Here is a 110,312-nt window from a genome sequence, read left to right as displayed (position 1 = left end):
GTCATCTGGTATGAGTGTTGGGATCATGACCATGGTGGCACTGGTTGGTATTCTCGGCACATGCAATATACACAATGTGGTAGGTGACATTGCTGACCTTAGAACATTGGCTTAAGGAAAACACTGACAAGGTGGAACATATCCCTGTGGGTGGAGGGGACAGGGGGCAGTTAAACATTTGTGTACAGGATTTTGTTGTGCCTAGGTATATGGTTTCTGAAGTATTTAGGGTGATGCGAACTGCATTTTCATTCTTGTGTGAACTCTGCACTTGTGGGCTGTGCATTTCAAAAAAATCAAGATCTATTGATACTCAGATTCAGAGGGGGTTCATCAGGTCAATTTAAGTTTTATTTGCTGCCAATGTTTCTTGGCAAAGTTATCCTTTCTTGTTGGATGATTTCAGTTTTTCGATGCAGGATCAAGGCTTCATAATTCAGCTACAAATGCATTTTGAGGATTGCCTGCAGAACTGCCTGGAATGCTTGTAGCAAAGATTATTGATTCTATGTGTAGCTGTGCCTATCATTGATATTCTGTCTATCATTGATGAATGACGCCATGTTTGTAAATACATGAATTCTCTCCATTGCTGATTTGGCGTCCATAACTTGCCCAATGCACTACTACTAGTAGTAGTTTCAGTAATGTCTTATATGCTTCTTTTTCATTTTTCTGGTTAACAAACTGCATGAGCATGGTAGCATGATGCATATGGTTAAGAAAGGAACTATGTTAATGATAGTCTTCTTTCTTTGTTTCTATTGCTTAGCAATGCTTGGTCGTTTTGCTTAAATGTCTAAAGGAACCATGTTTGAGGTACAAAAGATATATCTCATCATCATTGCTGAACCATACCAGAAAGGATTCAAGTATAACAATTGCAGAGAAAACCAATGTTTCACATTTAGATCCATTAACAGACAATGGAACCATGTGCATTAAGCCGATTATGATACTCGGTCTTAAAAACTAGATTGACATCTGTGTTTAGTAAGTGTCCTTCAGCCTTCTAAAAAATGATGAAGTTTAAGAAAGTTTCATGGGAATGAAACATGAAAATTAGTCTCGAACTGAGTTATTTTAGTTCTGTGAACAGAATGGTAGACTATGATGGCAAATTCTTGGAAAAGTGTTTGAGTATGTAGCAGCCAAATAAAATCACATTCTGACAGAAACGCTCTCTGATCCAGAAATATCTATACACATATGCAGGTGTTTACAGTATCCTAGTATGGATTTTCTCTTTTAATTTTGGGAGACGAGGACTTTGCAACTGTATCATGCACCAGGAAAGAAGAATCATTTGATTTGACCACATCAATTTGATAATTTACTTGCAGTCAGCCCAAACTCCAGTGAAACAAAGTGTTATTTCAGTCCAGTAAGTGAAGATCATGGCTTACAGATAATTTTCTGTATGTGGATAGATTACTGCAGAAAAAACCCTCAAGTGAATGATTTGAAGTAGGATCACAATTGATGAAAATATTGTATTCATCTGGATCACCATCGTTTATTCTTGATTTATCACAAGAAATTTACAAATTTCAACCTACTGCCGATAGGCCATGGCCAATTTATACCACCAATCATGTGGCTTATCTGCTGCAAGTTGTCTAGCATGTTGTCCTACAACTGCGTATGATTCATGGTCAGAGAAAAAAGAGGAGAGAAGCAGGCAGAAAGGAGGCCCCCGTCGGTACATACAGACAGGAGTACCTCCTACTACTAGTGTGTCCAGCCCGAGGGGCGCGAGGTTATCCGTAATCTCGCACTAAGTCTTTAGGCGACAGGGCGTACGGCCCAGGCCTGACAACTGGGGGCACGGTCTCTAGACCTCCCCCCACGCTCTAGCAGGTCCGGCGCCTCCACGTGCCCGCAAGGATAAGGTGCTCAGGAACGGCTACCGCGGGCCCGAACCACCGCAGGGTGGTCCTGGACCCCTACGTGTGGAAGTCGGACCCCAAGAGGTCTGAGCGCCCGGGCCAGCCGGGGGGGCCCGGACCTCCCTTCCCACCAGGGAGGAGGTCCGGTGCCGCCACGTGCCCCTGAGGAAGCGGCCGCTAAACCAGCACCGCCACGTGTCCAGTGGCAGCCAGCCTTCTACGGGAAGGCAGCCCAACTACCGCATTAAATGCGGGTGGTTGGGGTGCGCGTGCCCGAGACAGGGCATGGGCTGCCCACTGACACGTTGGGCAGGTATGTTGACACCACGGTAAGCCCGCCAGTTACCGAGGCGGCGCGTCGCATCGCCGCACCGCATCCGCAGGCGAGGGGCATGTAGTCACATCACAGCGCCGCGCGCGTGAGTGAAGGGTTATTATGACCTGCTACAGGAAAGCCACGGCGTGCTCTGCTACAGTGCGTAGAGGCTACAGCACGGCAGGTCAACATAGCCCCTTCGCCTGTCAGCGGGAACTGACCCTACAGTGACAGCACGTCTCCCACTACGCATATCACTGGCAGCAGACCCCCGTGCTAGCGAGACGGTACATGACCATACCCTGGTGGAGGATACGCACGGGGGCCGAAGAGGAAGATTTCGGAATCTGTGGTATTTAAGGCTCCAATGTGTACGATATTTAATATATCGCCGGATTCACCTGTCGGGAACCCGCTCAGTGTACGCGCTCCCCTTGAGCCTGTAAAAGGGAGAGCGCACATGTTAGAACACAAGCTCCCAACAAGCTCTCTCAGGTGCTCTCTCAAGCTTACACACACGCATCACTAATTTTACAGACTCTCAGGAGAGTTCACTTATTGAGGGATAGTTATTCCTCACCAAAACAAGCAATACATCTCACAGTGGACGCAGAGTTTTACGCTACGGCGGCCTGAACCACTCAAAACCCCTGTATGCTTTCCGTGTTCATACGCCTATAGATCAAGCATTCCTTGACTTCCCCCAAACTCATCCTAAACTAGGATTAGGCGGGTGCACTCCGCCACCCGGCTGGAGAAATCCTCCGACAAACACTGTGTTGTCTGCGTCATTTGTATTGCTTTCATGGTGAGAATTTACATGCTAAGAGCCAAGCTGGACCAACTGTGGCCTTTTTTTGGATAATCCAGAAGGCTACAAAGTTAGTGTCTCACATTTGGAAGGCAGTTCTGCTGAAAGATCAGTCCAAGATCAATTCTCAAGTCTCAAGTGGCATGGTAGGTTGTTCTTACATGACTGATTGTTGGTTTCAATTGTTGGTCTCTGGCTTCGGTTGCTGTTTACTGTGATGTCATGTATATATATGCATTTCTGCCCTTCGAACTTATAATACCTTTCTTAGTTTGGTAGACTTGGTGTCTCTAAGGATGAAGTCTTATGTTAACTTTCATGAATTAAAAGTTAACATAGGAGCTGAGTTGGTTCGACAAGAATTATGGTCTTGTTTCAGGGATCGATCTTTTCTGAGTGCTTCTGAAAGGCTCCATATAGTCACTTACTTTAACTTTGTAGTTAAATATGTTCTGGAACTGAGTGCATTAGTTTATCATCTTGTGCATATCTGTTATGTGCATGCACATGTGTGTGAACAAGTTGACAACATTTTGAATATTTATTCACTGTTTATGGCTAAGCCTCAAGATCTTGAAATCATCATGTAGTTCTGCTATCTTATAAATCAGCAACTGCTATTCTTCTGAGAGTTTGTCTATTTGTTCTGATCAGTAGATCTACACCTTTCATATTTGGTAAAGCTGATCATGCCGGCGGGTAAAATTAATTTCATAACTCTCTTCTCCTCTCCTTCCACGAGCTCTGTTTTGTTTATAAAGTGAGAATTCAGTATTTAAGAGAGTGAGAATGCACAGCTTGTTTATCTGTTAACACAGTAGGCTTTCCTGCACTAGCTTTAACAGTGCCTATCTTATCGCTGTTGCTGTTGCATCATGTCTTTCGGTCCTTGCTAATAAGTAATGGATAATGCAACATGTTTAGTGTCTGTCTGCTTCTTGTGCTGTGACATATCGATTGGGCATCTCAAGTGGGGTCCTCCCGAGCTAGTGTAATTCTATTCTTCTCACAGGCAGGATATTTATTTTTATCTTTGCTTCTTGAGAGCACAGTTTTCACCAGACTGAAGACCTTAAAGCAGCCGAAATCTGTTTTTGAGGAATTTAAAGTAGCTAATCTTTTCTTTCAGATATGCACATTTGAGAATTGTTTTGATTTGTAGGCAGAATCACTGCAATTTTGTTTGCCTTAATTATGTGGCTTTATGCTTTATGCAACTGTTTCTGAGTGAGACTGAGGCTATGAGCTTTGGCACTACAATTCCGTCAATGTTCTTCAAGAAAAACATCAACCCTATGTTCAACAAGTTTATATCCAAATGTTCTGTTGAATTGTATCTCAACTGTAAATGGGATTGGATACACGGTCCCCACATCTTTGCATGACATAACCTTTTTTACCTGAAACCTGTTTGAGTATGAGATAATTGTCAAATTGATGGGCCTCACTAAGTAGTTGTTCGGGTGCATTACCTAGGTGTCGGGTGTTCAGCTACATTAGTAATGGGACTTCTCAGAGTTAAATATCTCGATATGATAGCAAAGCATAGGTTTATCTTCTACCATGTTTGCAAAAGTATATCACTGCAAAAAAATCAAACTGTTGAATCATTCTGAAACGAGCTGCATATGGAGATCAGATCAAATTACAACCAAGTGATCATTGCAAGCTCACTTTTGGTGGAAGAATATGCATGCTGGAAAGTGGAAGGAGCCAAGAAAGAAAAGGAAGCTGAATGTATTCCCAACACGGCAAGGCAAATCCGCATCAGGTGTGTATCTGCATTTCTTGACAGATCCTAAAACTGTTTCTCTGCTAGAAACAATGAGGGCACGGGATCACCTTTACCTGTTAGAAAGTCTCTATGAATTATCCAGTGAAAGCTAGTTGGTATAGGCGCATAAGTTTCTCTCTGAATGCAGCCGTGTTGACACAGACGTTTTACCAAGAGTCTTGTCCCCAGAATCTAAAGCACTCTAGAGACTAGACTGTCTTTTCCCCTACTCGAGAACCTGTCAGCTGGATCTTTCTGCACACTGTGACCTCATCTTTCAGGTCACTTACTATAAAGATAACCCAATGTCTTACTAATGTTTATCACTATAAAGATAACCCAATGTCTTACTAATGTTTATCACAACCTTCTTTCTATGCTTCCATATGCAGGTTGCAAGTTTGCAGTGAGCAGAGTCTATAATAACTGGTTTTCCATGAGCTGGAGTAGCCAAAAAACCCAAGCCCATGATGTGTCTGAGACGGAACAAACCATATTATTCTCGTCGCAATCGAGTCACCCTTCCTTGCAGTACTCCCCAAACCCAAACTTGAGCCCATGCCTCTACCAGTGCACTGCCACTCTCAAAGGTAACTCATTCTATGTCTCCAGCCTCACCGTCGACGGCGACTCGCTCTACATAGCCTCGTCAGATGGGCACATCAGGCTGTGGCCGCTGGACATGGCCATGGACGCGCAGCGAGCCGAGCTGTCCAGCTCTACGGTTGCAGTCACCAACAGTTCCATAAAGTGTGTCATCGCCACCGGCAACGGCCTCGTCAGCTCGCACCAGGATGGCAAGATCAGGGTGTGGCATGCCCCCCGGAGGAACGGGAGCTGCGGCCACCTCGCCCTGCGCGCCGTCCTGCCGACCGCCGTCGACTGCCTGCGCACGTTCCTGTTCCCCGGCAACTACGTGGAGGTCCGGCGGCACCGGAAGCGCACCTGGGTGCACCACGTCGACGCGGTCACCGCGCTCGCGCTGTCCCCGGACGGCGCGGAGATGTACTCCGTGTCGTGGGACCGGAGCCTCAAGGTGTGGCGGCTGCCGAGCCTCCGCTGCGCCCAGTCCGTCTCGGCGGCGCACGGCGACGCCCTCAACGCCGTGGCCGTGTCGGCCGACGGGCACGTGTTCACCGGCTCGGCCGACGGGACGGTCAAGGCGTGGAGGCGCGGCCCGGGGCAGAGGAAGCTCGCGCTGGTCGGCACCATGGAGCGCCACAAGGCGGCGGTGAACGCGCTGGCGGTCGGTGTGGGCGGGACGGTGCTGTACTCCGGCGCGTGCGACCGGTCCGTCGTGGTGTGGGAGTACTGCGCGGGCGGTGGCATGGCGGCCGCCGCCGCCACGCTCAGGGGCCACACGAAGGCCGTGCTGTGCCTGGCCGCCGCCGGGGACGTGGTGTGCAGTGGCTCGGCGGACAGGACGGTGAGGGTGTGGAGGAGGGGAGCGGCAGAGGCGGGCTACACCTGTCTGGCCGTGCTGGACGGCCATGCCGGAGCAGTGAAGAGCTTGGCGTTGGTGAGGAAATCGGGAGGTGATCACGACGACGGCCCGTGCGACGGGTGCTGCTCCGCAGCTCATGTTTGCAGCGGATCGCTGGACTGTGACGTGAAGATTTGGAGAGTGACCATTTCTTGTTTACGAGTGCCGTAGAGGTGTACCTGTGTGTGTACATAAGTACTCTTCGAGCTGACCGATTCGTTTAAAAAAAAACGCACAAGCATGGCCTATATTATGTCTTCTATGTGGATCCAAACCCAAAACTGAATGGGACCTACACAAATACACAATAGTTGAGCTTCTTTAGTTAAAAGAAAAAGGGTCCAGTTCACTTAGATTTTCAACCTTCTATTACTTTTCGGGTTCTCTAGAATTTACAAATTTTGGTAGAATCCATTTGAATTTTGGAGGAATTATAACATGGGCCTAACCTCTTACAAAACTTTCCAACTTTCATCTGTGCGTCTCTCCTGAAATTCCAGTATTTTTTATGTGGAGGTTATGACATAATTTTTTTTATATGACCAAGATGCGCATCCATTTTATTAGCCACGAGTTAAACAGGTACAGCAAAGTTGCAAGCCAAAACATGCCTTGAAGCTTTTCACCGGTGAATTCCAAAGGCAAAATAGATGTATTCGTCCCTCAACTATTTACTATTATTCGAGAATAAGTTCATCCTTCAACTTTTAATTTGGTCAATTTAGTACTCCAACTTCTAGTTTTGGTTCAATCTCATCCCTCACCCTAGTTGGTTGTCCATATTAGAGTGCCACATCACCCTAGACATGTTTTCGCTGACTCATCACTAGCAAATGTCATATGTATCTCCTCCATCTATTACGAGATCACTCAAACTCCATCCACCTTATTCTCTCTCATCTTGCACTCAGCCTAACATTGAGTAAATTGGAGAGCAAACTATATTTTCATAGAAAATAAAGGGTTAGTGGTGACCTCAACAATAGACGAAGGAGAGAGGGAATGCAAATAAGATGTACATATGATATTTTGGTATGGATGACTTCGCGTAAAACACTCCTATGATGATGTAGCATGCCAGCATGGACGGACACCTACGACGAGGAACAAGACTAACCCGAAAGCAAAAGTTTGAGGATTAAATTGATCCAATTCAAAATTGAGGGACAAATCTGACCCTCAAGTGATAATTAAGGGATGAAAATGGCTATTTTCCCAATTCCGAAGTTCATCAAATCTGAATTAAGAACAATTTGCAACAAAAATTAACCTTCATGTTATCTTTTTAGTTCCCTCGGCAAACAATTTGTTGCAAATGCCCGTACCCCACTTGATTATGTTGCATAACCCACCCAAATGTACGCTGTTCAATTGGTTCAGCCTGTTTTTCGTTAATTGGGAGCTATCAATGTATTCTTTTTATCAAAGTGACTAAGTGAGATACTCATAGAACTATACCAATACTTTTTGGGGATTTCATAACTTTGCAACAAGTTTTGACTCTATGAATTTAGTCCGGTCTGGCTCTGCACGTGACAACTTACAGCCGACTGATGAAATTGGCCGAGCATGCGGACAGTAGAGTGGTTTCGCAACAGAGCTAAGAATGCGTACTACATCTATAGCAAAACGACTTATAGGAGAGAATTTCAAACTCCAAATAATATATTGGTTGATTTGTGCTCGAAAAAAGGTTGACTTTTAAGATTTTCCCTAATCAATTAAACATTTCCCGCTGTGTCCGGTTCCTCCGAACCTATCCACATCCGCAACGGACGAAACAAGCTCAACAACTAGCTGAGACGTCGGCTCACCCAGTCCCACCCCGGCACGATTAGGTGGCAGCCAAACGAAGAAATCTCGATGCTTTCCCCTGCTCGCTTCGGGCTCGCCGCCGCCTTCCTCCTCGTCCTCCGGCTGCCGGCGCCGGCTCCGGTCTCAGCCGCCCGCCCAATCGTCGCCGGCAAGCCTGCCCCCTCCGAGGCCACCGCCACTGCGAGGTGGCTCGCCGCACAGAACACGTGGGGTGTCGTCAGGTCCCATCCAGTTCCGCCCAAATCCGTATTTTACCGCTGCGATTTGGTGCCGTAGCTAGTTCCTTGGCAACGGGTGTGCTTCTTGAGGTAGCAGCATGTGTTGTTTTTGTCGGATGGGAAGTTGGGAAGTACCGCTGCTTAGCTAGGAAATTTGTTGCTTTTAAGTCAGAATTCCTATCTTCCTCTTAAATGAAATACGTGTTCAGGCACGTTCGCTAAAAAAAGTCAGAATTCCTAGCTGGTGCCAGCAAGTGCTGAGAATACGTACTGATCGCTCGAAACCATGTTATTGCTTGCTTTGGAGTTTAGAGTCCTGTTCAGACGTCGAAAGTTTAAAGATTGATTTGACAGTCAAGTGACACGATTTGCCCTTAAATATGAAGATTTTTAGTAAATCACTAACCTGATATGCAATTAACATATTCGTAGGGCATCACATAACTAACATCAGGGTATTGATCAAATTTTACCTTCCGTTGTAGAACTGTAATTTTATAGATTTTCTCAAATCCATTTATTGCTCATAGATCATTGTAGATCAATAGCCTATTTGGTTGGTCATTCGCTAATACCTGCTCATATCTTTCTCAGCACAATATCAAGTGATCTAAACGGGGCTCCATTTGGGTATTTCTTCTTGTCTCAGTACTGCAAACTGCCAACATATATACTCTCTTCTGGTTGGTTAACTTGATACTTACCTTCTTGAATATACAGCAATGTAGTTTCATATAGTGATGGGTTACCGGGTGAGGGTCATGGAATTCCATACTTCTACCTGACAACTCTGGATCCCACTGCAAGGGATGCGCTGGAGGATGAAAGGACCTCCTTCACCCTGAGTGAGTTCCCTCTTGGGACATGTGGGAAGATTGATCCTGAAAACCCCACTTGTTCAAAACTTACTCTTACTGGAAAGGTACTAACAAATTACAGCTTTGATTAGATGATTGTTCACTTGCAGCTTATCTTCCCTGTAGAATATTTTGCTTGGCGTTGGTGGAGAGATAGCTTGAAATGCTCTATTTCTGATTTTCTAACTTTGAATTTTGGCAACTAAAGTTTCTGTGGGATAAATACTTACTGACAGGATTGAAAATGCATTGTCGTAGCGTTTGGCACCGATATATCATTGGGTTATAAGCTGCAACTTGTAGAGGCTTGTGTGTTCCCAATATTAAACGTCTGTATAGGATCATGATATTACTTTTTTTCTTGAACACGGATCATGATATTACTAAGAAAAAGAGCGGGGATACTTTCTCAAAAAAGGAAGGTGAAATTAAATACATTAGAAGTAGCAAGCTCTTGTATTGGTAGGAACTTGATGCCACCGATTTCCATAAGAATACAAACAAAAAGGCTCTGTTGTAATCTCTGTAATTTATATTTTGTTTAGTCTTCCAAGCTATGTCCCTGAAACTGTCTCTTAGGATGCGGATTAAAGGAGCAATAAATTATCATAAGTTCATAACATGGATTTACCAAAGTAGCAATCCGCAAAGGAGCAAGCAAGACCTTCTTTGAATACCCTTCCGTAATGAGCGTTGACACTTTAAGGGTTTACTAATTATTATGTGTTGCATAAGCCACTATGTTATACCCTTTTTTTTAAGGTAAAATCGTGATATGAAGTTTACTGTCTTCTGCAGTTGAAGTTGGTTGACCTGCAGTCATCTGAAGCAGATTTGGCCAAGTCAGCACTTTTCACCAAACATCCTGAAATGAAAGGTAAATCCATACTTCAATCATGCAGTATGCAGAGAGGTTATTGATTCGATCTCTTATCTCAATTACCATATGTTTTGTGTGGTAGATTGGCCAAAGAACCATCATTTCAAGATCTTCAAATTGGAAATCGAAAATATATTTTTGATTGATTGGTTTGGGGGTCCTAAACCCATATCCCCCTCCCAGTACCTTGAATTTGGAAGGTGAGCATGCAAGACCTAAAAAAATCTGAGCTTATACTTCGTGTCTGCTCTAATACAAGTCAATTCGTAGCTCTTCATCGCTGCAGAACCATTTAATTTAACATATATTCGATCTATGCAGGAATCAGCAATCAGTGATGTCGTCATAAACAAAGAATGCTTCACGGATCAGTATCTGGTTTGTGTATGCTCTTAATGATGAAATGCATACTGTACATAATGCAAACTGTAATGACATCTCTGTGCGCTGAATAAACTTATAATGTTGTGTTTGTTGATATTGTTGTTCACCACATCTTCGTAAGCAATTGCTTGGGGAAAAAAAGAAACTAGTTTCTGTGTGGAGTATGCGTTCTTGATCTGCATCCTACAATTTCCAAGTTTTGACTGATCAAACCGAGCATTGGACACCTGGCCAGGATGAGTCTTTTCTGGGGTCATAATATGCTGATGAAACTCACTTGAAAGTTCTTTAAAACTATTGGGAGATGCTGAAAAATCTCTATGAATCTTTTTTTTTCTGAAACTTGCTCGTAACTGTTATTTTGAAATATGAACATTCATGTAAATTGTTGCACTGTTGAAATTTAGGCGAATGAGAAATATAACTATGCATTGAAAGTATTGTAACGTTATCCTTATGCTTCTCTAAATTTTCACGCAAGTACAGGAAATTTTTAAGTTTTGTTGTCCCTAACGAGAGCATAGCAAGAATTGACTTCTGATCTGGTGTCGTAATGGCCAATAGACCGACATTTCAAGTGATGGAATCAACTTAATCTTTGAGCCTTTCTTAGTCATAACAGGCCATTGTCAATGCAAAGTGTTCTTTGAAGATAATGTTTATTCTTGAACATTGTTGGCTCCTTCAGAGCACCTGCGAGCCACACGATGCAGTGGAAGCAGCCTTGTTCCTGCTTGAATCGTGTTCCAAATAGTGCTTAAATTTGCATAAGGTCAATTTGACATTAGTGTCACAGAACCATAACATAATCTTTTCTCTAATCTCAGTTACACTTCTTCATAATTCAGACCTAAAGAACTGCACAAATCCAATAAAGTTACATTCCAATTCAAACAAAAGAATCAACCTTACAGTTTATACAACACAATGACCATGCAATATTCTTCTGCATGGTAGCCAAATACAGTTCCACCAAAGAGGCAAAGACTTCATGAAGCAAGGAGAAGACAGCGTGCAGAGACGAGGACTTTGACTGACTTTTCAGAACTGGGTCGTGTTTGACCCGGACGGCCCGGCGTAATTGCTCCGGTGCGGCGGCCGCCGGATGGACACGAGCCCCTCCGACACGACGCTCCCGTCGTCCCACTGCCGTCCGAGCAGCCCGGTGGCCGTGACCGGGGCGTCATCGTCCTCCCCGCGCATGGTCCGCAGCGTGCGCCGCGCCATGTCCCGCCCCACGCCGCCGTCGCCCTCGGCCACCGGCTGCAACGCCGCCTCGACGCCCGCCGCGCGCGCGAGCCCCCGGAACCTCATGCTGCCCCGGCTCATCCCGTAGAGCGTTGATATGCAGTACTCCTCCTCCGCGCTCCCCGGCGCGGCGGAGCCGTTGAGCATCAGCCTGACGACCGCGGCCACCGCGCCGCCGTCCATCAGGGCGGCGCGCCCGTCGGGGCAGCCGGCCAGGTTCGCCAGGATCATGACGGCCAATCTCCGCAGCGCGGCGGCGTCGGCCTCGTTGCTGCGGTCCCGCGCCTCCGCGGCAGCGAGCAGCGTCCGCACGGCCCCCGGCGCGCGCGCGATCTTGGACCGGTTCATCCCGGAGAGCGAGACGTGGTACAGCGCCATCCCGGCCTCGCGCCGCGCGCGGTAGCCCGCGGCGCCGGCCGCGCCCGCGAACAGCTCCAGCAGCGGCGGGATCGCGCCCAGCACGCCGATGGCGGCGCGGTTCTCGTCCTCCACGGCGAGGCTGTACATGGCGCCCGCGGCGTGGTCGCGCGCCTCCGGGTGGCCGCCGCGGAGCACGTCCACGAGCGGCGACACCGCCCCGGACCGCACGATCCGCACCTTGTTCTCAGGCTCCAGCGACAGGTTGACCACCGCCGCCGCCGCGTTGACCTGGACGCCAGCGTCGGCCGAGAGCAGCATCGGGCGCAGCGCCGCGAGGAGGCGCGGCGTGCAGAGCTGCCTCCTTACCTCCTTGTTCTCCCGCGTCGCCTGCCGCAGCGACGCCATTGCCGACGCCTGCTCCGCGGGGGTGGCGCCCTCCGCCCCGAGCACGGCCATGATCTCCTCCTCCAGAGCGTCACCCCTCTGGTTGGGGCTGGGCTCCGGCACGAAGCCGTCGACGCTCTGCCTCCTAACCCGGACCGAGGAGGCCACCTGTGGCCGCTGCGACTTGGAGCTCTGGTCCTCGCGCTGAGGCGGCATGAGGCGGCGGACGATGTCGTGGGCGGTGCCCGGCGACAGCGGGGCCGGGTGCGGCAGCCCGAGGCGGTCGCACCAGTTGAGGATGGCGGTGCGGAGCGCGACGTTGGGGACGAGCACGAGCGGGGTCGACGAGGAGACGGGCGCGGCGAGGTCGGCGGCGACGGCGGGCGGGGAGAAGGCGAGCGCGGCGCAGGCCTGGATGCAGGCGCGCTCGAAGGTCTGGCCCGGCGGCACGACGACCGGGTCCGCCATCAGCGAGCCCGAGATCGGGCAGAGGAACTCCTCCGGCGGGTCGGCCGTGAACGACGGCGGCGGAGAAGGGAACGGCGGCGCCCACCAGGGCCGGCCGGTGCCCGTCGCCATGGGCTCGGTTGAAGTCGCCGAGAGCGCCTCACCTGTCGCGCTGCTGCGTGATCTGGCAGTTGCGCGAGTCGTGGGGTTTTTCAGTGCGACTCGCCATCGCTACGCGCCATCGCTACGCGCTACTGGCAGACGGTTCAACATCCCCATGCGATGCGATCATGTATAAAAAGAAAGTTACGAAAAAAGAAAAGAAGAAGAAGAGAAATCTCAACCAAATCCACAGTTTGAGGCGCATCCAGCCATCCACGACCTAGCTTAGCATTGCGTTTAGTGGCAGTTCATGATTGCGATCGGTTTCTATTTTCTCACTTACATGTGGGCCCTTGCGACGGTGATGTCTAATCTCCTTAATCCAGAATTACTGAATCGAGTTGCGTCTATGAAATTTCAAACACCTACAAGTCTACAACTATTTCAACACGTGTTGTAAAAAAATGGTAATGTACCGTATATTGGGAAAAAAAAACTAACTATTTTGACACCTTTATCATTAAATCAGAAACAAACATCATGGGCCCATTAGTTATACATGCAACATAGACTCACAAAGTGGGTGGTGCATGAGGATATAATTCTAGTTTTGAGTAATTTCAGAAAACTACAATCATTTAAGCCTAGCTATAAAGGAACTACAACTTCTAGGATCTGTTTTACAAAACTAATTACTTGATGCATTTGTTTTAGCTTAATAGACCCACATGCCAGCGCTAAAGTTATGTATATACCCGTATGTCGGGTTGTGTGGCTTACAGGTGGGGCCATGCAGAATTTTGTAGACTTTGTAGGTTTGTAAAACTGTGGGCGCAAACAGTTAAGTGTAGTTTTATTATACCTAGATGCTAATAATAGTTGTACTTAGTTTTGTGAAATTATTGATTCTTTAGTTTTTTTTTACTGCAAAGCCAAAATAGTTAAAAGCAACATATACGATGTACATATCATTATATCAAAATGGTTGTATGTTTTTTGAAATTTTGCCATTCCTACGGTCCCACTGGTGAAGGCATGCATCGCCATGGAATTCCATCCATCGGCAGAACCGGAAAGCTGTCTCTGAACGCGTTTATACAATCTAGGATGCAAATTCTGTGATTTGACTTCGATTTCAGAAACGCATCGCTTCGCTTTTCAATTCATAACTGGAAAGCTCGATTAATTATTCGATGTACCCACTTGGCTCGCTGTGGACATCCCAAACCCTAACAGTTTGCTTCTTCCAGACCTTAAGACTAGTGTAGTATCTTAAGCACGAGCATTGCAAAAACTGCATGAGGGGTCGTTGTCAATTGTCATCGACTCATCCATCGCCACCGAATTTGCTGACAGTTGCAGCTAGGCAGCTCGTGGCATGCAAGGCACGTCTAGCCCATGTAGATAAGCATCTACAGATCGATCCAAAGAGGTCAAACAATTCCATTTGATTTCAGACGAGCTTTTCCTTTGCATTGCTCCATCTCTTTTTGGCCGTGGATCACTGGGACGGATCAAAAGTTCTACTATTTTTCTTCAGAAACAAAAATAAAGTATGCTTAAACTTTAATCATTCTTTCCAGCCACAATCAGATGGTCCCAGCAGAGGATGCCACGGTTTGCCAGGACAAATTAACAAAGCAAGCAAGGCCAAGATTTCAGTCAAGCAAAGCATGCACACGCTGGAATGGAATCTACTTTCAGGCCGGGTATGCATAACCTTTTTGGAAGGCAAGGAAGAAAGCGGAATCCCCAGCCTGCGCACGTTGTGAAATGAGGATGGTTATCTCAATGCTAGTGCTCCAGGCAGGTCCGTTCCGATTCTAAGCAACCTGGAGCCAATAGCTAGCCGGATGCATGTTTTGCTCATCACACTGTGCCAGTGCTATCTTTTCATGATAGCTTCACTTGCAATGGAGGCATGGCGATGGCTAAGACCTGCTACCAGCTGCAGTAGGGTCAATTAGAGCTAGAGGTTAGATCCCTGAACACAGCGAGGGATGAGCTGCGGCATAATTGGAGCTGAAAAAAAGGTAATATTCTGAAGAGATCCAAACGGCTGCTGTTGGAAACCTTCAGCCGCTGCACGCCCTGTTCAGCAGTGACCTCACCGGCGAACGGCTGCTGGTGTCAAGGGTAGATCCGGTCACATGGCGCATACATATCAGCCTACGTTATCTGAGAATGCGTCGTCTGATCGTACCACAGATCAGCACAAATAAAACAACTGCTTCGTCAGTCCTCTGTGGCACGGCGTACGCATCGTGCAGGGTTTGTTTATTTAATTCGGATTGTCGTCGACGCATCACGTCCTGATCCGTTTAATAGCGTAATGGAATCGGTACTTAGGACTGCCTTAATTAATCACCTGTCTTCACTCTGCTGGCTCTGTTCTGTTCACCAATCTTTCCCTTTTTTTTTTGCCCCCTCAACCAGCGGAAAGATTCGGCAATCTGTCCCTTGCCGGCGCGCGCATAAAATATATCTGAATACTTTTTTATCCGACGCGTCGTCGTGCCGAGATGGATGGATCTATGCCTGAATGGGCGAGCGGTTTCTGAATTCTGGGGCTGTGCTCTGAACAGAATTGCAGCGCCTGTACGTCTCCAAGATACTTTGCAGCAGCAGCGAGCCAGCAGTTGTGACCAATCATATATCTGTTTGTAGCATAAACATGTACGCAAGGATATGAAGCTTACCCAGAATTTCTTCAGGCTCCCAGTGCTAGGTAATGTGGGGGTAGCTAGGAACATTGTCATTGGCCATCCGCCACTACAATAACTTCCCTCCGGTTTGACAGCAAAACGTTCAGTTGAGACTTTCGTTCCACCCCCTACCGTCTGGCAGTTGTAACCAACTGTAGCGAAGTGCGTATCTTATACATCCTTGTGGCCAAAAGTCAAGATCCTGGGAGCTAAGAACTTGTTCAGCGTGGCTGCGGCTTCTCAAAAAGCGGCTCCAGCTCCGACTTTTTTGTTGGAGCAACTTCTCTAGTGGATTTGCAGCCATTTTGGAAAACGTTTGGTAAAACAGTTTCATCCTATTTTTCATGGATTAATTGGAGAAGAAAATATTCATAATGCCCTTATACTTTTTCTATTTTTATCTTTTCTTCTTATTTCTTTTATTTTTATTTTATCCTTTTCTCTCTATTTTCTTTTCTTCCCATCTTCTCTTTCCTCCTTATCCTCTTCTTCCTTTGTGCTCCCGCCCCTGCCTAGCACTCACACTGCTGGCCTCCCCTACCTCGTGCTCCTGTCGCCGGCTGCTGCGCTGCCTCGCGCTCCCACCGCCGGCCTCACCTGCCTCGGCCTCCCACAGCCGGCCCTGCCCACCACCCGCGCGGCCTCCCGCAGCCGCCTGCGCCCGCCGCCGCCTGGGCTCCCGCCGCGGCCATGACCTCCCATAGCCGTCTAGGAGAAGCAGTAGAAGGATGTGGAGGTCGAGCGCCGCGAGGAGGCCGTGGGGGCAAAGATGGCAGGAGGGACGCAGGGCTGCGGCTAGAGCCAGATGGAGCCAAGTTTTCTGGCTCCGGCTCGCCCAAACTGCTCCAGGTCATCATATTTTATACGACTTCTGCAGCTGAAGCTTTTTTCATTCTACCGCTTGGCAGGGCTCCTTAAGAAGCCGATTTTGGAGCCGCTCAAAAATCCTGCCAAAGGGGCTCTAAAGCTCATTCATGATTCATACTGCAGACAAATACATTAGAGAGTGGAGATCAAAGGGTTGTTTGTGCATATAACTCCTCAACGCATACGGTTGTTCAGAGCGTGGTTATAAATAAGTAGCTCTATATTGTACGCACATTGAACATCTGTTCCTCATCAAACGAAGAGCTCCAAGTACTTATTCCATGGAAGTAATATTTTATTATATTATACGGGCATAGAAAATTCAGACGCAGAATGGCAAATGCAACTTCTGGATCCATTTTGGCATTTCCCTTTTCGTTCCCCGATGAGAAAAAAGGAAAATTTTATCGACAGTGCAGGAGTGGTAACAGATCATGACCCTAGTGTTTTATTCATAATTCAACTTGGTCTTTATATATTTTAGCCTAAAATAGTATAGGATTAGAGCCTGACTCTTTTAGGATCTGTTCTTAGATTATTTAGACTAAAATTTAACACGGCGGGCATCGTCGTCATGTGCAACGCGATATCTTTTTTTTCTTTTTTTGAAAGGGCAATGCGATATCCTTTCGAGTGCGCTGGAAAAGCAGCTCGGGTGTCTTGGCTGGTCAGCTGGAAAACCGAGCGAGGTCGAAGAAGAAGCTTTTTGGGGTGGGGGAATAAAACATCAGGCCCGAAAGCACAGCCTTATTCTCTCCCTCGGCCCAAAACGTTTCCCCCAGAACGGCCTATATCACATCGCAAGGTCCAGGGCTGACTTCACTCACAGGCTCAAACGAAAGCTCGGCCCAGCTCACTCCCACACCCACTTCTCCACCCGACTCGGCGGGCGCCGGCGACCGCCGCAGCAACCGTTCTTTTCGCTTTCCCACGATGCCCCGGAAGCCCAAGCGGAAGGCTCCGGCCTCGCCGGCGGCGCACGGCACCTCGCCGGAACCCTACCCTTCCCACGCCTCTCCCTCCCCTGCGCAATGCCTGGCCGTCCGCGACGCGCTGCTCGGGTTCCACGGCTTCCCCGAGGAGTTCGCGCCCTTCCGCCGCCTCCGCCTCGGCGGTCGCTCGCCAGAGGATTGCAGCTGTGACTCCCCTCCGCCTCCTTCCCCCACCGTCCTCGACGGGATCGTCACCACCCTCCTCTCCCAGAACACCACCGAGGCCATCTCCCGCCGCGCCTTCGCCTCCCTCAAGGCCGCATTCCCCTCCTGGGACCAGGTGCGTGTTACTGCCTACTAGCTGCCACCTGCCAGTTGACAGCTGCCCATCGCTAGTCCAGCTTCGTGAAGGTTCTACAGCCTCCGGAGACTGAATGTCTCTTTCATCCTTCCCGATTTGTTCTGGAGGTGGTGGACGAGGAGGGGACGAGGCTGGAGGACGCCATCCGCTGCGGCGGGCTGGCGGCGACGAAGGCCGCGAGGATACGGGCGATGCTGAGGGGCGTGAGGGAGCGGAGGGGCAAGATTTGCCTCGAGTACCTGCGGGAGCTGTCGGTGGATGAGGTGAAGAGGGAGCTATCGCAGTTCAAAGGAATCGGGCCAAAGACCGTGAGTTTGACATCTTTCTTTCTCTTTTCAGTTTTCAGTAAACTGATTTTTTTTTGTTCAAAGGGATGGTGCGTGCCATGGGTGAAGCAAAAGACATTGCTTTGGATTTGTTGTAAAGGGGGACTGGTGAGAGTTGCTGTCAACTTTGAGCGCGAGTTGTTAGCCAATGAGTAATGAGAGGCACGAGATGGCAATCTGAAGGGCGATGCAGGGCTTTTCTCTGGGCCTTTAACTTGAATTATGTGCTTTTCTGTTGTGAAGATCACGAATACGGATAAAAGGAGTAGTTCTGATGCTATAAATTTTCCTAATATATATATATATAAAATATAAAAGCAATTTCCCATTATTTTTTATGGGAAAGGTCTATTTTACTACCTGAACAATCCATTTTATCCATTTGACCCCTCAGTAAAACTTGGGCTCATCTTAACTATTTCTATTGGCCCCACTCCCATCTGCCCCAAATGAGGCTTAGTTTCCCCGTGTTGTGAGGTCATAAAGGGCACGATATCCCGTGTTACGAAAATCGTTAAGAATATTTAATTATTACTTTTCATGCAATTTTGTATCTCTAGGGTTAATTTAATACTCCTAATCTATGAAAATAATCATGCAAAAAATCTTAATGTATTTTTCTGCAAATGTCCAAAAAGGATTAGCAAATCTCCAATCTTTAAAGGAGGTCTGCGCCTTTATGGAAGAGATATATGTATTGTTTGAACTAAAATATTGATGTGGCTGGTGGCCACCGACAATCAATTTCATCTTGCAATGAATGGCCAACAGAAACAGGTGACCGAAAGCTTGTTGCTGATAGTGTATACCTTGTTCTAAGCTGCTGGAGTTGTTGGTGTTTGTGTTTGGACTTTGTGCTCTGCACAGGAACTCAAACAGTTCAAAACAATGAAATGATTTTCTGCATATAATGTTTCACATGTAAAATATGACCTGATGAGATGTTACTGAAGTTTGAAATATAGTGGTTAGCTGATGAGTGATGAGAGACACGAGATAATGATGGAATGGCAATGCAGGATGTTCCATTTGTCCTTTTTTTTCATATTCTTTCAGCCTATTTAGCTTGAACTGCATGTTTTCAGTGAAGCTGTGAAGGCTACAAATGCACATAAAAGCAATAATTTTGATGATATGGTGCTTAAAGAGTGAAAACTCAGGATAGTAGATTCCAGCTTCTTGTGATTGAAATATTTGCTGTTAAAATAATAGTATCTTATTTGAGAAAAGGGAAAATAGTCTTGCACCTTATAGAAGCAATTTATGTTAGATTGGCTAAACACTTGGACAACTACTGATGTGGCTGGTGGTTGCGACCAACAACCAATTTTGTCTTGCAATGAATGTCTAACAAAACAAGTGGCTGAGTTTTCGGCTGATAATGTGTACCTTGTTCAAGGTTCAAGTACAGTGCTACTTTAAACTTTTTGTTCTTAATTAATGCTAGTTAGTTTCCCGTGTTGTCAGTGTCTGCGTTTTAGAGTTTATAGCCCCATGGTGAATGAACTCAAACATATTTGTTGAAACTAATGAAAGCAATGTTTTACTTATATATTTCTGTGATCCACAATCTTCTTGTGATGTGCCATTAGATGGTTAATGCATTCTTTTTAGTTGGATGATTTCCTGTCATGGTAGGCTGCTGGAGTAGGCAAGCACATATTGATGCATTTTTCTAATATATCCGTCGTATGGCAGGTGGCATGCGTGCTGATGTTCTATCTTCAGAAAGATGATTTTCCAGTAGATACTCATGTACGTGAATATTCATTTGTCAGTTATTATTGTCATATCTCGTCTAGACCCCAGTTCAGTGTGTATCATGCATATGTAACAGCGAATATATTTCTGCAAATAGGTACATCGCATTACAAAGGCTATGGGTTGGGTTCCAGTAACAGCTAGCAGGGAGAAAGCATACATTCATCTAAACAATAAGATCCCAGATGATCTGAAATTTGATTTGAATTGTCTTATTGTAACTCATGGGAAGCTTTGCCAAACATGTGCCAAAAAGATGGGAGGTGAGAAAAGCAAGGTTCCCAATGCTGCCTGTCCACTAGCAAGTTACTATTGTGTTGGTGAAAAGCTTCAGCAGTAGTTTAAGGTTTGTGACTTATAGCTAACAAACATTGCTCCCATTATGAAACAATTCGTGAAATTTCATACCTCAAGTTGGTTATTCTCTATTACTGTTAACTCTTGTCTGATCACCCGTTTTGATAAGTTACTCTGTGCGATGAGTTATTTACTTTATTTTCTTTACAAAACTGAACAAATGCTGTGTTCTATATTGACACTTTGTAAGTGTAGCAGTTCTGCTGCACGCCAGCACTTATAGAAGTGGCTAATATAGGCATGAATTTCGTATCAAAGAGGTTGCTTCATACTTTCTTACTATTCAGTAAAGGAAATGATAGATATAGTTCTTGCTTAACAAATTGCGCTTCCAGTTTGCATCTTAAAAGGAGTTGAGAAGTAGCTGAGCTTTTGACTGTTGATATTATCTGCGGCCTCAATCTTCTCTGTCTAGTTTTCTTTTCTTTCCTTTTTCCTTTGTGGGAACTTCTCTGTCTAGTTGTTGGTGCTTGGGCCTTATGGTCCCTTCTTTATTGTGGGCAGTGTAGAAGGAAAATCATGTGTCCCATGCTATGACAATATGAAAGTTTTTACCTAACTGTTGCATATTGTGATACTCTATTGAACTATTTCCTGGCATGTTCTTTTCCTCTGTAGGCATCATTAATGGCTGTTGGTGCTTTGATAAGAGGTTGCAAAACCTTGCAACAGCGCTAGCAGCAAAAGGATTTTGCAAAGCTGTGGTTCAATGAAAAGCAGAATGGATAGTTTCATCCTGATGTTTCAGATTTTGCCATTGGGGAGCTTCCAGCTCTATGGTAATGGGCTATATCCCTACATGCAAACTCATTGCTTCCAACTAAGAAATTCCAACGAGAAGCAGCAGAATGGAGAATTGGAGATTATCTACTTATCAAAACATACAACCGGCTAGAGAAGTTCCAACGAGAATCAGAGCGATGGCATTAGTAACTTACTGAAAGATATCATGCTGGTTATACAGTGAAGAAAATTGTGAATAGTGCGGACCCAACCTATTGTATGCTCATGGTCCCTCCCAACTTTCTAATGCACGCGATCTCTTGCGCCTGATGGGGTGGCTTGTGACTTTCAGAGCAGGCATTTGCTGACACTGTTCAAAAGGTTCTGCTGTGTTTGATGGTTGCAAGCTTAAGCTGAGCGTCCCCGTCCCACCTGCTTGAAGAGTTGAAGCGGATGTCTACACTTGAGTTCAACTGTGGAAACTTGGGAGCTTTGGATGGACAAGATGTGGATCATTGATGGGCATTTCGTACTTCATACTTCGAATTGAAGCAGAGCAATGTGCCATGCTATGCTTCCATGCGATCTGATTGGCCGGGCGGCTTGCTTCATGCTCACATGAAGTTTAACTACCGGCATCACCGGCTGCAGCTAGAAGTTTTGTTGTGCTGTAATGTAATGCACTTTCAACAGGTGAAATCCGGGAGCCTTGTCTTTCTGGGAACATCTGGTGTGAAAGTCCAACGCTTTTTGACCTTTCTCCGAGAAGTAACCGCCACTTTTGTATATTTTGGAGTGAATCTTTAGCCACTCATGAATCATGATCCACTTACTGTCATCTTTGCTTCCAGTGTTGAACATAGCATCAACTGAAGAAAGTGCTGTCAGATCACTTCTGAGACGATTCTTTTATGGTGGTTGCAGTTCTGCTGCTTCAGAATGTCTGAGAAAACAAAAGTAATGGAGACAAGGTGCTTTACGCTGTCTTTTCTTCTCATTTTCTTTTGGAGGGGTCTTTTCTTTTTGTTTGGCCCTGTCTGTTTCCCAAGAATCCTCAAATGCAGGTCAGGTGCAACGCAGCCGTGCAAGTGCAGACAACGGCAAGCGATATGATATGATAAACAAAAGAGCTGGAAGCTCCTGATTGCTTACAAAATTACACTCCACGTAAACAAAAGGATCATACGGTAGTGTGCAACCGCAGCTTGGTGTAGGGACAGCCAATGCCTGTGGGGCCCACCAGCTTAATCCAAGGGCTCCGGACCCACCCGTCATCATCCACCAGCTATCCTAGCCCCACAGCAGACCAGAGAACGCACTAGCGCCGCAAGCAATGGAAGCTACAATGGCGTGGTAGTTCAAGCTCGCTGACATCCGAGCCCCACAAGACAGACGCCCACCGGCCATTCACGTGCGCGCCTGCGCGGGGCCCACCGCCACCATCCTACCCGCTCGTTTAACCACCGCGCCCGCGCAGAGCGGATCCAGACCGTCGCCGTCGCCGTCGCCCCGTCCCCGGCGGCGGAGCCCACAAGTACGAGGCCCAGCGCGGCGGGGTCTGCCACCAACGCCCACTGCGCCGTGGGCCCCGCCACGAGGTACACCTAATATGCCACCTCCCCCGCCTGGCCCACCTCACCTCAGCTCACCCGCGGCCTCCGTCTTCAACTCGGCGGCCACCTCACCTCGCGTGGCCTCCTCCCGTCCCGATTCCCTCGGCCTCAACGACTAGTTGAGCGCTCCGCCGCGGCTCCGGCGAGGGGAGGAGGCTCATGAAGCTGTCGTAGGCTCCGTTGCAGCCGCCGCCGCGGGTGCTCGGGAGGGGCCGCGGGCGGGAGTCTGATTTTGGACGCCTCGCCGCGGCGAGATCCGAGGGCGCGCGGCTGCTGTACGGGTGTTTGAGGTCTCGTGCAGCTGCTGCTGTGAGGTGAGGAGGAGGGGCGGCCATGGCGGGGTCCAGGTTCGGCTCGTTCAAGTCGGAGAAGGGCGACTCGGCTGCCTCCGCGGCGGCGGCCGCGGGTGGGGCGGCGCAGAGGAGGGACCCGTACGAGGTGCTCGGGGTGGGCCGCAGCGCCACCGACCAGGAGATCAAGAGCGCCTTCCGACGCATGGCGCTCAAGTAAGGCAGCCACTTCCCGCTCAGATTTAGGCACCCGTGTTGCTTTTGTTGGTCTCCCCCGTCTCGTGAGGAGTTCGCTGGGAATATTTTGTTCGGATTTTGCGCGAAACCAGTTACATTTTTGGCGAATTATGTCGCCTGATGCCTGAGTTGCGTGTGCACTTTAAAGTGGAGTTTCCAGTTATGTTTGGGCACTTTTGGTTACCCCTTTCATCAGTTGCGACTTGCGAGCCATTTTCTTCTGAACATTGGTTCTGCAGTCTGCGCAGCCGTACCCTGATGTAGGATTGAACCGCTCATTTTGCTGTTTCTTCTGAAAATTGCGGCAGGTACCATCCGGACAAGAATGGGGATGACCCTGTCGCATCTGATAGGTTCCAAGAAGTCACATTCTCCTACAACATCCTGTCAGATCCTGATAAGAGGCGGCAGTACGATACATCAGGATTCGAGGTAATTCACACATCATGGGAGTGTTTTAGTCCTTTTATTTCAATTTTTGGGTCATTTTTGTGTTTCCTTCAGGCGATTGAAAGCGATAGTCAGGAGTTGGAGCTGGACTTATCGAGTCTTAATACTGTAAACACTGTGTTTGCAGCTCTTTTTAGGTAAAGCTTCTAATGATGCAATATTTCTTCAATTTTTAGTTTGTATTCTTCTATTGTGTGATTGTGTTTTTACAATATACGCAGTAAGCTTGGTGTGCCAATTAAAACAACTGTTTCAGCAACAGTTTTGGAGGAGGCATTGAATGGCTCTGTTATGGTTTCTCAGCTCCAGCTAGGAAACTCGGTGCACAGAAAGGTTGGCAGCCAGTTGTCTGCAATGTTCCTTTTTCCTTTTTTTTATATTAAATGCTTAACTATCGCATGTGGCCAGGTGGAAAAGCAAACAGCCCATTTCTATTCTGTGGACATAACCGAAAAACAAGCGAAGATGGGGCTAGTTTGTCGTGTTCACTCAAATGATAAAAGCAAATTCAAGGTTTGGAACCAAATGCTTTTTTTTTTCCGATTTATCTGCACTATTGAAGTACATTTAATGTGGTCTTGGTGTTCTTGTATTCTCTGTTTGCCTTTTCTAATATTTATCTTTTCTAGTTCTGTATCTTTATTCTTGCGGAATAAATGTCCTTTGTTTGGTTAAGTTTTGAATGTTTTGAAGTTGTGATACTAACATATTAGAATCCAATCCCACACAGATGCCTGGCTAGATACTATATTTGGATGTTTATATCTAACATGGAGTTGTATATACCATTGAATAACTAGGTCAACACCCTAATGTGGAGTGAGAAGTCATATTAATTTTTTGTACCAACAGTGGCTGAAATGGGTTGGAACTTAATGATGTGGTATGGAGTTTGGGTTAGATGTTCTATTTACTCTGGGCTTGCATTGGATTATGTCGGGAACCTATAGAGAGAGGGAGCGGGTAGAGATTATGCGACTCAGTGGATCTCAATAACACTAAAATTAGAGGGGGGGATGAAACATTGAGAAATTATTTCATTAATTCATTAATTGAGAGACAATCTGAACCTCGTCTTAGAGCTATTGTAGTTGTTAACTAGTACAACCAGGTTGCCAATCAAAAGTACTGGCACTAGAGTTTTTAATACCTAATGCAATCATATTTTAAAATCTATCCACATGATTTTATGGGCTATTTGGCTAGTTTTAAGCTGACATTATGATTCTTAGCAGGCTTTCTGGTAGTTTTCAGCAACTCGTACTGGTTTTTGACTTTTGATTTCGCTAGTCATCCAAAGTCTGAGCAAAGCTAATGATGCCATGAGTAAACTTGAGAAAGTTCCCATGTTACTCTCCTATATCGTAATTTTATGATTCTACTTTCATTGTTTATATACAATTTTTGTTAAGCTTAGTCCTTTTATTCAAATACGATATGACTTCCCATAAACTTACGGCATGACCTACTAGTTACCACCGCTTTTCCAAAATGGATATTGTCTTGGACATCAAATTATATGTAACTGGGCGATTCTTTTAGATAAGGGATAAACCAGCCTCTATATGCATCTGGTGGATATATATAGCCAATAGTTACAAGAGTTCTTAGACTCTAAACCTCAAATGAATATCTCAAAACACAAGAAAGAACACTCTAAAACAAAGAAAAGAAAAGTAGAAGGCTAAGCTTCAATTTTCTTCTTTGCTCCCGTTTCATCCTTGCAAAGTCTTTACGCAGCAAAAGACCATCACATCTATCATCTTCTTAGAAACATGATATCTGAATCGCCTGATGCCGCTGAAGTTACAAAATCAGACCTAAGGACCTCCAAAGCGACGCTTCAAGAAGAGAACGACATCGAAGACGCCATCGCCGCCTCATCCGGCAAGCCGGAGTTGAGTTTTCACCCGGAGATCCACCGATAGTTGCAAGCTTCACCATGACAACGCCCCAGAGGGAAACGACGCCCAAAAACGTCGTCGTTGTCGACACCGACACACTGCCGGGAAGAGCTTTCGCCTGGAACACCTGCTCAGCAGCACCACCGTCCACTGATGGTGATACTACTATCGGGGTCGATGGAAATGGCGGCCCTGCCAGATCGTAGAGTGGGCCGTTGGCCGCGGCGGCGTGTACGCCTCCAGCGTATGCCCGAGAACCAGCACTGCAGTCCACGGCGGCAGATCGGCGCAGAAGCGACCAAAACCGGCGGCCACGACTCCGGAGAAGGCACGCCACCACGCCAGCAGAGGGGAGAGATCCGAGGTAGGGGAAGCCGGATCCGGTGGAGGAAACTTAGTCCGCAGCCACCAGGCGCCGAACCGCCGCCGCCGCCTGGCCAACACCGGAGGCCTCCTCCCCCCGTGCCGCAGCCACCGGGCCTCTTCGCCGGATCTGGCCTCATTGGCCACGGATCCGGGCGGCCTCGCTTGCCAGTTGCCCGAGATGTCGGAAGCCAGACCGTCCCTCCCGCGTGAGGATGCGCTTCATCGTCAGGAGGCCTTGCCATCGCGCTCCCGGTGGCCGCACGGGCTTCTGCGTGGGCCACTCCGGCGGCGGCGAGGAGAAGAACGCCGAGAGGGAGGGGCTAGAGGCAGCAGCGCTGGGCTCCGCCCGCGTCGCCCCGACAGGAGCGATGCAGGGGAGAGAGAACTGGGCGATTCTAAATACTCCTTGTATGTAACCAAGAATTAAAGGTCTGAGTGTACTCATTCTAGATTAATCATTTGGACTGGATGCACTGCTTTTAACACAAAGGATTCCCCCCCCCCTCTATTTTGACTGTTCCAAACTTATCTCTTTTACCTCCTTGTCCCTATATTTCATATATTTTCTTCCATCGATTTCAGTTGCTTTATTTTGAGCTTGAAGAAAATGGTGGGCTGAGTCTTGCATTGCAGGTATGTGTACCAGATTCTTCTTTTCTTTTGTTCCTAATCTGTTCCTGGCTAAATGAAAAAAGAAGTACGTTGGAACCTCATTTTTGTATAAATAGTTAAATCAGCTGTAGGAATAATATCATACTGAGGTCTTCTATAACACGTTGAGAAATAGAACACCACTATTTATATGTTACTGTGAGGAAAATGAATTTTGCAGCTTATTCATGTTAGTAAGTTTACCTCTAAGTGACTCTAGACGTGGCACATTCATAGCACGATCATTATGATGTTACCAATAAGTATGAGGATTCTGGTGGAGTTACTGTACAGCTGTGTGATGAGTGAAATATGTTCCCACAATGTTGACCTTCATGTCATCCAAGATCTGAGCAATAAATTGTTAAGATTATGCGTTATGGCTTGAGTATGTTTCATCTAATGTACAGCCTGTTGCAGGAAGACAGTGTGAAAACTGGGAAAGTTACTGCTGCAGGAATGTATTTTCTTGGCTTTCCTGTGTACCGTTTTGAACAAAATAACTTGGTGAGTTTACAAGATTGGTTGGGTTTTGTTGTCTAAGTTATCTTTTTGTGGATCTTCCTCTTTAAAAGTTCCAATTACTTTCAGGCAGCTGCTGCAAAGGATTCTGATGGTGCATTCTTTAAAAGATTGGATAGCTTTCAACCGTGTGACATACATGAACTGAAACCTGGAACGCACTTTTTTGCTGTCTATGGTATATCACTTTGATACTTGCTGCAGTTCTAATTTATTGAGGCACTGTGAAACTTCTTAAGCTCCTCTCTCAGGTGACAATTTCTTCAAGAGTGCAAATTATACTATAGAGGTAGTGTCTGGCGAATCTTTCCCTGCTGAAAAGGAGATGCTACGAAACGTAGAGGCAAAAATACTCACAAAACGAGCTGAGCTGTCCAAATTTGAGTCAGAGTATAGGGAGGTAAGTGCTCAAGTTGTCTTCTATTGTTTTAACATTAAGATTCTTCACTTGCATATTGTCGTTTCTAAGAAAACATTCTCTAACACTGAGATTTTAAGGTTTTGGCAAAGTTCACCGAAATGACCAGCAAATACACAGAAGAAATGCAAGCGGTACATTTTTTTTTCTAGTAAAGTTATTTCTTCACTTTCTTGGGACTATAAAGGCATTGTTGTAGTAGTAATCACTGATGACTTTCAACAACATTCTAACTCTTTGTGGGCTACTGTAGATTGACCAACTTCTAAAGGAGAGGAACGAGATCCATGCTTCCTACACCAACAATCCACCTCTAAAACGGAGTTCCAGCAGAAATAAAGCGAAGTCGCCTTCAAAAATGCCCAAGAGCGATGCAGATAAGCATCATCAGAAGGAAAAGAAAGTGAAGGATCACTGTATGGAGGGATATGGAAGTGACGATGATAATTCAAGCGAAAAGAAACCAAAAGAGCGGTTTCCAAGGAAGAAATGGCTGCACATTCCATTCAAACTTGACAGGAGAAAGTCATGCTGAGCAATGTATTATACATTCTGTAGCTATTCTATTTTTCTGTGCATCATCCTCAGCTGATCCTTCGCTTTTGATGATTTTGTAGGTAGTCCCCTCTGTCGTACCACTCAATTGATATACAGATGGTTTTCACTGTGGCCTCCCAAACTAAGCCTCCTTCCCCATTTCTGATGCCACTCGTATTATTTCCTGTAAAGATCATATGTGAGCCTGAGAATTGAGGCATGATGTAAAGTAATTCATTTTAGCTCATGTTCTGAAGCGTGCACTGGCTAGTTGCTGCACATCGCTTGGATCTAGAGGCCCCCCTGCACCATACTGGCCTACTCCATGATGCATGGGATGATGGGAGTGAGATTGAGAGGATATATACTCTGATGTCTTCTGTAGCTTGTGTAAGGTTCTATATGTTGCGAACCGTAGGCCAGTTACATACATACATACATATATATATATATACATACATATATATATATATATATATATATGTTTGTTTGTCCCAAGAATGTGTGGGCGTCCATTGTTTGATTGGCTAATGGCTACTGTAAATACTACTTTCCTCCTGATGTAAATACGAAATTTGTTCGTGTGCATTACTGTGGCACGGTTGGTGTGGGTGTGAGGTGTCATGTGGGGACGCGTCAGTATTCTCGCCGCAAGAAGCAGGCCAGCAAGAACGGTGGCAAGGCCAACTGATCGGCATTATCTCAGTTAGTTTGTCCCAGGTTTTGGTTCAGTTAGTTGGAGGATATTTTAGTTAGATATTTGATTTGTTAGAGATAAGTTGTGATGCTTGAGTGTGGGACAAATGCCATCGGCCAATATATATACTTCCTCAGTTCCAGTATACATACTTCCTCACTCCTAAATTATTAGTTGTTTTGCCTTTTCTAGATTTATAGTTTTTACTATGCATCTATATATGTATTATGTGTCTAGATGCATAACAAAGTCTATAAATATAGAAAAATTAAAACAACTAATAATTTGAAATAGAAGGAGTACATACGAAGACACGTAGACACGTAATCAGGAACGTTAAGCTTAATCAATCTATTCCTCCCATCCCTCTACTTGTCACCCAAGCGCAGGGCAGTCGATGCTTGACCTCGGCCCTCCGTTGCCCCCAGCTACCGGCCAGGGCCATTCAGTGGGTGTTTAGAGATGTAGCTAGGTTGTGTTTTATTTAAAACTCTGAAGTTAACAAATGACGCCTTCACTGATCACATAATGTTCCCTTCAGCTTCAGCCTTCAGAATGTGTCAGGAGATGCGAATTTGAAACTCTGAATGCAGAGCATGTTGGATGTCCGGCATCATCTCATAACCTTCTCTTCAGCTTCAGCCTGGAAGCCAGGATGATCTTGGTGCCGGCCTAGGACCGGGTGCTTGTGTTGTGTAGCAGGCTCTCCAACATAAAATTGCCTTAGATTCCTACTAGCTCTGAAATGAGATCGCTCGCGATCAGTTACACAAAAAGTAATTGAATACCGTACCAATCAAGTTCTCTAGCTGAAGCTTAAATGAAAGCAAACGGCAGGGCATGCCTTTTACACCCTGATCGGTAAACACCGAATTAAACCTCTCCCTTTTTGGTTTAATCTCTCGTCTTCAGTTTTCCTGTGATGAGTGATTAACATGCGAGGAACAGCAGCTACGTCGACCATTCCCCGCGGTTCTACCCTCCTCTATTCGCTCCCCTCCACTGGCCTCCATCCAAGAACCCTTCCGCGTCTTCGGCTCGAGATCACAACAAGAGTTCAGGCGATCACTGATCACACCCAGACCCAGCGCGCTGAAAAATCTCACATCACGAGGCCATGGACACTCACCGTCGTTTGCGTACACCGGCGCTCTTCCTCCTCCAGCTCCTCGTCGTCGACGCGGCGGCGGTGGCGGAGGCGAAGCTGGTGCCCAACTACTACGCCAAGACGTGCCCGCGCGCGGAGCGGATCGTCACGGACGTGGTGTCGCAGAAGCAGCTGTCGCACCCGACCACCGCCGCGGGGGTGCTCCGCGTCTTCTTCCACGACTGCTTCGTCAGCGGCTGCGACGCGTCCGTGCTGGTGGCCCCCAGCTCGTTCGCCCGCTCTGAGCGCGACGCCGCGCAGAGCCGGTCGCTCCCGGGGGACGCCTTCGAGGCCGTGACGCGCGCCAAGACGGCGCTAGAGCTCGAGTGCCCCGGCGTCGTGTCCTGCGCCGACGTGCTCGCCATCGCGGCCCGTGACCTCGTCGCCATGATGGGGGGGGCCCTCCTACCCGCTCCGCCTGGGCCGCAAGGACGCGCTCGCCTCGTCCCCCGCCGCGCCCGACGCCGAGCTGCCCCTCGCCAACTCCACCGTGCCCCGCCTCATCGCCATGTTCGCCGCCAAGGGGTTCACGGCCCAGGAGCTCGTCGCGCTCTCCGGCGCGCACACGCTGGGGTTCGCGCACTGCAGCGAGTTCGCCGACCGCATCTTCCGCCGGGCCAAGGGCGGCGGCGCGGCCGCGCCACCGCACGACCCGACCATGAACCCGTCGTACGCCAAGGGGCTGCAGGACGCGTGCAGGAACTACCAGCGGGACCCGACCATCGCGGTGTTCAACGACGTCATGACGCCCGGCAAGTTCGACAACATGTACTTCGTCAACCTCCAGCGCGGCCTGGGCCTGCTCAGCACGGACCAGGCGCTGTGGACCGACCCCCGGACGCGGCCGATCGTGCAGCGCTACGCCGCCAACCAGACGGCCTTCTTCGCCGACTTCGCGCGCGCCATCGTGAAGCTCGGCGTGCAGGGCGTCAAGATGGGACGGGACGGGGAGGTCCGCCGGCGATGCGACATGTTCAACGGCAACCCCGCTCCTCTGGGGCCTTAGTTATGGCTGATCGGATGACGGCGGCCGGCCGGCGGAAGCAGATCCCGGACGTACGTGACCGCGGCAGGTTGGGCGGCGGCCAACTGACCTATCTCATGTATCCCTGCATGTTCGCGTGATCCCGTGTTGTGATTCGTGCGCGAAATTAAAGGATCAGCCTGTGTGCTCAAACGAAAGTAATCGATCTGTTGGTGCCTTTGTTTATGTTTCCCAACTAAGGGCCTCAAAAAAAAAATCTTCTATCTTTCCCATGGTCAAGCGTAGCCGTTAGTTTTTATAGTGTTGCGAAGTGTACGTTTGTTACACATCAGCTATAAAAACTTCTAAACATATTCAGTTCAAGTACTCCCCCCATTTTAAAATTATAGATCGTTTTGTCCTTTTACATATAGAAATTTATTATTAAGAATTTCTTTTTAATTAAACTTTTTATCAATTAAACTAAATATTATGGGGTGGGTAGTGGGGAAAGGAGCATCTTTGAAATCACTTTTGCGCTAGTATTCCATAGGAGGTGAGCATAGCTCAACTAGTGGAGGGAGTTGCTCTACATGAAGATTGTCTTGGATTTCCTAGGCCAATTAAACGCATATATTCTTTTATTTAGCTATTTCCACCTTGCTGAGTTGCCTTTCTTGCTTCCGATGAGATATTAATGGTGGTTTTTCTCTTATCTTTTCGCACACACAAAATTCCAAAGTATTCTATAAAACCACACGCTAAAATAAATATGGCTTTATACTACATCATCCTGCTATGAGCAACCATTTTTTTAACACGATTGCATTTTGATAAATATTGATCCCAAATTTACTCAAGACACAAAACAAGAAGATTCGTAACGTGAAATTATAAAGTATATTTCGGAACACTCCACCACCTCTACTAAATTGATAAAGTTCATAATAAGCACGTGGCGGCATGCCAGTACATGTACATCGGTAAAATCCAAACCCGGCCCGACATGATCCACAACCTCACCTTCCTTCCCCATCAAAAGCCCTCCCCTCCCAAAAACCCGCCTCCTCCCTCATCCTCCCCATCTCCTCCGACGCCCCAGCCGCCGCGTCCAATGGAGTCCTCCCTCCTCCTCTCCTCCCCGCGCCCCCTCAGGCCCTTCCTCCCGCTGCCCTTCCCCACCGCTCGCCGGCGCCACGCGTCGTTCCGCGGGAAGCCTCCCGCGCCGCTGCCCCTCCCGCCGCTGACGCGCGGCGGCAGCCGGCTAGGCGTGGCGGTGCCGCGCGCCTCGCGCGAGGCGTTCGACAGGCCCCCCGGGGTCGGCCCCGGGGGCGCGCGCCGGAGGGATTACCGCGAGGCGCAGGGGGAACCGGCCGTGCCCCCCGCGGCGGCGGCCGCGAGGGCCGTCGCGCCCTACGTCGTCCCCGCCGGGGCGGTCCTCGTGCTGAGCTTTGGTATGGCCTTACCTTTTCCTCCTTATGTAAATCGCTCTCAACTCCCTGTCATTGGACGCCCTGCTGTAATTAGAATCGCTCGTATCCCTTGATGATGAGATACCGGGATAGTTTCCATTCCGCAAATAAGTAGTATTCCTTGATCTTGATGAGATACCGGAATAGTTTCCTTTCCAAAAATAAATGTGAGATGTGCGTCATCAAACGGAGAGAGAAGTATTGGCTAATCAAATGAATAAGAATATATCGGGTAATCGGTTCTGTATTTAATGTGGACCTTCATTTTAAAACATAAACTCACTTTTTGAAAAAATGGGAAGATTAAATTGCGAGCATATGTCACATTGTAACTTCATAGTTTTGTGCATAATGGAGCATATTATACCATATGTTTAAAATGTGTTCATTCTCTGGTAATGTTATTGGTCACATATAAAGCTTTGAGGCTTCAGCATTGGCTGTTGAATGGTTACTAATTTTCTGTTTCAGTGGACAGTCATCTGGAAGGTGGTTCGGAATATGCTTCCAGGGAAGAAAAAGGACCCGAATTCTGGAGAATCTGCGCCTTCTGGGATCATGTGGTCCTTTGCTGCTGGTTCCAATTTGGCGACATCTACCCTCAGCGCTGAAAAGGAGTCGCGGAAAAATCTTAACAAGTTCTACAAAGAACTTCGGACTTTGAAAACTGTTAACATGGCAGGTAACTCAAGGGAACTCAAGTTGAATACATTGGTAGGAAATGTTGGTTAAAGCTCCAACATCATATGGAGTAATAATTACATCTCACTTGCTTGACAGGTCGCCAGTTTGGGGATGAGGGTCTTTTTTTTCTAGCAGAAAGCTTAGCCTATAACAAGGTCAGTAATCTCATGCAATTTTTTAGTCCACTCTATATGCATATTTGCATACCTAGTTGTTTCCACGCTTTAGCAGCTTAGTCTCATTTGAATACTTCGGAAAATGAGTGAGTTTATGTGTATTTTCAGAGTGCAGAAGAGGTGGACTTTTCTGGCAATGGGATAACAGCTTTGGGGATAGAAGCCTTCGATGGAATTCTTCAGATAAATACAGCTTTGAAAACTCTAAATTTATCTGGAAACGACATTGGAGATGAAGGAGCTAAGGTCTTCTCAATCTTATCTTCTCTACATTCCATTTATCATTCTGTAATTTGCATGATTTATTGTGCAAATCATACTCTCTCCAGTCACAAATAAGTGACATCTTGGACACCACCATGGTATCCAAAACACGACTTTGGCTAATTTTGTTATAATATATGAAACTACTTTCCAGTGTAAATCTACTTGTATCATTTTAAATATCCAAACTCAACACATAAAAAGTAATTTGTGACTTCAGAGAACCCAAAAACATCACTTATGTGTGAGTTGTGAGTAGATGGAGTATGATCTGATCTCCAACTCCGAACAGATAACTTTGTTAGTACTTGCTTAACTTTAACATGTTCTTCTGAGGTTGGGTGCTGTCTCATCGTGACACTGTACCTGCGGATCACCATCAGAGTTGCCTTTTGATTATTTTTTTTCAATTTCTAACTGGAGTCTTTGCTTAATTTGTTATTCAAATTTTTAATATTTATGATTTTGCTGGAGAAAGTAGCCATGTTAAACCAAAAATGGTCCACAAAATGATAAAAATATAAACACTAGATTATTTTCAAGAATGAGTTGAATATGTTTTTCCCCTTTACACCTGACTGAATGTAACACTCATGAATGTTTACAGTGTCTTTCAGATATATTGATTGAAAATGTGGGTATTCAGAAGCTCCTATTGAACAGTATTAATATTGGAGATGAGGTGCTTGTCCCCTCCTGTCGCTCACTCTCACACTCTCATTACCTCCTGTTACAATGTAACATTGGATTTGTTTTTTCTTTTCAGGGTGCTAAGTCAATTGCAAATATGCTGAAAAAGAACAAATCGATACGTATTCTACAGCTCAGCAACAATGCCATTGAATACAGCGTATGTACAAGCATCCACAAAACACGCAGTTGAATACGAAAGGGAAAAGAATTACCATACCCTTACATCCTTGAAAGGTTTTGATACTATTTTCTTTTGTTTTCCCTTGAAACAGGGTTTTGCAAGTATTGCGGAAGCCCTTCTAGAGAATAATTCAATACGGAGCTTGTATCTCAAGTTAGTCACTACTCACAACCCAATGGCCTTACATATGATATATACTAAATGTGCATATAATGTTGTGAGCACAGTTTATGATTAGTTAATTTTGCGTGACTGCTAACTGATGATGCACTATATTCAATATATCATAGTGGCAACTATGGTGGTCCGCTTGGTGCATCCAGCCTGGCTCGAGGAGTTTTAGGGAACAAGTCTTTGAGGGTACTACTTAAAGCACTTGATTATATACTTTTGACCTTCAAGATAGTCTTAATTCCAGGATACTGTGTGAATTATTAAATGTTTGGAAGTGAATCAGATACCATTCCATCTTTGCTTGTATTAAGTTACGAGAAGTGTCTCTTAGGTTACTATAGGGAGAATAGTTAGGACCTTTCAGGTCTGGCTGGTTGTCTGAATTTTTTATGGACCAATTTGGTGCACTACTACTTTATGCTAACAGGCACAATAATCGTGGATTTCGCATATTTGTAAACCGTAAAGAAACTCATATAATAGCGAAATAACATCAAACTTGTATACTAGGAGTTGCCACATGATCAGTTTAGTAAAAAAAAACTGCTCAGATAAAGAAAAACATATAGATAGTTTGTAAGTCATGCCGTGAGCCCGTGACAATATTGGTAGGCTGATCAGTAGAACTTTTTTTTTTGTACCAATATACTGTGCATTTTTTTTTTTGAAAGTTACAATATAATGTGTATCACCAAAGGGAAGAGCTCATTAAGAATGTCTAGAACCTTAATTTCAATTGAATAATCTGTAAATACAATTTTTCGATTTTTCTATTCATATCCTTCCTTTTTCTCATTTGTCTTCTTTACTATCTAGTAATTTTTGCCCCTTTCTATATTGTCCCTTCAGTTCATCTGTGCATGGTTATGATATATAAGCATTATGCCTTTTCTAGGAAATTCACTTGCATGGTAATGGGATTGGGAATGAGGGAATACGTGAGTTGATGTCAGCATTATCTGCTCACAAAGGTGCTTCATTTTTTCTTGCTAAACAAACTATCAGCAAGTTTGTGCTTAGTGTATTGTCTATTCCTAATTATGTGCATGCATGGCTGAATTATAGGGAAGATCACAGTTGTGGATATTGGCAACAACAACATTGGCTCTGAAGGTTTACGTCCTGTTGCGGAATTCATCAAAAGAACAAAGTCTTTACTGTGGTTCAGTCTCTACATGAACGACATTAGCGATGAGGTAATACTGTTACTTTTATTTCTCTTTGCGTGATTCCCATAACCAAAATATTGGGTTGTCTACATATGGTCATATGATTAGCTCTAGAACGACTAACCACATAAGCACTGACCATAACCTATTGACCATTTAACAATGCAGTCATTATTCAACTTCAGATTAAGGCTTTATTTTTGTTGTGTTATAGAACTTCAGCACATATAGTGCTCCTACAGAGCTTTGGCTGTTTTTTTTCACTTTTTTAGTCTTTCCATATTTTCTCAAGCTATTCCTGTTTCTAAGAAACATGAGGCATCTTGTTTCATGATGTAAACTAGGGTCCTTTTTCAGAAAGTTTAGTGTGTGTTCCATTTTGTTCTGGGTGCGCGTATGTGTTTGTATGGGTTCTTACCCCTTCTTTCTTCTTAATACAATGATAGGCAGCTCTCCTGCCTGTTCGAGGGGTTCTTTTTCTTTTTGGGGCGGTAAGCTTGGAATTGTGGGTTAAAACTGTTGTCTGTTTTCGGTTACTCCTGTATATTTGTAAAAAGTTTTTCATTCACATGGCCAGTGATTTAGCAACTTATTTATGTATAATCAGTATATTCATGATTCCTCACATGTTTTCCAATTATCTGATGTATAAGCATGTTCATTTAAACTCGCAGATTTCGTTTAAAGTGCATTCTGACATAGATTAAAATGAATTTCACCAGGGAGCTGGAAAGGTTGCGGAGGCTCTGAAAGATAACAAAACAATTTCTACCATAGATTTGGTAAGTATTTATTTTGCTGCAACCCTCATAAAGTCAAAATCTCACATACCTTTCTATTTGCCTTATATTTCACATGTGGAAACTATGCTCAATTTGCTTCTCCATTCAATGTGGCAAATACGCTTTCTCTACTTGATCTTTAAATATTTGGTTCAGCACAGTTTTTGGTCATTAGCACGACTTATTCTTTTCATATCTTATCACTTAAACTGGTCCTATTTGGAAGCAGGATACTTTGGGGGTAATAAACCTTCTTTGAAGTTCCCCTGATAATTCTATGTTTCATTTGTGATCTAAGCAACATTACAGAGGATATGTATTCATGCTGCATCCCTGAAACCTCTTATATTTTCAGGGCGGCAATAACATTCACTCCAAAGGGGTTAGTGCAATAGCGGAAACTTTGAAGGATAATGCAGTACTGACAACAGTAAGTCGTCTTACCATTCAGACTTTTTCCTACAAAATAAGTTCCAAGACTAATTCAAAGTATGCATCTTAGTTGGATTTGAGCTATAATCCAATTGGATCAGACGGGGTAAAGGCTCTGTGCGATGTCCTCAAGTTCCATGGGAAGATCCAAACCCTTAAGCTTGGCTGGTGCCAGGTGATCCTCAGAACTGAATAGAATTGTACAAGCAGTTTTACCATTTGAGTGTTCTTGCCTCTTCAGCAAAGTTGCATAACCTGCAGATAGGTGTGCAAGGTGCAGAGTTCATTGCTGATTGTCTGAAGTACAACACAACATTGTCAACATTGGATTTGCGGGCAAATGGGCTTGGAGATGATGTATGCGCAATCCGTTTCATGTTCATTTGTAACTTGCATTTTGGTACATGATCCATATGCTTTGCTTGCTGACACGTTCCTATTCCTGAAGGGTGCTATATGCTTGGCACGCAGTTTCAAGATAATCAATGAATCTTTGACTTCACTTGACCTGGGCTTTAATGAGATTAGAGTAAGCAAGCATAGTGTTTGTTTTTTCATTCTATTAGTTATTACCATTTTGGGCGTCCAATATACTTAACTTTATTTTTTTTATATTCTGTACAGGATGACGGAGCATTTGCATTGGCGCAAGCACTTAAGGCTAATGAAGATCTGGCAGTTACATCATTAAATCTTTCAAACAACTTTTTCACAAAATTTGGACAGGTTAGTTTAGTTTGTTTTCATCTAGCAATGATTATGTAGGAAAGAATATTTAATTTAGGGTCATGCGTCAATACAGGTCGCTCTATCTGAGGCACGGGATCATGTATATGAGATGAGCGAGAAGGAGATAGACATTTATTTTTAGGTGCATCAGTTTCACTCTGGACGATTTAACACATGATTGACGCTTTTTTTTGGGAATTATTCATTGAGTAGGGCGAAGAATAAGATCCGGGTTCCGGGTAGAGCATGCTTTATGCTTGTATAGAAAATTTTGGTGAACTAGTTAACACTTTAGGGTAGCCATTCAAACTGTCTATATTCAATTTTTGCTGGAGACATCAATCTTGTCTTGAACCATTCATATTGTTTGGAAATGGAATGGATATTGCAGTGGCTTTTGGAAAATCTTTACTTGAGCAGTATGGTTGTTGATGAACTATTTGTCTCACGGTAATGCTTTGATCCGAGCGTCCGACGCGTGGTATGGGCATCGGACGCGTGTGCCGAACGGCCGGCCAAGCATTCGCATGAAGCATTGGACTTGAAATTTTACTTTAGTTGCTGGTTTTTTACGTCCGGCTACCTTATCCTTTTCACCTGCTACTACGGTTTCCCCTTCCTCTTTCACCAACATTTTTTACTGCTCAATACTACAACCTACCGCTCCCACCAAAGGCTCTCTCTCCAGGTCCGCTCTTTTATTTTTTTGAAATATTAGGTCCGCTCTCTCTCCCTGCTGCTCCATCCCAAGTGCATCTAGTCAATTCCTTTCTCTTTCTCTCCCCCAGTGATCATGGAAGCTTTGATGTCTCTCCACCATGATGGGCCATGGAAGCTCCACTATAGTTGAGTAAAGAGTCAATCCGGAAGGGAGGACAATACCAGGAATGAAAACAGTAAGAAACGATCGGTGAAAAGTTCCATCACTTTCACATTTTTCATCGAAAACGATACGATATTATCGGAAACGAAAATGGTATCAGTATTATTATGGTAATTTCAGAAACGAAAATATTCGATCAAGAGCATATTAATAATGATCGAAACTTATCGAAACGATATTTAAAAAATGATAAATATATCAAACCGTAGAGCACAATCTAACCATATAACTTGACACATTTTATGCACAAGTACTGATGGTTAAGATGTTATAATCCAAGTATCCATCCATCCATGATATGTATCTTATTTCATAGTACTAAAAAAATTTAGACATTAATCCCACCATCTAAGAAACTATTCATAGTCCTATAAATTCAGATCACTAGGTTGTGATTTAGAGTTAGGATAAATGAGTCATGACTCTCTAAAAATAAAGATATGAAATTCTAAAAATATAGATAGCAAGGTGCTGGTATTTTTACGTGAATACGATATTTCTATCGGTAAAATATGATAGAATACCCCGAAAATACGATAGTTCTTGAAAACGATAGGAGGATGCTCAAACAATTTTCGTTTTCACTTTCATATTATTCTACCATTTTCTTTTTGTTCTTTCCATAATTATTTTCAATTTCATTTAGCCTTAAAAGTTCATAAAATCTCGAAAACGATTCTCGAAAATTGAAATAAGTTTCTTTCATCCCTAGATAATACTTTGGGGGCATTTTTGGTGGTCGATACTTCAAGCTTGATGGTAGAGATATCGATCTGGGATCTTTGATCCGCAAGGTCATATGTATTCCAAGCAAGTCAACGGATGTTGCAACAGGCTATTTGCGATATGTAGATGTTTAATTTATTTATTTCGGCTCTCTTCTTATCTTGCTGGGGCTATGTTCCTATTCCACCTACTATATATCTGCATATATCTGCAGGATGTTGCATGCATTATATCTTGATATTGCAATATAATTTTTTACTTGTAATATATTTGCAACATTGTAAGAAATTTTTTTACAGTAGTTGATGTTGCAGTGGTTGATTCGAGATGCTACGGTAGCGTATTTGTGATGTTGCAACTTGTAATAGATAATTCATGTTCCAATATTTTTATTAGGGTTGTTGCAATAGCAGAGTCAAGATGTTGCACTAGTTGATTTGGAATGTTACCATTTGCTACTTGCTAGATTTATTTATTTAAAAATAGGAAAAAGCCTGGTTTACACCCTCAAACAATCGCAATAGTCTGATTTTCAACCTTCAACTTTACAAAACTGGATAACAGAGACCATCCAACTGTTGAAACCGGGCAAATTTGAGCCTTAGGCTGGTTTCGAAGGTGGTTTTGTATTTTTTTAAAAAATAAAAAAATTCTAAATAGATCTACAAAATCAAAACTAATTTATTTTAAATCAGAAAAATATGAAAGTAGTACAAAAAATTTTCAAAAAAATGTAACCTATTTATTATTGCTCTATTTGAATCTTAGTTATTCAAAAATAATTGCCATAACTATAAACAACCAAATACTATGAATATGAAAAAAATGGGTCTGAATAACTAATAATTATAGTGCCAATGGATATGTTACATTTTTAGAAAATTTTTTATACCTATTTCATATTTTTTTATTTAAAATGAATTACTTGTGAATTTTTAAGTTTAAATTTGAAATTTTTAATTTTCGTAAAATGGAAAACTATCTTCGAGACCAGCCAAAGGGCCAAATGTGCCCAGTTTTGACAGTTGCATATCCTTTGTCATCCGATTTTATAGTTGAAGGTTAAATATCGAACTTTTACGATAATTTGAGGTGTAAACCGAACTTTTCCGTTAAAATATGGTTACAGGGAGGATAGAAATAGTGATGATTTCGTGGTGGTGTGAGACTTGTTTTATGGGATTTTGCTTCTTGTTTGGTGGCGTGGGGTGTCCATCAAGGGTACAACTTAGTTTGTGCTTAAGATCATGCAAATGTTGCATGCAACATAGCTAATGTTTTAGTGGGAATTTTTTCAACTTTGATAAGATAGTTCTAGCAGCATCCGATGCAGCGCCCGGACATCGGACGTCCGGACGCTAGCGGTTCCGTTTATCTCATGCCATCCATGTGAAACGTGCTCCACAGCAACAGTCTGCTTGTCACACAAAGATTCCCGCGTTACGTTCCTAGCCTGCCCAGGTAGCCGATGTAGAAAGCGGTTGACTGAGCAGTGAGCACCCGGACAGGCATACACTGTACACAGCATCGTCCGCCCGGTTGCTCTCGTGCTGGAAAAATTCCTTCGACGGCTGAGCAAGAGCAACCACTACTCATCGCAGGCTCTGTCTGAATCTGGCAGCTTCAGAACGTGCGTTCGTGTTGCTGTCACGGGCACGGCTCTGAGTCGATGAACGGAGCCCAATCATTCGGTTGACTCCGGCTTGGATACGAGCGCCGCCGAACCATCTCTGTACGTGAACAGCGAACGGATCCGCGCGGAAAAGAGAAGTCCGTGCCCATGCCATTTCGGTCAAGGTGTGTACTAGCAGTACTCGTGTTCGTTTTGTAGATTATTGTTCTTTTAATAATTCGTTTTGGGAGAATGTATGGAAGAACGTGCGCCACCTATTCCTTCCCTCCTAAATTATTAGTCCTTCCATTCTAAATTATTCTTCCATCCTAAATTATTAGTCATTTTTATTTTTCTATATACATAAATTTTATTATACACCTAGATATAATATATATCTTTAGAAGTATAGTTGTATTTAGAAATACCAAAATGAGTAATAATTTGGGACGGAGGGAGTAACACTCAGGAGATGCATAGTGTGTTTGCGTGCTTAGTCATCATATCTAAAAAAATAAGAAAGAAAGAAACGCGTGTGCCCCATAACGGTACACGGCATCACGTACGCACCACAGCGACGCCTAACTAGATACACACACGGAGGCAGTTGCTGCCGCACAACTTGCGCAAGCAAGTCCATGGAGATCCATGGCCGAAACCGAGCCTGCGTGCCTAGCTGATCTGTGCAAAGACGAGAGATCGATGTACAGGGACGTAGGCCATGCGTGCGCACAACGAGCACTTCACACACGCTCGCTCCCCAATTGTTTCCAGCGTGCAGTCTCTCCGCTCCCTCTCAGCTCGGCCCTCGGGTATAAAAGGGCGTGACGGTTGAGGCCAGTTGAGGGTAGGGTGAGCCGGTGAGGTGAGCCGCGTGGGGTGTGACCGTGTGAGACTAGAGGACGGGAGCTAATAATAATAACCATAGAGGACGATGCTGGTCTAGTGGTCTTGGTTTGCAATGGTGGGTTCCAAGTCGGATTGTCCATGGCTTCTCCTCCGCCTCCTTGTCGTCCTGCTGGTTGCAGCCTCTGGCTCGGCGCCGGTGGCGGAGGCGGAGCCGGCGTTCGACGAGAACTACGCGGTGCAGTGGGGCGCGGATGGGTATCACCTCGTCATCCGGGGCACGGAGGTTAACATCACCATGGATCAGAACTCTGGTACGTATAACGGTCTATCCAGTGTGCATATGAGCTGCTGCTTTGTTGCTCACGCATGCAACGTGAAGAGAGCGTGACCCCCTTGCGTTCTTGCTGCGACGATGATAGCCGCGCCATGAGCGATCAGCTGACCATGCGTAAGTGCTGCTTCGATTCGTGCAGGTGCCGGGTTCCGGTCCAAGTCCATGTACGGCTCGGGGTTCTTCCACATGAGGATGAAGCTGCCCTCCGGCTACACGGCCGGCGTCGTCACAACCTTCTACGTGAGCTCCTCCACGATGCGTCTTGCTTCGTTTCTCGATCTTTCACCTCCTGATCGATCGATCCAAAGTTCCAAACACGTCGATCAAAATTAGCTAAGGTCATGCATGCGTGTGCTTTTTCCAGCTCATCTCGCAGCCGGAAGATGGCAGCCGCGACGAGGTGGACTTCGAGTTCCTCGGCGACAAGGCCGGCGTGCCCGTCACCCTCCAGACCAACGTCTTCGTCAACGGCCGCGGCGACAGGGAGCAGCGGCTGCACCTCTGGTTCGACCCCGCCGCCGACTTCCACGACTACAAGATCCTCTGGAACCCCTACCAGCTCGTGTACGCCCAGACTTTGAATCGCATGGCTCCTGAAGCTCATCTTGCATGCCAACTAATAAAATCCACTACAGGATGTTCGTGGACGACACGCCGGTCCGGGTGCTGAGGAACCTCACGGCCACCGTGCCGGGGTACCCGTTCCCGGCGAAGCAGACGATGCTGATCCGCGCGAGCGTCTGGGACGGCTCCGGCTGGGCGACGGACGGCGGGCGGACCAAGGTGGACTGGTCCCAGGGGCCCTTCACGGCCGGGTACAGGGGGTTCGACGTCAGTGGCTGCGCCAGCGGCGGCGCGACGCCGTGTGGCTCGCCGGACCTGTGGTGGAACGGCGCCGGGTACCGGAACATCACCGCGGAGCAGCGGGCGGCGTACGAGGGCGTCAAGAAGCACTACATGAACTACGACTACTGCGCCGATAAGGGCCGGTTCAACAACACCGTGCCGATCGAGTGCAACTACGCTTAATAAGCTGGGTGTGCCGTCGTATATTATAAAACAAATTGAAATTATACACATGTGATTATTTGTCAAGCAACTCCAGCAATTTTCTTAGAGCTCCAACTCTCCAACAATAAACCTTATTTTTTTTATCTCTATTCTTTTTCTCAGCTTCGCCGTGGGCCGAATCGTTTATTGGACCAACCCTAGCTTCAACCAACCATCGGTGTGGTCCTTCACTAGTCAGGGAGACCCGCTTGTTGTTTCTTCATTGAACAAGTTTTTTAAAGAAATATTTGGATAATTTTTCTTCAAAACTTATTCGAAGAAATCGTACCAGAAATTATTTTCAAAGTCCTATTAAAAATCTATGTGAAAATATCTCTATAATTCCATAAAAAATCTTATTTGGATGAGTTGTATAGAAAAATCTGTAAACATAAAAATCTCTAAATATAAAAAAATTGTGGAAGAAGAAAGTTATACTGGAAAAATAAAATCGGAAGGGGACCATCAAATGCCCAACTAGTAGGCCAGTAGGCAGTAGTTGTGCATGCCATGTTAAAAACCGACAACGCGGTAATAAACGATGGAAAAACCTACTGGCTGGAAGCTTACTCAAATCACTGGCGTTTCCCAGTTCGAACGTCTGCCTTGTGCGCTTCGAGTCATGGGGAAACTTATAGCATCCACTAGTCACAAACATAGCGGTATGTTTGGTTGTGGTTGCCTGGCTGGTGACATTGTAGCATTGGCATACGTGGAATCGACTGTTCCTTGTAAGGTTGATGAGAGGCAACTCTGAGAGGCTGCTGGTGTGCCAAAGCCATTTCCGGAAAGTTCCTGTTGTTATTGTCACAGCTCTGACTAGGTGCACCTTCAACCCTCTTTAGTTTAAATATTTGTGCTACTTTTCTAAAATAGAACTTTATTTTGGAGAGCAGTGCAAATATTTGAACTAAGAAGATTGGAGGTACATCTAAGGTCACCAATTTACACCCTTGCACCCTTAGCTCTAACTCACATGCTCAATTATTATTTGGTTAATTCCGGAAATGATTCAAAAGAGATGTAGACAACGACGAACTATATCTGGTTGATCCGCGTGAAAAAATAAAGAGAAAAGAATATACCATATCTTGAAATTTTAGCTAGCTACTATTAGTAGAATCCCTTGATTATTTGGATGTACATGTATGTCTGCTGATAAGTGGAGGTCCATTCAGTGTTTGTGATAGCCAAGCAAGGCCCGTAACGGCGGACGCGTCACATGACACACCGCTATGAACACGTCAGAGAAGCGCTCAAAAAGTCACCAGCACGCGTAGATTTTAATATTGTCGAAGTCACCACAAATCATTCAAGATTCCACATGGACTGAGGGAACAATTACCTCCACTAACCATTTAGGATTCTCTTCTGTTGTTGTGCAAAATAGTTTTGAGTGGGGTTAAGAACGGGCAAGGCACAACGAGTAAGCGTGTCCATGACACACACTTCACGCGCTCCGCCTTCTTATCGCCAGCGTGTGTGCATGCTTTGCCAGCAGCTATAAAATGCCATGATAGGTGAGGTGAACCCTCGCAGCAAACCTTGCAAGAGAGAGAGAGAGAGAAAAAGAAAGTACTACAAGGTTAGAAGCTTAGGTCTCTCTTGAGCTTGGCTCTTGCATGGCTTCCACGGTGCGCCCATGGCTTCCCCTCCTCTTCGTCCTCCTAGCGCCGGACGCTGGCTTGACGCCGGCGGTTGGGGCGGGGCCGGCAATGACATCGTTCGACGACAACTTAACTATGTGAAGCAGGCAACCGGTCCGTCAGGGGACAAAGGTCAATCTCATCTTGGATCAAAGCTCTTCTAGTACGTTATCGTGTAGGCGGCTTGTCCGCATGGGATGTGAAAATTGATGTTATGGACCTGGATAGCTGAGAAGGCAGATAGAATAGTAGAATTGGAGGGATTTGATTGAGAAAGAAATCAGCAAGAATAGGAAGAACTCGAGGAAGAACAGAGGGGGATTTAGAGGTTTCAGTAATCTTTCTTCATCGATGGCCTATTCAGACGAGTATACAGTTATATGTAGCAGTACATAGATGGCCTCAGGCCCAATACATCCTACTGGCCCATGGCCTGAACATACATAACGGCCTATCACAGTTCTATTACCTAACAGGGTCATGACATTCTCTCCCCCTTAAGCCACAGCTTGCCCTCAAGCTGTCCTGGATTAAGTTCATGATAATATTCCTTCCTCCAGAAAGTCTTGAACACTCACAACCATGTTCTGTAAATATGATCTCTAGAGTTGGTGGTTCACACAAATTGGATCAAGAACGATTGTGAAAACTCATCTGCCTTGTGTTGATCACCACATTTCTTTAATATCTTGTCCAAAGGATAATGAATATTGTTGACTGCATTACCTCAACCAACACATTAGCAACAACATTAGCAACTTGAGGGTTAATCTGCAGGAGCTTCCAAATTGATATACTATGAAGCAGTAACATGGTAGCATTATCAGTTCTCATTTGACCAACAGTCACAGCAAATAACTGAAATGACCAAAGCATGCTACTGTCAAGTTTGAGCCCCGTTCTGTAGCAATCATAGCACCAGCATATAGTAGTAGTAGTGGTACCTAAGGAATTTCCAAACTGCTGCAATTGCAAACCATACTTTTTCGAAAGAAAAATGTCAGCACAATGGTCGCTCCAACCTCTGAAGTGACCAACACTGTAGCAGAACTAACTGACTGAACAAGAGCATATTGTTGGCACAATTAATCTCTATCTGACTAAGTGTACTCAACTGAAATATCTCAACAATGCGAGCCCATAACCTAACGCCATTTTTCTGCTGTAGAGATGAAGGAAGACGAGGCCACTGCACAACTGCAACATGTGACTCGAACTGCACCCTCAACTTTAATACGAGGTAATACTCATGAGCTGGCCAATCTCCCTATGCATCAATCAACAATATTCCTTCTAATGTGTGCCATAAAATAAAGAACTTGTTGAATTGATGTTGACCCAAGCTCCATGCCCAAGCAGGTGGTGACCAAGGAATTTTCTATTGAATGCATAAAGTATAGGTTCTGTGCTTAGATTTCTTGTAGTTATCACACTGTAACTTTCCAGAAATGCAGCGGGTCCTGACATGAGCCATTTGTAACACAACTTTGAGATCTCAACTTAAGGATCCCTCTGATTCTACCATTTAGCAACTCAATACTGATCATACAAGGAGATTGCAATGCATTCTCAAGCAACTCAATGCAATATGTCGGACCAAACACACTGAAAGAATTGGCCATATCACTAATGCACTTGAATCTGTCCAGCATGCATACTATGGTATTGGTCTTGACTTCAGTCCACCAAATGGAGCTAGGAGCAAGTGGTGTAAGATATATTCTATCCCATTAATAGTTCCTCAAACTCCTTATGCCTATCCCTAAATTCATTTGTTATAGCAAACTAGCCTTTGTTGTCAATGAAGCTAGTATCGTGATGGTTTTCTAAATCGATCATGGGCCGACTTCTTCTGGTGTTGTCCTTAGATAAGTATTGCTTAATCCCCATAGTCCACAAACTCATCACATGGGCTGCCAGGACTAACACGACAAAACATGCTCATCTTTTGCCCTCTTGAGCATATTTTGATGAACTGGAACATCCAAATCATCAAAAGACCATGAAAATGGTAACACATCAAGTCCACGAGCTGCAAAATCAAAGTGTACAAGTAGAGCCAAATCATTTTGGTGGATTTGGATGGAACAAGGCTTGATACCAATTGTTATGGACCTGGATAGCTGAGAAGAATAGAACAGCATAATCGGAGGGATTTAAGGAAGAAATAAGCAAGAACAGAAAGAACTCAAGGAGGAACAGAGAGGGATTCAGAGATTTCAGTAATTTTTCTTCACCGATAGCCTATTCAGGCGAGTATACAGATACATGTAGCAGTATATATGTTGCCTTAGGTCCAATACATTTCACTGGCTCATGGCCCAAACAAACATACAAAACGGCTCTACTACCTATTAGGATCATGACAATTGATAGCATCAATTGTAACCTTGCCGTTGTTCGTAATCATCGTGTAGGCGGCTTCTGGTCTAAATCCCATGACGGGTCAGGATTCTTCCACATGAGGATGAAGGTGTGGGGCGTCTATTCATCGTACATGCGACTAGCTGTTGTATCATCGCACATGTCCGCTGGAGATAACAATATTTTAAAATAAAATAACATATCCAGAATAAAATAAAAAGCTGGAGATAACAATGTTCCAAAATAATTTTATCTTATTTTAAAATATTTTATTTTATTTTAAAATAGTGTTATCTCCAGATGATAAGTAGAATGATACGGCATCTAGTCGCACGTGCTAGGAATACATCCGGTGAAGGTGCCGTCCGGCTACACGGCCGGCGTCGTCACGACCTTCTATGTGAGCTCGATGCTCGACGACATAACTAAGTCAACAATCCTCTTCCTGATCGAAACTTCTTGTTCATTCAATGAACTAACGAACAGAGATCTCCGTGTACTGCTTCCTTTCCCTACTAGCTCATTTCGCAGCCGGAAGATGGCAGCCGCGACGAGGTGGACTTCGAGTTCCTCGGCGACAAGGCCGGCGTGCCCGTCACCCTCCAGACCAACGTCTTCGTCAACGCCTGCGGCGACAGGGAGCAGCTGCTGCACCTCTTGCTCGACCCCGCCGCCGACCTCCACGACTACAACATCCTCTGGAACCCCTACCAGCTCGTGTAAGCCCAGACTTTGAATCGCATGGCTCCTGAAGCTCATCTTGCATGCCAACTAACAATCCACTACAGGATGTTCGTTGACGACACGCCGGTCCGGGTGCTGAGGAACCTCACGGCCACCGGGCCGGGGTACCCGTTCCCGGCGAAGCAGACGATGCTGATCCGCGCGAGCGTGTGGGACGGCTCCGGCTGGGCGACGGACGGCGGGCGGGCCAAGCTGGACTGCTCCAGGGCACCGTTCACGGCGGGATACCAGGGGTTCGACGTCAGCGGCGGCGCCGGCGTGCGACTCGCCGGACCTGTGGTGGAACTGCGGCGAGTACCGGAGCGTCACCTCGGAGCAGCGAGCGGCGTACGAGCGCGTCCGGGAGAATCACATGAGCTACGACTACTGCGCCGACAAGGGCAGGTTCCCCGACCATGTCGTTCCCATCGAGTGCAGCTATGTTTTTTTTCTTTTTCTTTTTTTGCGAGAGAGTGCAGCTATGTTTGATGGCGGGTAAAATTCATGAGCGTTACTTTCACAAGACTGTCTCTACGCAACTTATGAATTTGTGGCACGAAGTTTGTGCTATTGCTGACTCAATAACGCTGGTCACGACTATGATGCTATCATCTGGAGTTTCAACTCCTCGAGCATGTACTCTGTGAAGTCTTTATATGCAGTGGTCAATTTCAAAAGTATTATACCTATTTACTCGTCAGCCTTTTAGGAAATATGTATCCTCCGAAAGTTTAGATGCTTTATGGCTACTCAGCCATAACAAACTCCTCACCAGATAATATGGGCAAAAGAAAGGAGTTGGATGACTCCACCTGCATGTTCTGTGCTGAACAAAAATTGATTTCCCACCTTTTCTTCAAGGCAAATGTTGTGTGGCGGCTAAAGTCTGGGAAGTTTGCTCTGAAATTTTACTTATCCATGTTGGTTCTAACTTTGAATCTGTGGGAAGATGGTGGGTTAGTAGGAAAAAACATGCTGTTCTTAACATTTATGCATCTGCCATTCTTTGGAGCTTGTGCAATATAAGAGATGCTATATGTTTTCAGAGTTTGGATGATGCGACGATGGATGATTCTGTGCAAGGATGCAAGTTCTTTGGAGGGCCTGGTGAAGCAGCTGGAGGACAGAGCTTAAGACAACCTCCGAGAATTACCTAGAGCGTGTCTGCGTCGATGGCTGCTCCGAGGGATCCAAACTGTGAGGCGTCGGGAGCGGAAAGTTTATCAGCTTCTGGCACGAGGGAGGATTCTGAATCCTCAGTTTCTATACAACCTTTTTCTCTTAGCTGAACCTGTTAAACCTTTGAATAAATTGCAAAAAAAACTACTGTAACGACACTTGTTCGTTTTGCTCCTGATGGAATAAAACGAGGGGGAGGAGTCCCTTTTCTCTAAAAAAAGTTTCATCAGGTTACTACTGCCGAGTACGTGGTGGTGGTGATTATTTGTCGGAGTAATAATTAATAAAGGGTGACTGTGTAAGTAATAAGGGCTCATCTATGGAATGGCAAGGTTGATGGTTTATAAATTTTGCCTCATCGTTTGAAAACCCTGTCAAGATCATGTCATGCTCATGCTGATTGCTATAAGAAAAATAACATGCTGATTCTTATAAAATTGAATGGGACTTCAGTTCAACCTGATTTTTAAACATTACTGAATCACAAGTCAACCATGGTAATGCAAATAGTAAATAGATGTCGCACTGAACTAACTAAACCTACTTTTTTGAGAGGTTTCGTAGTCAGTTATTCATTGTTATATAGATGGGGATGGTTGCTCCATGGACCGAACCATACTCGCACCATCGACCCGTTCGAGAAATCGTGGAGCACCGGTTGATCCCATTTGTAATACATACTGTGACCCGGTGCTCCGATGGTTCAGTGGATCGATACACATGCAAGTTAGCTGCGCCAGCAGCCTGGGTCCGCATGCATGTAGCCAGCAGCCGGCAGCACCGTGCACGTGTTGCAAGCGTACAGTGATGCAGCAACGCTATTTCAGTCTTCCAAAAAAAAACGCTATTTCAGGCCAACAATATATAGAACATATGATTTGCTGACATTTTTACTCCATGGTTAGACCTTTGAACAAAAGAGCTTTCTTACAAAATGTTAATTATGATCAAACTTGTACAGAAATCGTACAATCTCATACAATCCCAAGGATCAGAATTGCATTTTCCCACAAACCTGCATTAGTTAACATTCAGAAAAGATCACACAGCGAGTGCTAATCCATATTTAATACAGCTACGTAGCATAGATAAAAGCAAGAGAAGAGTTCATTTTTCATCCCATCAACTCTTCTACTGGTTTAAAAATGTTGTAGTTAATTCAAATACAGAAAACGGTATTGTTTCAATTGATTGCTACCCCCAAAGAAGCCCACGTACATGTAAAATTTTTTATGTTTAGGATCTTTTAATTTTAAGCCCTTTTTACGCATCGGTACCATTTAAAAAAAATAAAAAAGATCATTTTGCATGGCGTTGTGACATTATTTAGCACCGTTGTTGAATAGCTCAGATGCCTTTCAAGAAGCAGTGGCGCATCACCTGCTCCGCAGATACACCGGGGAGCCACTATGCTTATTATGTGCCCAGCAACAAAAGAGGGGGAGGCCGTGATTGATTGAGGGGCTACTTTTAACCTTTTAAATAATTATTATCAAGGACAACATACAAATAATAGATTTTTTTCTTATTGAAACATTTTGCACATGAACAAACTAAACAGAACAATCAAGAAGAGTTAGAAAAAATGTTTGAAATTCTTTGGTTACCTTGGCCCTTGGGTGTCCCGTAGTGTAAGCATTCCGGCTGTGGGACATTGTAGGGTGATTTGTTTTCTAAGACATGATTGTTAGGACCGGGATTATCCTACCGGAACACCGCTCTCCAGTCTCCCGTCGTGTTATTGGTCGGACACGCCTGGCCGGGCCCACGCTGCCTCCGCGCGGATGCCGGGCCCCGTCGAGAGGTTCCGGTCGTGGGCCGACCAGGCGTCTTGGACCACGGACGGGACGCCGCGGTTGGGCCGTACACGCGCGTCCAAACCATTGGCCAGCGGCCCAGCGCGTGCGGCGTGGAGGAGCAAGACAAACTGCTGAAGAAGCCACGAGGCCCAGAACGCCGGCGTGGGTCCGGCGTCGGATCATTCGGACCGAAGCCATCGAGCCGTGGCCGCCGGCCGGCGCGCTCGTGCGAGCACGATCCGAAGCACAACCGTGCGCCCAGCGGAGCGCCATAATTCCGGTCACTTGCGCCGGAATCTGCCGCGGCAAAAGGCGGCCGCCTACCCAGCGGCCGCGACCCCCGAAAACAGAACAGCCTTTGCGCTTTACAGGCGGCACGGGCGGGCGCTGCTCCGACCCACGGCTCCGCGCTAGCCAGAAGAAAAGCTCGCCGGAATCCCGACGCCCGAGAGAGAGAAAAAGGCGCCGATCGGAGGCTAAACAGGCGCGGGCCAGGCCAACGCACAAAGGCGGCAGTCGGGCCGATCTCGTCAGCCACACGCCGCTCGCGCCCGCCGTGGCCGCAGTCCACAGCGTCGTCCAGGACACCGCGAGAGGGGAGCCACGCGCCCACGCCCAGTTCCTACCCGTCGCGACGCCGGCGAACGGGCGGCGCGAGTAGGCTGGTGCGTGGTAGGCGGCGCGCCGCGGACACCGGACCATTCTAAGGGTGCGTTTGGTCCAGCCGTGAGCTGTGAAAAAACTGCTGTCAGATATCTGCTGTGAAAAAGCTGTTGTTATATGTCTGCTGTTAAAAAATTGCTGTGAGATACCTGCTGTGAAAAAACTGAAATTTGTTTGGTTCAAGCTGTTCTGAATTGTCGACGGTAAAAAAGTTATATATTATCTTTATGCAAATTGACAGTATACAATATTTCTTTACGATGATTAAATTTTTTTCTTTAAATCTTTATTTTTATATATATGAAAATATTTGGAGTTAACTTTTTTATTCTTTTTTATTTTTATTTTTCAATATATGAAAATATTTATTTTCTTATATATAAAAAAGAATTGAAAGAGTATATATGTGACCAATAGTAGATGTGTAGTTTTTACAAATTTAAAAGCTGCAAAAGTAGGGTATAACCTGCTTTTAAATTTATACTACAGAAAAATAATTTTTTTAAAATAGCTGTAGAAAAACTAAACCCGCAAATCTGTTTAGTTCAGCTTCTACTTTTTAAAAGCAGAAGCAGGTTTATATAACTGAACCAAACGCAGCGTAATGGGGCCGTCCGGAGCTAGGTACCGTCCAGCCGCGCGCCAAAGACTGTGCCGTCAGACATGGTGGCGCCTAACACCAGCCGACGGGCGCTGATTGGATGGACGTCGACCTGCTGGGGGTAAAGGACGACGCGGTGCGCCCGAAGCAAGCAGTGGCCGGCGCGGCGCTACCGGGTTGGCAGGGGCCACCGCAGCGGGAGGGAAGGCCGGAGGAAAGGGTACGGCCACAGGGTCGTGCTTACCACAAGCCCGTTTGTTATTGACATGTGGGGTGCTCGTGGTGTGGGCCCGGCGTGTCATCCGGAAGGCATTCATGCTGGCGAGGCATTTTGTTCTGGGCATGGGAACGGACCGAGCGCTGATCATTATCTTCCCCTGGTTGTGCGTGATGATGCTAAGGGAACAATGAAACTGCACCTAGGAGTTCAAATCCAGCTATATTTTGGGGGGAGACAAATACAACTTCTTTGGTAGTGTAGGGTTGACCTAGGAGAGACTATGAAAACTCTTAAACCAAGAGAGAGGGTGTAAGTGTGGATAATCTTTTTTCTTTAGAATTCAACAAATACCAAGCAAAAAGGAATATAGCACACTGCATACGCTATTATCATTCTCTGCTATTATCATTCTCTTAAAGCGTATAGAATTTATCATAAAATTATTGTGTCATCATTTAGAAAGGTTGGATATTGAATGAAACGGTTCATTTATACACAACTTTGTGTAAAGAAAGCCTTGGCACCATGTTGTCTCATACACCACATTGATATGCACATATAATATTATTTCTACTTTGTATGTGATGAAAAATTATTTATTTCTAATCAAGTTTCCTTCATATTATCCACTATTGGTTGATGAAGAATTAACCATTTGGACTTTTATTCATGCGTGGACATAATGGTTACCCAATGAATTCCTAAAATGTCGTAATTTATCCAAACTATGTTATTAGTTTCTACTATATTCTCTCTCTCCATGACCCTATATAAACTTGTAAAATGCACAAGCAATAAAATGCTTATAATATATGTTCAAAACCAATGTTGAGGAACACAACTTATAAAATACTTCTATTAGGCATCTCAACTACCAAATCCCCCAAAAAGTTGATTCTTAGAGGCCTTGAATGTCCCATCCTTTAAAATCCCTATCACTACCCTACGCAAAAAGAAAAATCCTTGCCATTATATATAGCTAAGTTCATACTTGATAAATATTAAAAATTATTTGAAATTATAATGTCATTATTGACAATTAAGGTTCGAAATTGCAGCTATTGCACCACGAAATTGTTTCGCACTCTCAAAAAACAACCTCTACATATGGGACCCATCAGCCACACCATCCTTATCCCCCTCCAACATCTCTCATCCATTCTTTATCCCTCTAGCAGCTCGGTCACCAATTTTTATACGTTGAGGTTCCAACAGCTTAGTCACGCCTCGACGTTGCCCGCAAAGGGGAGCCATGCTTGACCCTTGGGCCAGTGACGGTGGCTATGTATGCGAGCTGTGGTTGGCCCTCACGCATCCAGCATTCGTGGTGCTAAACGACATCTGCTGTTATGCAATTTCGTAGCGCAAAATTATGGTAATGAGACATCGACGATAGCTCAAATATTGGCAGTATCGTAGCGGTCGTTGCACCCAGTCGCCATAGCACTGTTGGGGACAACTCTTTCGTAATCATTCTTTGAAAGAAAGTTTTTTTTTGCCAGCTACTCATTCGACTCCATTCGAAATGTATGGCTGACACACCCCTAAAATCTCTGCAGGCGACCGGCCGTGGTGTCCTTAGCAATTCCGACCTCTTTTGACAAAAGCAGGCGGGAGCGAGCGCACACCGCACCAACTCGCCCTTCCGTCCGCGCAGCCGTTATTCTCCCACGCCTCCCGAGCTGTGCTGTGCTGCTGCCCGGCTCCTTCCATTCCACCTTCGCCAATCATCCACTCCACCACCCGTCGCCGTCGCCTCTTCCTTTTTCCCTCTCGCCTTCCTCCCTCCCGATCCTTGGCCTCTCCCATCGCGAGCAGGACGACGGAGCAGGAGGGCGGCGACGCCGAGGGGATGTCGGGGGCGTGGGGCGGCACCACGCAGAAGTGCGCGTCGTGCGGCCGGACGGTCTACCCCGTCGAGGAGCTCGCTGCCGACGGGCGCGTCTACCACCGCCCCTGCTTTCGGTGCCACCACTGCAAGAGCACGCTCCAGGTCCGTCCCCCGATTCCTCCCCCACTTCGTTGTCTCCCTCCCCTGCTTGCGCCGTCGATTCTCCCTCGGGGGTCTTCTTGACCTGAGTACCAGACCAGAGTCTCGCGAAGTGGAAGTTTAGGTGCAGTATCAGTCACTGTTTACCTTGCCTTTGCGATTCGGTCTATTATTGCGAGCGTCACTAGGAGCAGCTGGGCTATCTTGTCTCGTGATTTGTCCTTGCTTCGAATTGTTTGGTTGATGCTTCAATTTCTGCACTTCTTGGTCTGCTTTTGTCAGCCGGAGCAGTTGAGAAGTTTGGCTGCACGACCATGTCGGCTGCGATTGTGCACGGCTTGCGCACGGAGTTAATTGTGCCCCGTTGAATTTGCACTGTTCCTGGTTCTTGCGTGACAGCGAATTGGGAGTACAGTGTACCGGATTGTGGTGCTTCAACTCATCACGGGTGCGCTACCAGTGAATTGGCAGAGTGCGAGTGCTAACTGCTATCTGATTGGTTGAGTGGACGTTCACCTGTCCGGCTGACCAGTTGTTGATGAATGCCTTTTGACAATTAATCTTACCTTTTGATGATAACGTAGGAGTACGAAAAATAATCTCACTGCATAACTCTTCCTGTCCTTGTGAATATAATATATGCATTTTACTTTTTGAGGAATCCATCTTCATAGAGTACTGATGTGTCATATTGGTTTTAAGTGTTAAAGGTGTTTAGTTATATGATGAGCTCTTTGTACTTGCTTTCCCTTGCACATGGTCCAGCTGTCATAATTCTTGCAGGGTGTTGACATAATCCTGCAATAATGCAGTGCAAGACTCTTTCAAAAAAAAAATAATGCAGTGCAAGACAAATGACTTTCCGATATGGATGCAGTTTTGGTACCCGATTGGACATGTTTGCATTATTTCTTCAGAGCACATTGTTTGGTACAGTCTGTAGCTTTTTTTGTAGAAACTGCTAATTTTGTTGAGAGCAATAATGATCATACTGAATCTTTTATGATACATCATACTAGTAGGCATTGGTACTACTGTATCTTATCTTTTTGTGTTTGTTTGCAGCCAAAGCTACACCTGTGAAACCTAGCCAAACTAATATTAGACCATTAGTTCTTGCTTGATAGTGGACTGGGTACAAATCATGGAACGCCAGGTTTGAGACATTGTTGAAAGAATCTGGAAAAACAATCTTGATCTTGAAGCATTTTAGTTCTTCATAAAGCGGAGATTGCATTGTACTGGTTCTGTTCACCGATCATGGAACTATGGAAGTGCTTTAAATATGTTTTTCTCGTGCACCTGCATGGGAAAGTGTGAGTGCTAACTGTTAAGCTGAATGGACATTCACCTGTGACCTGTTGATCAATGCATTCTGACAATTGCTAACTATAACTTTAGAATCAAATGATGTCAAGGCATACATCTTGCTCTGCTTATGAATATCACATCCATTAACTTTTTGAGGAATCCATTTTATAGACTATTGATATGTCATACAGGTTTAAGTGTGTAACTATATCATAACCTCTTTGTACTTGCTTTCCTAGCACATGGCATGTGTCCCCCAGAAGGAGAGAGAGACTTTTTTTTTTTCGGCAGCAGCTTTTAGAGATCAGAGAGCATATTCCCTAGCCATCATAATTCTTGTAGGCAGTTGATATGATCGGGCAATAGTACAGTGCAAGACAAATGACATTCTGACATGTATGCTGCTTTGGTACCCAACTACGCATGCTAATGCTATTACTTCAGACCACATTGTTTGATAGTCTATAGCTTTATTCAAGAACTTCTATTATTTGTCAAGAGAATAATGAAATATTGAATATATTTTATGCTACATCAAACTAGTTGGTAAAGTATATCTGTGAAACATAATCAAACTAGTACTTCAACTAACTTTTTCTACTGGCTCTCGTTTCTGCAGTTTAGTAATTATTCTTCTGTTGAAGGTGTCTTGTACTGCAAGCCTCACTATGACCAGATACTGAAGTCAACAGGAAGTTTGGACAAAAGTTTTGAAGGTACTGAAGACAATCATTGGACTAAGATGTCTCAATATTTATTGTTAATTGCCTTATTTTCCTCACAGTTTGCACACCTAGATGGTACAACAAATACGTTTCTAGTTGAAATTATACAAATCTTATGCCTATGGTTGAATATGAAATTATACTATACCTAATTAATCCACATGGCCACAGCATTGTATGAAAAAAATAAGCGGCGTAGAGTTTCTATTTCCTCCTATAGACGTAATTGTTTTTAGCCGCTCAGAGCAAACCATGTGTCCCTTTTTAGCATTGCTCTAATAACAACAAATTCTAGTGCCATTCTCTAAAAAGATTTTATATTATGTCAGGTGTGTCCAGATCAGCTAAGCCAGAAAAATCAAATGGACATAAGGTATTCTGACGGCATCTGGTAACTGAACTACTTGGCTGATGCATCAGCGCACAGAAATTTAATGTCCATTCCTTCTTCTTCTTTTTAAAAAAAATGCAGGGCCAGCAAAGAAGTAAATTCTCTAGCATGTTTGTTGGCACACAGGATAAGTGTGTAGTTTGTAACAAGACTGTGTACCCTCTTGAAAAGGTCAGTATTATTTAGTCTTACTCTGTGCTACTTCAATGAAGCAAAAGATGCCCTGGCAACTAAGCATAATTTGCTCCTATTTATACTGCCTGACTATAATTCATGTCTGTAAGTTATGTGGGACAATCTGGTTAGTTTCATGATCTTGATGAAACTATTGCAGTTCATCAATATTGAGTTTGAGTTGCATGCACCAACCAATTCAACCCAAAAGTTTAAACTGATGGGGAGAGGTGGGCAATTCACTTATACTTCAACACTCCCCCTAACGTGCAGGCTCTCTCAGGCCTCAAACGTGGAAATTAGGAGTCGGCTGCAATTATTTTATTTAATCACACCCACCAGGATTCGAATTCGAGACGTCTAGCTTTGATACCATATTGAGTTGCATGCACCAACCAATTCAACCCAAAAGCTTAAACTGATGTGGAGAGATGTGGGCAATTCACTTGTACTTCAACAATCGAAATCCTAATTCCATCACAACTCCAAATGTAATCAAACCTATCATGAACTATTATTGGAAAAATTCCATAATAATTGCAATTTTGCAGCATAACCACTTTTAATGCAAATTTCCCCTTGCTAGTAATATGTAACAAAAAAGTTAGAATATCAAGAATTTGACCCCTTCTCCACAACCAAAAGAGACGGTGTTTTAATTAAAATTATATGGTTGAGACTTCAGAGACCTTCTTTGTCATAATGCATAGCTATGAAAATGTCGTAAAATAAGTTTCATCAACGTGTTTTGCGGGGCACAATTTAAAGGCACATTTACGATATGCCATTTTTTGCAGGTTGCCCTGAATGGAAGTTCTTATCACAAATCATGCTTCCGTTGCACCCATGGTGGCTGTATGCTTAGCCCATCCAACCATATCACGCATGAAGGCAAACTTTACTGCAAGACCCACCATTCTCAATTGTTTATGGTTAAGGGAAATTTCAGTCAATTTGAGGACAACTCTGGTAATGCAAAAGTGGCTACCGAGAAACCACCAGAAACAGAAGCCACCAAGAACCTAGATCAAGGTGATGGACTCACAGACAAACCATCAGAAGCCGAGCTTACAGCTGAAAATTCACCACAAAATGATGTTGCAGCTGAAAAACAACTGCAAAGTAGCACTGATGCCATAAAACCATCTGAAAGCATTACAACCATGCAGACACCAGCAGGAAGTGAAGGAGCTACTGAGAGTGAGTCAAAGAGTAATGTTGTCGACAAGAAAGCATCAGAAAATAGTGTAGAAAAGCCACTGCAGAACAGTGTGAATGATGTAAAGCCTTCAGGAAGGGGTGCAGCCATAAGAAAGCCATGGCAGCGTAGTCTTCAAACAGATAAACTGTTACCGACTAGTACAACCACTGAAAAGCCATCACTGAGTGGTGCTGCCATTGAGAACCCATCACCAAACAACGGGGTTGATATGAAAAAATCTGAAAGCAGCACAGTTGCCAAAAGGTCATGGCAACAAAGTGCAGCTACTGAGAATCCACCACAGAGCATTTTACCATTGGATAAGCCATCAGTGACCAGTGCAGATGATGCAAAGGCATCAGAAACTAGCAAAGTGGTCAAAAAACCATGGCAACGCACTGTGGCTGCTGAGAAGCAAACACAGAACAGTGCACCAACTGAGAAGCCACAGAACAGTGTAGCTACTGAGAAGTCATCACTGACGACTGACATGAAGCCATTAGATAATAACATGGAAGTTAAAAGTCCATGGGGACGCAGGGTATTCAATCATAAGCCACTGAAGAGCAATATAGATACTGTGAAACCGTCTGCAAGCAGTGTGGTTGATGTGAAGCCAGCAGAAACCAGTTCAGTAACCCCTGTGCCACAGCAACACACAGAAAACATTGAGAAACCTTCAGACACCAGTGCAAATGATGCGAAGAGTGCAAATGATACGAAGAGTACAGATGATGTGAAGCCATCAGACACCAGTACAGATGATGCAAAGAATGCAAATGATATAAAGCGTACAGATGATGTAAAGCCATCAGAGAACACTGCAACAGAAGTTAGAAAGTCATGGCAACGCAATGTAGGCGCTGAGAAGCAACCCCAGAGCAGTGCAATTGATGCAAAGACTACAGAAAGTAGTGGAGCGATCAAAAGGCTGTGGCAGCGCAATGTGGCAACTGAGAAGCCCTCAAAAAGTGATATGGCAGTTGTGACACCATCACAGAGCAGTCTTGCTGTCTCCAAGCCTTTCCAAAGTAATACGGCCACGAAGAGGCCATGGCAAAGAAGCATGGCTCCAGAAAAACAGAAAGATAGTGATTTAACTAGCAATAAGCCATTGCAAAGTAAGCCACTGCAAAGCAAGACAGTTGTTGAGAGTCCCCTGGAAAGCAACACAGCTGTCAAGGAAATGTTACAAAGCATCACACCTGCTGAGGAACCACAGCAAGTCACTTTGGCCACTGAAAGCATATTGCAAATCAGCAAAGATACAAAGAAGAATGGTTATACTACCGAGAAGCCACCGACAACTGAGACAGCTGAAGCGCGGTCACTTCCTACAAGTATATTGGAATGTGATGTTTCCTTAGAAAGTGTTGTTAAAACTGAATCATCACAGAGTGACACTTCTACTGAGAAGATGCCTCAAAGCACTATCACTGAGAAGGTAGAAAGTATATTGAAGCCACTCCAAAATGATACAGCCCATCAGAATATCTCGGAGAGAGAGCTGGCGACTGGGAACATATTGGAAAGTGCCATGGCTGTCGAAAAGCCACATCCGAGCACTTCAATCACCGATAAGCCATTGATAGAAGATGTTGCAGACGAGCCAGTTCAAACCAATGAACCGTCTGAGCAGCCACTGCAAAATAAAGACGCTGTTGAGAAGCCATATCAAAGTGACGAGATAGTTGCAGACATGACAGGAAGTGAAGTATCTCGTGAGAAGACGCTAGAGCCTGAAAGTGATGCCACTCCCAATAAATCAAACAAGGATCCGTCAGAACATGAAGGTCTTCGATCTGGCGAGAGTTCTCTGGACTCCAAAAGCAATCCAAATGCTGAGCAGCCATTAGTACCTCAAGTTGTTGTGGCAGAGAAGGCAGCTTTCCAGATTACAGAAGCAGAAAATGATGCAGTTGCTGGGCACTCGTCAGAATCTCAGAGCATGGCACCTGGCGAGATTCCAAATGAGCAACCATCAGAACATCAGAAGGATGTGGCTGTGGAGCAACCACTGGAACCTCAACATGAAAAAGATTCTGGGAATCCGCTAGAGCCTGAAAGCCACATAACTGCAGAATCACAAAAAGATGCAAATCAGTCAGCCGAGCAGTCATCAGAACCGCAAATCAATGAGAGCAATGCATCTTTCAATAAGCCATCAGAGTCTCAAACTGATGCAACTGCCATGGAACCACCAGAACCTCAAATTCATGCTGCTCCTGATAAGGCAACTGATCAGCCATTGAAGTCTCGTGATGATGCATCTGTTGAGAGGCCACCTGGAACTGACAATAACGCTAATTCTGATAAACCGTCAGAAAGCAGCTCAGCTACTGATGCACTGTCTGTAGACCATCCAAACAACAACATAACTATTGATGAACCTGTACTAGGAGGCATTTCTGATGAAACATCACATCAGAGCAGTGCACCCATAGAAACACCATCTGGAAGTGAGACAGTTGTTGAGGATTCAACACACAACAAAGAAACCAGTATGAAACCATCTGAGGAAAGCATAGCTATTGAGAAGCCATCTGAGAAAGAAGAGATGAGTGTCAAGCCCCCGGAAGACAAGGCAGATGCAGAGCTATCGGAAGACAATGCTTCTCTTGAGAAACAATTGGAGGCTGATGAGGCGAGTGCCAAACCTTCAGAGGATATTGTTTCTCCTGACAAGCCAATGGAGGAGGGAGAGGCAAGTGTTGAGCCATCAGAAAACAATGCTTCTCCTGGGAAACCATCGGAGGAAAATGAGGAGAGTGTCAAACCACAGAAGGATGTTGTAACTCCAGAGAAGCCATTGGAGGAAGGTGGGGCAAGCACGGAGCCATCAGAAGACAATGCTGCTCTTGAGGAACCAAAGGAAGAAGAAAAGGTGATTCACAAGCTGTCTGAGGACAGTGTAGCCCTTGAGAAGCCATCAGAGGAAGGCGAGGCGAATGCAGAGCCATCAAAAGACACTGCTGCTCGTGGAGAAACAAATGAGGAAGATGAGGTGATTGCCAAGTCATCCGAGGCCAGTGTGGCTCTTGAGAAACCATTGGAGGAAAGGGAGGCAACCGCAGAGCAGCCAGAAGAAAATGCTGCTATGGGAAAACCATTGGAGGAAGATGAGGCAAATGACGAGCCATCAGAGGACAGCGAGGCTCTTGGGAAGCTTCAGGAGGAAGTGGTTGACAGTGTCAAACCATCAGAGCCAGAGGAGGACGTGGCTCCTGAGAAATCAGCCGCTGACAAGCCATCAGAAGAAGTGGTCAATGAGAAGCCGTCTCACGACGATGCTATTGTCGAGCCGCCATCTCAGGACGACACGGCCACTGCCACTGAGAAGACCGCAGCTACAACTGACACTGCAGAAACTGCCCGAGAGAGCAGTTAGCCGGTTACAGTTAGTTAGCAACAGTTTTTAACAGAGTGGGGATGAACTATTATTGTTGCGAGTTTTCTGCGTGCCTTTTGTTTGATTTTGATTTTCTTTTTCTCTGTACAATGCTTGAGTTGTAAAATTTGAGGGAAAGAAACTATAGGTATTGATTTGATTTTTTTTCACAGGCAATAATCTCCTCCCCATGTTTAGGACTTTGGAGGAGGATGCCATTGAGGTTTTTACATATAGGATTGGCATGCGGTTTGATTTACTTCTGCACATCAGAGATGTATTTTGCAAATGATTTTGTGCAAAGAATTAGTCAATTGCTGTGTTTGCTTATTATTTGATTTTCTGCAGTCTGTGTGAATTGATTCTGACTCTGCCTCCTGATAAAAATTCAGAGACGTTTCCTCTCTTTTGCGACACGCAGAGATGTTTCTTCAGTCAAGCTGTTATTGAAACTGAAAAGGGGAAAGCAGTAGGAGTAACCTTGGCCCCCAATAAAAGTTAGGTTTAGTTTCTTGGATTCTTTTTATTGAACTTGCTTATTTAGCCTAAAAACGAATTTTGTTTTGGTTCCTGACCTTTCCGTTAGTTTGGCAAGCTAATGGTGTTAAAAGCAAGGTGAAACAACTCTTTTCCTAACACCAAACAAAACACTACAGTTGGGTACGTCATACAAGTATTTTAGACTGCCTATTATTATTAATCTACTAAACTAAGTTATTATTTTTTAAAAAAGTTAATAGTAATAGACAATCTAAAATATTTGATGTACGCTATTGCAGTGTTTCATTTAGCGCTAGGGTAAAAGATTTTATATTATTTTTAACAACGTTAGCTTGTCAAACTAATGGAAGGATCAAAAGCTAAAACGAAATTTATTTTCAGACTAAATAAGCAACTTCAATCGAAAAGGATCAAAAAATTAAGCTGAACTTTTGTGGGGCCAGAAACTAAGGTGCTGTTCGGATCCATATAGCAAAAGGGCAAAATTTTTGCCATTTGCCAAATGTGGCAAAAATTTTGCCATTAGAGGTGTTCGGATGCATATAGCAAAACATATAGCAAAAGAGCAAAACGGCGGAGTCCGGGCGGCGGGGGCGGGCGGAGGGGGCGGAGGCCGGGCGCGGCGGCGGAGGCCGGGCGCGGGGCGGAGGCCGGGCGGCGGAGGCGGAGGCGCGGCGGGGGGCGGAGGCCGGGCGCGGCGGGGGCGGAGGCCGAGGCGCGGCGGGGGCGGAGGCCGGGCGGCGGGGGCGGAGGCCGAGGCGCGGGAGCGGGCGGCGGCGTCGGAATCTGCCATTTTGCTACCTCGTCTCGCTCTTTCCCTTTCGACGGATGGTGTTCGGGTGCAAATGTAAAAAAAACAGCAACTATTTTCCCTTTTACCCTTTTGCGGTTGGATCCGAACAGGGCCTAATTTACTCAAGTAGTTATTACTACCGTCTAAAACCAAACAGAAGGCGGGAGGGGTTTCCGATGGCGCCCAAGCGGAAGCCCGCGCGGGGGCCGGCGGCGGAGGAGCGGGACCCCGACGGCATGTTCCGCGGCGTCTCCGCCTTCATCGTCCCCCACGGCGTCCAGGGCCGCCGTCTCGAGGTCGCGCTCTCCCCCCCAAGATTCGCCACTCCGCTCTTGTTGAGGTCTCCAGCTGTGCGCTTAGGCTCTGGGGGGTCGGTCGATGCAGGTGTGGAAGCAAAGGCTGGTGCAGATGGGGGGCCGCGTCGTGGAGAAGCTCGACAAGGGCAGCGCTGCGGCGGGGGTCAACCACGTGCTGGCCATGGACGCCAAGGCGCTGCTCCGGGTGCTCGACGCCGCCTGGCTCCACCGTTTCCGCGGGGTAACCGCTCCTTCCTATTGCGTACAAACCCTACCCTCCTATGCGCAAGCTGTTGCGCGTGTATTGTCATGTGTATTTTGCGATCTCGGTGCTGTATTGGAGCTGTGGAGGCTTCACATCATTGATAGATTTTTGTGTCCCGCCAAATTGTCATTTAGTGGATTGGAAATTTGATTGCAGAGTGTGGTGTCCTTCGAATGGCTGGAAGAGTGCCTCAAGTCCGGGGAGAGGCTGCCCGAGCACAAGTTTACAATCAACTATGAAGAGGAATTTAAGCCGAAGAAGGCCACTGGCAATGGAAATTCAGGTGCGTCGCAGCCTGCAAAAAGGAGCAAAATATCATCTGAGGATCCTGGGGATCAGCAGAGAACAAATGACGAGGATAGGGAGGAGCATTCAAATGCAAATGCGGATAAAGGTTCAGGTGTCAAAACAAAGCCTATCCAGTATGCAAGTAGCCAAAGTAGCTCTGGAGATACCAAGGATACAGTAGGTTCTCATGGTACACTTGACATCGAGGTATAGGTTTGATCTGATGAACTATTATGCCATCTATATTCTGAATTATGTTGTTTTCATGTGTCATGCTCCTTTACTTTTCTAAGCTCCTCACCTGATCTGCTGTGTTCTTTGTTGATGATTTTGGAGCTTAGTTTCACAAACTTGAATATGATATCTGAAACAATACTGCCGCATTTTCCATTTATCCTTTTGGAAAGCAGTAGTGCATTATTGCAAGAGGACTTCAGAGTTCAAAAGAAAGCTCTATGTCAACACCTCATCTGTATTCATTGCGCATGGCGTAGTTGGATGTGTAAGTTCACATGCTAACTCATGAATTGTATGACCAGGAAGCCTCCTCTGGAGGTCCCAGCATTTATGCTCCAGCAGACTTGAATAGGAACATCACCAAGATTTTCGGAAGGCTTATCGATATATATAGGGGTAAGCACACTTTACATGGAAATTCTCTCATTCGTTAGTCGATTGCTTCAACATATCACATTGTCTCCTTCTGAAGCCCTGGGAGATGACAGAAGATCATTTAGCTATTACAAGGCCATACCGGTAATTGAGAAATTGCCATTCAAAATAGTAAGTGCTGAGCAAGTTAAAGACCTCCCTACCATTGGGAAATCTTTGAAAGACCATGTATGTATGCTTAATTCCACCATTTCTTACAGCTGATGTTGCTTCCTAAAGTGGTTTTCACTGTGTACCACTATTTCTACAAATAAAAATAAACAAGCCAGCATGTACTTTCGGGCTCAATAATGTGAAAGAAACATATCTCATGTTTTTCAGTATCTTGTGGGTCACTTAGCAATGAGCAATCCGTATATGTGAATTCTGGTTCTAATAAAAGGCATGTGTGATCTTTGTGTTCCTGAAAAGAGCTTGGCCCAATATATATTGCTCAAAACGGAATCAAAGTACCACCAGATGCTGAATATATGACAAGTTTGATTACCATGTCACTTGTAAAATTCCAAGAAAAATTGGGAGGCTTACGTCTACAATTAGATTTGCTATATCCATGATCTCAATTGAATCCAACAATCCGTTTGTGCAGATAAATGAAATAGTTACAACTGGAAAACTCTCCAAGCTGGAACACTTTGAGAATGATGAAAAGGTAATGGACAAAGTAGTTCATGATTTGGACATATTCAACTACTTCTGTTTTCTTTTAAAGAACAGGAGAGGGCAGGCCCCCTGCTGGTTGTACATTAAAAAGATAGAAAAAATATGTAGAAAGTTAAAGACAAAGGCACAACTACAATAATCTAGCCAATCACTAATCTTATGTTTTCTTCGCTCTATGCATAAGCATAGCGAATTCAAACAAACTTTGCCTTGCTAGTGTCAACAACTTAGTCCACATTGTTGCAAAGCGTCAAACCTCTGCCGATATCAACACAATTTAGTTTGAAGGTACGGACTATCAGCTTGTTCGGAGAAGTTTGGGGAGTTGGCCCTGCGACTGCGCTCAAGTTATATGAAAAGGGACACCGTACTCTTGATGATCTGCGAAAAGATGAGTCACTTACAAATGCTCAGAGGATTGGATTGAAGTACTTTGATGATATCAGGCAAAGAATCCCCCGGCATGAGGTAAGTAATATGTAAAATTACTGTGTCTCTATTTGTTACAAGGTTCATATATGTACCTTGAATATGATACATATTCCCTCTTGTCTAGGTTAGCGAGATGGAGAAGTTTTTGCAAGATGTTGGAAAGGATATCTTACCTGGGGTGAGTTAGATACATTTTGAGGAACTAATAAAATCTGCAGCACACAATAGTTGTTTAAACGCCAATGTTGAAGCCATAGTTTGATTCTATATCAGTTACAAGTATTCTTTGGTGTTTCTTTTTATGTATAAGTTGAAACGCATTCACATCTATTGCAGTTCTGTATGCTTATGATTTTTCATAGTATTGGAGTACAAATTCTATTTATTAATGAAATCCAATGCGCGTATTTTTTTATTTTTAGGTAATAATTGTTTGTGGAGGATCATATAGACGTGGAAAAGCTTCTTGTGGTGACATGGATATTGTTATAACTCATCCCGATGGAGAAAGGTAAACCTAAAAGAGTTCGGAAATTTTATCCTCTTCACTATCTTATATTTTCAAATTCAAGTGCAGAAAATGTTCTATTTAGCTTTAAAAGTTTTCTTCAGTCATGTAGGTTTTTTACCCAAGTTTGTTCAACGGCTGAAGGAAATTAACTTTCTGAGGGAGGATCTTATCTTTAGCATACATAGTGTTGATGTAAGTTGTAAAACACCCTCCATTGGTGAGTGGTGGCTCCTGTAATTCCTTAGTGATTCCTGTGACAGCAAGAACTGCTTAGCTGATGCATTAAATTGGTCTAGTTTAAAGATCCTAACCCTGATAGTCAAGTTTTTTATGAGATTTGAAGTAGCTAAAATCCAATACAGGGAACAGATAGTGGGGTTGACACATATTTTGGTCTTTGCGCATATCCTGGGCGTGAGCTGCGGCACCGTATTGACTTAAAGGTATATTGAGGTTTCCAATGCACATCATCAGTTCTGTGATGCTTTTCAAAAATAAGTAACATTACTGTGACATTTTTATATGTAGACCCGTGTAGTAATTGTATGAATTGAAATGTCATGATCTTTTCTAATTATTAATCAACATATATTTTTCTGCTGCTGAGGGCAATGACAATGATGAATTTGTGATGCTTGGCATTGTACCGGCTGTTGTCCCTGATAAAACTCTGTCATTGTGTTCACAGGTATACCCAAGGAATAGATATGCATGTGGGCTGCTTGCATGGACTGGAAATGATGTACTAAATCGACGGTACAAATTCAAGATATAACCTTTTTATTGTTCCCAGTCCCCAAATGAAACTCGCTTTTCCTTTTGAAGCTAAGCGCAACAATTATAACACGCAGGCTAAGACTATTAGCAGATTCGAAAGGATACGTGCTTGATGACACTGGATTGTATCTAGCTACACGGGGCAGTGGTGGAAAGCATGTGTGTATATACATATAATCACGAACAGGAAATCCCCTTTTATCAGCTTCATTTGATTTTTTTTTTGTAATTCTTACAGGCAGGTAGATCGGATGCGATAGTCAACTGTCACACTGAGAAGGATGTTTTCGACACTCTTGGATTCCCTTGGCTGGAACCTCATGAGCGCAATCTTTAGCTGGTTTCGAGCGTTCCTGTAGAGGATGTATTTTGTAAAGCTGTATATCTGTTCTCAGCCTACCTCAACTTACTCTGGACTGAAAGGCTTTGTACTGGTTGTTGTTGTTCATTTATATGTCCTTCCCTTTTGTTGTGCTGTGAATAGTACGCAAGCTTGTTGAAAGTATCTAAAGTAGTCTCTGCTCTTTGTCATCCGGCATAATGGTTTGTTTGAGCGCATTGCATTACATACTACAGTTTGTTTGAAAGCATTTTGAATCATTAGCTGCTCCTAGCTTTTTGAAGCATCTCAAATAAAGATATAAGTCCTAAACCTTATCTGGTGAGCTATTCACCATTCATTGAACAAGTATCCTGAAATCTACGTAAAACATCTAAGCAATCATCAGGCCACGGAGATTTATATCTTAAGAAATATGCATTATGCAACTTTGCACAAATGACTGCAGATTAGTGCACGGAACATGCAAGATAATGTGGCAACTCAGTATTTTTAGTTAGTGCTACTATTTGGAATGAAATGCCAATACGAGACAGAGGACGTGGTAAAAGAGATAATGCCATATCAAGGCACTTCAAACTTTCATGCCTTACACCGATTACCAATCCACATTTCAAAATTCTATCCTCTGTTGACGTCAGCTAGCTGAAACTTTGCAATCAAACTTAAATACACCTGATCTGACAAACCTTGCAGGTGTGTATGATGCATCATTGTTAATACTAAACGGAGTGGACCCGAAGTACCTAGATGAACGTGAAGACTATTTACATCTCTTCCCTACAGTATGTGTGAGCACCAGCACAGGCAAAGGCGTGATCAAAAGAAGCTACTGCTGGGACCACCACCAAGAATTTCCTCCCTGTCGATGAAGCGCTCAAGAATGTCCTTGTCCTTGGTAACGATGCACTTATCATCTTTGCCAAACCAGTTGTAGCGGTTCTTTGCAATGTAATCATAGACTGAATCACGCAGTGGAGTGGGGACGATCAGCAAGGAGCTCAGGACTGAGTAGGGAAGAGGCAGGTATGATGCAACTTTCAGTGCAGCTGTAGTAAAAAAAAAATGAAAGTGTTAGTACCAAAACTATAGATAATGCACATTACTATGAAGAGAAACAGTTGCTGCACAGTTCAAAAGTACATAGACAGGCCAAATTGCAGTCTTTTCTCCTGGCTAAATGAGTATCACCCTATCTGTTATAGATGTATTGAACACATGGAGCTCTTGGCATACTCTTAGATTAATCAATGCCATGAGGGGCGAAGCTTATAAATAATTGTGACTTCAAACTTCAAAGACTTGCCCAACTTTAATGCAGGATGGCAAGATGGCTGTGACTGCAATAGTTTGGGCAAAGAAAGCATGTGTCCAATAATACAAAAGAACCTGATGGCACAAAACTAACTGAAATTGGATGAGTTCACTGATACTCCTAACTGATAAATATAAGGCTTGATATGTTGCTATCCTTCCAAAGCTAGCTGTTAAACCCTGTTACTGACCCAAATTATAAGCATCCACAAGAAGCACAAAGGTAATCTAAAGTCATTAGTCATGACCAATGTCACATGTTCACACATGTTACTGAAACATCATAGAAATTCAGGTAGCCACCATGACAGTATCATGGAACACGCATTAGAAGAATAGATAAAAACTTCACTGGAGTCTGGAGTTAAACTTGATCTCTATCTCGTTCATACCAATTTAGTAAAAATAGATGGGCACATAACATAAATCCTAGTGGTGGTATCATCCTTCTAGCTGAAATTTTTCATAGCTGCTACCAGCATTCTTCGTATCATGGAATGAACAGCCTCCGAGCAACGCAGTGCTAGTCTGTTCATACTACACAATTAACCAAGAACATGTTCTAAATATATCAGAGAAATACTAACCCGTAGAGCCCTCGTAGTAGGCCTCGGGTCCCTCTACGAAGAGCACACGCCGCAGGACGTCCTCTCGGTCCAGGCCAACCAGCCTCAGGTACGGCTCCGCGGCCTTGGACTGCACGCAGCAGAACTTGATCTTGGCGTGCTTGTCCGCCCTGATCACCCACTTCACCCCTGCATTGCAAAGCCGCCATCAAATCCGCCATCGTGAGCAATCCACACACGCAACAGACAAGCCCCCACCAATAGCGAATCGTTCGCCCGCCCAATTAGCTGCCAACGAAATGATCCCAAAATCCCGGAGCTAGGTCTCGCCCTCCCACTCACCGCGGTGGCAGAGGTGGCAGACGCCGTCGTAGATGAGCACGCGCGGCTGCAGGACGGTCGGCATGGTGGCCGCCACGGTGGATGCGGCGGTGGCGGCGGACGGCGAGGAGGCGCGCGGCGGGTCCTTGTCGATGACGAGGTCGTCGGCGGCCGCAGCGGAGGAGGTGGGGGGTGCGTAGCCACGGAGGAGGAGGCCCGCGAGGGGCGGCGCGAGGCGGGGGCCGGCGCGGCCGCCGACGGTTCTGGCGAGCATCCTTTTTTTTTCTTCCCCTCTCTCTTCTCCTCTCGGACGCCGCGGCGAGGTGGCGATTCTCTATACGGTCTGGGTTTTTCCCCTCGGACCAGGGTGCTGTTCGTGTCCTTTTCTTTTCTTTTCCTCTCTCGTGATGCTACTGCTGCTATCAGCTCTTAGGGAATACTTCCTCGAAATAACATATAAGATATTTTAGGTTATACTAAGTTAAAGTAGTTTAAGTTTGATCAAATTTATAAAAAATAGTAATAATATTTTAAAAGTTAAATGAGAATAAGTAGATATATTATAAAATATATTTTTATAATTATTTATTTGATGTGTTAAATAGTAATATTTTTCTCTATAAATTTAGTCAAAGTTAGACTACTTTAGCTTAGGACAAAACAAAATGCCTTACATTTTAGAACGGAGGAGTAAGTTATTAATTATTTTGAAAAGGAATGATGAGAAAAGTCTATGTTATTTACACAATGCAAACAAATATAACATGCACACTCGAGTAAAATGAAAAAAATACACCTTTAAATATAAAAATAATAGAGTAAAATGGACCGACGACCCTTAAACTAGGCACGGGATGCCATCCCGATCCCCAAACTTTTAAAATGTATATTTAGTTCTTCAAACTTACTAATTATTATTTTTAAGTTATAAAGTGAAAGTTTTAACTTATATGGAGCTTACATGTGGGTCCAAAATTTATTTTAAAATTTTCTATTCAACTCTTATATTTTCAAACAAATTCAAAATTTTGTTTCAAAAAATTATGCCGAATATTTTCTTTACCAATATTTCCTCCAAAATTTATATTTATATTTTCTATCTTTTACAAATTTGATCATATAAATTTTTTATTTTACAATTTTTCTATACATATCTTTTGTATTTGAATATATTTGTACAAGTAAATTGGTAGAACTATTTTTGTACATATATAATTTTTTATTAAAATAAATTATATAATTTTTGATTTATTTTAAACAATTGTGATTTGAATATCATGTAATACAATTAGGGTCCTTTGGTTCAGCTTTTAGGAAGTGGTTCCAACCAAGAAAGCTGAAATCTCAACCAAAAGGGTTCAGTGAAGAAATCGATTTTTCAAAATCTGATGATTTCACTAGTTCAAGTGGGAAAGCTGGTACCTCCCAGATTTCACTGCGTTGAGGAAGAAATTACCCACCATGCCATCCATCACACACATAATGATTCGTTCTTTTCCCCACCTCCCTCCCATCCACCAGCCCGTCCCCAACCTCCCTCCCATCCACCAGCTAGCCACCGGCCGCGCCGCCCCGGGCCACCCCGCTCCCGGCCGCGGCGCCCCCGCCCCGCCCTGACCTCCGGCGTGGCCGCCCCCGCCGCCCCGATCCCCGCCCCGCCGCCCCCGACCCCCGACCCCGGCCCCGAGCTGCTATGCCCTTGACGACCCGAGGAGCTCCGCCGAGATCCGCCGTCCCTCTACCCAGCGACGCCGCCGGCCGCCCCCGGTCCACCGTAGCTTGCTTGGAACGACGCCGCCGGCCGCTCCGAGGCAACAAGGAAGCAAGCCACGCGCCGCCCGCCACACGCCGCCCACCCCCGACGCGCCGCCCGCCGCCCCCGCCCCCCCTGCTGCGGCCCGCCATGCGCCGCTCGTCGCCCCCTCCGTCCGGCCTCGCCGCGCCGTCCGCCGCGACCCCCGCCGCCGCCCACCCCCGACGCGCCGCCCGCCCCGGGGGAACGGGAAAAACAGAGGAGAAAGGATAAGGAACGGGAAAAGGGAGAAGGGAAAAGGGGGAAAAAAGAAAGAAGAAAGGAAAAATAGAAAGAAAAAAAGAGGAAAGGAATACAGAGAAAAAAATGAAAGAAAAAAGAAATTGTTCAATTATTTTTAAAACGTGGATATATATTTTGTATAAATTATTATATATGTCAAATATTAACAAACATGAATATTTCCTTTCCAAAACGGTCATCTACATGTCCATGCGATTAATTAGTATATAAATAGTCTTATGGGATCTTAGGGGCATAACAGATATTTTTACAGAAATCCACGGCTGACAGTTGTTTCAGCCAAACAGCTTTCAACTTTCCCATAGCTGTCAGCTCACAGCTGCTTTCCCACAGCTTATTCAAGAAATCAGATTTTCAGGAATCCACAGCTGAACCAAACGCACCCGCACCCTTAGTAAGTTTAAGGATGTGAATGTGCATTTTTAAAGTTTGTGAACTCGAACCGGTGATGCATTTTACATAAAATAATAATTTTTAATAAGACTCATCTCTATCATTTTCCAGTTGAAATAAAAGGCAGATTCTTTTACGGAATCTTAATCTCCATCTGATACAATTTTTACACAACTTTTTTTAGTACTTAAGAAAAAAAACTAGTAAATAAAAGTATAACTAGCTAGTGTAGTGACTATTGCTCAAATGAGACTTGTAAATTGAGGACGAACCACTGCATCCTTCTACACAATCGTTCCAAAAGCCTCTAAAAAATAAACCCAAAAAGCCTATCCGATAATCCGGATGGTCGAGTCCCGATCCAAAGGTGAGGGTTGCTCGTACACCTAATCCAAGCCGAGCCGGCCGTAAGCAAACCCCGCGAAGAAGGCAGAGCACAGGCGGCGCTCGGAGTCGAGATGCTCCCATGGGCGGCCACAGCGTCACCAGCCACCACTCCGGCCACCGCCGCCGTCTCCTTAGCTCCTCTCCTCCGCGCCGCCGTTCTCCGCTCTCCACGGCCTCTCTTCCGGCCGCCTCCGCTGCTGCTGTTGCGTGCGGGCCTGAGGTCCCCGCCGCGCGCCGCCTCTTCCGATGGCAACGTCTTCTGGGAGGAGCCGGACGACGGGTCCGGGAGCGACTATGAGGACGAAGTGGAGGAAGAGAACGAGCGGAGGAGGAGCTCGCGTTCCCCGTCCCTCTCGCCGTTCTCCAGGCTCGAGGCGGCGCGGCAGCAAGAACAGGAGCTCCGGAGAGGTATCGGTCGATTTGCCCAGACACATTTACTTCTTTTCCGCTTCTCGATCTACTCTTAGCTCTCTGATAAATTATCCGCTTCGTGCTTTAGACTTTATCCTGTCACTATTTTGTTTGCCTAGAAATCGAGCTCCTCTTGACGCCAGAAGAGAAGGCTATCTTGGATCAACACGAAACCCCTGGTGTCACTAAAATATCATCAGTTAAGTTTCGCTTGGTGTAACCATATTTGGTGTATTATTTCTTGCATTGCTAGTTTGCTGCTGCAATTGAGTTACATGTCAGGCTTGAAATGAATGCGTGGAGATTTTTCTCCTCCTCTGAAATATTGGATGTTGAATCTAACTCCTGAAGTTGCATTGTTTGGTGCAGCCGAAATGGCATCCGCTACATAGTTATGCATTGGCGCTGCAGATACCTCTCATGGACAAGCTCCTTGACAGTGGAGTTGACATCAATTTACTTGATAAAGTTAGTTATGTGTTTGTGATTTTCCATTTTTTATGTCTGAGAAAGCCCATCTGGGAGCAGAGTTAATTCCGGGAGTGTTGCTGAATGCTGATACAGGATGGCTTCACCCCCCTTCACAGGGCAATCATAGGCAAGAAAGAGGCTGTCATTAGCCATCTCCTAAGAAAAGGGGCAAATCCCCATGTTAGAGATAGGGTAAGTATGTATTGGCACAATCTCTTGTCAACTGGCATTCCATAATTTCACTAGAGTGAAGTTCAATTTGAATTCAGAAAACCTTGCGAAGCAAACTTAGCTGTTATCACATTGGTTTGGTCCCCATGGAGAAAGAATGTTTTCCTTCTATCTTGGCCCTTGTATTACATTGTGCCGATGTGTAGGATGGAGCCACACCATTACATTATGCTGTTCAAGCTGGTGCCCTGCAAACCGTGAAGTTACTGATTAAGTACAAGGTTGACGTCAATGTTTCTGATAATGTAAGTTTGATGGGTACACTTTTCTGATCATTTCAACCATTTTCAGGGGTGTGGTTTTTGTTTTACAGTATTTTCCTTCCATTTAGGATGGATGGACACCGCTACATTTAGCCATACAGAGTAGAAATAGAGATATAGTAAAGGTCTTGCTTGTCAACGGTGCGGATAGGACAAGAAGAACCAAGGTATTCCCCTATGTTTTAATGTCATTTCTGATGAGCAGTACGCACCCAAAAATTAATTTTCCTGGTTGGATTCTGGCCTATGGAGTTGGCTTCAATTTACTTACATTTGCTGTTGTTTCACAAAATAAGTCACAGATGCATACTCGTTCTTCTAGCTACTTAAAAGAATGCTCCCCCCTTTATGCTTGTTTTTGAAGGACCAGAATTGGCGTCTGAACTTTCTGAATTATTGTTTGTTTTTTTCTATGAACACATTAGGATGGAAGGACTGCATTGGATCTAAGCTTATGTTTTGGAAGGGATTTCAAGTCGTATGATCTTGCAAAGCTTGTAAAACTTATTCCAGCAAACAGAGTGTGATTTTGCTTTGCCACAAATCTGAGAGAAATAAAGAGCAAATGCTAGCCGTTGCAGCGTAAGACAGGTCGCCCAACTATTCATGGAATTGGTCGTTCCTTTCATTCTTTTTAACCCAATTTCTTAGTTCTAATCCAAATTCCTGAATAGATTATGTAAAACAGTATAAAACTCTAGATACAGGTAAAAGTAACAAGAATGAAATTATAGACAAAATTTCCCCTCATGCTCCAGGGCTCCAGGCGGCCTGAAAGATTCACTCTGCAGTTGCTCTATTGGAATTTGGAAGTGCAATGGTCTTTACTCTGATAGTCTGTTCGACATGACTCAAAAGTAAACTACGGTCATACATGAAATCAATTTCTTAGTGATCTTAATATGGCCAAACCAAGCACACAAATCACGACAAAGCCAGTTTTCATTTGTATTTAGAGATTCCTGTGCTAGTAAACAATCATCTTGTATTAATGCAAACAATTTTGTTGATGAGTGTGACAACTTACAACAATCCTCTGGTTTCATACACAATGACAGAAATGAATCTGGTACTTGCACATAGCTATCGACTTTACAAGCCTGCAACTTAAGTTTTATGACGGAATCTGAGTTTGAACTCATCGCAACTATCCTGATAAAAAGCTCACAAAGCTGAGGTAAACATTTGGATCTGCCGCAACTGGGAAATCACTACTCAGTAAACACCTTCAACAGCAAAATTTCTGCTACAAAATGTAGAAATGACACAAATACATGTAACACGATCTAGGGAAGTGCACTACGAGCTAATAAGCTCCCAAATAACTCATTCTTCTTGTAAGGAGATCCGCCTGAAGATGGCATGGAAAGTTTGCCCTCCATTTCTAGCGACCTTCTGGCTTTCTTCTGTGGCAGTAGACAGTAACTTGACAACTGGATCGGCTTTTATCTCTTCATCCGGAACAGCTTCAAATAATGGGTGTTTCTCCAGACACGACCGCATCCATTCTCCAAGTTCCTCAACGTCAGTTATGGTATATATGATTCCTCCTACTTCCATCACATAAGCATACTCATCCAGCAACTGCGTGCTAATAACCCTCCTTCGATGGTTCTTCTCCTTGAAGTGCGGATCAGGGAACAGGAAGAACATCTTGGTGAGCTGAGCCTTCCTGAAGTAGTTAGGGATGTATTTCATTGAGTTTGTGCGCACAACAGATATGTTGTCATACTGTCCTGGGTTTGATGCTCTTAAAGCTAATATCCTCTCCTTGACATACTCAGTTACCTGTAACAGGATAAATGACAAGCGAAATAATGAATGCAGATATCACCCAATGAATTAACTAGGCCATTTGATTAAAAGAATTGCCTGATACAGAAGACCTTTTACGTCATTTGCTAGGTAGAAATCTAATTCTGATACGGTAGAATAAACTCAACCGCACATCATCTGTGAAGCTGAAGCAAAACATTCTTTTCATAGGAAAGAAAGTTTGTGTAGCAGAAACTCTATTGGAATGTATTGCTGCAAATTAATGGCATATAAACACAATATATGTTTCATAGTAATCTTGAGGTTCCACTACACCTCTTCGAGGTGTATCTGAAATTTTCACACTGTTATTTGTAGATCGTGCCGAATGCATTGTTTATCGTCATACTACAAGTAGTTCCATTAAGCTTGGAACAATCAATAATGCATCCAGACAAATCAAGGGGAAAAATAAAACAAAATCGTACGAGCAATTTACCTTGTCCCTCAGCTCCATGCCGATCATGAGCGTGTCCGGGAAGAGGGGCGAGAGGCCGACGAGCAACCCGCCGAACCCGCACCCCACATCGGCGAAGCGGATCCTCGGCGGCGGCGGCTCCTCGCCGCCACCCTTGTCGGCCGGGAAGTAGCGTGGGTAGTGCTGCGAGAGGTCGACCTCGTCGGGAGACACCGGGACCGGGAAGTGCGAGTCGCTGAGCGGGTTGCTGTGCGCCCGGGCGCGGTAGAACCGCTTCCGGGGGAGCTTCCCCGCCGCCGACGCCTGCTGCTGCTGCCCGCCGCCGCCGCTTGCGCCGTTGGTCCTCGTCATCTGGCTAGGTGGAAGGGGGCGAGACGGAGAACCGCCCGCGGGGGGTGGGAGAGCTTCCGGACGGGTCCGCGCCCCCGGCACGCGCGCCGCGGAGGGATTGGGGTGGTGGATGACGGGGGCCGACTGGAGCTGAGCGGCGCGCTAGGGCTTCGGCCTCGGCGGCGTTAGAGGGGCGAGGCGATGGAAGCGACGAGTTGGGCCGCAACTCGCGGTAGCGGGAAGTGGGTTTGGAATTGGGGCTGTGGGCCCTGTGGGGACTCTGGAGAAAGTGAGATGGGCCTTGGTGGATAGGAAGAAGCCGTGGGATGAACTGGGCCTCTTTGCGTTTTATGGCACGTTAATAAATTCTGTCCGTTCGTTGCTAGGGTACGTGCCCGCGTCTGAACTTCTATTTAGCTCGCTTGTTATTTACAAGAGGAATTTAAGACGACCTAACGTGAGACTTCCCTTCCGTATCGGAGACTTCGATCTAACGTGAGCTCTATGTGCGTGCGATGAGAAGTATAATGAACCAAACTCAACGAATTAGACCTCTTTGTGTTTTATGGCACGATATGTAATAACTAGAGTAAAATGCACCTGCGGCCTTTAAATTTGCAAGGTATGTCACTTAGGTCTGTCAACTCTAAAAGTGTATTTTTGATAGAAAAAGTCCACATCACCCCCTAAACTCTGCCTAAAGTTTAAAACACAACTCAAATATTTGAAACCCGTCCCAAAACCATACATTAACGCTCAGAGCCAAACCAGTCTGATTTTTGGATCTGCTGGCATCCACGTTGGCAAGGAGGACCCTAAAATAGATCCAACACCGTCAGCTCTATTTCTTCCTCGACGCCGACGGCCACTTCCCCTCTTCATGTTCCGGCCTCCAGTTCACGTAGCTCTCCTTTGACTTCGTTTTTCATCATCCTGGAGGAAATCGATGCTCTCATATTTGCATTCTTCTTGGTCAGATCTTAAACCTTATCCCTCAAATCGATTAATAGTTGCCTCAGAGAAGGGGTGGTACCGTTGTCAGACCACAACCCAAAATCACAACCCCCCAGCCTGTAGAACCTGGCCAAATCAGCTTGATGTTCTAGAGAGAAATAAAAAAAATCAACAGCAAAATGGATTGTCAAACACAACGTACTTTTCTCAGGATAAGGGATGAGATATGACCCACACCCTACATCTACTGTAACTACTCGTAGTGTAGTAGAACTACTCATACGGTAGTCAGATTAGTCGGACACGATAGGAAACTGCCCGAAAAGTACTAGGACTTCTAGGTTTGTACCCGACTAGGACTTCCATGTAAATATGTCCCCCCGGACTATATAAGGGCGGACAGGGACCCCCTCCAAACGGGGAATCACCCGATCACCACCTAAGAAAATATAAACCACACAGGACGTAGGATATTACGCTCTCGGTGGTCCGAATCTATCTAAACCTTGTGTTCCTTGCACCTTCGAGTTCCTGATCTCGGCGACACCCTACCTACAATCTCACCACCTTGGGGGTATCTCTCGGTGGGCGTGGCAGTAAAACACCGATATGGATCAAATTGGAACCCGGCGTCTCATGCATGTGTAGTACCTCCTTCCAGGATTTGGTTGGCTCCAGAAAATCCATCTTAGTACTTTCTTCATACACTTACAGAAGATAGGCGCTTGCCATCTTCTCCACTGAACTCGTCGGCAATGGGAGATGGGACTTTCTCTGGTAAGAGGAGGGGGGGGGCGAAAAAGAACCATCGATAGAGAGAGAAAAGGCAGATCCGTTTTAATAGCTCTTGCAAACGTGGATGCCAGCAGGTCCAAGATAAGGCTGGTTTGGGCTTAGAGAGCATCCATGTCTGGTTTTGGGAGATTGGGGGTGTTAATTAGTCGGTTTCAAACATCAGGGTTGAGTTTTAGACTTTGGGCAGAGTTTAGGGGGGCAATGTGCACATTTTTCTTTTTAGATCCACAAACTTGTAAGGGTGTGTCACTCAGGTCCGTCAACTCCGATAGTGCATTTCTAGGTCCACAAATTTTCTAAATTGTTCACCACATGTTCATATGTATCCAAGGATGCACGTAACGCTGACATGGTATGCTAACTGTATGTTTCCGACACTGCCAACATGGATTCTGATAAGAGTTGACGCTTTGCCTCTAGTTTTCTTCTCCACCATGCCATCTCCCTCCTCTTCCTCTTGGCCAGAGGGTCGCTTGTCGATCCCACCACTTGCTGGGGTGCTTAAGGCTGGCGCTCGGAGTGCCTCCCGTTGTAGTGGTTGGGGCCACGTCAGCGATGGTGTTGGTGTGTGCCATGTCCGGTCATCCGGTGGACGCATTAGTGGATGTAGTAGGCGGGTCAGAGAGCGGTATGGACGGCATGACAGCCCGTGTGGGGTTAGATCGGAGAGATTGAGAGAAGAGGGAGATAAATAAGACGAGAGACATACAGTCAGCGTGTCATGCCAACATTACGGGCACATGTGAATATATATGGACCTGCGGTGAATAATTTAAAAAGTTTGTGATCTAGAAATGCTCTGATGGAGTTGACGGATCTCAGTGACCACCCTTACATCCAAAAATGCACTTTCAGAGTTAACGGACCGAAATGACATACCCTACAAATTTAAGTCCACCGGTGCATTTTACTCTAATAATTACTAGTATATAAGACCTTTTAATCGATTTATTAGTTATGGTGAAATATTGTTTAAAGACGTGTAGTAAGCATACTATGATCAAGTGCACTTATACCTCTATAAACAAATAACGTTGAATCAAACTTATTAAATCAGCGTTCCAGGGTCCAATTTTTACGATATATCTATATACTTTTTATAAGATCTGATTGAATCAGTGCTTCTTTCATCCAATCCTGCCAAACAGAAATCAGTCGTACGAAGGAGTGCCCATCGTAGCTCAACGTAGTGCAGCGCGCTGGCACGCCGCAGCCTGCTCTGGACCGTTCACCTTCCCCGACCGTTCTCCTCCGAGACGTCCCAGCCTGCTCTTGCTCAGGTCACAAGTCGCGGACTTCAATTTCGACAGGACCAGGACCAGAACTCCCAGCCCTGCACGGCTGCACGGCTGCACCTGCTGCGGCAGGGGAGGGGAGCCAGCCAGCCAGGGACTGGGGCGCGCCAGCTAGCGGCCAAGATCTGCCCCCAGACCACGCGACGCGCGCAGGCGACACTGCGCCGATGCGTGCGACGTCCACCGCTGGCCAGGCGCTCGGCGGATGGGACGGCACGCCCTGCCACCCGCCGCGGGCGTGTTGTGAGCGGCAGCGCCGGTTCCGCCGGCGGCGCGTTCCCCAGCTCGGTGCTCGCCTCCACGCCCTGCCTCTACCCCTGCCGCGCGCCGTCAATGAGGCTGGCGGTGCCGGAGCGGCCGGGGCCCCGGCCTCACTGCCTGCCTGCGCCCTGCAAACGCTGCTGCATGCTGCCTGCTGGTCTATCTGGAACGTACTCGTGCCGTTGCCCATAGCCGGCCAGAGTGGAAGACCGCCAGACGCCAGCCTTCAAGGCGCGTGTGTGGCATGCAGCCAAACCGCAAACGTACTAGAGCATCTCGCATGCAGCCCGCGCACAGGCTGCACGCTGTGCACTGTCGAGCTTACGAGCTACGAGTGGTGCTCGTCTGGACGGTTCGTGATCCCTTGCTGGTTTGAGCAGACGACTACGCACGTACGGTTAAGAGCCATGTGTTAGCAGCAGCGAGCTCGCAGTCGTCGCAGGCAGAGATAGGTGATGGACGGTCAATTCTCACAGTTTGCTGGGCTTCCAGCTCATCGATCGATCAGTACACAAGTGCAAGTGCATGCTCACTCTGCATGTGATGCACGCTTGGCTAATACAGTGCTGTACTGTACTACCGTGCGAATGGGATGGTGTCCTCTAATGACTCGACACTCGCTACTGATTATACTAAGACTAGTAAATGCTTGCACGCGTCAGTGTACTTTGGTTGGGAGCGACGAGACTACTTGCTTGTCTGACTCTTACCGGAGGGTAACGTGACAACGACTGCTGCTGAGTGTGGCGTGGCTGTCTCCAGCGATATCCTCCAAATCCCATCCTCTACATTCTTTATTTACAGAATTCTTTACAAAATTCTCTCCTCTATATCTCATTTCTCTCCAACAACGTTCTCTAAATCTCGTTCTCTGTACATTAAACCCTATATTAGAAACGTATTTTGTTCCAAATTTTTGTACGTACGTATTTATCATACCTCAAACGCTATGGACATATTTTATTTTTATTTAATTTAGTGTTTGAAACGTAAAGAAAAAATAGAGAAGAGAAGAGAGAATCTCTATATATAGAGGAAAGCTGTAGCGTTCTCTATTTTAGAGGACCATTTAAAGAACGCTGCTGGAGCAATAGAGAACGGAATCTTTCTTTATATATAGAGTACAGAACGCTTTACACAACGCTGCTGGAGACAGCCTTAGCTTGTTACGTACATGTACAGATGCACGGGATAAGCACAAAGAGCTATGTAAGATTTGACCGAATAACCTCGGTAATCGCATCGTGATTCTTGAAAAACGTAACACTTTCCCGTGCCAATATCGGATACATAAAACTCTTGACAACATAGGAGGGGCCATCAGCCATGCATGCCCCAGCCCCCAAGCCTGATTCTCTCCGTCACACACACACATACAGAGAGAGATGATGCCTATAGACAACAATAATGCAATGGACAGGAAATCCATAGCCAAATCGCACAACCATGGAAGGAAGAAATTAGCCACCAGGGAGATGACCAAGGAACTGCCGACGAGGACGCATAGATGGATACTTTGTTTGATGAAAGTCTAAAAAGCTACTGAACCTATTGGAGGGATGCATGGGTCTTCGCATCCCTCTTCCTACCGTCGGCAGCTTGCTGCAAGTAAAGAGAGATGGGGTCAAAGAGCGGCATTAGGTTGAGTGGGAAGGGAGACGTTGGGTACAAAATCTTCTTGCGTTCACCGCCGATTCTAAAAGATGCATCGGTTGTGGATGAGGGGGCGATAACATATGGATCTGAGTGCAATCACACCCACACATCACTGATTGAGTTCCTCCGCAGTACTGTAGATAACTGGTTCCGTATACCAGACTATTATTGCTGGTTGCCTACACGGTCCAAAAACTGGCAATATGTGATTCTTTTTTTTTATTGGATGTCATTCAAAACTTATGCTGTCATCGAGTTACTCCCAAGACCATCCAAGCTACTCCTACGATAATTAGGCTAGTCTCAGTGTATAGTTTTATTATTGTACAATTATCAAGACTGAGAATTTGATAATTTGTTGATGTGCATAATATTAATTAATGCCTATAATTTTTTTTATAAAAATCCATTGGGCCTTAGAAATACACTTGGCTACAGGCTCCAGGTCATGCCTAGCAAAGCCTAGAGATCGAAAGGCTTGGACGCAGTGGCAGGATTGACTGGACGGGTCAAGCGAGCAGACAAGCCCCCAGACGTGCATGCAGCCAGTTCAGAAGTTAAGGTGTGTCAGGTCAGGACGCGGACCTCTTTTATGACAATGCGTGGTGCACTCACTGGTGCAACAGGTCTACGCCTACGATCTACTCCAGCCTTCATGGCCCCATGTATATATCTGCCGGTTTAATCGTCAGCACCACTCTACGGATTTTTATACGGACTCATCATTCAGTTCATGTCGTACGTCCGAGTGGCTAGCTCGGGCTTGATACGGCCGGACAGGAACGACGCTTGCAGTGAGTGCGTGTACCATGGTACCATACCAACATGGAGTGTATGCATTTTTTTGAGGTAAAATGGAAACCTCTTCCGCGTCCAAATGCTACTTAGTCACCTGTCCAGCAAATCGCTTTTGCATAGTAGTGCATAATCAATCATGAGTAAAAAGCAGGAATCATCATCTATGACCTCCAGAGGATTATTACAACAGTATAACAGAAACTCATGCATTCATCGTTATTCAAACTTAGCTACAGATTCTATATTCCTATCCCGTTCAATAAGAGTAAAGATCCATATACAATGCATGATTACAGAATGCGTAGTCCGTCAGCCACTTACTGTGTTGTTAAAAATTCACGTCATTTCACCACCCAAACTAAATATCTACCCAAATTGCTCCACAATGAAACATTAATCTAAACTGACAAAACCCCTTTCAGTTCACTCAACTAATTCTAAAACCGAGTCCAAGTATTTTAGATATTTTTTTTCAAACACGCAGGAGAGCTGCGTGTCGTTGTATTAATAAATAAAAAAAGTGATCTGAAGTACAATGCCGAATCCACGGCTGGCGTACTTTATACGTAGAATGAGCTTGCCACGTCTTGTGGTGATCTGATCCAACCACATTTGAGCCTCCCATCACAAACTTAAAGCATCATCGATTCAAAGCCACCAAATCGGAATGAACGTACATTGGCTGGTTGGATAAGAATTGAATACAAGCTTCTCCCTCCTAGCAGTCTCGGTGCTTGTAGCGCACAGTAAAGTCGAGACAAGAGTAAGAAAAAAGGTACGTGGTCCAAGCTCCAAACCAATCAAAATAAGGACATCAAATACACACACTGTCACTATTACTATACAGCCCATCACCATTCTCATACACAGCCCACCACAGCACCACGCACTGCACTCAGCTGGCTAGCTAGCTAGCAGAAGCACAACACACACACTACGACAACAGCTTTCCCAGCCGCCGGTATCGGGGCAGGGATGGGCGACAGCGTTGCGAGGAGGCGATGAGGATGTCGATGCGCGAGACGACGGCGGCCATGCAGTGCTGCGGCGACGACGACGCGCTCCTCCTGTGCGGCGAGGACGCGGGTGAGCTGGAGCAGCGCGACGGCGACTCGGGGCGGCAGGTCTGCTGGGCCGCCGCCGGCGGCTTCCGCAAGCAGCTGGTGCCGGACGAGGAACGCTGCCCCGACGTGTCCGTCACCTGGTGGGAAGCCGCGTGCCCGCCGGCGCCGGGATGCCCCGGCAGGCCGAGAAGCGACGGGCGGCCGGCCGGCTGGGCGGAGTCCGTGTCCTGGATCCTCAAGGTGCAGCAGCATCACTGCCTCCGTTGGTTGGCTTCTGCAATGCGTTGCCTTAAAACTTCTCTTCGATCTCCCTGCTCTCGTATGCCTGACGTGTTCGATCGTCTTCCAGGCCCGGTCGTACCACGGCTTCCAGCCGGCGACGGCCTACCTCGCCGTGAGCTACATGGACCGGTTCCTGTCCTCCAGTAGCCTGCCGGTAAGTGGGCCCCACCCTTCGATTATATAACTAAGCAGGCAGTTTGGAATTAATTAATCACAAAAAATTGCACACGTGGCAATGTGCCCATGACATGTGGGCCAGGGTGGCCTAAGGGATGGATTATTGGATTGGTGACAACTGATTGATGGTAGCTGGGAGCATATCCAGCATAGGACAGTACGCACAAAAGCCTGAGGAATGTTTCAGGCAAAGATGCAGGGCCTGTTTGGTATCCTGCCTAAGGCGCCACAACTTGCCTAGCCTTAGTCGTTCAAATTGAAGAACTAACCTTAGGCAGAAAAGTTAGGCAAACTGTGGCACCTTAGGCAGGATACCAAACAGGCCCGCAATTCTTGCAGACAGCTCTAGGCTGAATCTAGCATGTTTAATTTGGCATCTTTTGTTTGTCATATGCTAGCATGTGTAATTGAACAGGGAAACCTTTTGCCATTAGTAGACGTCGGACGCTGCATGCATGTGACTGTGATGCTGTTCTTTTCACAAGTGCCAGATCGTGATGAGCTAAATGATCATCAGGCCGGGCCAATGTTCAGATTTGGAGCTAAGCACAGCTTGTCGGATAGGACCATGCATCTTTGACACGTATTTACCAGGTTGTCTACTGTTCAGATTTTTTGGATTGTCGGATAGGAGTGTATAGGACCAGTTTTACTGACTGCTGCCTCAAGTTTTCACCAAATCGTCTGCTCCACTATCAGAATCCAGTTGAGCGGGAGAGACGTCCCTTTCGACAAATTTGGCATTGATGTGGTGCTAGCAAACTCACCCCATGAGAATCCTCAATTTAACTGTAGCACAAAAGTCTGTTTTTCTCACGAACTTATTCAATCTAAAAGTTACACTAACAGTAAATATTGTAAGTCTTACCCTGTATGGCATCGGATTTCAGGCAGATTGCTCACCTAGTTCCTTTTTCCTGATCCAAATCCGTCCAGGATTACGGATGGGCGTTCCAGTTGCTATCTGTGGCCTGCTTGTCTCTGGCTGCCAAGATGGAGGAAACCTCAGTACCTCCCCTCCTGGAGCTTCAGGTAAACTTGAACCATTTTTTTCGAACCCTTTGGTCTCATCCTTTTTATGTCACATTCTCATGCCAGTTCGCTTACGCATTTGGGTGTTTTGCCCATCAATGTCAATAGATTGAGAGCACAGGCTACATTTTCGAACCGGGGACGGTTCAAAGGATGGAGCTCTTCGTCCTCGCCGAGCTGGATTGGAGGCTCCGGTCTCTTACACCTTTTGCGTTCATCAATCGTTTTGCTTGCAAGGCGGATTCGTTAGGAAGATGCACAAGGAGTCTGGTCTTGAGAGCATGCCAAATTACTATCAATGCAATCCATGGTACTACTAACCTCCCTTTTCTTTTGTTTTCTTTTTTTGCAAAGAAAGAAAAATGGATTAGTAAACTTGCCTTTGTAACCTGAAATGCAACAATACCTGAAAGGCACACAGCTAGGTGATAATTTGAATATCTGATGAACTCTGTACGCCTATGCAGTGCCGTTGTCTTTATGTTCTTTTCCTCTCTTTGATGAGAACGTGGGCTCAGTGTATTCAGAGCGTCAGTAATCAGTACCATGTTCATCAGGATTAATTGCGAGCCCTGTCCTACATAGGAAGGAGATCATTGGGAATTTGGGGTTCATTACTCAATGGACAAACAAAATACCATTATAGCTTGAACAATCCAAACGCACATAGTGTCGGTGTGTCATGAATAGCTGCAAGCTAATCCTAGAATTTCTTGTCATGGAGCAGAAGCCGAGTTCCTGAACCACTGCCCTGCAACAATGGCAGCAGCCTCCGTGCTGAGCGCAGTAACTGAGATACCAGGCATGTCATGTGTGAGCATCAGCCCGGAGACAGCAGCTTCATGGTGCCCTGGCCTGACTGAGGTGGGTAACTGACTGATCAACTCATGACATGCATGATCAACTGAAGATATTTGTCAACTTTGTGTCAGTAATTGATGAGTAAATGTTTTTTTTACAGGAAGGGATTAGAAGTTGCTACCAGCTACTGCAGCAGCTAGTACCAATGGTCACGACGACAAGGAGGAAGATACTTGCATCGGAGCTGCTGAGGTCAATGCCGTCACCAGTAAGCTCGGCTTCACCAAGCAAAAGGCACAAGATTAATGGCCGCTTCCGAGAGGAGTGACAATAATCCAGTTCTTTGCTGCCCTCAGTGTTAATCCCCCGGCATTATCTGTTACTAGATGAGTCTGTTCCCCTTTTTTCCTCCCTTTGTTGCTGTTGTGCTTCAAGTGCTGAGCAGCTAAAATAAATATATTTTTTGTAGTCTATTCAGCAAAAAAAAAAGGAACATGTATATTTGGACATAAATGTGGGGGGACTACAGAAAGAATGCACCTGCTGCATGATGAATTCAGGGGGACCATTAGAGCAACAACAACTAGTGATGAATTCCTTTTAGGAAAGTGATGCAAAAGTGAAGCAAGGGCTGCATTCAGTTTGACACTTTTAGACTGGAAATTATCCTGGGTGGGTTGGTCAAGTTAGGTGCCACTAGCATGCGGAGCAAATGAGCAACAGCATATCCTTCCTGTTTGTCTATTGCAAAGCAGCGAGTTGAGGTGTTTGTTTAGGTAAAACTGATTAGCCCTCTTTTGGTGCACTACTTGAGCAATCTATAGGATCATAGCAATATGGTCTGTTTGTGTTGGTTATACCTGCACCATTGTGGCACACTGGCAGTGGCATGATTTGCCTTTCATTGAGATTTCAGTGGCTGAACATGTCTGGTATATTCATACATTTGCTCCATGTATTGATAATGTATAATAAACTCTAAATTTTTAGTAGCTTCTTCAGCCAGAAGCAAAGTTTGGACCAAAGAATGAGCTTTAGATGCTCCCTCCGTTAATATTTTGCTTAAAATAGATATAAAATAAAATCATAAGTATAATAAAATAGATATAAAATAAAATCATAAGTATAATAAATAGTTCAGCTACACGTGCTCCTGAACTACAACTTTGACTACTAGTTTTTGTTTAAAATAGATATAAAATAAAATCATAAGTATAATAAATAGTTCAGCTACACATGCTCCTGAACGGCCTAGCAATTTAAGAGACATAAGTATTGGATGTCTGTGTAGAAATTTAAAGTCCATTTAATCAAAATTGCTTATCTTTGCCCTCTTGCATTTGTTAATTTTCTAACACAATACGCCATATAGGTACTCTATACATTTTTTTATCCTTTTGTGGTATACTTCAGTTACCAATTACTCTAGGTTACTTCATGCTGTTTTTGTAATGACAGAGGCGAGTAATTTAGATGTACATTATGGCTATTATCTCATAATTTGGATTTTATTTGTAATGGTATGGGTGGACAACTTTTTTAGATAATAGGAAGATCATTGTCAATAATGGTTATAGTCTATCAAATTGATTCCTGTTTTTATCATATTCTAAGATTTATCTATTTTTCTAGCGCAAGTCATGAAGATTAACGTATTATGGAGTCTCTAATTAAGAAACTACTTTATAAGAAAAAGCTGCTCACACCATTTTCCAAATCTCAAATTCAATACGCACACAGTAATTTGTGACAAGTTTTAATTGTTGAGTGGGTGTAACTAATTTGTATCTAGAGGGAGCAGTCCTTGAGAAATTATAGTTACCGGAGACCATGAAAAATGCCAAGTGGTATTACGTTGGTTCAATTATCTGGTCAGTGTAAATAGAAATTCTCCAACCAAAGGAAGTTTCATCTGGATAAAAGAAACAATTAATCTTTAGTGGATTGTTAATATTCCTAAAAAATTATAATTATTGGAGATCATGAACAATGCCAGGTAGCAGAGAATTGACTGAAAATCCTAGAGACAACACGGAAATGCTTGATTGTTAATTAATTGATGGCAAGAGGCCCTATTATTACCAGATATGTCCAGCCTTTATGTAAAGCAGCGGCATGACGATATCATTTGCCGACCAGCTCGATGTACATTTCGCGAAGCGACTGCCAGCTTCCCATTTTACAAAGATGACATGAAAGATTCGAACGATCAAATGCTACCCGTGCCCCAAAAATGCAAAAGGTGTTGTTGCACAGTCTCTGAAGTATTTTGTCTAGTTGACCTACAATAATGAAAATATATCACATGCTACCGCACCTTAACGCACGGTAGCATCTCTAGAGGGGCATAAACATTTCATAAAAACCGTATAGATGCATAGAGTATGCAAGTATCTATCATTATGAATAGTAATGGTGCCACAACCCGTAATTTCTAAAATGCCGATTTCTCTTTTAGTTTATCCTTGTACGGTCTTTTTCCAAATCTCAAATCCTACATTTATTATATGTTCCATTCATCTGTATTTTGGGATGATTTCTGATACACAATTTGGGGCGCTACTGTGTATTAGTACCACAAGGTACTTTCTCCATCTCCTACAATGATACCTGTTATTAAAGCCTGCAATGATTACTGTTGACATCGAGATCCTAATTCAGGCCTTGGTGAAAAAATTTGCACACATAATACCCTGACTTCCTGAAAACATGATCTTGCAGATCTGTTCATTTGTTGCTGTGTGTACTTGTGCAACCATCTCATGATGTGCGATCATTCTAAGAGTATTGGCAGTTTGTTACTGACTTTAGCAGGTATTATCTGATGATGTGTGATCCACTCTGAGATCCAGCCTAGCAACAGTGCACTTGTACTAAACCTCGATTCTTTTGATTGGTAAAGTTAGTTTAGGTGCAATTCAGAATGTTTGGTGGTCTTTTCTTTGTTTCATCTTGCAATTTGCAGCAGTGACTAGGCCCTTTATCTGTTCATTTTGGGCCCTTTTAGAATATGTACCAAGGTATTGGCTGCTAGTACTGGCTTTAAGGTGTTAAGTGCCCATTTTTGATGATGTGTGTTGTATTGGACGATCCAACTCAACGTTGTCCTAAGAGCCCATTTTTTGAATTTGTAAAATCACTGCAAGGTATTTCTTTTTTGTGCTTCACTTTGCAGTTCTTAGCAATAATTTAACACTTACTCCATCCGTTTCAAATTATAGGTCGTTTTGGCAAATTTAGATACATAATTTTTGCTATGTATTTAGAGACAATGATTACCTAGATGCATAACAAAATCTATATATCTAGATTTGCCAAAACGACCTATATTTTGGAACGGAGGGAGTATCTTTTCCCCCAATATGTAAGACCCTCCTTTTTTTCATTCCACCTCCCAGCGCTTGATTTTAGGTTTGTCTGATTCATACCTGATTTGCATTTTGAACCGTCATTCCCACCTTCAGTGAGGCATCAGTGAGGTTAAGATCATGGGTGTTTGAGGTTTTGGGTTTGACTGATCTTTGGAGAATAATAAGCTTGAACAGATGCTCTATTGTAGACTGTTGGGATGGTGGTGTGGTGGCACAGGAAGAGCCGTGGAGACCGGAGGCTAGGAGGGGTGGGGTGGGGGGATAGGGTTGACACTTGACACGCAGGACTATAACAACAATTTTTAGGGAAGTAATTTATTTGTTTATGTAGGCATTTAGCCAGCTACTTATTATCAAATGCCTATAAAAGATTGATGATTTCCACGGGCGCTAAGGACCCGCCTATGGTAAACAATTTCCATAATGGGTCGGCCACGTGTAAAATATATTTTCATACGTAGTTTCTGATGCCAAGCACGTGTGGAAATTGGTTTCCATGTGTGATTTGTTAAATATAAAAAAATTAAGGAGGTGGCTCGAATTGAACCAGGTTCACTAACTCTACTATTGATACACTTTGCCATCCTGCATGGCTGCTCTGATCGCCACGGGAGACCCGTTCGCATGGGCCTAGGTTTGAGCTGCCGGATCTGCAAGAGGAAGGAGGTTGAACTGCCACCATTGCAGTAGGCTGTGCCCCCTCTCATCTCATAAGTTCCTATTGTCTAGCCACAAGGAAAATGCGATAAGTTCAAGAACCTCTGGATTGTCAGAAAAAAGCAGGCAAAAGGAAACTATGAAGAACCATTGGATACCTGCAATTTGGGTGTCACCTCTAGTTGGACCTTCTTTAGTTTGGGGCTTAGAATAAAAAACTAATCCAGTTCACCGGTTGAATAGAAAAAGCCATGAACCGGCTGATTAACTGGTTGGTTCGTCTAAAAGACCGTGGCCTCAAAATCTGTACCTTGGCAGGCATATTCCATTCTAAAAGAGTAAAATGAAGTGCTGGTTCTTGAATTTGGCTCATAGTATCATTTAGATCTCCAAACTTTTAAAATACATATTAGATTCTTAAACTTGCTAATTATATCACATAAAGTCCTAATCATCATTTTAAGTTATAAAGCGGAAGTATTTTTGCTAATGTGGAGCTTATATGTGGGTCCAAATTTTATTTTTATTTTTTTACACTCAACTCTTATATTTTTAAAATTTTCTCTATAATTTTATTTCAAAACTCTATGTCCAATTTTTTTTGTTTTCTGTTTTTTTACAAATTTTGTCATATGAGTTTTATTTTCCTACAATTTTTTATAAAGATTTTTTTATTTAAACATATTTGTACATGTAAATTTTTTATGTTTTTTGTGTGTATACATTTTGTATATAATTTGATATTTGAAAAATTATACAACTTTCGATTTAGGTTAAGCAAATATAATTTGGACGTCACGTGATACGATTAGCAATTTAAGAATTTGGATATGCATTTTAAAAGTTTAGGGATCTGAATAACACCCTGAGTCAAGTTTGAGGCCTGGCGATGTAATTTACTCATTTAAAAAAATTGGAGCCTAGAAAGAAGATCCGATTCACCGGTCTCAGAGTTGCTCCGCTTAACCATCCCACTAATATCTACTTGCCTAGTTTTCTTTCAAGAGTAAAGTGCATTGCTGGTTCTTAAACTTGTCTGACTCTGTCACTTCAATCCCCATACTCTCAAATTGCAGATTTGACTCCCTAAACTTAGCTTCGAGTGTCATCTGGGTCCATATACTTTCAAAATGCAGATGTGACCCACTAAACTTAGCTTCGGGTGTTATACCTGTACTCTTCAAATGCAGTGTCATCTCACAAATTAAATAAAGCATGCATGATAAAATATTATGCTTTCAAGCCTATAATTATTTTTATTGTCTCATTTTCTAACTCGTTTTGTTACCCCTTTAGTTTCTCCTAATATTTTGTTTGGTATTTCACAGTATTCATAAGCCGCTGCTACTTGGCAAGAGTAGTTAAATGTTATTTAAGTTTGGATGATCTTCAAATATAAAAGCTAACCATCATGTTTACTATCAAATTAAGATATTCGTTCCAAATTAAAATATGGTCAAATTTTTTGGATTCGTACTTATCAATATCCTATACATTCTTCAGTTAAATTAATTTTATTTGACTATAGCTGATGTATATTTATTAAAAAAGTTTTATCAATTTAATTGAGATGACACTGCATTTTAAATCTATAGGGACCTAAATGACACTTGAAGCCAAGTTTGGGGAGTAGAATCTGCATTTCAAAAGTACATGGATCTAAATGAAACCCGAGGCTAAATTTAGGTATTCAAATTGCAAAATTTGATAGTACCGGGACTAAATGAGACAGTCGAACAAGTTTAAGGACCGGTCATGTATTTTACTCGTTCTCCAATACTTTTATTGAAGTAGGTGGTGCTTATGTGCGTCCGTAGGGTGATGTTCTCAGAGGTGGATGTGTGTGCACATAAGGCTGCGGGAAAAAAATGACAGATACGCTATAACCTTCTTCCAATGTAGTAAGAGTGAAGAAGATGCGTACTACTTGAACCAATCGCTAGCCAGAAGCTGCACGCACGGACACTGCAGCTTTGTTGATCGCCATCCTGCATGCCGATTGCCGCGTGCATGCCGACTTACCTCCTTTACACGCGCTGCCTGCCACCCCGATATCCTCCCTCCACTCTGATCACAAAACGCAGCTGATCGAGCAATCCAAAGTTGCAAACGGAGAGAGAGAGAGAGAGAGAGAGAGAGAGAGAGAGAGAGAGAGAGAGAGAGAGAGAGAGAGAGAGAGAGAGAGAGAGGAACAAAGGCGAATCCAACGTCCCCATGCTCTCGAGAGCTCCTGCCCCTGCGATGTCATGCGGTTCCTTTCGGCCAAAGTCACATCTCAAAAGGCGCCGAGACCGCGCTGCATCATCACTACTGCTGGATCCTCGTCGCTGGGACTCCATCAGAAAGGCTGCAATGATGCATGGCGGCATGGCGCTTCCGTGCAGGGATGAGGATTTCACTGATGATTCAGGAAGAAGAACGCATGGCGCACACACATGCTGCATCAGTGGACTAGTGGGGGCACCGCAGGTCAGGCCACGCCACGCGCGGCCAGGGAGGATGCGGTGGTGGTGGATGGGCGCCGCCGGCCGGCCGGCCGTTGCGTGCGCACTAGCTTGGCTGGCTGCGTGCTCCACCGGCCGGGCGCCTGCGGTGTCTGCAGAAAGGAGCCCGAATGCAGTGCCGAAAGGTAGGAGCAGCAGCTCGATCTCGGTGCGCTGCTAGCGTGCCGCCTGCTTGCCTGAATGCACGTATCCCCTGCGGCCGTCAGAAAAGCGGGCGCCTTAACAAAGCGGCTTTTCCTTGGTCAATGCGGCGAGCACTAGCAGCCAGCAACCCTCGCTCGCCTGCCTTTGTGTGCCTCGCTACTCGCTACAAATCAAAAGGAGCAAGAACATTGGAGATCGTTTCTGTCTTCTGCACATCGTGCAACTCTTAAATCAGGAGCAGCTACTCAGCGATTGGTCAGAGATACTATCTTGCCGCCGTCAGTATGCTAGCTACATTATTGCTTCAGAAAAAAAAAATACTAGCTACATGCAATCTTGCATCAGCTTACGGCAGCTCAATCTTCAGGGCTTGGTGCTACTGTTCAGCAGCATCTATCTTTGCAGGCTGTACAAATGGCCTGATGCTATTGTAGTGTATCCCATGATCTCTGCAATCCTGTTCTACCAACTGAGACAATCATTTCAAGTACTCCAGCTACCCACCCCCTGTTCATTGCAGAAGTACTCCGGTTCAGGGGTGTGGGCACCTGATCTAACTTGGAGGCCTTTAGCCCTCGTCCTATATCGATCATTAGCCAACCCCTAATATGCGCGCGCCAACGCCGAATCTGCGTGCCCGGCTCGCCTCCAAGGCATAAAGTGTGCGTGGATTCCAGCTCCCGCCGCATCATCGGCTGCGGGCTTATGATTGCCGATCCGGCGCCATGAACGCAGCCACAACCCGCAACCACCAAGATGACAAGATCCTCGATCAAAAGCTGTACACCTGAGAAAGGGATGTACTTTGCGGCATGTCTGAATATATAACAGCACAGCACTACTGCAGGGCACTACTGTTCTTTCTTTCCTTTCAGCATTTTCAGAGGGAGAGTGTGTCCCAGCTCCCAACACCGATCTAAGACTCGCTAAAATGACCTGAGCAAGATCTGCCGCTTCTTTTATCTTACAACAAGTGCTCGATGCTAACTAGGAGCCCCTTTTCCGAACAAGTGCTCGTTTGCTTTGAACTGACGAGGGTCGGGGTCTGACGAACCAACCGGTTGTCGCATCGACACGGTTCCTCTGCAGGAAGGCTGAAGTCTGACGAAGATGGACTCTAGAACGCGAATTGTTCACCGGATACGGATCTTTGTCACATCAGCTGCTGAATTCGGCGATGCTGTGCAGAGAAGGGCGCCAATGGCGATGCCTGGCGCCGGAGTGCGCCGCCGAGCTCGGATTGCTCCGGTGGCCGTCCCTGTCCTGATGCGACAGTTGCAGTTAGATTAGATGGGCGGCAGTAGAGTAATACGCAGAAGACAATTAGTTCAAGGATAAAATGACGCCTGACTAAGTCAAAAACATGTACGGTAAAAATATTCCATTTTCCTGTCCATTAGTGCAATTTTTTTTAGGGAATATCCATTAGTGCAAATTAGCAATGCATTAGTGGTTTCTTGGCCTTTCTGCTAGCATCATGCATCCATGTTCCTTGCATATCCTTCGATCACCTGACACTCTGATTGGGTTACAGAATGTCAAACTTGTAGGGCTTTTTTTTTTATGTTAGGAGGCAGCTGAAAAATTTGGTTGCATCCCATCCCCTACCATTTCCATGTGATGTGAGGAGAGCAGGATGTGACAAAGGTGTTATTATGATATTATCTAGTTTTTGTTCAGAATAACTTGCCCAATACTTTTAAGCAGCCATGATATCATGCTTCGAGTAAATTATTCGACTTATTCCTTGTATCTTGATCATCGAATAGAATACTCCATGCTGATATCCTCTGTAATCAAATCGGTTGGTTGGGTAGGTGCTAGTGGCGCACTTAAAGGTATAGAATTAGGAGGGTGGGCAGCTAAATATAGAAATATCAGCCGGAATAAGCTACCTAAGCCAAGTTACCTAGATAGCCATAGGTACTTATCTGCACTTGTCTTTTCGAAAGGCTATTACCTACTCTTATTTATTAGTCAAAGAAAACATAATTTCGTGTCGGAAAGAAAAAAAGATTCTAGCGCTCTTGTGACGCCATAAAAAAAATTTGAAACTAGAATTTTAACAAATAATGAAAGCAGAGCAGTCAATTGAGCAATAATTTTATTGGAGAATGTTTTGGGTGTGTAAGAATTATTAGGCTGAACTCTGAAGAACACATGTATTGATGCATAAAAGGATATCTAAATCAATCCATGGATGTGATAACCGATTAGTGCAGTAGTGGTAAATAATAGAAGAGAGCTAAGATGAAGAAGAAAACAGAGGAGAGACTGAGCAGAGCACCAATGGATGGTGATCATAGAGCAGTCAGTACCTGATCATGGTCGTTATCCACCAGCTGCGTCGGCGGCGGCTGTGTGTCATCACCGGCGCCGGGCCTCCCTCCGGCGTGCTTGGGCTGGATCAGCACCAGCTGCTGCTGCGCCCTCCGTGTCTTCTCCTCCTTCTTTGCCTGCAGTGCCCTGGTGACCTCGGCGACGGTGATGAGTCGGTACGCCTGGCCGAGCGCCAGCGTGTCCCGGGGCTTGAGCAGCTTCACCCGCGTCACCCGCGGCGCGGCGCCCCGCCGCTCCTCCCCCTCCCCCTCCGGCCGGTGCGTGACGAGCGCGACGTAGTGGCCCGGGTTGGCGCGCATGACCTCGGCGGCGCTGGTGGCCCAGTAGAGGCGCTCGACGCGGCCGCCCGGGTGCTGCACCACCACCGTTGCCGCCTCCGCCGCCTGGCAGTTGCCCATCGTTCCCTCCTCCCCGAGCCCCCGGCCTCCGCTCTTGGTCGCAGGCAGGCAGGCAGGCAGGCAGCCAGGGACGCGGGGCCGGGCAGAGTTGGTGGCGAGCTGGCGGCGAGAGGTGGCGTGCGATTATGAAGGAAGCGGCGGTGCGCGGTGGGGGCGGGTGCCTGTGGGGGTAGGGGATTAACGACCGAGGTGGCGCTGCACGGACGGATCGGGATCGGGCGGCATAAATCGCCTGGCCGCGCCCGCCCGCCGGCCTCGGCGGCTTTTTGGCTCGGGCTCGCCCGCGCTGCTCTGCCGTGCTGGCACTGGCGTACGTCTGCCTGCCGCGGCGTGCGGCCTGGCGTGCACGCCGTACCGCGCGGTGGCACGTCTACGCTGCGGTAACGGCAGGGCTACGGCTCACCCCCACCGGAGGAATCCAGCGCCGGGGTTGTGCACTGAAATCTGCGCCGCGTCGGAGGCTGGGTTCCAGAGCTGGGCACGCCGTGCTAGAAATCCTCTGATTTGGAAGCGAAGGACGAGCGAGAGCTCGCAAGTCGCTGCTAGATTTCACAAACAGGAAGCTTCGGAGACCGAACGATGAATGCATGATTGATACTGTAAGTGGTTAGGCACCTGAATTGACCCTGAGGCTTGCTACTGTACTGTAGCAACAGAACAAGCCGACTTGATTTATTTGGTTGACTTCTTCGCCGCAGGACAGAAAGTATCTATCTATTTACCTATCTATCATTTTAAAATACAATAGTGTTAAAAGAAATCACCAGATTTGCTGAGAGGGTTTAGAAATTTCCACATTAATTGAAAAAAGAATATACACCGTTGAATTTTATGAATATCTAACGATCTAAATTAAGGATATGGCTAATTTTACAGCTGACGGTAAATTACACCGGCCGCACGGCCGCCTCGTTTTGGAAAAGCAGTGGGTATGTGCATGCATGTGAGGGGGTGAGTGTGTGCATGCGTGCATATAATTTCAAACTAAAAAGATCATAGCTTCAAAAACGAGCATCGAAATCAAAATCTGATTACACAGTTGTGTTTGTTTTGATAAAAGCTTCAAAATAAAATCTCACACCACTATGTTTTAATGATATATTTTTAGAGACCACCAATATGTTGGATGCGTCGAAATAATGTGAAGATTCCTAGAAGTGATGAGTATATTGTAGAGTAGTTTCTGAATTGTTGGGTAACGAACCTTGGATTTAGAAAGGACTTCGCTGATGAAGCAGACAGACCGCTGCATACTGAAAGCATGGCCTTCCTCCTAGCGCTCCACCACGATTGCCGTACTGACGATGTGAGTAGTCGCGACGATGTGGAGTAGCAGGTTCACGCCTGGTTGGGGAGCCGTCAGGATGGGGGCGACTGCAAATGATGCTTGAGATCTTGCAGCGCGTGTTTTGCCTCCTCGGTCCATTGGAACTTTCGTGGTGCTTGAGCAATTTGAAGAAGGGTAATCCCCGTTCTCCAAGTCGGGAGATAAATCTATTTAAGGCCGCCATACAGTCTGTGAGCTTCTGGACATCCTTGATTGTCCATGGAGCGTCCATGGCTGTGATGGCAGTGATCTTCTCCGGGTTTGCTTTAATTCCTTGATGACTAACGATAAAACCGAGTAGTTTTCCTTGTGGCACGCCGAAGATGCACTTGGTTGGATTAAACTTCTGTGGCAGAACCAACCTGAATTACACCGGCTCAAGTACGCAAGTCCTCTCTCAAGAGCTCCAATCGCACTTCAAACAGTGTAACCCCTTGGCCTGTCGGGTAACATCCCGATAAACCACCGAAAGCAGGATCAAACAAGGTACCTCGCACGAAGGCGAGTCCAGAGATACAATCGCCATCATATTTTACATCACAGGCATTTATACCACAAGAGTTTCCAAAAGTAGCATAAGTTCCAACCTGATAAAAATTATTACAAACCAGTTTAAAGTTTCAAGTTCACGGCAGCGGTATTTAAAATACGACAACTATACACGTCACCAGTACGAACATCATGCTAAGCCCTGGCATGACATCACTCGGTATGATCAGTGTTGGTCGGGGACGGGTCCCATTCCACGGACCAACCATCGGGAAGAGCATAGGGCCATGGCACAGGCAGAGTAGAGTCCTCAGGGGGATTACCTGGAACAAAAGTCACAATGCAAGGCTAAGTATCCTAATACTCAGCAAGACTTACCCGTTTCATGGTATACTTAGCCATGTAACTAGACTATGAAGGCTTTAAATGGTTCTGGGTTTAGTTTTCAGCTGAAAAGCAATAAAGAGTAGATCCTTACTTTCAAATTTTAGCTTTCAGGTTCTAGTTGATTATCTATTCTAGGTAAGCAACTATAATTATTCAAGCATGGTAGAATCTTTTAAACAAACATCATCTTTGATAACCATAAGGTTGCTGTTGTTACTCTATGTGGCAAAAGAATCAAGCAGTCTCAATCTCCGCGAGAAATGGACGATTCTGAATCGAATTTCATAACCTTGCAAGGGCAAACCTAACTCACACGCTTGGAACATGCAACGATTGTTCCGAAGCAACCGTTTGCCTTTCATTCCGACTCGTGGATCAGATCCACCACAAGCGACTGCAGGACCATATACACATCCAATGTGCAGGACGTACGTCTGTAGCGCGACTACATGACCGTACTCCTGGTCGCCCTGCAACACGTATTCCCACACGTCGAAGCGAGTAACCGGAAAAACTAAATACGAGTGGTGGGAGGTATGTCCACTTGCCGGGCCGATTGGTTACTAGGCTTACCGCTTACCATATTTTACGGCATGTGACTAGTACTTTCAAACGCTTAACCACCGCTACCACACACTGCGACCTTAGCCAAATTCATCAACACAGACGGGGTACCATCTCAACCATGATACTTCACATAAATCCCGCCTGTCATCCTTATAGTGATTACAGGAATGTAAACACTACAATTCCTATAAAGCTCGCGAGTGACAGGCAATCACTCGACTTCTACCGGTCCTATTAGCATAGCAGCTATTCGGACTCAAATTTTAGTATTCAGTACATTGGTTCCTAGGAATATGCAACTAGGGTTTTCAGACAACTCCTAAGAACTTAATGCACAAGTATATATATAAATGTAGATTGCAGTGTAAATAAAGTAGCGGGTTTATATCCGGGGCTTGCCTTCTTGAGTGGGGCTGGGGGCAGGAGTGTCAAAGTTTTCCGAACTTTGGTTCGGAGCTTCAGTTAGATTTCCGATGACGTTCCCGGGGTCTTCAGAATAACCTCCTTCTGGTTTCGGGATTAATTCGTAGTCTCCCTCGGCGAGAGTGGTTGAGTCTATATGATATGCAAAGATGTGGTTTAATGGATGCATACACTTTCATTTCACTTCACGATAAAGTTGCAATCCAAAGAAACTAACATTACATACTAACAAACAACACAATTTCCCTTTACTGGCAGTCATTTATCGGGTATTTACTAAACTACCTAGTTACATTAAGTAACATGGTTGCTTACCCTAAACATTTAGACTAACTATATTAGGTAGCATGTTTGGTTATATTAAACAATCAAACTAATTACACTTAACAACTTTAATTATTTGATTAACTAATTACTTTTAATAACATGAGGTTGTTACTTAATTATGGACTTACTTTGATTAATTAAACAAACCCTAAGTTAGGAATATAACATTACTATATCAAGTTCTATTTATTCTGGCTGTTCTACACATGATTATAGGTTGAAAATTTATGGGCATGCCATACTACTCAAAGGAATCATTCTACTTTATTTTCATAATTTTTCAGGAACTAAAACTATTGTTCATGAATTTCCTTTAAATCTAAGCTTAAGTTCATTACTAAAGCTACATTAGGGTGTTGACTCTCAAACTTTTATCTTGGATTATATATACTGAAATTAAGCTAAAGCAAAAATTTTCAATTATAAACATGAAGAGGTGCATCTGGAATTAAATCATGAAACTTTTACCAACATAAAACAAAGTTATCTAAACATCATAGCTAGAGGGCTGTTCTGAGTCTCCAAAATTTACACATAACTACTTATAGCATAATGTTTCAATTTTTAGCCTTAGCACTGCTATGGATCAAAAGATCTACTTAAAGTACCCATTATCTATTAATTAAATCACAGCACAAAATACACATATTTATCTCATGATCATAATACAAAAGTTGTAGTATTTAACACAATGATTCAAACCCAACTGGTTTGATATTATTTTGAATTTTCTACAATTTTATACACATTTGAGAAGTTCACTGATTTGAATTTGGGGGAGGGACTGGAAATTTACAGACAGAACCCTTGAAAGATTGAAATCAGAGCAATTGGGTCCTTGCTCGTCGGGGAAGAAGGGGCAGGGACATCGCTGGCCAAATTCCGGCGAGGGGCAGTTTCGGGGGTGGAGGAGGACTGGCTCACGAGCATCAGGAGCTCAAGGCGCGTCCAGGGGTGAGCTTGGGAGGAAGAGGAGGTGACCGGAGGTGGGGATCCCACGGCGGACCGAAGCGGCAGAGGAGAGGAGCTCATCGGCGAGAGGTTTCCCGTCGAGGAGGGCGGTCAAGTTCTGGTCCAGCAGCTGCAGCAGGAGGAGAGGAAGCTACTGGGGGGGTTGGATCGGTCGGAGGAGGGGCGGAGGGATGAGTTCGATGGGAACAGAAACTCACCGGCGAGGAGGTAGCGACGGCGAGGTGGTTCCGGTGGGGGTCCGGCCGCGAGGAGTGGCCTGGAAGTATCAATGGGGTGAGGGGACGCTCCCCAGGGGGTTGTAGTGGTGCGGGGAGGGCTGGAGTGAGCTGTCCACGGCGAACAGGGAGTCGCCGGAGTGGAGGATGGGGGCGGCGGTGGTGCTCAGGGCTCGGGGCGTTGGGCGGGAGGAAGGAAATGCAGAATGGGATGGTCACGAGTTGGAGAAGCTCGAGAGCAGGGGAATAGAGGCCCGGAGGGGGTGCTCGGAGCACATGCCACGGCGACGGCGAGCTGTCGGCTGGGCGGCGTTCGGGTCGGCGTGGCGCGCGTGGAAAAGGGCCAGCAGGGGCGAGCTGGGGCGGCGGCCGGCGTCCAAGTGACGCGTGGGGTCGGCCCGAGCAGGAGATGGCGCTGGGGAGGAGCTAGAGCGGCGGTGGGCGGCGCTGACAGTCGGCCGCAGAGGGAAGCAGAGGAGTAGAGGGGTGCCTGGAGGAAGAAGAAGAGGGGGGGGGGGGGGGGGTCCGAGGGACTCGTTTGCAAAAATATAAAGTCTAGGGACCTCACTGTAAAGTAAGATTTCCCACTGATCCAAAACCCTAATGAGAAAATGACCAAAATAGAAGTTGTAGAGTTTTTCAAACCCTACAACATTGCTTTAGGGTTCAAGTTCAAAAACCCAAAGTACAAAGCTTAAATTTTAAACTTTGAACTAAATTCAAACTTAATAAGGTTTTGTCCTTATTAAGATAAATTTTATGCAGTGTTGGACATAATTGCAAGTTTTCATGTAATGTCATGATGACTTGCATTCTTACACTTTGGCCCTAAGTAAACTTTGAAAGTTACTTTTGTACTTCAAATATTTTGCATAAAAGGACTCATACTTTTGCAAAAATCACACATAAGTCCTTATTTTCACATAAACACCCAAATTTCATATAATTCAACATATTTATTACAATTCCTTCCCTAGTGTGATACAAATTTGACACCTAGGGTGTCACAACTTCCATCAAAATTTGCGTAAGCTGTTGAAGGTTTCCTCAAGATCAGGGATGAACTCGGTGTGAGATCTGCTCTTGATGACCACGTCGTCCACATAGGCTTCAACATTGCGATATAGCTGATCAGTAAGGTATAGTTGGATGGCCTGCTGACAGATGGCTCCTTCATTCTTCAACCCGAAGGACATGGTTGTGTATGCATATGCCCAAAGAGGGTGACGAACGCCATTTTGATATGATCTTCTTCCTTGAGAGCGATCTGGTGGTAACCCGAGTAGCAATCGAGGAAGGAGAGCAGGACGTAGCCAGCCGTAGAGTCGATAAACTGATCGATGCGTGGGAGCGTGAAGGGATCCTTCGGGCAGTGTTTGTTGAGATCAGTATAATCCACACGCATCCTCCATCTATTATTATTCTTTTTCATGAGTAGTACAAGGTTAGCTAACAACTCAGGATGATATAGTTATTTAATAAAACCAGCTGCGAGTAGTTTTACTAGCTCCTTCTTGATGGCCTCCCTCTTGTCGGGAGCGAAGCATCGTAGTCGTTGCTTCTTTGGAGTGGCTTTAGGGTCAACTTTTAGGCAATGCTCGATCAACTTCTTTGGCACCCCTAGCATATCCGTTGGTTTCTGTCGGTGTTTTTCCGGCTGCCCACCGAGGGATATGCCCAAGGTGGTAAGTTTTAGGTGAGGAGACGCCAAGATCAGGAACTCGAAGGTGTAAGGATCACAAAACTTAGACAGGTTCGGGCGCGAGGTGCGTAATACCCTACGTCCTGTATGGTGGTTTGTATTGCCTTGGGTGTAGAATGATCTGATGACCTTGTTTTGAGAGGGTCCCTATCCCCCCTTATATATCCGGGAGGTCAGGGTTACAAAAATCCTAACCAACACTAGCTAAGGAATTGTACAAGAACATATCTCGAGTAGATTCCTTCTGTATTGGTTAGCTTTATCTTTTATTTAAACGGGATAAATAAGAGATAAACAAGATAAATAAGAGATAAGATGGACTTAATCTCTTAAACCTCTTTAAACTACGCTATGTACACAGTCCCGTCGCCCCGGGTCTGACAAGCCCCCGAGCTCTTCGTAGCTGAGTACGGCAAGCTTGTCGAGTACTTTTGAAGTAGTGTTCGGCTTCTTTTGAAGCTCCATCTTGAAGTCCTTCTTGGAGTACTTACTTGGCTGCATCGAAGCTATGAGGTGCTCATGCCCGAATTATATTTTAGATACGGTGTGCGATTGAAAAATTGCACTCCATATGGAGTAGCCCCCGAGCCTTAGGTTGAATCGGAGAATCAGGCTGAGGGTCGCATTAATTTTGAATCTTCCTTACTTATTTTTTCAAAATAAATTCGAAAAAAATAAGTAGTCGATGCCACGTATCTCGCAGCCCCCGAGTCTTGAATCCAAATATCTCATGTTTGGAAATAAGGATCCAAAAGTCGTGGCATGCAGTGTAAAAATGTCCATATGGTAAAAAACTGATGTGATGGTACAAATGATGGAATTTAGATTAGACATTCGAAAAATCCCTTTTTTAGGGACAATCAACCTTGAAAAAAATAATTAATCGAATATTTATCTAAACAATCCATCAAATGACCCCTCAAATTCCAAATACTCTCTGAAACGACTCTTCAACTTCAAAATAGTAAAAATGTTCCCAACCGCTGGTTATTTAACCCCGTGGTAACTCCAAGTAAAAACTGTGCTTCCAATCTGCAATTTGCCAGGAGCCGCCAAAATCCCCAAATAGAGTCGCGCTCCGCCTTCATCCTTCCAAAGAAATCCCAATCCCCCAGATCTCCCCGCCCCTCTCCCCGCAGCCCCCGAGCAACTCGTGGCGAGCGGATCCAGAGATGGCGCCCAAGAAATCAGAGAAAGAAGGGAAGAAGAAGGAGGCGCTGCCGACGACCAGAGAGTGGACACACAGTAAGTGTTCCCTCAACGATCTCAATAGGCTAGTTTCCGAGGGATTGCTCCAAGACAAGAATCTTGTCAATTGGCGCCCCTCATTCCGCGAACCTTTTCCCATGGAAAATGTTGACGAAATCATTATATTTTACCATTTTGCCGAACGGGATCTGGCCCTCCCCACTTGTTCTTTTTTCCGTGGCCTCCTTTACTATTATGAGCTTGAGCTCCATCACCTCAACCCGAACTCCATTTGCCACATCTCGATTTTTATCCATTTCTGTGAAGCCTTCCTTGGAATCGAACCCCACTGGGATCTTTTCCGCTTCCTCTTCCGCGTCAAACCACAGCTCACCTCCAAGAATCCTTCCGTTGTAGGGGGCGCCGGCATCCCACTCAGACAACAAGCCGGCAGCAAGTATCTTACGTACAAATTCCCCTCCAACATTCCCAAGTGAAAAAATCACTGGTTTTATATCGAAAATCATGCCCCCCAACTTCCAGAAAAGTCAAACAGTCCACCTGTTGTGAGGCTAGAGTGGAACATCAAGCTTTCCATGGGGGACATGGATCAAGTTGAGGAGCTGTTGGACACCATAGCAGCGCATAAGCTGATGGGAGTGACCGGTGCATCCGTCATGTTTTCCTTTTTCAAACGCCGAGTCCAGCCCATCCAACAATGCCACAAGCTTGGATTCGAGTACACGGGCGTTGAAGATCCATTTCGCATGTGCGTAGAGGAGCTGTCAGATGAAGCCGCGCTCCTCCGAGTCAAGCGGGTGCTGCTGGACGTGAACGCCGTCCCCTATGTCCCAGGACTATTTTCCGCGCGAAGTCCTCCAAGACCGGTGAGTACTCGACTACTTTTTGTTGAAAACAAATTCTGTTCTGCCGCTGCTAACTGAGAACTTTCTGTAGGGGCACACAGAGTTGTACCGGATCTACCCGCCGCAACCCGACATCCCTCGGCCGGACCACCTCCTCCCCAGCGCCACGGCCGAAGCCAAGAGGGCTCGAGTAGCCGAGGCTCTGCCCGGCAGCGAGTCCACGGAGGGCGGAAGCCCCCGGGCGGAGAAAGAAGCCGAGGAGGAGGCGAGTAGAGGCAACTCGCCCGGACCATTTGTAGAGTTGGCCGACACTCTGCCTTCGGTCCCGCAGGGTCGCCGGGTTGCGCGCAAATGAAAAGCGCAAGAAATCGAGTCCTCCAGGTACGAACTTGCTGCCTTGTTGTCATACACCAATGTTGTTGCATGCTAACATTTTCCGTTTGCAGTCCTCCAGCTTCTCCACCCTGGCCCGGGCGTCTAGAAATGGAAACAGATCCGGCAGCTTCTGCGGCAGTTACCATTGCCGTGGTGGGCACCGCGCCATCAGCTGGTGTGACCCCGCCGCTGACAACGAGAACCCCATGATGGGCTATGCGGGTGAAGAAGGTCGTCATGAAGAAGTTGACGCTTTAAGGTTGCCTCTTGTTGCCTAGTAAACATTCTGTTCTTGTCGACTTGTATGATGATGTGACTGATTCTGCTTCCTTAGGTCTGCGAGAGCCGTGAAGCATAGGCCGAAGCCAGCGGCAGCTACCCCAGCCCCCGAGCCATCGGCCCTGGAAGAGTCCACGCCCCAAGAACCAGCCGCTGGGGCAGACACGACACTGCCCGACCTGCCGCCACCCGCCGAGCCACAACAAGCCGAAGCCGGGGTTGGCGGTGTGGAACAAGTCGAGGCCCCTGATGCCGCTCCCGCGGATGGCATAGGTAAGTGTATGACTACCCACGGTTAGCTTCTTAGCCCCTGGTACGACGTGTTGATGGCATCTTGCCTTGCAGGTGACCAGCAACCGCCGCCTGAAGAAGCCGTAGGGACCTCAGGGAGTCCCGGTGAACTGCTGAAGGCCGGGCCCGGGTACCAAGATGTCATCACCACCGATCTGGTGGATGATCCAATGCTGACGGTCGGCAACATAAAGACCTTCAAGAAGGCCTTCAAAGAACTATATGATTTTGCCATGGTAAGACCTGAGTACTTTTCTGCTTGTATACATTGTCGAGTTGCGTGTCTTAATCTCCTCCGTTATGCAGAATGTGATCACACACTCTCAAAAAAAATCAGAAAAACTTAAAGCAGTTATGAGTGGTCACCAAGAGCTTGCTGCCCTGGAAAAGCGCATTTCCGATGAGCGCACGAAGAACAGCTATCTGCGGAGGGAGCTCGACATGCTGAAACAGGAGAGGACTCGAGAGACTTGGCTACTCAAGAACGACCTGCGGAACCTTGAGAAAGCCAACTCCGAGCTCCAAGAACAACTTGAGGAGCAAAAGAAGTCGCACCAGGAGTAGCTCAAAGAGCAGAAGAAAGCGCACCAAGGTAAGCCCTTGCTTCACTCGAGTACTTACATTTATCATTTGTCTTGGATTCTGAAAAAATGTTCACCATAGAACTTGGGAAAATCTTAATGTGTAAAGAAGAGCTGCTTATTGACGTGAAGAACCTGCTGTATCGCCGTAGAGATGATGTCGAGAGGCTGCAGAAGGTAATCGACGACATTGAGCAACAGTTCGCCGACTGCCTTCAGCAGGTCAAGATGCTGGGCGAGGAGAAAGGGCAGCAGGAAAAGGAACTGGAGATTCTCAAGGAGGCCGCCCAGACGCTCGTGGATATGGTGGATCCAGCGGAAGAAGGCGAAGCAGACAAGCAGCCCCTGCTGGAGCGACTTCGTGGGTCTCCGGAAAGAGTCGTCAAGTTCCTCACGGACGCCCCAGCCGCATGCGTCAACCATGCCCTTGCATTTATGAAATCTTTTTGGCCAGAAGCTCCGCTGGGAGTGTTCGCACAGGGAGTGGCTACGGAATACACTAAAGAACAGTTCAAAAAGTACCTCCAAGAAGCCCAACCTGTAGCAGAACAGATAGTACAAAGTGTACTGCAAGATTAGAGTGTAAAAAACAAGTACTCATTGCCTTGTATATATTCTTATTTGGTATTTCTACTTGTGTATGCCTTAGCTGATCTATCATCCAGACTTAAAGGCGAAGTAGTAGACACTACCCCAGGTGCAGCGACCCTGGAAGTAGCCATAGCTCTGAGTAGGGAACCATCCCACAAGTTAGATACAACCCGATCACGCAGGCTTAACTAGTTAGGAAAGAACGCGAGCATCGTCGTGGGACTGCCATGCTTATGGCAAGAAAAATGAAACTACCCTGGGTGCAACGACTCTGGGTGTAGTCGAAATCGCTCCTTATGTGAGCACGTCCAACAAGCTAATAAACCAATCGAGCGGATCGATTTTGTTGGGAAAGGACACGGGCATCGCCGCGAGACTGCCGTGCTCGAGGCAGAAGAAGAAACTACCCCGAGCGCAACGATTCCGGATATAGTCGAAATTGCTCCTCATGCGAGCTCATCCAATAAACTAGGTATAAACAAGTCGAACAGATCGATTTTGTTGGGCAAAATGCGATCATCATCGCAAACGACCATCGAAGGTCATGGCGAGAAATCGATAAATCACGGACGTGGCTGTAGCCTCCGCCAAACTTGCGACAAGAAGTCGATGTATCATGAACGTGGCCGTAGCCTCTGTGAAACTCATGACAAGATGTCGATTTATATAAAACATGCACATGGCCGTAGCCTCCGTCTGTTCACATAGAGATTTTCAATCTAAATCTTGTGACATGTAGCCTCCAAATTGATTAGGAAGAAAAAGACCACCTGAGCGCCCGGAGATCAGCTATCTCTGAACATTTTCTCATGGGTAGAACTTGCGCAGGTTCTGAATGTTCCAAGAGTTCGGAGTATCTTGGCCCTCGGGATACTGTAGTCGATACGACCCCGGTCTTATAACCTGCTTGACGACGAATGGACCTTCCCATCTTGAGTTGAGCTTGTGTAGGCCGGACTCGTCTTGGATGCGACGTAGGACCAAATCGCCTATGCTGAATGACCGTTCCCTCACATTGCGATCGTGATATCACCGAATCCCTTGCTGGTATCGGGCTGACTGAACAATAGCGGTGCAGTGAGCCTCTTCGACAGAATCGAGCTCCAACTGCCTCGCTTCGTCCGCCTCGCCTTCGTTGTACATTTCAACCCATGGAGATTTCCACATGATGTCGGCCGGTAAGATAGCTTCAGAGCCGTAGACGAGGAAAAACGGAGTTTGTCCTCTGGCTTTGGATGGCTGAGTCCGGAGCCCCCAGACGACATGTGGCAACTCATGTATCCACTTCCCTCCTTTCTTACTGTTTTCATCATAAAGTCTTTTCTTGAGGCCCTCAATTATCATATGCCGTTCGCCCTTTCGACTTGACCATTGGCCCTTGGGTGTGCAACAGAGACATATTTGACCCCGATGCACGTATTTTCATAGAACTCCCAGAACTGGTTAGTCGTGAAGTTTGATCCCAGGTTCGTGATGATGGTATTCGGGAAGTCGAAGCGATGCAAGATATCATAGATGAAATCAACAACCCGATCTGGCGTGAGCTTGGCTATCGGCTTGTACTCGATCCACATGGTAAACTTGTCGATAGCCACCAATACATGGGTGAAACTGCCTAGCGCTGTTGTGAAGGGCCCACTCATATTTAGGCTCCAGCAAGCAAACGGGCAAGATGGCGGTATGGTGATGAGACTGTGAGCCGGGACGTGAGACTGCTTTCCGAAGAATTGGCAGTTTTGGCATCTCCGCACGAGGTCTTCAGCGTCGGTCACTGCAGTGGGCCACCAGAAACCAGCTCTGTATGCTTTTCCCACTAGCGTTCTCGAAGCTGCGTGATTGCCGCAAACGCCCTCATGTATCTCCCGCAATATGTCGTAGCCGTCTTCTTTCGTGACGCACTTCATGAGCACCCCTGATCGTGCGCCACGCCAATAAAGCTTGCTATCGACCAGGACGAAACCCTTGCTTCTGCGCATAACACGAGCTGCCTCTGCGCTTCTTGCATCCACCCCTGCCAGAAGTTTTTGATCCCAGATGAAGTCGATGTAAGCCTCTCTCCAGTCCTCCCCAAGCATCATATGGTGAAGGCCATTATCAGTGGTTCCCTGAGGTGAGGACTTAATAGATGGTTGTTTCAGCTCCTAGATGAAAATGCCTGCTGGAACCTGAGCATGGGTGGATCCTAGCTTGGACAGTATGTCCGCGCCAACGTTGTATTCCCGTAACACATGATGAACCTCCAGGCCGGAAAATTTGTTTTCCAGCTTGTGCACTTCTTGTACATAAGCGTCCATCGTCTCCTTGTTGCAGTCCCACTCTTTGTTGACTTGCTGAACGACAAGAAGAGAATCGCCATACACAAATAGTCGCTTGATTCCTAGTGATATCGCCAAACATAGCCTGTAAAGCAAGGCTTCAAACTCGGCTTCATTATTAGATACCTCCCAAAGGATCTGAAAGACATACTTCAATTGTTCGCCTCGTGGAGAAATAAATAGGACTCCAGCGCCACCGCCATCAAGCTTGGGAGATCCATTGAAATACATGGTCCAATGCTCTGGCTTGTCGACTGGAGTTGGAATTTGATTCTCTCTCCATTGAGCCATAAAATCAACCAGAGCTTGAGACTTGATAGCAGTGCGTGGCTTGAAGTCGATAGACAAAACCTCCAGTTCCACTGCCCACTTTGATATACGTCCAGTGGCATCTTGATTATGAAGAATATCCGCCAAAGGGAAATCCGTAATCACAGTGATCTTGTACTCGTCAAAATAAAGGCCAACTTTCTTGAGGCAATCAGAATTACATATAAAAGTTTCTGAACTGCCGGGTACCGTATCTTGGATTCGGAGAGTACCTCGCTGACGAAATATGCAGGCCTCTGCACTACAAATGCATGGCCTTCCTCGCCTCGCTCGACTACAATAGCACTGCTGACAACATGAGTTGTTGCCGCGATGTAGAGTAGTAGATCTTCCCCCGGCAGTGGTGCTGTAAGGACCGGTGGAGACTGAAGGTGATGTTTCAGATCTTGCAGGCCCGCTCGGCCTCCTCTGTCCATTGAAACTTATCTTGGCGTTTTAGGAGCTTGAAGAAGGGTAGTCCTCTCTCCCCGAGTCGGGAGATAAACCTGTTCACGGCTGCCATGCATCCTGTTAGCTTCTGCACATCTTTGATTGTGGCCGGAGCCTCCATATCACTGATGGTCGTGATCCTCATAGGATTGGCCTCAATTCCCCAGTTGCTGACGATAAACTCGAGCAATTTCCCTGATGGTACTCCGAAAACGTATTTGGTTGGGTTGAGCTTCCATCAAAATCTGTGTAGGCTGCTAAACGTTTCTTCCAAGTCTGCAATCAAGTCGACGGAATTCCTGGTTTTGATGACCACGTCATCCACGTAGGCTTCAACGTTACAATGCAGCTGATCAGCAAAGCACATCTGGATTGCGCTTTGATAGGTAGCTCCCGCGTTTTTCAACCCGAAGGATATAGTTTTGTAAGCATATGTCTCGTACGGGGTGATGAACACGGTCTTGATTTGGTCTTCCTCCTTGAGCGCAATCTGGTGATAACCTGAATAACAGTCAAGGAAACAGAGAAGCACACATCCCGCCGTCGAGTCGACAACTTGATCAATGCTCGGTAGCCCGAAGTGATCCTTCGGGCAATGCTTGTTGAGATCGGTGTAATCAACGCACATTATCCATTCATTATTCTTTTTCTTTACAAGAACGGGATTAGCTACCCACTCTGGATGGATTACTTCTTTAATGAATCCAGCCACAAGGAGTTTAGCTATTTCCCGTTTGATTGCCTCACGCTTTTCATGAGCAAACCTCCGCAGGCGTTGCTTTTTGGGCACAACCTGTGGGTGTAGATTTAGACTATGCTCGATCAGTTCCCTGGGCACCCCCGGCATGTCTGCTGGTTTCCACGTGAATATATCTCGGTTAGCCCAAAGGAAACTGACGAGCGCGAGTTCCTATTTCTCACCTAAGCCCGCGCCGATGACGGCGGTCTTAGATGAGTCACCCTCCACGAGCTGGATCGACTTGAGGGCTACGTCATCAGTCGACTGGATGCTCGACTTGCTGGCCTTTCTGGTAGGGATCTCCAGCCCGGACTGAGTGAGCTGCTACGCGGCCGCGAGTACTTCGCGTGAAGCATCTGGCACACGAGTAGTCGAAGCATACTGGATCGCCTCCTGATTGCAATCATACGACTTCTTCAAGTCGCCTTGGAGAGTGAGTACTCCACTTAGTCCTGGCATCTTGAGAAGCAGATAAACATAATGTGGCATTGCCATGAACTTGGCGATGCTGGATAGCCCAGTATGGCATGATAAGAGGATTCGAAATTAGCCACTTCGAATTTAATGAACTCGGTGCGGTAGTTCTCCCTCGTGCCGAAAGTGACTGGAAGAACCACCATACCAAGTGGGTGCACCGTGTTACCTGGTACGATGCCGTAGAAAGGGGACTTGATCGGAACCAGCATGTCCGTGAAGTCCAGGCCCATCTTCCTCAGAGTGCTGGTGAAGATGAGGTTGAGACCATTCCCACCGTTGATGAGCACCTTGGTGAGCCTGACTTCTGCCACCACTAGATCCAAGACCAGGGGGGACTTACCGAGCTCCGAGAAGCTCGTCCACTGATCATCGTGGGAGAACGAGATGGGGACCTCCGACCAACAGAGTGGCCGTGGTACCGCCGGCTCGATGGACATAATCTCCCGGAGAAGCAGCTTCTGGTCCCGCCTGGAGCCAAAGTCTCCCTCGCCCCCGAAGATGACGTTGACGGTCTTTGAAGCATCTTGGAACTTCGCGTTGCGCCCTTGATCCTCTTGGTCGTTGTCCTCGGGTTCCTTGTCTACTAGCTTCTTGTTCTTCTTGCCACCACCGGAGTTGCTGAATGTCCTCCGGAGGTGGTAACAGTCGATGGCCGCGTGATTGGCACCTGGATGCCATGGGCATTTCTTCTATAGGAGCTTCTCGAACTCCTCCTGCGTTGTCGACTTCTTGCCGCGCGAAGGATGCTCGATGGCCGCGATGAGATCATCTGGCCTGCGTTTTCGGAGTGGACCCGAATAGTCCCGCTGGCTTTTGTCGTTGCGGTTGTCATTTGGATGCCTCAGATTGCTATCTTGGCGTCGCGGGAACCGCTCCCGCATCTTCTCCTCCTGTTCGGACCAGTCGTGCATCAAATCATGAAGGTCCGCAACAGTTTTCAGCCTGTTCCGGCCGAAATCTCTGTAGATGTCTGGGTCGGTGATGCCGTTGTAGTAGCAGTCGATAATGTCATCCTCCG

General features: G+C 45.6%; 15 protein-coding genes and 1 pseudogene across 25 annotated transcripts; 12 read left to right on the top strand and 4 right to left on the bottom strand.

The window, feature by feature from the left end:
* Nucleotides 1-4,655: 4,655 nt before the first annotated feature.
* LOC112890024 (protein JINGUBANG-like) lies at nt 4,656-6,783 on the top strand. Its single transcript, XM_025956851.1, has one exon. It carries the CDS (start codon nt 5,107-5,109, stop codon nt 6,442-6,444), a length of 1,338 nt encoding a protein of 445 aa, XP_025812636.1. The 5' UTR covers nt 4,656-5,106; the 3' UTR covers nt 6,445-6,783.
* Nucleotides 6,784-8,074: 1,291 nt separating this feature from the next.
* Nucleotides 8,075-10,584, top strand: LOC112890068 (protein CREG1). Of its 2 annotated transcripts, none has more exons than XM_025956912.1 (6): nt 8,075-8,309; nt 8,847-8,936; nt 9,027-9,228; nt 9,962-10,040; nt 10,126-10,243; nt 10,365-10,584. In XM_025956912.1, exons 1-6 carry the CDS (start codon nt 8,137-8,139, stop codon nt 10,390-10,392), a joined length of 690 nt encoding a protein of 229 aa, XP_025812697.1. In that variant the 5' UTR covers nt 8,075-8,136; the 3' UTR covers nt 10,393-10,584. The 2 variants fall into 2 exon arrangements, with proteins under 2 accessions (XP_025812697.1, XP_025812699.1); XM_025956914.1 differs by having other exon boundaries at nt 8,077-8,309; nt 8,901-8,936.
* Nucleotides 10,585-11,169: 585 nt separating this feature from the next.
* LOC112890067 (U-box domain-containing protein 39) lies at nt 11,170-13,324 on the bottom strand. The gene has a single exon (XM_025956911.1). The coding sequence runs from the start codon at nt 12,996-12,998 to the stop codon at nt 11,469-11,471; it is 1,530 nt and encodes a 509-aa protein (XP_025812696.1). The 5' UTR covers nt 12,999-13,324; the 3' UTR covers nt 11,170-11,468.
* A 4,095-nt stretch (nt 13,325-17,419) lies between these two features.
* LOC112889992 (putative DNA glycosylase At3g47830) lies at nt 17,420-21,831 on the top strand. 4 transcript variants are annotated; one of them, XM_025956810.1, is made up of 6 exons: nt 17,420-17,812; nt 17,941-18,141; nt 18,205-18,267; nt 19,858-19,914; nt 20,018-20,183; nt 20,896-21,831. In XM_025956810.1, exons 1-6 carry the CDS (start codon nt 17,474-17,476, stop codon nt 20,988-20,990), a joined length of 921 nt encoding a protein of 306 aa, XP_025812595.1. In that variant the 5' UTR covers nt 17,420-17,473; the 3' UTR covers nt 20,991-21,831. The 4 variants fall into 4 exon arrangements, with proteins under 4 accessions (XP_025812595.1, XP_025812596.1, XP_025812598.1 ...); XM_025956811.1 differs by having other exon boundaries at nt 20,018-20,266; XM_025956813.1 differs by lacking the exon at nt 18,205-18,267.
* Nucleotides 21,832-22,641: 810 nt separating this feature from the next.
* LOC112890015 (chaperone protein dnaJ 16-like) lies at nt 22,642-28,576 on the top strand. The gene is made up of 12 exons (XM_025956841.1): nt 22,642-23,119; nt 23,449-23,572; nt 23,645-23,727; nt 23,812-23,923; nt 23,999-24,103; nt 26,443-26,493; nt 26,932-27,018; nt 27,103-27,211; nt 27,285-27,433; nt 27,532-27,585; nt 27,705-27,991; nt 28,069-28,576. Exons 1-11 carry the CDS (start codon nt 22,947-22,949, stop codon nt 27,984-27,986), a joined length of 1,329 nt encoding a protein of 442 aa, XP_025812626.1. The 5' UTR covers nt 22,642-22,946; the 3' UTR covers nt 27,987-27,991; nt 28,069-28,576.
* Nucleotides 28,577-29,862: 1,286 nt separating this feature from the next.
* On the top strand, nt 29,863-30,838 carry LOC112890562 (peroxidase 41-like; the record flags this gene model as incomplete). Its single annotated transcript, XM_025957431.1, is given in 2 exon segments — nt 29,863-30,225; nt 30,227-30,838. Coding segments are annotated over 2 exon segments (975 nt in total), but the record flags the coding sequence as incomplete, so codon positions are not given.
* Nucleotides 30,839-31,819: 981 nt separating this feature from the next.
* Nucleotides 31,820-37,957, top strand: LOC112888363 (NLR family CARD domain-containing protein 3). 2 transcript variants are annotated; one of them, XM_025954565.1, is made up of 17 exons: nt 31,820-32,250; nt 32,747-32,950; nt 33,049-33,107; nt 33,237-33,374; nt 34,000-34,074; nt 34,159-34,242; nt 34,358-34,419; nt 34,557-34,626; nt 35,336-35,411; nt 35,506-35,636; nt 36,332-36,391; nt 36,747-36,821; nt 36,894-36,998; nt 37,085-37,180; nt 37,272-37,352; nt 37,448-37,549; nt 37,626-37,957. In XM_025954565.1, exons 1-17 carry the CDS (start codon nt 31,911-31,913, stop codon nt 37,692-37,694), a joined length of 1,827 nt encoding a protein of 608 aa, XP_025810350.1. In that variant the 5' UTR covers nt 31,820-31,910; the 3' UTR covers nt 37,695-37,957. The 2 variants fall into 2 exon arrangements, with proteins under 2 accessions (XP_025810350.1, XP_025810351.1); XM_025954566.1 differs by having other exon boundaries at nt 32,119-32,250; nt 32,740-32,950.
* Nucleotides 37,958-41,631: 3,674 nt separating this feature from the next.
* On the top strand, nt 41,632-43,279 carry LOC112890767 (putative xyloglucan endotransglucosylase/hydrolase protein 1). 2 transcript variants are annotated; one of them, XM_025957623.1, is made up of 5 exons: nt 41,632-41,933; nt 42,096-42,196; nt 42,321-42,520; nt 42,592-42,993; nt 43,130-43,279. In XM_025957623.1, the coding sequence occupies exons 1-4, from the start codon at nt 41,735-41,737 to the stop codon at nt 42,983-42,985; spliced, it is 894 nt and encodes a 297-aa protein (XP_025813408.1). In that variant the 5' UTR covers nt 41,632-41,734; the 3' UTR covers nt 42,986-42,993; nt 43,130-43,279. The 2 variants fall into 2 exon arrangements, with proteins under 2 accessions (XP_025813408.1, XP_025813407.1); XM_025957622.1 differs by lacking the exon at nt 43,130-43,279 and having other exon boundaries at nt 42,592-43,091.
* Nucleotides 43,280-43,746: 467 nt separating this feature from the next.
* LOC112890561 lies at nt 43,747-48,896 on the top strand (annotated as a pseudogene).
* Nucleotides 48,897-53,853: 4,957 nt separating this feature from the next.
* LOC112890164 (cell surface glycoprotein 1-like) lies at nt 53,854-61,719 on the top strand. 2 transcript variants are annotated; one of them, XM_025957039.1, is made up of 5 exons: nt 53,854-54,194; nt 56,122-56,218; nt 56,557-56,600; nt 56,700-56,789; nt 57,590-61,719. In XM_025957039.1, exons 1-5 carry the CDS (start codon nt 54,054-54,056, stop codon nt 61,379-61,381), a joined length of 4,164 nt encoding a protein of 1,387 aa, XP_025812824.1. In that variant the 5' UTR covers nt 53,854-54,053; the 3' UTR covers nt 61,382-61,719. The 2 variants fall into 2 exon arrangements, with proteins under 2 accessions (XP_025812824.1, XP_025812825.1); XM_025957040.1 differs by having other exon boundaries at nt 54,056-54,194; nt 54,474-56,218.
* A 1,075-nt stretch (nt 61,720-62,794) lies between these two features.
* On the top strand, nt 62,795-67,110 carry LOC112891123 (DNA polymerase lambda). 3 transcript variants are annotated; one of them, XM_025958055.1, is made up of 14 exons: nt 62,798-62,971; nt 63,060-63,212; nt 63,393-63,731; nt 64,064-64,157; nt 64,234-64,307; nt 64,786-64,848; nt 65,148-65,327; nt 65,416-65,469; nt 65,714-65,802; nt 65,904-65,994; nt 66,165-66,245; nt 66,491-66,558; nt 66,654-66,738; nt 66,818-67,110. In XM_025958055.1, exons 1-14 carry the CDS (start codon nt 62,852-62,854, stop codon nt 66,914-66,916), a joined length of 1,590 nt encoding a protein of 529 aa, XP_025813840.1. In that variant the 5' UTR covers nt 62,798-62,851; the 3' UTR covers nt 66,917-67,110. The 3 variants fall into 3 exon arrangements, 2 of the variants coding, with proteins under 2 accessions (XP_025813840.1, XP_025813839.1); XM_025958054.1 differs by having other exon boundaries at nt 64,234-64,364; XR_003228414.1 differs by lacking the exons at nt 66,654-66,738; nt 66,818-67,110 and having other exon boundaries at nt 62,795-62,971; nt 64,234-64,364; nt 65,904-66,019.
* A 351-nt stretch (nt 67,111-67,461) lies between these two features.
* LOC112889692 (uncharacterized protein YuxK) lies at nt 67,462-69,465 on the bottom strand. Its single transcript, XM_025956441.1, has 3 exons — nt 69,142-69,465; nt 68,821-68,988; nt 67,462-67,968 (listed from the first exon to the last, which is right to left on the bottom strand). Exons 1-3 carry the CDS (start codon nt 69,392-69,394, stop codon nt 67,739-67,741), a joined length of 651 nt encoding a protein of 216 aa, XP_025812226.1. The 5' UTR covers nt 69,395-69,465; the 3' UTR covers nt 67,462-67,738.
* A 2,464-nt stretch (nt 69,466-71,929) lies between these two features.
* On the top strand, nt 71,930-73,918 carry LOC112890687 (ankyrin repeat domain-containing protein EMB506, chloroplastic-like). The gene is made up of 7 exons (XM_025957535.1): nt 71,930-72,364; nt 72,487-72,566; nt 72,737-72,835; nt 72,932-73,030; nt 73,216-73,314; nt 73,401-73,499; nt 73,758-73,918. Exons 1-7 carry the CDS (start codon nt 72,028-72,030, stop codon nt 73,857-73,859), a joined length of 915 nt encoding a protein of 304 aa, XP_025813320.1. The 5' UTR covers nt 71,930-72,027; the 3' UTR covers nt 73,860-73,918.
* Nucleotides 73,919-74,297: 379 nt separating this feature from the next.
* Nucleotides 74,298-76,097, bottom strand: LOC112890688 (tRNA (guanine-N(7)-)-methyltransferase). The gene is made up of 2 exons (XM_025957536.1): nt 75,587-76,097; nt 74,298-75,120 (listed from the first exon to the last, which is right to left on the bottom strand). Exons 1-2 carry the CDS (start codon nt 75,914-75,916, stop codon nt 74,659-74,661), a joined length of 792 nt encoding a protein of 263 aa, XP_025813321.1. The 5' UTR covers nt 75,917-76,097; the 3' UTR covers nt 74,298-74,658.
* Nucleotides 76,098-82,655: 6,558 nt separating this feature from the next.
* On the top strand, nt 82,656-85,886 carry LOC112890559 (cyclin-D1-1-like). Its single transcript, XM_025957430.1, has 6 exons — nt 82,656-82,958; nt 83,068-83,154; nt 84,114-84,209; nt 84,318-84,519; nt 84,937-85,073; nt 85,171-85,886. The coding sequence occupies exons 1-6, from the start codon at nt 82,656-82,658 to the stop codon at nt 85,336-85,338; spliced, it is 993 nt and encodes a 330-aa protein (XP_025813215.1). The 3' UTR covers nt 85,339-85,886.
* A 6,555-nt stretch (nt 85,887-92,441) lies between these two features.
* On the bottom strand, nt 92,442-94,688 carry LOC112889745. Of its 2 annotated transcripts, none has more exons than XM_025956514.1 (2): nt 94,005-94,688; nt 92,442-92,944 (listed from the first exon to the last, which is right to left on the bottom strand). In XM_025956514.1, exons 1-2 carry the CDS (start codon nt 94,422-94,424, stop codon nt 92,840-92,842), a joined length of 525 nt encoding a protein of 174 aa, XP_025812299.1. In that variant the 5' UTR covers nt 94,425-94,688; the 3' UTR covers nt 92,442-92,839. The 2 variants fall into 2 exon arrangements, with proteins under 2 accessions (XP_025812299.1, XP_025812298.1); XM_025956513.1 differs by having other exon boundaries at nt 92,442-92,949; nt 94,005-94,680.
* Between the last annotated feature and the right edge of the window lie 15,624 nt (nt 94,689-110,312).

The sequence above is a fragment of the Panicum hallii genome, chromosome 4 (genome assembly GCF_002211085.1).
Source record: "Panicum hallii strain FIL2 chromosome 4, PHallii_v3.1, whole genome shotgun sequence".
Taxonomy (NCBI): Eukaryota; Viridiplantae; Streptophyta; class Magnoliopsida; order Poales; family Poaceae; genus Panicum; species Panicum hallii.
This window is presented reverse-complemented; position numbering and strand designations above follow the sequence as displayed.

Bases quoted from the DNA above. Each gene is read 5' to 3' on its own strand.
- LOC112890024 (XM_025956851.1), top strand. From the start codon at position 5,107: ATGTTTATCACTATAAAGATAACCCAATGTCTTACTAATGTTTATCAC.
- LOC112889692 (XM_025956441.1), bottom strand. From the start codon at position 69,394: ATGCTCGCCAGAACCGTCGGCGGCCGCGCCGGCCCCCGCCTCGCGCCG. The intron at 68,989-69,141 runs GTGAGTGGGAGG...TTTGCAATGCAG, and splicing joins CTGCCACCTCTGCCACCGCG to GGGTGAAGTGGGTGATCAGG. The intron at 67,969-68,820 runs GTTAGTATTTCT...TTTTTACTACAG, and splicing joins CTACTACGAGGGCTCTACGG to CTGCACTGAAAGTTGCATCA.
- LOC112890068 (XM_025956912.1), top strand. From the start codon at position 8,137: ATGCTTTCCCCTGCTCGCTTCGGGCTCGCCGCCGCCTTCCTCCTCGTC. The intron at 10,041-10,125 runs GTAAATCCATAC...TTTGTGTGGTAG, and splicing joins CAAACATCCTGAAATGAAAG to ATTGGCCAAAGAACCATCAT. The intron at 10,244-10,364 runs GTGAGCATGCAA...CGATCTATGCAG, and splicing joins CAGTACCTTGAATTTGGAAG to GAATCAGCAATCAGTGATGT.
- LOC112890559 (XM_025957430.1), top strand. From the start codon at position 82,656: ATGAGGATGTCGATGCGCGAGACGACGGCGGCCATGCAGTGCTGCGGC. The intron at 84,520-84,936 runs GTACTACTAACC...GTCATGGAGCAG, and splicing joins TACTATCAATGCAATCCATG to AAGCCGAGTTCCTGAACCAC. The intron at 85,074-85,170 runs GTGGGTAACTGA...TTTTTTTTACAG, and splicing joins GGTGCCCTGGCCTGACTGAG to GAAGGGATTAGAAGTTGCTA.
- LOC112890015 (XM_025956841.1), top strand. From the start codon at position 22,947: ATGGCGGGGTCCAGGTTCGGCTCGTTCAAGTCGGAGAAGGGCGACTCG. The intron at 27,434-27,531 runs GTAAGTGCTCAA...TGAGATTTTAAG, and splicing joins TTGAGTCAGAGTATAGGGAG to GTTTTGGCAAAGTTCACCGA. The intron at 27,586-27,704 runs GTACATTTTTTT...GGGCTACTGTAG, and splicing joins ACACAGAAGAAATGCAAGCG to ATTGACCAACTTCTAAAGGA.
- LOC112890067 (XM_025956911.1), bottom strand. From the start codon at position 12,998: ATGGCGACGGGCACCGGCCGGCCCTGGTGGGCGCCGCCGTTCCCTTCT.
- LOC112890687 (XM_025957535.1), top strand. From the start codon at position 72,028: ATGCTCCCATGGGCGGCCACAGCGTCACCAGCCACCACTCCGGCCACC. The intron at 72,836-72,931 runs GTTAGTTATGTG...ATGCTGATACAG, and splicing joins ACATCAATTTACTTGATAAA to GATGGCTTCACCCCCCTTCA. The intron at 73,031-73,215 runs GTAAGTATGTAT...GCCGATGTGTAG, and splicing joins ATCCCCATGTTAGAGATAGG to GATGGAGCCACACCATTACA.
- LOC112890767 (XM_025957623.1), top strand. From the start codon at position 41,735: ATGGTGGGTTCCAAGTCGGATTGTCCATGGCTTCTCCTCCGCCTCCTT. The intron at 41,934-42,095 runs GTACGTATAACG...CGATTCGTGCAG, and splicing joins CACCATGGATCAGAACTCTG to GTGCCGGGTTCCGGTCCAAG. The intron at 42,197-42,320 runs GTGAGCTCCTCC...TGCTTTTTCCAG, and splicing joins GCGTCGTCACAACCTTCTAC to CTCATCTCGCAGCCGGAAGA.
- LOC112890164 (XM_025957039.1), top strand. From the start codon at position 54,054: ATGTCGGGGGCGTGGGGCGGCACCACGCAGAAGTGCGCGTCGTGCGGC. The intron at 54,195-56,121 runs GTCCGTCCCCCG...TCGTTTCTGCAG, and splicing joins ACTGCAAGAGCACGCTCCAG to TTTAGTAATTATTCTTCTGT. The intron at 56,790-57,589 runs GTCAGTATTATT...CATTTTTTGCAG, and splicing joins CTGTGTACCCTCTTGAAAAG to GTTGCCCTGAATGGAAGTTC.
- LOC112891123 (XM_025958054.1), top strand. From the start codon at position 62,852: ATGGCGCCCAAGCGGAAGCCCGCGCGGGGGCCGGCGGCGGAGGAGCGG. The intron at 64,365-64,785 runs GTATGTATGCTT...CCGTTTGTGCAG, and splicing joins GGAAATCTTTGAAAGACCAT to ATAAATGAAATAGTTACAAC. The intron at 65,328-65,415 runs GTAAGTAATATG...CCTCTTGTCTAG, and splicing joins AAAGAATCCCCCGGCATGAG to GTTAGCGAGATGGAGAAGTT.
- LOC112889992 (XM_025956810.1), top strand. From the start codon at position 17,474: ATGCCCCGGAAGCCCAAGCGGAAGGCTCCGGCCTCGCCGGCGGCGCAC. The intron at 17,813-17,940 runs GTGCGTGTTACT...TTTGTTCTGGAG, and splicing joins CATTCCCCTCCTGGGACCAG to GTGGTGGACGAGGAGGGGAC. The intron at 19,915-20,017 runs GTACGTGAATAT...TTCTGCAAATAG, and splicing joins ATTTTCCAGTAGATACTCAT to GTACATCGCATTACAAAGGC.
- LOC112888363 (XM_025954565.1), top strand. From the start codon at position 31,911: ATGGAGTCCTCCCTCCTCCTCTCCTCCCCGCGCCCCCTCAGGCCCTTC. The intron at 32,251-32,746 runs GTATGGCCTTAC...TTCAGTGGACAG, and splicing joins GGTCCTCGTGCTGAGCTTTG to TCATCTGGAAGGTGGTTCGG. The intron at 36,999-37,084 runs GTGATCCTCAGA...CATAACCTGCAG, and splicing joins TTAAGCTTGGCTGGTGCCAG to ATAGGTGTGCAAGGTGCAGA.
- LOC112889745 (XM_025956514.1), bottom strand. From the start codon at position 94,424: ATGGGCAACTGCCAGGCGGCGGAGGCGGCAACGGTGGTGGTGCAGCAC. The intron at 92,945-94,004 runs GTACTGACTGCT...GCATCAGGACAG, and splicing joins TGGATAACGACCATGATCAG to GGACGGCCACCGGAGCAATC.
- LOC112890688 (XM_025957536.1), bottom strand. From the start codon at position 75,916: ATGACGAGGACCAACGGCGCAAGCGGCGGCGGCGGGCAGCAGCAGCAG. The intron at 75,121-75,586 runs GTAAATTGCTCG...ATCCTGTTACAG, and splicing joins GCATGGAGCTGAGGGACAAG to GTAACTGAGTATGTCAAGGA.